The following is a 122,933-nucleotide window of genomic DNA, read 5'->3' as shown; positions in this document are numbered from 1 at the left end:
TGCATGTAGGCCTACGACTTCATGACCTCTTACAGATGGATATAAGGACTTGGACAATGTGCATGTAGGCCTATGACTTTATGACCTCTTACAGATGGATATAAGGACATGGACAATGTGCATGTAGGCCTACGACTTCATGACCTCTTAGAGATGGATATAAGGACTTGGACAATGTGCATGTAGGCCTATGACTTCATGACCTCTTACAGATGGATATAAGGACATGGACAATGTGCATGTAGGCCTACGACTTCATGACCTCTTACAGATGGATATAAGGACATGGACAATGTGCATGTAGGCCTATGACTTCATGACCTCTTACAGATGGATATAAGGACATGGACAATGTGCATGTAGGCCTATGACTTTATGACCTCTTACAGATGGATATAAGGACATGGACAATGTGCATGTAGGCCTACGACTTTATGACCTCTTACAGATGGATATAAGGACTTGGACAATGTGCATGTAGGCCTACGACTTGACCTCTTACAGATGGATATAAGGACATGGACAATGTGCATGTAGGCCTACGACTTGACCTCTTACAGATGGATATAAGGACATGGACAATGTGCATGTAGGCCTATGACTTCATGACCTCTTACAGATGGATATAAGGACTTGGACAATGTGCATGTAGGCCTACGACTTCATGACCTCTTACAGATGGATATAAGGACATGGACAATGTGCATGTAGGCCTATGACTTCATGACCTCTTACAGATGGATATAAGGACATGGACAATGTGCATGTAGGCCTATGACTTCATGACCTCTTACAGATGGATATAAGGACATGGACAATGTGCATGTAGGCCTATGACTTCATGACCTCTTACAGATGGATATAAGGACATGGACAATGTGCATGTAGGCCTATGACTTCATGACCTCTTACAGATGGATATAAGGACATGGACAATGTGCATGTAGGCCTATGACTTCATGACCTCTTACAGATGGATATAAGGACATGGACAATGTGCATGTAGGCCTATGACTTCATGACCTCTTACAGATGGATATAAGGACATGGACAATGTGCATGTAGGCCTATGACTTCATGACCTCTTACAGATGGATATAAGGACATGGACAATGTGCATGTAGGCCTATGACTTCATGACCTCTTACAGATGGATATAAGGACATGGACAATGTGCATGTAGGCCTACGACTTTATGACCTCTTACAGATGGATATAAGGACTTGGACAATGTGCATGTAGGCCTACGACTTCATGACCTCTTACAGATGGATATAAGGACTTGGACAATGTGCATGTAGGCCTATGACTTCATGACCTCTTACAGATGGATATAAGGACTTGGACAATGTGCATGTAGGCCTACGACTTCATGACCTCTTACAGATGGATATAAGGACATGGACAATGTGCATGTAGGCCTATGACTTCATGACCTCTTACAGATGGATATAAGGACATGGACAATGTGCATGTAGGCCTATGACTTCATGACCTCTTACAGATGGATATAAGGACATGGACAATGTGCATGTAGGCCTATGACTTCATGACCTCTTACAGATGGATATAAGGACATGGACAATGTGCATGTAGGCCTATGACTTCATGACCTCTTACAGATGGATATAAGGACATGGACAATGTGCATGTAGGCCTACGACTTTATGACCTCTTACAGATGGATATAAGGACTTGGACAATGTGCATGTAGGCCTACGACTTCATGACCTCTTACAGATGGATATAAGGACATGGACAATGTGCATGTAGGCCTACGACTTCATGACCTCTTACAGATGGATATAAGGACATGGACAATGTGCATGTAGGCCTATGACTTCATGACCTCTTACAGATGGATATAAGGACATGGACAATGTGCATGTAGGCCTATGACTTCATGACCTCTTACAGATGGATATAAGGACATGGACAATGTGCATGTAGGCCTATGACTTCATGACCTCTTACAGATGGATATAAGGACATGGACAATGTGCATGTAGGCCTACGACTTCATGACCTCTTACAGATGGATATAAGGACATGGACAATGTGCATGTAGGCCTATGACTTCATGACCTCTTACAGATGGATATAAGGACATGGACAATGTGCATGTAGGCCTATGACTTCATGACCTCTTACAGATGGATATAAGGACATGGACAATGTGCATGTAGGCCTATGACTTTATGACCTCTTACAGATGGATATAAGGACATGGACAATGTGCATGTAGGCCTACGACTTGACCTCTTACAGATGGATATAAGGACATGGACAATGTGCATGTAGGCCTATGACTTCATGACCTCTTACAGATGGATATAAGGACATGGACAATGTGCATGTAGGCCTATGACTTCATGACCTCTTACAGATGGATATAAGGACATGGACAATGTGCATGTAGGCCTATGACTTCATGACCTCTTACAGATGGATATAAGGACTTGGACAATGTGCATGTAGGCCTATGACTTCATGACCTCTTACAGATGGATATAAGGACTTGGACAATGTGCATGTAGGCCTACGACTTCATGACCTCTTACAGATGGATATAAGGACATGGACAATGTGCATGTAGGCCTACGACTTCATGACCTCTTACAGATGGATATAAGGACTTGGACAATGTGCATGTAGGCCTATGACTTCATGACCTCTTACAGATGGATATAATACTGTATAACCTCACTTATAAGATGAGTCTAACTTCAAACTTGACAGACCCAGATCTGCCATTGCATAATATGCTGGCAGATCTGGGTCTGTGCAGTTTGTAAGGAGTAAACAATAGAACAAACAAGACAGACCCTGATATCCAGGTGTATTATGCTATTACAGATCAGGATGTCTGCAGTCAGACTTGACCTATAAGTGAGTACATATGGTTTGTATGAACATTTTTGTACAGTTAATTAACTGCAGTTCATAAGCAGAAAAAAACAATAACATGTATTTGTTTTGACTCACCTGGAGCTGATAATATGGCAGGTTGCTGACATTCATAAGCTAATATGTTCAATCAAATTTTACGCAAAGGATAAAATTTCCTAGATCATCAAAAGAGCAATTATTAAAAACAAAATGAAATTCTATTCAATAGATTTCCCACATTTCCCTATAGTTCATATACATGTGCTCACAATTTCTGAGAATGCACGTGACTGTTATCTTAAGAAGGAGGCAAAAGTTGAGATAATGTGTTCAAGTGGCCATGGGCATTAAACAATGGGCAACCACAGAGTACTGAATTTGAGTCTCCTTTAGTTGATGCAAATTATTAGATTTTAGTTTACTTTTTCATTAATTTTCTAAATAAATTGCCCGCAAAGGAAGTTTCATGATTCTGGAAAATACTGGTAATTTCTGTAAATGAATTCAACTCTGGATGATTGGGAAAACTACGTACTAGCTGCATCTCTCGGAAAAATAATACGGGAGTAGCTGGCAGATGTAGTCATTCTGATGCTTCATCAGTATCAATTGCACAAACTTATCAATGGCCTTAAGGCTAGAATGCTTTACAAATCTGTCAAATTCTGTCGAGAGGCATTGAAGAAGTTTTGGTGGTTTGGTGTTTTATTTAGTGTCAAGGCACTTTGAGTAAGAGTAAAGTTTCTTGACCAAGGACACACCATGGTATCCGAGTCAGGCTGGTTCAATGGTAGAATTCAAACCTGCATTCTCTTAGTCTTGAGTCTGGCACTAAAACCAATAAACCACCACTGATGGAAAAATTATCAAAGATTGTTCTATTTAAAATATGTTAATGCTATCATTGTTTTGTGTTTAATACCATTTCTCCATGCAAGATGGGCTATACATGGCAGCCAGTATAACTGGTGAAGGAAGAACCTGGAAAAACCCTGGTAAGAACCACTGACCCATAGGAAACTACTCTTGTTGGTTTTAGCTTAATGCTATTTTTCAGAGCATGATAGGCTAGACATGGCAGCCATTAGAAATGGAGAGGAAGAATCTGGGAAAACCCAGATCCATGGCAAGCTTGCTCTCATACCCACAATTGCTGAGCAATTCTTTTTGTGATCACTGTGAAACTTCAGACATATTATGGTAAATATGTGCAAATCAGCTAATCAAAGTGGTCTCATGATTTTTTTTTCAACAGTTATTTCCCTTTTTGACTTGGAGCTGGACATATTACAACAGATTCTAGTCTGATAGTCCAGTGTTACGAGTCTATGCTCTTAAAATAAGTACCAGAAAAGACCGAAGACAACATGCTTTGTAAAATTTAGCAAATAATTTATTTCCCTAGAATACAGAGTGAAAAATGAGAAAAAAAAGAACTTATGGTATTGCAAAATAAATCCAAAAATGATCTGAGCATTAAAAACACAAGTCCTAGTAATAAAAAGTCCTGAATGAAACTGAGTTCAAGTCCCAATGAGATCAAAATTTGAATGCAGTGATGTCTGTTATAGTCAGCAAAGAGCTGATGTGTCAACAGTCTCTTGTTGAAACACAGAAATATTATTCCAGGTTTGAATTCTTCTTCAAAGACAATCGAGTGAACCAACAGTTATACCAGCGAGACCAAATCCACTTGTCCAACAGAGGTACTACCATGCTCCTTAGGAATATAGACCAGTACATAAGACTTATAAAAGGGGTTAGGCATGAGTCAGACAACTGCTTGTATTGTGGAGAGCACGGTCATGTAACACAGCGGTGTCTGCATGGAAAACAGATTCATTGCCATCTTTGTAACGAACTAGGACATAAGCAAAAGTTGTGCACATGCCAATAGGTAGAAGGCTATGATGTACAGGTCTACGCAACACATATCCAGCAACAAAATGCATTAGAATATGTGTATACTCGTCAATGTAATAATTATAATTCTATAAACAGGTTTCAGGCACTATCTGATTTGTGTACAAAGTGCAACTTGTTAACTTGTAAACAACTATGTGATACTGTTCAAGTTACTTCTCCCTCTGAGGCCCTCCAAGTGTCTAATATGTCAATGTCTTCTTGTATGTATGTAAATCAGTCTCATATTGAACATTCTCAAATATCCACTACATGTGGTCATGGTACAACAGATGGATCTTGTATGTTATCTTCTTCATATGTTTATGTAAATAATCAAGGCAATGTAAAGAGATCTGTCAAGTCTAAAAACAATACATTGCATACTGCCTTGTCTGAAAATCAATCCTCTGATCAAAATTTTCATGTCTTTGGGCACCTCAAAAGAGGTCTGCAAGTAATCAACCTAAATATTCAACACATCCTCCCTAAACTGAAGGAGATAAAGTTAATATTACAGCAAACTAGATCAGTCAATATTTTAGGTCTATGTGAAACCTTTCTTTCCGATGATACTGATGATTTGGCTCTCCAAATACAGGGTTCAACTTTAAAAGAAAAGATAGAGAATCCATGGGGGGGTGAGGGTATTCTTCTCTATGTAGACAGTTCCATTAGTTATATCAGACGAGTTGATTTAGAGACTATTGGGGTAGAGAGTATCTGGATCAAAGTAACCCTTGCCCAATCAAAGCCAATACTCTTATGTTCAGTTTACAGGCCACCCAGTTCCACAGCTGATTGGATTGATAGATTTGTGGTTCAGATTCAAAAAGCATTACTAAAGGAAGATTTAGAAATTATCATATTAGGTGATTTTAACATTGACTACATGAAAACTCCACCATTAACATGGATAAGTAGCTTTGAAACTTACAACTTTACTCAATTAACACCCCAACTAGAGTAACGGATAAAAGTGCTACTATCATTGATCATGTCTATACTAATAAACCTGAAAACATAAGTGAAATTAAGGTGCCAGTGTATGCACTGAGTAACCACTACCCAGTCTGTATAACTAGACATGTTCCGAAATCATCTAAAAATGGCCAACACATTGAAATACAATACTGGGACTTCAAACAGTTTGATGAGGAAATGTTCTTAAATGATTTAGTTTGCAAACCTTTCCGATCAGTCTGCAATATAGCTGATGTCAACACTGCCTTGGACAAATGGTATCAGATGTTCAATGCAGCCTTAGACAAGCATGCCCCAATTAAAACAAAAAGGGTTAAACACCAAATTACACCCAAGTGGATTACCCCTGAGATCAATGAGGCTAGGCACCTAAGAGATAATTTCCACAAGAAAAAAGACATGAAAAGCTATAGAAAGTGGAGAAATAAAACTAAGAACCTGATAGATAAGGCAAAAGAGAACTACTATAAACAGGCTATTAATGAAAGTAAGAGTACCAAAACATTGTGGAAGCATCTAAAAGAGCTGAACCCACCCAAGAACAGTTGTCTTCCCCCTAGACTTAAGCAAAATGATGATATAGCAACATCTGTACAAGACATTGTGGAAATGTTCAACAATTTCTTCATAAGCATCTCCAGTAACAGTATTCAGAACCAGACTAACATCCCAATTGAACTTGATGCTCTTCTATTATTTATAAGAGCTAATTATTTTACAATAGCTAATGTTAGTGAAGCTGATGTTTTTGATATGCTAATTAAGGTTAACATTATTCCTCTGGATTGGATGGTATTGGTCCATGAATTCTTAAAATTGCTGCACCAGTAATAACAAAGTCACTAACGCATATCATAAATTTAAGTATAATGAGTGGTAATTTTCCAGAAACACTGAAATGTGCAAAGGTTACACCTATCTTTAAGAAAGAAGAAAAGGAGGATCCAGGAAATTACAGACCAATATCAATTCTACCAGTACTGTCAAAACTATATGAAAAGCATGTAGCCATTCAGGTCTATAAATTTTTCGAAACATACTCTCTATTTCATAAAGCGCAATCAGGATTTAGAAAGTATCACTCATGCCAAACAGAACTTACCAAATTAATTGATCTTTGGCTGAAGGAAATGGAAAATGGACATATGACTGGGACTGTTTTCCTTGACTTCAAGAAAGCCTTTGATCTTGTTGATCATGAAATTCTGCTGCTAAAGTTGAACTGTTACAGGTGTGACAATCCTTCTTTAAACTGGTTTAGATCATACCTAAACCAAAGGTCTCAACAAGTAAGCATTGGCAATATTAGCTCTCAAACTCGCACTATTCATTCAGGAGTCCCTCAAGGCTCAGTTTTGGGCCCTCTCCTCTTCCTTATCTATATCAATGATCTACCATTAAATAATGAATCCACAAACACAGATTTGTTTGCAGATGATGCAGCCTTGTATACATCTAGTTCTCATACTGAAGTTATCCAAATGAGATTAAATTCAGACCTTATTAGAGTCCAAAACTGGGCACAACAAAATAGGATGGTAATTAATGAGGGTAAAACAAAATGTATGATTTTGGGGACATCACAAAAGCTACACAAGTCATAGAACCCAAAACTATCTCTTGCAATAAATAATCATCCATTAGAAAATGTCAAACATGAGAGGCTTGTAGGTGTGTCTGTAGATAATAATTTATTATGGAATGACCATATTGATAAGCTTTGTAAAACACTGTCATCCAAAATTGCCCTTCTCAGCAGAATCAAGAAATATTTACCTATGGAAACTTGCAATCTATACTACAAGTCATATATTCTTCCAACAATGGATTATTGTTCTAATGTATTGGGAAACTGTGCTAAATCTGAGCTTGACAGGATTTATAAACTTCAGAAACGAGCAGCACGTGTAATTTTAGATGCATCTGTTGATCATCCCTCAAAAGCATTATTTACAGAACTCAAATGGTTCACAATATACAACAGGATAGATTTTCACAAGGCAGTTCTTTTATATAAATGTCTACATGGAACTGCACCAGAGAATCTTCAGGACTTATTCAGGCCTTTTTCAGCACAATACCAGTTGAGATCAATATCACATGGAAACCTTCTAATACCAAAACCAAGAACAGAGCAATTTAAAAAGAGTTTTCAATACTCTGGTACAGTTCTGTGGAATAAGCTTCCACTACATGTAAAATCTGCTGAAAATATAAGAGTATTTAAGAAAAGATATCATGAGCATGTATGTGTTTCTAATAGATATGTGTTTCTAATAGATAATGGAATTTAGTATTTTAATACTAAATATGTTAAAATAAACACTAATTATTGCTATCTCATATAATGTGCATTGTTATACTCTCCTTAAGAGGGCCTCAAGGGAGAATAGTCCTTGACTAAGGAGTCACCCTCTATAAATAAAGCATTATTATTATTATTATTATTATTATTATTATTAATTCAGTATAAATTCCAGCGAATGTCTTTATCCAAGAATTTTGTCAGAGCACTTTTGTATTTCCTGAGAAAATAGTCACTTAAATTCAATAATTTGAAGAAAATTAAATTCAGCCCAAACTGGACACAAACTGGACACAACACAACATAATAGAACTTAAAATGCCAGATGTTAAAGCAAAACTGGTAAAATTCTGACAGTCACAGGATAATATAGTTCTCTGTTTGACCTCAGGTCACAAATTAGCATTTTCTAAAAACAACCATTACCTAATGGAAAATAACCTTCTTCAATGATTTAATGAGCCTTGTTTAATTAAAACACAATACCCTATAAAATTCACTTTGAAATCCCTAAAACCCAATCAAAATGTTAACCTGAATAATAATTTTGTCAATGACCTCAAGAAAAGTCAATCAGGTCAAACAGAATTCAACTCAATTTTAGACAAGGTCATGTCCAGAAAACAATGTTACATTACAATAACATGTAATGGAATAAAAACAAATTTAAAACTAACAGACAAACAATTAAATTAAATATACATTATACCATCATCTGAAGATGTGCATATTTAAATTGCTGTTATCTCTGTTAGGATTGTGTGAATGCAACTACACATAGTTTCCAGTGGACTGATGTGAAACTTAGTACCTTATCATGGTTGTCAGAAGAAGATGTGTGTGTGTCATTTGGATTTTTAATGTAGCTTTAACGATATTTCAGTCATATAGCTATGATGTCTGCAGTGTGACAGCTTACTGTGATGTCTAGCACTGGGGCATTATGCCACAGACATGTAGCATGATGTCCCACCCAGTCACATTATCCTGACACCAGGCCAACCAGTCCTAACACTAACCTCTTAATGCTGAGAGCCAAGTGAGGCAGCTGTTAGTACCATTTTAATAAGTCTTGGGTATGACTCGACCGGGGTTTGAACCCATACCCATGACCTCCGGTATCCGAGGTGGATGCTCTAACCACTAGGCCAATGGAGCGGTATGACTCGGCCAGGGTTTGAACCCACAACCTCTCACACCCTATGATGACACTCTAACCACAAGGCCACTGGAGCAGTCATCATCATAAGGTATGCATCCTGATCAATGATTGTACTTGAAATTTTTTCAAGACAAGTTTTGCAACAGACTCTTGTCGATCGTGAGGTTAGAGGTGGGAGGCAGGAGAGGCAGGTGTATTTTTATATTAGACTATTTCTGATGGTTCTTTTGTTTTTACATAACTTTAATATGAATACAATTTTAAAGTAGTTTTTTTTTCCTGACTAAATTTGCTGAAGTTTTATGTACACTAATAGCTGAGTACTCCTATTAGCAAAGGCAATAACAAATACATGTAACTGTCTCTAATGTAGAAGAAACTAGCAGACTTGGACATAACTATAAAAAAGAGGATCTAAACATGGAATTATACATCCTTATGAAGTGTTTCCAGAGACAAAGGGCAGGGTGCACTGAAGACAATATTTGCAATGCTGGAATAAAAAAATGCTCAAAAAATGCCAAGTTGATGCTCAAAGAATGCTAAGTTCATGCTCACAATTCACATGCAGATTGTCACTAGATACCATGTTTTACACCACTGGAAATGTATGACTTGGCAGCCAAAAAGAGGGCAGTGTGCTTCCCAGACATGGCAGGATTTATTGCCATCCTAAAACTAGATAAAGACAACAACACATGAAGGACTGAACCAGGATTACAAAGGTACATAACAACTGGCTGAACTGTGTTATTAAGACAATGTAGATAACCCATGATATAACAAATGGCTGAACTGTGTTATTAAGACAATGTAGATAACCCATGCTATAACAAATGGCTGAACTGTGTTATTAAGACAATGTCGATAACCCATGCTATAACAAATGGCTGAACTGTGTTATTAAGACAATGTAGATAACCCATGCTATAACAAATGGCTGAACTGTGTTATTAAGACAATGTGGACACCCATGCTATAACAACTGGCTGAACCATGTTATAAAGACACTACAAATAACCATGTAATAACAATTGGCTGAACTGTGTTATAAAGGCACTGTATATAACAATGTTTTAACAACTGGCTAAACTGTGCTATAAAGACACTGTATATAACCATGTTATAACTACTGTAACCTATGTTAAGTCATGGACTCCATATCAATATCTGACACTGTAACCATAGATCATTTCTGTTGTGAAAACATTTTTGCTTTCAAGTACAGACAAAATTTAAATCAATATAGATATCTATAGAACTACAATAGGAAATCTTAAAGATCAGAGTGCTGTTGGTATGTGACTTAATCAACAGTTTCTACCCTCAAAAGGTGGGATTACAATCGATCAACCATACTTGGCAATGTAAGGTCATTGACATACATAACTTCTATCTTGACAGCACCTCTGAAACACGACCCAATAATATTACAAGACACAGATAGCATCCAGACCGCATGTAACAAATATAACTACAGTAGAACAATAATATTACAAGACATGAGATAGCATCCAGACCACATGTAACAAATATAACTACAGCAGAACAATAATATTACAAGACATGAGATAGCATCCAGACCACATGTAACAAATAAAACTACAGTAGAACAATAATATTACAAGACATGAGATAGCATCCAGACCACATGTAACAAATATAACTACAGTAGAATAATAATATTAAACTGAAAAAGCTGGAACCGACTTTCCATGAAAAAGCTGATCTAGATAAAATGCCTTACAAGTCAGATCAAAACCCATTTTGAATCCTTACTTAATGACTTACATTTCTTAATAGATATGGGGAACTATATCAAGAACATACAGTACAATGTCCAAAATTCCAAGTGCTGCCCACAAAAATTTAAATTAAAAAACATAGTTGAAAGAGTTTTGAAACAACAGAAGAGATGATGTTTTACAAATTACAATGGGATTGCATTAGTAACTGGACTAATGCCCAGTTTTCAAATGGTTGATGATGGAAGCTGTACTGTAATTAATGGGGGGTTGGGGTTGAGTTGTTTTATGTTTTGTACTGTTTGATCATCACTTTGAGGGTACCGCATATTGTTCATGTGGGAAGACCATATCATCAAAGGACTGTACATGGGGAGACCATATCATCAAAGGACTGTACATGGGGAGACCATACCATCAAAGGACTGTACATGGGGAGACCATATCATCAAAGGACTGTACATGGGGAGACCATATCATCAAAGGACTGTACATGGGGAGACCATATCATCAAAGGACTGTACATGGGGAGACCATATCATCAAAGGACTGTACATGTGCTATCTTTATCATTTATATTTTATACATTTTTTCAGAATTTTAATATTTTCACATTGCATACTGTATCTTCTTGTACTTCATCTTTAGAATCATTTGAAAGGATTTATCTTCCTGAAGTTTTTCTAAAATTTATTTTTACATTTTTCAAACATTTACCTTTAGCTGGCACAATATAGCCACTATTGTGCTGAGATGCTTTATAGTGATATTAAACACACACACACACACACACACACACACACACACACACACACACATCCAGCAGGGCACAGAAAAAATATTGGATATACCAAAGTTTGTAATAATATGCTTTGACAGTAGAGATATTTTAATTTATATTAATTCCACTTCTTGAACTCTGCGAATAAGTTGTTGTCTTTGTTGCTGCTGTTGTTGTTATAATTTGTATTCCTCCTCCCCATATTCCTACATCAAGCAAAATATACATCCCCATAATCCTATACTTATTTCAAACAAAATATACACACTTGAAAAAAAGTCCAAGGAAACAGAAAGAGATGAAAAGAAATAGTTTAGTCTTAAAATTTTCACTCCTAATTTTGTTAAAGACAAAGATTCAAGCTTAATTTTTATACAAGTTTATTTGAAACCTTTTGGAAGCTGGTAAAAAAAAACAACATATTCCTTCTGCAGAAATAACCTAGCACGTCATTATCAAACTTGGATACAAATGTATGTCTATCAATATTCTAAACTGAGAATAGACCTCATAGGCTGAAGTGGAGTGACATCGTTTTTAATTTATTTACTGCTTAGACACTTTTTGTAATAATGTCAACCTGATAATTATAAATTACCTTGGTTAGTCGATATTTTCTGATAAGGAGCTCGAATGATATAGGGATCAACATGACCTGATTTAGCTTCATGCACTGGTATATAACAAGCATATATCTGTCCTGGATCAAAAATAGAAATGTACAGTGTCCAGGAGCTGTGTGTTATGAAATTTGAACCTTTACTCAAAACACCTTAAGGCTTTCAACGGAGTGATAACCCTTCACTGTTTCAAACTATCCAAATTGAAGGTAAGTGAAAACTCAAAGAAAATGTTTGTTGTTGTTTGGAAACAAATGAAAATCAAGATGTAACAATGACTGCAAAATGCTTGTACAGATATAATGTTGTTGTGGGTACAACACCATTTTTTCAGCACTTGATGGGCATTACATGGCAACCAGTATACCCGATATATGAAGAACCCGAAAGATTTGATTCAACAATTTCTGCAAGATATATTGTATTCTATTAGAATATATTTTATTACTGCAACAATACTCTCCATGGAATATTGAAAGTTGAAGTTCTGGACTCCTTCCTTACAAAAAGTTAGAGTCTCAACTATAGGAATAGTAGTCCGAATAATGTGATAGTTTTTCCTTGCAACAGGATGCTGCATGCTTATCTTGTGTCGCTAATATATGTCATCAGACTGCTAATGCTCATTCATTGTGAAATATTTAGCTTTATTTTAAAAGAATGAAAATCAAAGGCAACTGAGAACAGTTATACTTGTGGTCTTAGAATTACAACAATTCTCAATCTCTCAACAATTTTTGATTTTGTGTGAGGCCATAATGATTCAAGGAAGAGATTTAATTTTTTCCTTTGTAATTTTATTTAATTACCTTCTATTTCAAATAAATTTGGAGGAAGAATAATGACTATTCCATTCCCTTTTCATGTGCTATCTTTATACAACACAGAATGTGACATACACCTTTCTCTTAAAACGAACTTTTAGACATTTTTTCCAATGAAGATTTTGGATCATAATACCTGAGTTCAAGGATTTCCTCCAACTTTGTTACAGTTTCTTGTTTTAAACATCAGTGACCCTTTCTCTTGATACATGTATGATTATGTGACAAGAAACATAGTTCACAAGTTACTGAATGTTATAGGGCAAACCAGCAATACTTAAGCTAAAACAGTAAAATCAGAAAATGAGTCATATTAGCTACTGCACTCTGCCATGCATGCATCCAATAGACTCATTCCTGCACACTGCCATGCATGGATCCCTGCACATTGCCATGCATGCATCCAGTAGACTCATTCCTGCTCATTGTCATACATGCATCCAGTAGACTCATCCCTGGACATTGTCATGCAAGCATCCAGTAGACTCATTCCTGCACATTGTCATGCATGCATCCAGAAGACTCATTCCTGCACAATGTGGGTATGTGAGAAAGCTTGCCAGTAGCTCCTCGAGGGTCGGTGGTTATTTCCATGGTTTTCCCGGGTTCTTCCTCCACCATTAATACTGGCCGCCATGTAGAGCCTATCGTGTGCTGAAAAATGGCGTTAAATCCTACAACAACAACATTCCTGCACACTGTCATGCACGCATCCAGTAGACTCATCCCTGCACATTGCCATGCATGCATCCAGTACACTTATCCCCGCACATTGCCATGCATAAATCCAGTACACTTATCCTTGCACATTGTCATGCATGCATCCAGAAGACTCATTCCTGCACATTGTCATGCATGCATCCAGTAGACTCATCCCTGCACATTGCCATGCATACATCCAGTACACTCATCCCCACACATTGCCATGCATGCATCCAGTACACTCATCCCCGCACATTGCCATGCATGCATCCAGCAGACTTATCCCTGCACATTGTCATGCATGCATCCAGTAGACTCATCCCTGCACATTGCCATGCATGCAACCAGTACACTTATCCCTGCACATTGTCATGTATGCATCCAGTAGACTCATTCCTGCACATTGTCATGCATGCATCCAGTAGACTCATTCCTGCACATTGTCATGCATGCATCCAGTAGACTCATTCCTGCACACTGTCATGCATGCATCCAGTACACTTATCCCTGCACATTGTCATGCATGCATCTAGTTCACTCATCCCTGGACATTGCCATGCATGCATCCAGTACACTTATCCCTGCACATTGTCATGCATGCATCCAGTAGACTCATCCCTGCACACTGTCATGCATGCATCCAGTACACTTATTCCTGCACACTGTCATGCATGCATCCAGTAGACTCATCCCTGCACACTGTCATGCATGCATCCAGTACACTTATCCCTGCACATTGTCATGCATGCATCCAGTAGACTTACCACTGCACATTGTCATACATGCATCCAGTACACTTATCCCTGCACACTGCCATGCATGCATCCAGTACTCATTCCTGCACATTGTCATGCATGCATCCAGAAGACTCATCCCTGGACATTGTCATGCATGCATCCAATAGACTCATCCCTGGACATTGTCATGCAAGCATCCAGTAGACTCATTCCTGCACATTGTCATGCAAGCATCCAGTAGACTCATTCCTGCATATTGTCATGCATGCATCCAGTAGACGTATCCCTGCACATTGTCATGCATGCATCCAGTAGACTCATCCCTGGACATTGTCATGCATGCATCCAGTAGACTCATCCCTGCACACTGTCATGCATGCATCTAGTACTCATCCTGAATATTGCCATGCATGCATCCAGTTCACTCATCCCTGCACATTGTCATGCATGCATCCAGTACTCATCCTGCACATTGCCATGCATGCATCCAGTTCACTCATCCCTGCATATCATGCATGCATCCATTAGACTCATTTCTGCACATTGCCAAGTATGCACCCAGTAAACTCTTCCTGCACCTTTTCATGCATGTGTGTGTGAGTGATTGGATTCTTAATGTAGCTTTAACAATTATTCAGTCATATTGCTATGATGTCTCCAGTGTAGCAGTTTATAGTGATGTCCAGCACTGTGGCATCATACCGCAGACATGGAGCATGATGTCCCACCCAGTTACATTATCCTGACACCAGGCTGACAAGTCCTAATACTGATCTCTTAATGCTGAACGCCAAGCGAGGCAGCTGTCAGTACCATTTTGTAAGTCCTTGGTATGACTCGGTAAGGGATTGAACCCACGACCTCCCCCATCTGAGGTGGATGCTCTAACCACTAGGCCACCGGAGTGGTCACCTTTTCATGCATGCATCCTGCAGACTCATCTCTGCACATTGCCATGCATGCATCCAGTACTCATTCCCGCACATTGCCATGCATGCATCCAGTTGACTCATCCCTGCAAATTGCCATGCAAGCATCCATTAGACTCATCCCTTTGGTGGGGTTTTACTCTGTGGACCGTGGCTATTGTGCTGTAATTGGTTTTCACTCTGTGGACCATTTTTTGTTGCTATAGTGGGGTTTTGCTCTGAAACAAGATCACTGTGCTAAAGGGGGTTTCACTCTGTGGAAAATGACTATTGTGCTATAGTGGGGTTTTACTGTGTGAACCAAAGATTATTGTGCTATAGTAGGGTTTCACTCTGTGTGAACCAAAGTTTAATGTGCTATAGTGGAGTTTCATTTGGTGAACTATGATCATTGTGTTATAGTGGAGGTTCATGTTTCACTCTGTGGACCATTTTTTGTTGCTATTTTGGGGTTTTGCTCTGAAACATGATCATTGTGCTAAAGGGGGTTTCACTCTGTGAGACATGATCACTGTGGTATAGTGGGTTTCACTGTGAAACATGATCATTGTGCTATAGTGGGGTTTCACTCTGAAACATGATCAATGTGTTATAGTGGGGGCTTCATGTTTCACTGTGGACCATGACCATTGTGCCATAGTTGGGCTTTACTCTGTGGAATATGATCATTGTGATATAGTAGGGTTTTACTCTGTGGACCATGACCATTGTGCCATAGTTGGGTTTTGCTTTGTGGACCATGACTATTGTGCCATAGTTGGGTTTTACTCTGTGGAATATGACCATTGTGTTATAGTAGGGTTTTACTCCGTGGACCATGACCATTGTGCCATAGTTGGGTTTTACTCTGTGGAATATGACCATTGTGTTATAGTAGGGTTTCACTCTGTGGACTATGATCATTGTGCTATAGTAGGGTTTCACTCTGTGGACTATAATCATTGTGCTATATAGTAGGGTTTCACTCTGTGGACTATGATCATTGTGCAATATAGTAGGGTTTCAGTCTGTGGACCATGACCATTGTGCCATAGTAGGGTTTTACTATGTGAACTATGATCATTGTGCTATAGTAGGGTTATACTGTAGTTTGCTTTGGTAAAATAGACAGGGATATGTCTACCATTTTGCTCAGTAGACCCTATTGTTTAGATAAAGCTTTCAACAAAATGTACCCTAGAGATACAAACATGTACCCTAGCCAAAATATACCCTAGAGATACAAACATGTACCATAACCAAAATAAACCCTAGAGATACAAATATGTACCCTAACAAAAATGTACCCTAGAGATACAAACATGTATCTAAAATGTACCCTACATATACAAACATGTACCCTAGCCAAAATGTACCATAAAGATACCAACATGTAACTTAGCCAAAATGTACCCTTTAACCAGACTGTAATAAATGATAACAATACCTCACCTCTACTGTAATATAGACTGTCTTCTGAGTAGACTATGATCTACTACATATAGCATGGACACATCATAAATATAAATACTGATGCCATGTCATGCTATGTAGATTATAGTCAGATTAGGATCAAAATGTCTTCCGTCATTTTATCAGTCTTATCACATTTATTTACAAAGGCTAATATTTATCTTACTTAATTTCCAAATGAGAAAACAATTTCAAGAAACTTGAATTCAACTCTAGTCTTAATGTTAACATGCTCTCTCTCTCCCTCTCTCTCTCTCTCTCTCTCTCTCTCTCTCTCTCTCTCTCTCTCTCTCCCTCCCTCCCTCTCCCTCTCTCTCTCTCTCTCAAAAGAATATTTCAGAGCATCAGAATGTAATTTAGTACTCAACACCCTACTGTGTATTGAGGCACTCTTGTGTGATATAGTTCATAACATGAATTGTATATGACCTGGTGGCTCTAAATACTCTAGAAAATTAATTATATATGTACCAGAGGCCTTAAATACTGATTAGCATGAATTATATATGGACCAGTGGCCTCCAATACTAACAAGCATTAATTATATATGGACCACAGGCCTTAAATACTGATTAGCATGAATTGTATATGGACCAGTGGCCTTAAATACTGATTAGCATGAATTATATATGAACCAGAGGCCTTAAATACTGATTAGCATGATATATATGAATCAGAGGCCTTAAATACTAATTAGCATGAATTATATATGGATCAGAGGCCTTAAATACTGATTAGCATGAATTATATATGGATCAGAGGCCTTAAATACTGATTAGCATGAATTATATATGGACCAGAGGCCTTAAATACTGATTAGCATGAATTATATATGGACCAGTCGCCTTCAATACTAACTAGCATGAATTATATATGGACCAGAGGCCTTAAATACTCATTAGCATGATATATATGGATCAGAGGCCTTAAATACTGATTAGCATGATATATATGGATCAGAGGCCTTAAATACTGATTAGCATGCATTATACATGGATCAGAGGCCTTAAATACTGATTAGCATGAATTATATATGGACCAGTGGCCTTAAATACTGATTAGCATGAATTATATATGGATCAGAGGCCTTAAATACTGATTAGCATGAATTATATATGTATCAGAGGCCTTAAATACTGATTAGCATGAACTGTATATGGACCAGAGGCCTTAAATACTGATTAGCATGAATTATATATGGACCAGAGGCCTTAAATACTGATTAGCATGATATATATGGATCAGAGGCCTTAAATACTGATTAGCATGAATTATATATGGATCAGAGGCCTTAAATACTGATTAGCATGAATTATATATGGACCAGTGGCCTTAAATACTGATTAGCATGAATTATATATGGACCAGTGGCCTTCAATACTAACTAGCATGAATTATATATGGACAAGTAGCCTTAAATACTAAATAATGTAAATTACATATGGACCAGAGGCCTTAAATACTAAATAATGTAAATTATACATGGACCAGTGGCCTTCAATACTAACTAGCATGAATTATACACACAGCTGGCCTTAAATACTAAATAACATCAATTTCTATATTGACCTGTGGCCTTAAATATTAAATAAAAGTTATCATTGTCATTTTTAGTAAAGCATTAAATGTAACTTGCAGCTACCTTCTTTTATTGCATGGGTATAAAAGAGGTAACAGAGATGCATCCAATTATTAAGTGTCATGACTGAATCATAAACAGCATCCAATAAGTGAACTTATAACACAAAATTTCAAAAAAGTCACTGAAGCATGAATATACATCACAGAAACCACTCTTTCTCACTTTTTTTCTAATTTCAGATTAAACACACTAAACGTCTTATTTACATATTTCCCAAAGTACATTACTAATGATATCCGATGAAACTGGGCAATTAGTATTTAGTCATGCGTCATTGATTATTGTTATCAGTATTCAACCCCAACAGTTGCTTTCTAAGAGTAATTTGATCAATGGTTCTTTTCCCTTAAATAAGTGTCAGTATGGGGCAGAACATTCAACTTTCAAGAAGGCCTACCATTTTTAGAGAAAAAAATTCTGACCACCAAAATGCTTGACAAAAATTATCTTGCTCTGATTTATATAAAAAAAACACCATTATTATATCCACCATTTTAGTTGAGTAAAAAAGTATTTTGTGATTTAAAAAAAAAAACCTAGTTGGAAAGAAAATCCCAGACCTGCACTTAAACATTAAATGACTGGTCCCTAATAGGGATTAGAAGTGTACAATCTGTTTGCCTTTTCTCAAGAGGAAATCCATACCTGTCTTTCCTTGTTTACCTGAAGAATTACTTCTAATTAAGGGATTAGGAAACTAGATTATCAGTGGAAGGTTTGTTGAGTTAGAAACACTTACACGGAATTACAAGACCTTGTTTCAGCCTAATTGTTAGAATGATCCTTTAGTATGTCTGATCTACATGTCTGTTTATGGTAAGATATCTGAAACTTCAATTTAATTCACAATCCGCTGATGCAACTAATCATCAGGAACCAGCTTCTATACATTATAAATTGTTCTGCATGAAAGACAAACTAATTCATGGTAAGTACTTCACCTTCCCACCCATGTTTTTTAAACAAAAGGTAAAAATGAAGGAAGGTATGAAAGAAATATAGGAAGAAAAGAGTACAATCTGATGATAGTGTATTGTGATCAAATAGGCTGGGTACATTTTTAACAGAAAGAATGCAATCTGATTAAGACCATTTATAGCAGATACATTTTTGTCAGGGCATTTTTTTGTTAATATGCTTTTCAGTATCACATGGACTTGTTTTGACCAACAAGAGTACCATAAATTTTACACCTGCCAGGTAGTAAATAGTATTATTATACTCTTTTTGGTTGGCATGATATTGACTGGCACCACAATGTTGACATGGATCATAAATTCAAACCATGTAACGTCTGGGTATTGCAACCTATAGTTGTTTTCAGCTTTACTTTTGTACAAATACTGACACAGTTGTTGTGCATCATTTGAATAGTGCTACAATGTTAACTTACTACAGTATCCTTAAATTTACCTGTCATTACTTACTACAACTTGCTAAGTGACAACTGTTTGATTCTTCTTTACTTCTGAACTTTGCACTGGAAGCAGTATACAAAGGAAATGCATATCATAACATAAAATAAGTTTCTTCACTACATCAACTGCCAGCAGTTTCGACAATATGATCCAAATATGTGCCACTGTTGACCCTGAAACAATACCTAGTTTGAGCTACTATGACCTTGACCTTCAAATAAATCTGTCTCTTCCTTACCTCATCCGACAGCCAGTCAAAATGGTTGCCCAAAAAGCTAGGCATATTACAGAGAAGTGGCTCTTCTTTACTATTTGTGACCTTGACCTTTGACTTTTGAATTTTGAATTAAGAAGAGTGCTCCTCAAATGCAAGCCATCAATAAAATGTCATCACGGTAATAAAGACAGAAACTTAATTATCTAGTGGAAACTATTTTTCTATTTTCAGTCTTGCGACTGTCCATTTTACCAATTGATTTCTAAATCAATTGATATCTTTCTGGTCTCAAATACAAACCAGCCACAAAGTCTGGTCATAATATGTGGCAGTTAAGCAAGCCATTTATAATGATATCTACTATATAAGTGAAGTTATTGTGTGAAAATAGTTTTCCTCATTTCAGTCTCTGTGACCTTGACCTATAATCCCAAAATTTATGTATTTTCTTCCTTACCCAAAATGCAAGCTACTTACCAAGATTGGTAACGTCAGAAATGAAATAGTGAACAGATGGATAGATGCACAAATGGACAACATAATACACTCTGTCTTACAGTGGGTGTATAAAACGTGGACACATTCTGAATTTTTTGGGGTACATTTTGGTAGAGTGCATTATAGCAAGGATATGTACTCTGCCAAGCTAAATCAAAGATTTAACACTTTTTCAGGGAGTACAAGGTGTCGATGCTTAGAGAGTAGCACAGTACCTTATTCATTAACATAGATGTACATCATTAAAATGACACAAAGAATGACTGAAAATATATATCAAACAGAACATGTCCAAGAAACTAATTCAAATACATTAATTACCAGACAGTTAAATGCCTGAAGCATTGGCTCTGGAAAAAAATAGTGAGATAAAATGATGCTTCCTCTGTAGAAAAATAATTTAATTTACAGATATTTATGGTATTCAAACAGCTGTGACGATAATATCACATATTAACTTTAAAAAAAGGTCACCAAACAGGGCATACAACCTACTTCTTTAAAACCTGATTGGTTTTACTTACAAATGGCTTCTATTTCAGTAAAACAAAAGTAATGTTTACAGAAAAAACATCATCCTGGAATGAAAATGACACTGATAATGTAGCAGTGTTGCACAGTGAGTGGGGGATCACAGGTTTACTGCAGTTTATTTTGTCTCATGTCCCCCAAATCCTGACTCTGTGTCCCCTGGGCATGTTTTTTCATTTGGTACAAAAACAACAAAAAACAGACAAGCAACCTTTCTTTCATAAATGTTCATCCATGTTCATGCTGGTGCTAGCAATGGTCACAGTAACATGAGATGATAACAAATGAAAGATGGCAGAGAATGTCCATTTTAAAACAAAGTATCTATCAATGAAATCAATGTATCTATCAATAAAAACAATGTATCTATCAATGAAAACAATGTATATATCAATGAAATCAATGTATCTATCAATGAAAACAATGTATCTATCAATGAAAACAATGTATCTATCAATGAAAACAAAGTATCTATCAATGAAAACAATGTATCTATCAATGAAATCAATGTATCTATCAATGAAAACAATGCATCTGTCAATGAAAACGTTCAAGGTTTGTGTTAGTCAGCCAAGCTGCAATATAAAGTCTTTGATGGCTGCTAGTATAAGGTGTTTTTAAGGTTAAAAGAGACTAGATTTGTGCAAATACACAACAATCTGCCAGTCAATGAAAGATTTAATAAATGCTGATAAATGAGTGAACATTTAAGTTAAATAACAGTACGATCCAGAAATGAAAATTCCATGGTACAGCTCATTTCAGGTTAACTAGATATTAAAATATTTTCTTGTTTTCATGAGTTACTACAGGACATGATAAAGCGTTTCTTGCAATAATGTAGGTGTCCAATGAAAATGTTAAAGTAGAGTGCTGACAACAAAGTTAAGGGGAGAAACTGTCAAAGCAAAAAAGATTATTTCATTTATTTCATCTTTGTAGTGCTACTAGTGCATTATATAATGCTATTTTCCTTTGTCCCCTTAAAATGCTGTGAGTCACCCAAATTTCTAGCACGGAGAACAGTGTCCCCTACCCCTTGGATCTTAGGTATTACACTCTCTAGCACAGAGGACAGTGTCTACTGCCCCTTGGATCTTAGGTATTACACTCTCTAGCATGGAGGACAGTGTCTACTGCCCCTTGGATCTTAGGTATTACACTCTCTAGCACGGAGGACAGTGTCTACTGCCCCTTGGATCTTAGGTATTACACTCTCTAGCACGGAGGACAGTGTCTACTGCCCCTTGGATCTTAGGTATTACACTCTCTAGCATGGAGGACAGTGTCTACTGCCCCTTGGATCTTAGGTATTACACTCTCTAGCACGGAGGACAGTGTCTATTGCCCCTTGGATCTTAGGTATTACACTGATAGAGAACATTAGATTTATTTACACTGGAATTTGCTAAATGAATATTTTTTTGTTGCAAATATTTGTTGACATTTCATTCAGATTTATAATTCCTATCAAGGATACTGACTATTTTAATATGACTGGAAAAATCATTACAAGTAGATTTAGATGGAGCTCTCTAGTAATTTCAGTCTGATCTGCACTCTACAGAAAATAGCTTACCACACTACTTTTCTTCCACGGTATATAATAAACATGCATAAAAAGCTCAGGCAATAAGTAAGTGAAGAAAAGGACATGTTTTCAGGAAACACTGCCTTTCTCCAATATTTGGATGTTTCATTGGCCTATGCTGTAATTTATGTAAATTTTCATACCTTTTTTTTTTGGGGGGGGGGAACAGTAGATCTACTTACCTATTTTGGGGGGAACAGTAGATCTACTTACCCATTTTGGGGGGGAACAGTAGATCTACTTACCTATTTTGTTCTACAAATTTTTGCACATAAGTTTGTTTTCTTAGTGAAAATCTTAAAATATTTTGTGTATAAATGAAGTCTAAAACCAAAAGACTGATGTGTCTGAAAATTAAGGTATACTTTACAAATACTGTTCAAAAATGCCAGAAATGACTACACAGAGATATGCAGTATCAATACATCATACTGAAGTATTGATACTTTATTTTCCAATATAGGGCATTTCCTTTTACTGTGTTTTCTATACTTCATATCTTTTTTTTCTATGTGTTTTTCTCACAGATTCCAATGCTTTCATACTCTACTGATAAAATTTCAAAGGCCTGTAATTACAGTATGCTGACCATTGCTCATACTGACCACTGAAATTCCTTTGAACTCATACTGACCACTGAAGTTTCCTTTGAACTCATACTGACCACTGAAGTTTCCTTTGAACTCATACTGACCACTTAAGTTTCCTCTGAACCTACAATTTGCTGATGAAATTATTATTCACTTATCCAGAAATAAATAAACCTCATGTTGAGACATTAAGCAAATAAATGTGTGCAATGAAAAAGAAACTTATGATTTAAATTTTATTTTTTGAATTGTTTTCCTAACTGGATGATTACAATAACTGTCAATCTGCCCAATTCTGATTCTGCCTTCTTTCAATCTATCCTCTCCGCCTTCTTTCAATCTATCCTCTCTACCTTCTTTATATCCATCCTTTCTGCCTTCTTTCTATCCATCCTTTCTCTAATCAAACAGCGTTATATAATATATGCATTAAAAGCTGATTACTTAATTATAGAAACTTTTGAAAAAATTATATTTGAATTAATTTCACTAACAATAAGCAAAAATAAATATAATGAGGATATTTTCTTACTCTGTTATAGTTATATATATTTCATCGTATGGCACCAAAAACAGGATATTTTAATGAGTGTCAGCACCACATGTTAAAATGTAACATTTTTTGTACCACAAGATAAAAAATATCAAACAATTATATCAAATAATTATGCAGGAAAAGATTTTTTTCATTTTATTGAATACCAGAACTGCTTCGGAATCAATTCTTTGATGATTAAACTCACTCCTTTGAACACCACCCCAACCACCAACCCCCTTTAGCATCTTCACATCATTTTCAATTGTATTCATGATCTGATGATACAAATATTGGCAATTCAATAAAGCAGTAGGATTGAAATGCCCTGTGTCGCCAAAAAATTAAAATTTTTGACATCTGGTAAATTATTTTACTGTATCTCTGACCACAAATGCATCACACCGGAGTTTAAAATTGTTGGCAATATAGTACAGGGCAAATAACTTCATGGAGATATGAATGACTTCGAGTTAAATTTCTTCAGCAAAAAATAAATTCCATGACTTAAAGGTAATTCAGTTTCCATCAATTTGTTACAGCTTAAGGAGTGCTCTTTCTTCTTGCTTAAAATGTAACTTCTGTAGGAACACACAATTAAGCATCCAATGGCATGACAGGAGATCGTGTAAATTTACATGTGAAACTATAGGAATAAAAAAATATGAAAATATTTTGCGAATAATTTTCACACTTAATTGTAATATTAAAGTGTACAGATTTAAGATCCAGAGTCTTCAATGCTGTCTTCACTACAAATAACATGGCAAATTCAATTAAGATACTAAATTCAAAAACCTTTACAATTTTGTCATTTATATTTTTGCCTGAAAAAATCTAATTTCACCTGAAATAAAGGACTGTGACGGATTAAAGGTCAGATTATCAGCTCATCATTTTGTTTGCTTGATACACAGATGAAGAATCTTTTTTGGACCATTTAACTGATGAACCAGGATCTACCAATTTTCAATCGGCTGATAAACACTTTAACCTCAAAATAACAATATTTGTTATTATCATAATATTATATAAAGCTTATGCTTACAATCCATATTTTACGCTGAAATATCAATCTGAAAACAGTCATTTAAGAAGTTGACTTTTACAAAAGTTTAAGAAATGGCTACTTTCATAAAATCTCAGTGGAAAATATTCAAACTTTTGGACACTACTCCCCCATTACAGATGCAAATTTTCATTATAAATATTGTTCAAACTGTCATTAGTTACAAAGAAATCTATTGGACAACATTAAAAAGAATAATTTTCAAACTTTTATTTCAATTTAGTCTGACAATACACATATGGAGACAGTTCATACAATACCAATGTTTTTGAAATAGACTCAAATTCTATTTGTTTCAGACAAGCTCTGAGGTACCCAAAAAGATCAACAAGCAGCAAAATGAGTCATAGTCCAAGTGGTAAAAAAACAGAACATCAAAAAGAAACAAATCCGAGGTCAGGCAAACAGAAGACAAATAAAGTAATGCAAATGCAGGTGGAGCCAATGAAAGTTACCGAAGATGCCTGTGCATATCTTGAGACGGATGACTGCTATCCTGAGTGTTTGAGAAAGACAAGACACAAGACCTGGTTCAAGGTGTTCCTTTTTCTTCTCATCTTCAGCCTTGATGGTCTGGACCTGATATCTGATTGGTTACTTTATCGAGATGTTGTTGCCACTGAAGAGGGTTTAGTTTTTGGACCACCAGAAAAAGAAATAATAATTTCTCTACTTGTTTTCTCTGTTGTTGGCTCTGTAACCTTTGTATTTGAAGTCGTCAATCTTGGATATGAAATCTTTAAAAGCAATCCTTGGATTGACACAGATCTCTGCTCTGCGATTATTGTTTGGATCGAAGATGTTCCTCAAATTGTTTTGAGCGTCATAATAGCAGCATGCCGAGAGGAAGCCATAAGTTACTTCCAGCTTGTCAAGGCTTCAATTGTGATTCTAGGATGCATCATTCGTATCATTATTGCTTCGATTAATTACTGCAATAAAAGGAGCCTTTGTGAGGCACGTCAAAAGAACACCAAGTCACGACTGCATACAGCCTATCGTGTCTTCATAATGTTGGGTCTGATTGTCATCTTTTCTGGCTCAATTGCTGTATTTATGTTTACACAATCTGAGAGACACCCCGATGGCTCGATCAACTTCAAGGTACCTCACATGGTTTTGAAAGGAGAATATGATGATAAGAAGTATTTCACCAATGTCAGCATCTACTTCAGTCATCCACTGTTTGACTACAGTACGTCTGATTCCACTAACTGGATGAGGATCATGACAATTTTCAATGTTCGAGATGCAAATGCTGATGTGATGTTGAAACTCCAATATGACGAGGCCACAAAAAGCAAGCTGGTCATTTGGCAGTCTGATAACACTGGTAAACTGAAAGTACAGGAATGCTACACTTTGGATAGCTCGCCAAAAAAACTGACCATTGCATCCAACTGTAACTCCTTTTTAACCACTGGTATATCAGAAATAATTTTCACATTTCATTATGTTAAACCACGCATTCCAGGACTTGTATTTGGTGACATAACTTATAATGTGAAAGTTAATGAGTCTAGAATGTGTCACGATCCAAAAACCGCCATCATCAGCAACATACAGATGCAATCAACAGCTCGTACAGATGCTGTGATGCGGTATTATCGTAACAATGACAGTGTTAGTGTGGATAACCATGTGGTACATACATCAACAACAGATGCCCAATTTTACAACAGCAATGATCTTACTGACATTGAGACGGTCTGGAAAACTGGTTTTGCCTACTGCACGAGCACTGGGAGCCTATCTCCTCACCATGACACTAGCTTAAATGTGCCATGTTGATAATGACATGCAATACTGATTTTCAAATATTAGTCAAAGTTCATATTTTGATTGCACCATACAAATCTTCCCATACAGTTTCTACCAAATTTAGTCAAGTTCATAACTGATGAAGTTGTAGGCAGAGGTTTAAGCTGTTAGTAAAATTGTTATTTGTTAAAAACATTAAATAATTCCACATGGAAAACCATCTCATTCATGCTGAACTGATTAAAAGTTGAAAGGCCTAAAGACAGTACAAAGTTGAAAGGCCTAAAGACAGTACAAAGTTGACAGGCCTAAAGACAGTACAAAGTTGACAGGCCTAAAGACAGTACAAAGTTGAAAGGCCTAAAGACAGTACAAAGTTGAAAGGCCTAAAAACAGTTTAGTTTTTTGACAATTTCTCTATGTTGCTATACACGATCTTTATGTACATCTAATTTGAAAGTCTGTAATTTATTTATCTGCGTATACAGGGTAACTTTTAGAAAAACTGTATTGTATTTTCATATTAACTCTTAGCTACATAATGTAAGAGAGCCTCTTTTTCCATATAGTTTTCTGAAAACAGGAAGAAATGAAGGAATCTGAAAGTAATGGGATTCTACTCTAATTGCTTTGGCAAATTATCAAATAAGGCATAAACAAAACAATTACAGTAGGATCTTTCAAGATGAAAGCCTTCAGGAAAATGCTGGCAAAGATAAGCTTATAAATAAATAAAATTTTGTAAATAAAAATTTTTGTTTTTTGGACATTTTATTTTTCTTTTAGTGACAACAGTCCTTCCTTTTTTAATAAAGTTTTTAAATTTAAAAAAATAAATCAATGCAATGTCAAGCTTCTTCACAGTTATGATCCTTTCAACTGGCAAAAATTGTCCCTTTTAGACAGGAGGCCTTCAGATCAAGGGTCACATAACATGGCAACCAAAGAGATCAGAGACAGAAAAAGAACAAGGGCTAAAAAGAGAAAGGTGAAGCAGTATTTAAAGTTCTGAGTAAAGATTAGATATGTGTTTGCAAAACACATTTGACTGCCCCCCCCCCCCCCCGAAAGAACAAAATGCCCACGTAAGTGAGAAATACAACATAGCAGATACTTTTCCAATGAATGACAGTGCCATCACTTTGCAAAGGTTTTGGTTACAGTTTTTGGTTTTGATCAGGCTTTTGCTTTGGTTGTAGTTACATGGGAAGTGACACACAGCAGCAGCAACAGTTTGTTAAAGTGTTGGTAAAATTGTTCATTTGCATAGACTTCCAAAATTGCCTTGACAGAATATCATACTTGGCATAAATCATTATCAAACTAAGGCAAATCATCCTTAAGACACATTCTCACTTGCACTTTGTACCTTCAGAACAAGGTTACAGTTACAGTTACTTTGTGTTAAGGTTTTAGATAAAAGTTTTTTATTTGCCTTTATTTCCTAAACCCGTTCATAGATTTTCTACATACTTGAAATTGATCATTGTAAAGCAAAGAGAATTACTTCTATCCATGCTGGAAAATACCTTTTCCTTTTTCCAATGGTGATGGCAAATGTGGCAGTGACAACAACAGCCTTTGTTAACGTTTTGGTTAGAGGTTTTCACTGGCATATATTTACTAAACCTCTTAACAGATTCTTGTTATACTTGGCATTAAGTCATTATAATGCTAAGATAATCGAATCTATGACATGCTGCATGCTCCTTACCTTTGGAGTTAGGGTCACAGTCTTAAAAGATCTGTGTCACGATTTTGGTTCAAGTATTTCAATTTGCCAACATTCCCTACCCACTCCCCTGAACAGATTTTCATTATACTTGGCATAAATAATTATAATGCAAAGACAATTCATTCTAAAGCATTCCGGTTCACACCTTTGACCTTGGTATCAAAGTCAGTTGTATAAAATTTAGCATTATGGTTTTGGTTAAGCTTATTTGTTTGCTTACATTTCCTGAACACACCGATTGATGTTCTTCATACTTGGGTTGAATCAATATGAACCTAAGATAACTTATTCCATGACACATTAGCTCACCTTTCTAACCTTGGGGTCAAGGTCACAATAACATTATGGAAAAGTTGTGTCAAGGTTTTGGTTCATGACATGTTTTCCTTCAAATGTAATTCCCAAACCACTTCATGGATTTTCTTCATAATTTGGTTGAATCTTTATGTAGCTATAACAATTCATTCTGTGACATGCTTGCTTAGCCGTTTGACCTTGATATCAAGGTCACACATTTTAATTATACAGCAATGCTTTGATTATAGGCTCCACAAGCTGGCCTTCGTGTCTTAATTTATAATCAGTCTATAATGCATCTCACTTCCACACAGAAGCCATATTGATTATACTGAAAGCAGCCAATCCAAATTACCATCAAGTTGTCATGTGCTTTCAAACTTGTAAATGCAATGTTTAGAATGAATGTCATTAATTAGACATGAAAATCAGTCTTGGTTGTTGCTGTTGTTGTGGGGTTTAACACCATTTTTCAGCACACGATAGGCTATACATGGCCACCAGTATTGATGGTGGAGGAAGAACCTAGGAAAACCCCGGAAAGAACCACCGACCCATGAGAAGCTACTGACAAGCTTTCTCACATACCCACATCGGCCGAATCCGAGACTTGAACCCACGCAGACAGAGGTGAGATGGCAGTGATCCGTAACGGAGAGCGCTTTAGACCACTCGGGGCCCCTAAAATCAGTCTTGGTAGCAAACTTTTAGTACAGCATGAATAGAATGAATGTAAAAATTTTACAGAAGGAATCTAAGCAGAAAATGAGGCTAATAAGTTTAGTCTGTGACGAAGTTATGGCTTATGAATTATAATCATCCTGACTGTTGAAAGAAATCCTGAAGTGTAAAAGAACTTATCAATTAAAGGGATAAATTGTCAGTTTATCACTCAATAAAGTGTAAAAGAACTTATCAATTAAAGGGATAAATTGTCAGTTTATCACTCAATAAAGTGCAAAGGAACTTATCAATTAACGATGTTTGCCCAAGAACATGAATGGCAATGTTCCAGCTGCTTAATGGTGGAGTTCCACGGATTAACTCTCCTAACCACATGCATATATGCTTCCATATTTTCCATATTCCTGGTCATATTTGCAAAAAGATAATGAAAAAGTGCAAATTTGTTTGCAATCAAAATTTTCATTTTGTACTGAACATTTGGTTTCAAATAGCTTTATTTACTGTTTAATTTTCTGGTAAAATTTCTATGTATTCGAAAATACTGAAAGCGAGGTTTGGCCAAACCTGTGAGGTTGTCTGCTATTCCTCAGAGATAAGCATGTCATATGCTAGATGTGTAATATGTTGTCAAATTTAAAAAAGTTTTTTAGAAACACAACAACAAATACAAATGTTTTAATCTGCTATTTAGAAAACATCAGTGTAAGGGCAGAATGTGCTGGAATGTGTACAAGGTCAAACAAAGGCTACATATTTTTAAAAATCTTATTTTGTAAGGCCCTGAAAACACATCTCATACATCAGCCATTCTCTTCTCTCACCACTGTCATCACCATGACAACGAAGGTAAACCATACAGAGCCTGGATCATATATTTGTGAGCAAAGCCAGCACAAGACTGCTAGGGTGAGAAACTTATGCCAATAAAAAAAACTTGATTGGATTACAATGGTTAAATATGGAAACACTTTTTAAGCATGTTGAAAATATTTGTATACATCATGCCGATGATACAGAGCCTTTCCCAAGGTCACATGGAGGCAGCTGACCTGGGCTGGCCTGAATTGGTACTGAACCTTAGACTCTTGGATTCAGAGACTGAGTCTGACATTCTACTTACTGCGACTATTGGATTACGAGTCTGAGTCTGACATTCTACTTACTGTGACTATTGGATTATGAGTCTGAGTCAGACATTCTACTTACTGCGACTATTGGATTCTGAGTCTGAGTCTGACATTCTACTGAGCTACTGTGACTCCCTGTTAGATACAGGATACAAATATGCATGCAAAATTTCATTTGCGTATATGGAGTGGGTTTTCTGCAATCTTGCTAACAAGCTTCTTGGGATGAACAAATACCAGGACATGACCAAATCACAATGCCCCAGTGGAACATTCAAAGAAAAACAACTTAATTCAAACATAAACATCAAAGTGACAATGGGTGGTTTTATGCCGCCATGTATAACCTTTACTGTTACAACATTTGTCCTAAGTAACACAAAGAGAGAACGAGGGCAGGGAAAACTCCGTTCATATACTAACCGGATTCTGTTGCTTCTTGTGGGATGCATTTCGCTGGATTGTAAGCACCTGTTCTCATTGCATAATCTGTACTAAGGGCCAGTATGTTAACCCAGTGACCATGACCTTGTAGTGTCCGACACAACACTCCCTGAAAAGAATGTGCAAACGATGTTACCATGGATCACTAAGTGTAAATTTTATAGTTGCCAAGAAAATCAAATTTTCATCAATTAATGATGTCACTTGCAACAATTCTAACCATTTGCCACATATTAAAGTTTTCAGAGAAAAAATAAATACTGCATGACTAAAATGACTTGTTCAGTTTCCCCTAATAAAGTAGAAATGCAATAAAATTGAAAGTCCAGATCAAATGAGTAATCTGAATAGCAGATCAATAGGGTTCCATGATGTGTGGAAATATTGTAGACCCATTAATAAAATTTGAACACTATCAGTTTTTCTGAGCAACATCAACCAGTCAGCAATTTGTTTGGATTATTCCTCATTAGTGCATGTTTGCAAGGGATGTTAATATGTACATCAATTGATGAAGGTGATTTGCATTTCTACACTATCCACAAAGTTTGGTCAGGTATGTTATATAGAACTAATGTTATTTGTGGAAACCATTTATATTCTTTCTTCTCTAAGTCACAGTGACCTTGATGACTGACCTTTTGACCCAATATCAATAGGGTTCTTCCCTACACCAAGCACAAGGCAACTGCAGATGGTGGACAATACCTCCTGTGTCAAAATGAAATTGGTAACAGATAGACAACATACTTTGCCATATGGCAGTCACATATAAAATATACTTTTTTCATCCTTTTAAAACTTTCAATACACTACAAATTTTAAAAAAAACTGAATATAGAATTGGTCTGAGGAAACATAAACTTTTTTCCATGTAATTTAGTATGCGTAAAGAAATACATGCAGAAAAATTTAAAATTTCTTTCAGATCAATACTGTCTGCACAAGCAGATTTGAAAACCTTCTAGTGAGATTCTTTGAGATTTCTTGTGTGATTCTGTGTGAGATTTCTGCTTCTAACAAATCACAGTATATATGTAATGACTGTTAAAGAAGTAACCATGGCTACTGAAACAGTTCCAAAAGAACTGAAAATATCAATCCCTTAGAAGGGTAATTACTCCTTAATAATGACACAAATGAAGGTTAATTACAGTTTGTGAGCACTATTCTCAATTAAGGCTATTTGTTTGTCTGTATCGCTATGTTTTGAATAGCTGTAGGTAATATAATCAGGACACAAATTTTTTGTAATATTTAACTTAATGATGTCATGATAGTGTAAAATATATTAATGCATGATCCAACTGAATGGATTAAGACAGTATAGCATGCTTGAACCAAATGGATTAAGACATTCTAGAATGTTCCAACCAAATGGATTAAGACATTCTAGAATGTTCCAACCAAATGGATTAAGACATCCTAGAATGTTCCAACCAAATGGATTAAGACATTCTAGAATGTTCCAACCAAATGGATTAAGACATTCTTGAATGTTACAACCAAATGGATTAAGACATCCTAGAATGTTCCAACCAAATGGATTAAGACATTCTAGAATGTTCCAACCAAATGGATTAAGACATTCTTGAATGTTCCAACCAAATGGATTAAGACATCCTAGAATGTTCCAACCAAATGGATTAAGACATCCTAGAATGTTCCAACCAAATGGATTATGACATCCTAGAATGTTCCAACCAAATGGATTAAGACATCCTAGAATGTTCCAACCAAATGGATTAAGACATCCTAGAATGTTCCAACCAAATGGATTAAGACATCCTAGAATGTTCCAACCAAATGGATTAAGACATTCTAGAATGTTCCAACCAAATGGATTAAGACATTCTTGAATGTTCCAACCAAATGGATTAAGACATCCTAGAATGTTCCAACCAAATGGATTAAGACATCCTAGAATGTTCCAACCAAATGGATTAAGACATCCTAGAATGTTCCAACCAAATGGATTAAGACATCCTAGAATGTTCCAACCAAATGGATTAAGACATTCTTGAATGTTCCAACCAAATGGATTAAGACATCCTAGAATGTTCCAACCAAATGGATTAAGACATCCTAGAATGTTCCAACCAAATGGATTATGACATCCTAGAATGTTCCAACCAAATGGATTAAGACATCCTAGAATGTTCCAACCAAATGGATTAAGACATCCTAGAATGTTCCAACCAAATGGATCAAAACAGTATAGCATGTTCCAACCAAATGGATTAAAACAGTATAGCATGTTCCAACCAAATGAATTAAGACAGTATAGCATGTTCCAACCAAATGGATCAAAACAGTATAGCATGTTCCAACCAAATGAATTAAGACATCCTAGAATGTTCCAACCAAATGGATTAAGACATTCTAGAATGTTCCAACCAAATGGATTAAGACATCCTAGAATGTTCCAACCAAATGGATCAAAACAGTATAGCATGTTCCAACCAAATGGATTAAAACAGTATAGAATGTTCCAACAAAATGAATTATGACAGTATAACATGTTCCAACAAAATGAATTAAGACAGTATAACATGTTCCAACAAAATGGATTATGACAGCATAACATGTTCCAACCAAATGGATCAAAACAGTATTGCATGTTCCAACCAAATGGATTAAGACATTCTAGAATGTTCCAACCAAATGGATTATGACAGCATAACATGTTCCAACCAAATGAATTAAGACAGTATAGCATAATTAACTAGAATTCTTAAGCACATTCCCATTCTGAATTCATCATGACAGTTGTAGCTTCAGGGTGGGTCCCTGAGGGTCAAGACTGCCATATAGGCAAATGTCAGTCTGGGCATGTACAGTTGTCCTTTTATGCCCAGAAATCATGCACTTATACAACATGGATATTTCCAAAGTTTGCAAGTTGTGACTAATGGGCCAAGACCCTGATGGTTGGTCTGGGGTGAGGTACGACAAGACACCATGACCAATGTAAGCTGCATGTACAGATTTTCATACACAGTACGGGTATAAATAAATACACAGTTACAGTGTGGGAATCTCAAAAGTTTAAAAGCAATCACCTACGGGAAAAGTCACTGGGGGTAGGGATGTATCTTTTCATGCCCAGTAAGGGTATACATATACAGTAATAGTGTGGGAATCTCAAAAGTTTAAAAGTGGTCACCTATGAGAAAAGTCACTGGGGGTAGGGATGTATCTTTTCATGCCCAGTAAGTTTATACATGTTTTTACTTACACCCTGGGGATCTCAATAATTTTGATGTTATGACCCAGGGACTAAGTCATTGGGATGATACTGAAAGACACTAGGGAATGACACAGGAGTCCTAGCCTGACATGTGATGACCCTTGGGTCACTGTCCACATATGCAAATTCCCTGACATTGACTCTTGGGTCACTGTTCACAAATGCAAATTCCCTGACACTGACTCTCGGGTCACTCACCACATATACAAATTCCTAGACAATGACATTTTGGTCACTGACCACATATGCAACTTCTAAGACACTGACACTTGTGTCACTCACCACAAATGCAAATCCCCTGACACTGACACTTGGATCACTCACTACATAGGCAAATTCCCAGACATTGACACTTGGGTAATTGACCACATATGCAAATTCCCAGAAATTGACATTTGGGTTATTGACTACATATGTAAATTCCCAGATATGTGACACTTGGGTCATTGACCACATATGCAACCAGACATGTGACACTTGGGTCATTGACCACATATGCAACCAGACATGTGACACTTGGGTCATTGACCACATATGCAACCAGACATGTGACACTTGGGTCATTGACCACATATGCAACCAGACATGTGACACTTGGGTCATTGACCACATATGCAACCAGACATGTGACACTTGGGTCATCAACCACATGTGCAAATGCCCAGACATTAGACACTTGGGTCAATGACCACATGTGCAACCAGACATTAGACACTTGGGTCAATGACCACATGTGCAACCAGACATTAGACACTTGGGTCAATGACCACATATGCAACCAGACATTAGACACTTGGGTCAATGACCACACATGCAACCAGACATTAGACACTTGGGTCAATGACCACATATGCAACCAGACATTAGACACTTGGGTCAATGACCACATATGCAAATGCCCAGACATGTGACACTTGGGTCAATGACCACATATGCAACCAGACATTAGACACTTGGGTCAATGACCACATATGCAACCAGATATTAGACACTTGGGTCAATGACCACATGTGCAACCAGACATTAGACATTTGGGTCAATGACCACATATGCAACCAGATATTAGACACTTGGGTCAATGACCACATGTGCAACCAGACATGAGACACTTGGGTCAATGACCACATGTGCAACCAGACATGAGACACTTGGGTCAATGACCACATATGCAAATGCCCAGACATTAGACACTTGGGTCAATGACCACATATGCAACCAGACATTAGACACTTGGGTCAATGACCACATATGCAACCAGACATTAGACACTTGGGTCAATGACCACATATGCAAATGCCCAGACATTAGACACTTGGGTCAATGACCACATATGCAACCAGACATTAGACACTTGGGTCAATGACCACATGTGCAAATGCCCAGACATGTGACACTTGGGTCAATGACCACATATGCAACCAGACATTAGACACTTGGGTCAATGACCACATATGCAACCAGACATTAGACACTTGGGTCAATGACCACATATGCAACCAGACATTAGACACTTCGGTCAATGACCACATATGCAACCAGACATTAGACACTTCGGTCAATGACCACATATGCAAATGCCCAGACATGTGACACTTGGGTCAATGACCACATATGCAACCAGACATTAGACACTTGGGTCAATGACCACATATGCAACCAGACATTAGACACTTGGGTCAATGACCACATATGCAAATGCCCAGACATGTGACACTTGGGTCAATGACCACATATGCAACCAGACATTAGACACTTGGGTCAATGACCACATGTGCAAATGCCCAGACATGTGACACTTGGGTCAATGACCACATATGCAACCAGACATTAGACACTTGGGTCAATGACCACATATGCAACCAGACATTAGACACTTGGGTCAATGACCACATATGCAACCAGACATTAGACACTTGGGTCAATGACCACATGTGCAAATGCCCAGACATTAGACACTTGGGTCAATGACCACATGTGCAAATGCCCAGACATTAGACACTTGGGTCAATGACCACATATGCAAATGCCCAGACATTAGACACTTGGGTCAATGACCACATATGCAAATGCCCAGACATTAGACACTTGGGTCAATGACCACATGTGCAAATGCCCAGACATTAGACACTTGGGTCAATGACCACATATGCAAATGCCCAGACATTAGACACTTGGGTCAATGACCACATATGCAAATGCCCAGACATTAGACACTTGGGTCAATGACCACATGTGCAAATGCCCAGACATTAGACACTTGGGTCAATGACCACATATGCAAATGCCCAGACATTAGACACTTGGGTCAATGACCACATATGCAAATGCCCAGACATTAGACACTTGGGTCAATGACCACATATGCAAATGCCCAGACATTAGACACTTGGGTCAATGACCACATGTGCAAATGCCCAGACATTAGACACTTGGGTCAATGACCACATGTGCAAACTTCGAGATATGTGACAATAGGATTATTGACCACAAATGTAAATTCCCGCAGACATGTTAGGCAAAGAATTCTGGACTTATTTGGATTTATGTAATTTATCCATCTAGCCCCACCAACAGGGTTGAGATCAAAATTCCAGAATGTTAGAACACCCACATGACCATCAATGACCCAAGTTTAACATGTCTAGCTATACATTTATTTACATTTAACATGTCTAGCTATACATTTATTTACATTTAACATGTCTAGCTATACATTTATTTACATTTAAGTCCATGTTTATAGACAGCCATATCTTTGAAAGTGAAGTTATAAACAAGAGTCACTCAATGGGACTTATGCTTGACTGTCTGAAAAGAATTTCCAGGCACTCAAGATAAGATACTTTCTATTTTTAACCAATCTTTGATATTCTTGAGTAATGATTTTCATCATCCACTTTAGTGTGTTATGTATATCTATATTGTGTGTTTAACTTTTGTCTATAATTGTAGATTATGCTTTAAGATAATGGTCATTTGTAAATGTTTATGTAGCAAGAGTTCAAGGTCAGTCTTGTCTACAGTTAGACTTTCTTTCTTCAGGTTTTATCACTGGAAATGAGTCATATTCTTTTATGTTGTAGGTCATATGAAAATATGTATCAATATAGCTACTTGATAAATAACTGATTCCTGTTTTAGAGAAATAAATTGTTTGTTGATCATTGGTTTCACTTTCTTTCTGTTACTTAATTTAAAACCTAGAGTGGCAACAGGTGGCCATATTGGATGTAAGATTGGCACCATTTTCATTCAGGACAAACTAAACACCATTAGAAGACATCTTGTATAAACAACAAGACAATGTGACCATCCATTCCAGAGAAGTAGTGACAACAATAGTTTCATTATGTTAATTGTGGCAGCTATATTTGATATTTGCAAGGCATAATTATCTGTTAAGACCAACCAGATATCATAAGAAATATGTTTGTGTAAACCTTATATTGATATGACCATCTATTATGTAGGTGTAGTGATAAAAAGATTTCCAAGATGGCCATATCTGGAGGTCACATGAGCCTCATTTTCATTCAGGACCAACGAGTGACACGAAGCTTTAGACAGGACTGCTATGGTGGTCATATTTTCGGTCAGATGAGTTTCCATTTAAGAGTCGAGGCAATCACAAGATTTCCAAGATCTAAAAATCTTGGAGTTTGGATGTCAAATCAGCACCATTTTTTCATTATGGAGCAACTTCACATCAAATGAAGTCTTTTAGTGAAAACTCCATATTGATATTACCATCCATTCTAGAGGATAAGTGATAACAAGATTTTCAGGATGGCCACTAAAAATTTAATTCTTGAACAGAACCAATTTCATTTAAAACCAAATAGAACTTCAGATGAAGGTAAGTATAAAATTTCATGGCAATGCCCTAAGTAGTTCAGGAGGAATAGCAATAACAAAACCGGAAAACAAATAGCTGGTTGGACATGAAGGTTACTATAGACAAAAAACTGTCCAGTTTTCACTGCATTATAAGTAGGTTCTGTGTGTGGATCAATGACAATGTGTTGTATAATAAAGGGTGGTGGTGGTGGTGGTGATAACTGAAAAAAGCACATGGATAACGCTGCAAATAGGACTAAAATACGTTCTGGACCTTGAGATGAGCAGTGATCGACATGTTCTTGCCACTGGTGATGAGGACAATTTTCTTCCAAAAATTGACAAAACACTTTAGACAAATGTTATTCCTGTTACATGCCTTAAATATCTTATTAAAATGATGCAACTATTCCTAGTCTCTGGTGGCAAGCTAGATCATGGTAATTCTTTGCCTAGCAAACAATATGTCACAGCAGCTCAATCAAAATATATACTTATAAAATTTAGAATTAAGCAATTTTATCTGTATTATTTTTCAAACACCTACTGTCATAGTTAATAACAGTTACAATAATTAACTCTGATCAAGTTACCACAATTTGGTACTGCATGACATTGACATACACAACATGGCAGCTTTTTCTGTCTGGCAGTCTTGCTAGTATCAGAAAAATGGCTGACACTGACCACAAAACATATGACTAGGATTATCTTAGCTAGAAAGATGATTAGAACTTTGGAAATGTGGAGGCATCAATAGCAATGGGTCACATTTTTTGAAATATTAAAAATAACTAATTTTCTGAAGGAGTACAACAGACATTTTTCATGTGGCTAATATGCAGATGCCCTGACACAATTAATCCCTCTAGTAAACCAGTAAAGGAATTATACAATAGTGTTTGGACACATTTGTTTTTACTACAACTTGTGTCTGAAATTAATTTACCACTGATTTACCAATAGTTTTTCTTCCCAAATCAGTTATGTAGTAGATGTAACATTTAACAAAGTATAATAAGAGGTGTGTATATATATATATATATTTGCCAGACATGACTGACAAATGACAAATAAGCTTAAAAGAACATTTGCTAACATGACATATTGGACATTAGTAGTCCTAATGTTAAGCATTCACCATGATACATGTATTTATATTGCAAGGTGCCCGTAATTATCCCATGCAGAGTTATAAATGCTGTTTAAACGCTCTCTAGCCAAAAAAACACAGTTCAACAGAGATGTGAAAGCTTATCTCCTGGTGTTAACAAAGGCCTGTAAGAGAATGTTTGTTTCAGAATCTGTACTGCAGACATGACATCAGTCTCAGACACATGCCTTTTAACTATATTTTGAGGCAGTGTGTCAGACATTATCTATATTTTGAGGCAGTGTGTCAGACATTATATTTTGAGGCAGTGTGTCAGACATTAACTATATTTTGAGGCAGTGTGTCAGACATTGACTATATTTTGAGGCAGTGTGTCAGACATTAACTATATTTTGAGGCAGTGTGTCAGACATTTAGAAGAAAAAAAATGTTACCAAAGCTCTAAATAAAGAGAGTTCATTTTGAATTTCCTGGTTTTAATCTAACTTGAAACCCATTAATATCATGCTTTGGAAATGGGAGCCAAGTGCCTTTCCCATTGGAAATGGGAGCCAAGTGCCTTTCCCAAGGACACACATGGCTGGCTTGGGCAGTGACAGCCAGAGCTTGTACCAACTAAACTAACATGGCTCCCTCTAATTACGCAAATAAAACACCCTAATGAACAACCACTAATGTCTATAATTATCCTACAAAGCATGTTAATTTATTAAGCTTCAGTATATGTAATAAGATCTTACATCATTGGAGTGCAGTGTCACTGATGAATGGTTGTGCAATGCACTTGACCCAAGGAATAAGGAGATTCAAGAACTTTTTTCACCCTGTTTTGAGTTTTAAAAATGTACTCACATCTTCAGCTCTCCAAACTTTGATGGTCCTGTCCTGAGAGGCAGAGTAGATAAGATTTGTCCCTCCCCACCGTATACATGTGACTGACTGCATATGTCCCGACAGACAGATGTTACTGTGACCAAGCACTGTGTCCCATATCCTCACTGTGCCATCCTGGGTGAAAATGTAGACATTTTGTACTGACAAGCAAATCTCTGAAACTTTGCAGCATGAGCAATGTGATGGGACAAACAATGGTGTTTTCATTCATTTATCAAGCAATAACTGTACATTCCATATCCTAACTGATACAGTGAAAATGTAGTCTTTTGGAGATAAACCAATTTTAATTCAAAAATACTTACCATATATACTCGCGTATAAGCCCGTCTGCATATAAGCCAACCCCCAAACTGAACAGGTTTAAACACTAAAAAGTGCATGACCCAAGAATAAGCCGACCTACAACTCTGAGACATCTCAAGATGCACAAATTAAGTTCTAAATGCATTTATTTAGGCAAAGTTATATGTTAAAACATTACACGTGTACTTATCTCAAGGTTGGCGTGCATGATTATTAAAAAGATATGGTATAAACTTGTTTGAAAAGTAATTTTTTTAATTTTCTGTTTTCTTACTGTTACTGCCTAATTTAGATTTGTGTATAATTTGATTGAATGATGACAAGAATTTAGCATTCACGAGTTGCTGTGACACTACTTCTCCCTTTTGACTCAATTGTTTGTTTATGCATTATTGCATTGGACATTTTATATCAATGCACAGGTAATTATGTATTTACTTTGCTCTGAAATTGTAAATACATGTACCTAACTCATTAAAATGTAATTCCAGTATGACAACACAATGAATAAACAATACGGTTCAATGCTAATACCGTAAAAGCTGAGTTGTAGTTTGTTTTCATGTAAGCGACCTTACACCATACCTGTCAACTTTTCACACCAGGAGGAAAAAAACTCCCGATTTTTGGTGTCACTCCACACCTACCTCTCAATTTCTTAATATCTTCCGATTCTTGCAGAGAATTCCTGATTGTTACATTAAGTCTTCAGTTTTCATTTCTTCTAAACAAGAAAAGTCCTACATGTTCTGTTGTATCACCTGTGAATTATTGTTGTGACGAAATAATTACTTTACTATAAAGAATTCGCTTCTTCACTAAATAGAATGTTAAGTTTAAACATTATTCATGTAAATTAATGATTTTTTTTACCTCTACAATAATACAAAAATAAAAAAATAAACCAGAACAAAAAGGTAAACCACAACAATTAAATCGTCCACAATTAATTTCAATCCCAAGAATGCTGTAACTCCACTTGCTATAGCGCCATTCCCACGAAAGAAACATGAGTGAACACCTGGCATTTTTATACCATATATACCAATGATAATTACCATCTTTAATTAAAAGAAGGAATGAAAATACATGCCACACAGCAAATGTGTCCTCAAAATTCTAATTCAGAATACATGTTTTATAATAAACAATACCAAATGCTTTATGAGTTGACAATAAGGGAATATGGTTGGATATACAAAGAGGGGAAAATAGTTGCTACATGTACAGTACCATGAGGCCGGCTATTTTGGTACCTTTAGTTCAAGAAAATTGGGAATCCTTTATTTGCCAATCAATTGCCGGTGCTTGCATAAAACACAATAGTGTAGAACGTGGTTTCTTTGAATTATGGCTGAGGGTCAATCATTTTCACAAAATAGCTGCATGGATAAAAATGAACTTTTAATTAGTCGCGCTGGCTTTCTTGCTTGTTTATTTAAGACTAATCTTTAGCTATTGTGCAGTTTGACCACAGCTGACCAGAATATGAGAATAGGGCACATCCTGGGGGAAAATAGGACACGTCACAGGGAGAAATGGCACATCTTTTTGCAAATTTCACGCATATTGGACCAGGAAGATAAAAAATACCATGAAAAACCTCCCAATTTTAGGTCCCAGTCTCTATTTTTTTTATTCATTCTCCCTACTTGGCTTTTGGAAAGTTCATAGGTATACCTTTGACCCTGTTTTACAAAACTATGGTAATGGTGCTAATTTTAAGGAATAAAAGGCAATTACACATCAATGTACTTTTTTAGTTACCGATCAAAATTTCCTCTTATCACAAGCCAGTTTAAGGGTTTTAATGATTAACTGGCCTGTACTTCTGTCACAAAACAAAAGAAATTCACCGACTATCAACACAGAAGATGCTGAAACATCAAGCTTTCCATTGTGTGGAGAGTTATGTTTGTTCAGCTAAAACACAAAACTAAAATTGATTGATGTTGATCTTAGTTGATCTCTATGAAAATGTTAGCCTTTATTATTACCACTCTTCGTGAACATGTAAATTATGCTGGTTATGTGCCTTGTACAGTTAAACGTGTGTACCTTTTTAAAAATATTACCTCAATTTGTAGGATCACTTATATCATTGAAAATGAGTAACTCATGAGCATTTGATTCAATGTAAATGAAACAGCTATTAAGAACTAGCTGAAATGTTATCTTGAAGAATGCAATTTGGTCGAAACAATGAATAAAGCAAAATCGGCATCTAATATGTTTGGGAATAAGTAAGGATTTAAATGACACTATGCACGTTTTGCACTGTGTAAGTACTGTACATTATAGTCCAGCACAGTCTCCCTGGTAAACTCAACTGGCCTGCGAATTATGAAGTCTGTATTTACCTTTATTTAACTTCATGTTGGAGAAATCAGAAAATATGCACATGCAAAATAATAACAAAATCAATAATAGTACTGTGTAAAAATTTAATAATTGTCGGGTCACCGAAAGTTACTCTTTTTTACATGCCTATGTCTTCGGACACAGAAAAAATTATTGTTTCGTGTCCCAAGATTTACAGCCATTACAGTAGTCAACAAAAAGACCTAAAAACTGTGAAGTTTAGACACTGGCCTGTGGATAAGCCGACCCCTCCCACTTCCAGGCCTTTATTTTTTTCCTACATTATTCGGCTTATATGTGAGTATATACAGTACCTGATACTAATGCATTGCATACATTTTCCAGGAAGCCAGAAAGCTACTCTCATAATGTCATCCAAAGAGGAGTGAGGAGTTATTCAAGCTGACCCATGATGCAGGAACAATGTAAACTTCAAGGGCTTTAATTTTCATGCAAGAAAGAGTGATAAGCTCTTCTGTGACTGAGTGATAAGCTCTTCTAATAGTGAGGACAATCCACCAGGAAATGGCGTCTGCTGAAATATCAGAGGAACCCTTGAGAGGTTGAAAGAGACAATTTTGACAATTCCTTCTCTCTTAAAAGGAAATCAAATAAAAACCTTGAGACCCTAACTGGGCCTATACGCCTATCTTGATCAGCCCCAGCATAAGCTACTCAAGATTGCTGATTCTAAGCTTGAAAGCCAGGCTGGCAAATATGGATTAGGTTCTCAAAGAAAACTTAAACAAAGATTCACAGGGTTTTCGACAATGCTCAAAGAACACAAGAAAGCTTCCATCTAGGCAACTTAGATACCAATCTAATGATATGCATTTAATAAGATACAGGTCTCTGAAGCTCAAAATACCTAATAAGATCAGAAAGATGAGGGTCCAATTCAATGGCAAAGTCCCAAGTGAAATTGAGAATATTAGAAAAGGCTGCCCTACAGCCATTAATTGTTAAAAAAGAATGTTCTCTTTCCTCAGATGAAAGAGAAAAAGTCTGAAACAGCATTAAAGGGGGACAACTTGGATCAATGTATTTCCTAGTGACCAGTTATAGATGATTTTCCACTTTATATCATAAACTTTTTAGGTGGATTGCTTCTAGCCTGGGTGATGCAGTTCAAAACTTTGCTAAAAGCTGATCTTGGTGGATCAATTGTTTGTGATAAACCAACCATGGATGTGGAGAATCTGAGGTCCTGGTGCTGCGACAGCAGGACCCTTCTCCATGCTAATATCCTGGACTTATCTGCCAACATGTTGTGCAGATTGTTCAACCATCACCACTGGGGCCATAGGTGGAATATCTGAATAAATAGAGACTAACTGATCCCTGACTTGGTGGAGAACTGGCAGAATTATTTTGAAAGATGGGAAAGCAAAGGTGTACAGATGATCCCACTTCAGACTGAACAGTCAACCATCCAGGCTTTTTGGCTCAGTTTCATAGTGAATAAATCCATAATGATTTCCCTCACTGTTAAAAAAGTGTCTCTGCTACTGAGTGATGCAGATACCATTCCACAAGGACCACAAGGCCCTAAATGGACAGGTTGTTTGCCAGAGTATTCCTGTTAAGCTTGGTCAAACTCTATGTTTTGGAAATGTTGTTCAAAGGGTGTTTTGTATATTCGTTAACTGTAGCCACATCTGATCAAGGATCAGCAAATCTGAGGGGTTTTCATGCCTGGATGCTTTGTCAAATTTATTCATCTCTGTTCAGCCAATCTGAGGGGTTTTCATGCCTGGAAGCTTTGTCAAGTTTATTAATTTCTGTTCAGCAAATCTGAGGGGTTTTCATGCCTGGAAGCTTTGTCAAATTTATTAATTTCTGTTCAACAAATCTGAGGGGTTTTCATGCCTGGAAGCTTTGTTAAATTTATTCATCTCTGTTCAGCAAATCTGAGGGGTTTTCATGCCTGGAAGCTTCGTCAAATTTATTCATTTCTGTTCAGCAAATTTTGAGAAGTCATTTACAGGTTTTTCTGATTGGCAAGTTAACAAAATTAAAAGGTCTTTCTGAAAAGATGCCTGATGTCAAAACTGATCAAATTCTGTTAACAATTTTGGAGAAGTCATTTAATGGTTTACTATTTCTAATAATGAATGCTCTGTGGCATGTTTTGGTTGAAATTGCTCAGGAGGTTTTGAGCTGTAGCTGAAAATAGTATTTGTTGACAGATGATGGATTTCTCTCGTTTTGGTGGCCACATTTGATGGTAGATCAGTTTCATTTGTATACATTTAAACCAGGACAGTTTTTGTAATGTTTCATTTTAGCGGTTTTGGAGAAGAAGTCATCTGAATCTACTTTTTAATTTTCAGAAATGCTGGCCATTATAAGATTGCATACTGGCACCATTCATATAAACTTGAAAGGCCATTATGTCAGTATGCTACCAAGTTTGGTTGAAACTGGTCTGGTAGTTTCTGTGAAGTAAAAGTCGTAATTGCTGATGGACAACTCAAATGAAGGGCCATAGATTAAGCTCTCTTGGCCTTATGGTCAGGTGAAGTTAAATTATGAAAGTATCCATTATTCTCCCATCATAAGCTCATGTTTGATAATATGGGATCCCATTCTTGTACACAATTTTGACTTCTTTGAATGACATATAAGCAGTTATATGTCCACTCCAACTTTTTATAAAACAAACTTCATAATGTAGGCCAATTAGGTTAATCATAAATGATGGGCTTATCATAATGTAGGCCAATTAAGTTAATCATAAACAATGTGCTAATTATAATGAAGGCCAATTAGGTTAATCATAAAAAATGGGCTAATCATAATGAAGGCCAATTAGGTTAATCATAAAAAATGGTCTAATCATAATAAAGGTCAATTAGGTTAATCATAAAAAATGGGCTAATCATAATAAAGGCCAATTAGGTTATTCATAAAAAATGGGCTAATCATAATGAAGGCCAATTAGGTTAATCAAAAAAACTTGGCTAATCATAATAAAGGTTAATCATAAAAAATGGGCTAATTATAATGTAGGCCAATTAGGTTCATCTTAAGCAATGGGCTAATCATAATGTAGGTTAATCATAAACAATGGACTAATCAACATGTAGGCCAATTGGGTTCATCTTAAACAGTGGGCTAATCATAAAGAAGGCCAATTAGGTTAATCATAAAAATGGGCTAATCATAATGAAGCCCAATTAGGTTAATCATAAAAAATGGGCTAATCATAATGAAGGCCATATAGGTTAATCATAAAAAATGGGCTAATCATAATAAAGGCCAGTTAGGTTATTCATAAAAAATGAGCTAATCATAATGAAGGCCAATTAAGTTAATCATAAAAAAAATTGGCTAATCATAATGAAGGCCAATTAGGTTAATCACAAAAAATGGGCTATCATAAGACAATTACTTTATAAATTGCTTCCAGAGAAGATGCCATACAAGAGGTTAACTATGCCTACCTGATTTGACTACAAGTAAAAGATTCTTAACAAAATAGAATGTACTCACCTTGGAAGAACTGGCAAGGTATCTACATTCTGGATCTCTGAAAGAGAGGAAGGACATATGGAACAGACTGGACATGATGCCTAGTGATGATGTTATTTATGATACTGCAATATAAATAGGGATTTCATATTTGATCAATTTATATTTCAAAGGTTGAGAGACAATCTTTACATATCTATTATTTGGAGAGACTTAGCACACATACAGTTTTAAACACCAGCAGGTGGAAAACATTCATTGTACAGGAGACTTGATTTCTGCCAATTCAATTCACATGCTTTCATTTTAACACCATTTATAATGATGAAATAACATTCAACTGGTGCCGGTGTGCTTGCTTTCCACCATTGCTTGTGCAATATGCTGTGACTTATGGGCAGCTCACATACTTGAATTTATATTACTTTCTACTGATGCTAATTTCCATTTATGCCCATAACTTGAGCCATAAATCGAGCATCAGAATATTTGCTTAGACAATGTTATATATACCTGAAAGAAAACATCTGGTACATTTTCATACAAAACTAGAGCTACTGGTGATGGGTGCATAACAAAGGACCTTAATGTCACTAAAAGTTGCCTGGCAGGGCATTAAAAAGATGAACTTGTGTAGGAAAACCAAAGTTAGGAGTATAAGCATTTAGGGACCATATCTTCTCTATGTGATGAAGTGGGATGCGGAAAACTAACTCAGGGAGTTTTCTACAGATATTATGAAATTTCTGAGTGAGTGGCTATGGTAAGGGGAAGTTATTTATGGTTCCAACATGCACAATGCAGATAATGTTGGTATACCTCTATGTTACTTTCATGTACTGTGGTTAAAATTTCTTAGGATATTATACTTATGGAAACTGTACATGATCTAAGCACACAGGTAACCAAAATGACTGCACCTTTGTGCTAAAAAAAATCAGCCTGATTTAGTCTGAAGTACGCTATCTTTAGCAATTATTGAAATAGTGAAATGAATTTTGCCAGACTAGACAATACTAGCTTCTGAAAGTTCAATGAATGAATTACCAAATACAGAAAATGTGAAAAAAGGTATCAGCTCTTTTTTCACAATTTACTTCTAAGTCCAGAAAGTGAAAATAACCAAGCAGAGCAAGCAGTGTTTTGAATGGTACATGTCTGAAGTAAGCCCAAGATGTATACCCTAAAACCCATATTATACTCATCAACCATACACCAAAACGAAGGGAATTAAAATTTCTTTGAACAATACCTAAGATATACAAGGTCATTTTAAACAGCCAGTATAACCAATGAGGAAAACCAGGGAAATGCTGTTTCTTTAAAATTCTAACCCTATGCAAAATAAGAAATTTTAGAGTGCCACCTTATTGCTGAATGCCACCTTGTTCAGTCTCATCAATATAAAATTAAAGTTCTTCAGTACAGTTATGCTGCAGAAATTAAACTTAGGAATGATGGAAAATCAGGGGCCATAACTAGCTGAAATAAGAATAACAATAAAGAACACTGGAATTGGAAGTCATTCAAAGTGTTATGAATATAAAGCTCACTGCCAGATTTGGTTGAAAACTAACTATTCTTTGCATGATAATACTGCAGAAGCCAAATTAGTAGAAGAAAAACAAAACAAAGGGACATAACTTCTGGAAACCATGTTGTGAAATGCTAAAAATCAAAATAATTAAAAATCTTACGAATATAAAACTGCAAGCTAAATCTGACTGAAAGCCAAGAATTTTAGTAAATTATTGCTTCATAAAACATTAGGATGAAAAATCAGGGGTTATAACTCGTGCTACACTGCAAATCAAATAATGAATTCATTCAGGGTCTCATCACCATATATCTGGATGCCAAATATGTCTGAAATCCAACAATCATGGGTCAATTAGCAATGCAGAAACCAAAGTTAACCAGATGAATGGGGGCATAACTGTTGTAAATGATGTCATGGAATGCTATAAATTTATCTCACTGGAAAATTGTAATCTGCTAAGAGTTATTTATAATCATTTCTTCAAAATCAGACTGGTTTGCATCTCAATAAGTACAGTGAAACAAAGAACTAGTCTAGAGATCCAATAACAAAAGCATCATCAAGAAAAAGGAAAAAGAGATGGGTGATTCCCTCTGGATGCAGTTTATATGATTGATAAATCTCACTCAAGATACCTACAAATGCAATGGCTTCCACACGAGACTGGTTATCCACTGGTTGTGCCCCGTAAGTGTCTTGCCCAGCTGACTCCCAGTCTTGGGGTCCCAAATACAGATCTAAAGCATAAACAGAAATCATAATAGGCAAGAAAATGTATCAATGTAATGAAAGCAAGGAATTATATTAAATTTTCATAATCAAACTACAGCAATCTTAGTACTGATGAAATCTTAAATATCTTAATCTTCTATAAATTTTCTTTAGTTTTGATGGGGACAGTTACAAAATTTTACTTTTTGATGGGGACAGTAACCAAATCTTACTTTTTGATGGGGATAGTTACAAAATCTTATATTTTGATGGGGACAGTTACAAAATCTTACTTTTTGATGGAGACAGTTACAAAATCTTACATTTTGATGGGGACAGTTTCAAAATCTTATATTCTGATGGGGACAGTTACCAAATCTTATATATTGATGTGGACAGTTACCAAATTTCACATTTTGATGGGACAGTTATCAAATCTTACATTTTGATGGGGACAGTTACCAAATCTTACACACTGATGGGAACAGTTACCAAATCTTACACATTAATGGGGACAGTTACAGAATCTTACATTTTGATGGGGACAGTCACCAAATCTAATATTTTGATGGGGACAGTTACCAAATCTTACATTTTGATGGGGACAGGTACAAAATATTACAGTGTGATGGGAACAGTTACCAAATCTTACACATTGATGGGGACAGTTACCAAATATTACACATTGATGGGGACAGTTACCAAATCTTACACATTGATGGGGACAGTTACAAATCTTACATTTTGATGGGGACAGTTATAAAATCTTACATTTTGATGGAGACAGTCACCAAATCTTATATTTTGATGGGGACAGTCATGAAATCTTAAATTTTGAAGGGGACAGTTACAAAATCTTACATTTTGATGAAGACAGTAATCAAATCTTATATTTTGATGGGGACAGTTACAAAATCTTACATTTTGATGGGGGTCAGTAAAAGGAGATAAATTTACCCAGATGATGATTTAGAAAATTTCAGCAAAAGCAGTTAATTTCCTGTGTACAGTTGTTTATAAGTCAGATTCAACTATAAACTGCATAGAACCAGATCTGCCATCCTAATGTACTGGCCAGATCTGGGTTGATGCAGTATGCTAGCAGTAATTAGAAGAATGAACAACACTGACCAGATCTGCCATCATAACGTATTGGCCAGGTCTGGGTTGATGCAGTTTGTTAGCAGTAATTAGAAGAATGAACAACACTGACCAGATCTTCCATCATAATGTACTGGCCAGATCTGGGTTGATGCAGTTTGCTAGCAGTAATTAGAAGAATGAACAACACTGACCAGATCTGCCATCATAACGTACTGGCCAGATCTGGGTTGATGCAGTAGATCTGGGTTGATGCAGTTTGCTAGCAGTAATTAGAAGAATAAACAACGCTGACCAGATCTGCCATCATAATGTACTGGCCAGATCTGGGTTGATGCAGTTTGCTAGCAGTAATTAGAAGAATAAACAACACTGACCAGATCTGCCATCATAATGTACTGGCCAGATCTGGGTTGATGCAGTTTGTTAGCAGTAATTAGAAGACTAAACAACATTGACCAGATCTGCCATCATAATGTACTGGCCAGATCTGGGTTGATGCAGTTTGTTAGCAGTAATTAGAAGAATAAACAACACTGACCAGATCTGCCATCATAAGGTACTGGCCAGATCTGGGTTGATGCAGTTTGCTAGCAGTAATTAGACAACACTGGCCATGATCTGCTGGTGCATCATGACAGATAAGGGTCAATGCGGTTTGTAGTTGGATTGACTTACATGCAAATATATATGGTATGTCTGCATTGAGAAAACTGGTCTTGATAATTACAGGTAATCCCTGCTATAACACATTCATTGTAACACGAATTCAGCTATAACACATTCATTGTAACACGAATTCAGCTGTAACACATTCATTGTAACACGAATTCAGATACAACACAGTTGTTGCATGGCTCCCAGAACTACTACATCTTCACAAATTTCTCCTGATTTACTTTTTTAAGAAGCAATGTTTTATTGCCAAATTAAAAGGCATTTAATTATATCTTTTGTTTAATAAATATGTGTCAATTAAGCTGGAAACTGTATTAATGAAGCATGCAGTTTTGCAACCTCTTACCCCCCCCCCTCGTTAATAACCCAGAGGGCACAGATGAAACATTTTCTTCAGTTACTTAACTTTACTCAATACTGCATATTGTACATAATGCAATTTTTTTGTATGGATCTTGACATGTTAATAAGTAGTTTCCCTGTATACTGAAATTTTGTGGATCTTGACATGTCAGTAGGCATTTCCCTTTATATCGAAATTTTGTGGATCTTGACATATCATTTACCAGTTTCCCTGTGTACTAAAATTTTGTGGATCTTGACATGTTAATTAGGAGTTTCCCTGTATACTGAAATTTTGCAGATCTAAACATGTTAATTAGGTATTTCCCTCTATAATGAAATTTTGTAGACCTTGATAAATTAATTAGGCGTTTACCTGTGTACTGAAAGTTTGTGGATTTTGAAATGTTTGAAGGAGTATCCCTGCATATTTATATTTTGTGGATCTTGATAAATTAATTGGGCGTCTACCTGTGTGCTGAAAGTTTGTGGATCTTGACATGTTTTAAGGAGTATCCCTGTATAATGATTCCAAGAAAACAAGAAATTGATAGATGGTACAACAACGAACTCCACACTAACCTAAATGCAAAATTTAATCAAATGGACAGATGGACAAACAGACAGGAGTCATACTCTATCTTCCTTCCACATCCATGGAAGGATATAAATAGTGCTTAAAAAATTAAGCTTTGATAATTCAGGCATCAATTACTCTATGCTTGGCATCACCTGAATGACCAGCATAGCCTAAACTTTCAGAAAAATCAAAACCACTAAAATCACAAACCAAAACTTTGGACCCATGAAGCTTTCAACTTTTTCTGAAACTTTATTGTCTATCAGCAAAACTTTTCAAATATCTAAAGATTAAGAATGGTAGAATAAGGAGTTACGAAAAGAAAATTGTCCTACCTGACTGTTTTTACAACCTGATGCAAGTTTCAAGCCATTTGGAGACCATGCTATTGCTAGAACCCAGTGTTTGTGACCTAAAATAGAAGTCAAAACAAATAATAATTATACAAAATTACTGATAAATTGCACTAAATTTGTATCATTTTCCAATAATATTTCAAAACATTTTAGAGTGAAAATAAAATTAAAATAACAGTTTAGCAAAGCAAAGACATAATCTATATGACTGCTGGGGCCCTGAGGAACTGAGTGGTCTAAATCACTCACCATTACGGATCATTGATATCTCACCTCTGCGTGGGTTCAAGTCTTGGCTTCGGCCAATGTGGGTATGTAAGGAAGCTTGCCAGTAGCTTCTTATGGATCAGTGGTTCTTTCTGGGGTTTTCCCAGCTTCTTCCTCCACCATTTATACTGGTCGCCATGTATAGCCTATCTTGTGCTGAAAATGGCGTTAAACCCTACAACAACAACAACGAAACTGTATAAGAGTTCTTAAGATGGCCCAAAATTTTAATTTTAGTAGAAATGCAAAAAGCAACTTTTAAAAAAAATTGTATAACCAATTCTTTTAAAAAATTTATTGTAGCTGTTCTGACATTTCACATAGACAATAGATGAACAACAGGCAGATGAACAATATTTTGTACATCCATCCCTAAGAGTCCCTTTGAAGGGACTGAATAAGCAATATTTTGTACATCCATCCATAAGAGTCCCTTTGAAGGGAATGAATAAGCAATATTTTGTACATCCATCCCAAGGAGTCCCTTGAAGGAACTGAATAAGCAATATTTTGTACATCCATCCCAAAGAGTCCCTTTGAAGGGACTGAATAAGCAATATTTTGTACATCCATCCCTAAGAGTCCCTTGAAGGAACTGAATAAGCAATATTTTGTACATCCATCCCTAAGAGTCCCTTTGAACGGACTGAATAAGCAATATTTTGTACATCCATCCCTAAGAGTCCCTTTGATGGGACTGAATAAGCAATATTTTATTTGTACATACATCCCTGAGAGTCCCTTGAAGAGTCTGATCCTCCCTGGCCTAAAAAGGAATGCCTAGGACCCCAAGATGGATATTTTCCTTCTGCTGCTTTTATTTTAAACTACTGAATACTGAAACCATCTCTGATATTTTGTGAAATTCAAACATACCAAATTTGATAATGATAATAATTTTTTAAATGTCAGACTTATAATGTTAACAATCTGTGTAAGTGCAGTACATTATTCTTTGCATTGGTCTTTGACCTTTAACCTTTAATGGATGGAACTTGCTTACCTTGTCTCAGTCTGTCAAAATATCCATATTAAAAAAGTTATTTTTATGTGGCATTATTCATGGTATTTATCAGATTTCTGCACCAACTCGGTGTGATAAAATTCCATATTTACATACGTAACTCTATGCACAGCTTGTTCAGCCAAGACCTTTGATTTTAAAATAAAAGTCTGGTCAAAATTCATGCATATTTATATATACAAGTCAACGTGTTCATAAACTCGTCCAAGTACAAAAGAGCAAGCACTGACTTTTGACTTGACCCTGATGTCAACTGGGTTTGGTTTTCAAAACTCCTTCACAAACATGCACACATGTTCAAGGTCAGATCTGCACCATTTTCACTCAGAACCAGTTAAATATTGTAACAAGTGATTTAGCAAAAAGTCAATGTCAAGGTCACAATTTATGTAGGAGAAGTGTTAATAAGAGTTTCAAGATGGCCACTACGAGACTTTCAAGATGGTCACTATGAGACTTTCAAGATGGCCACCATGGTGGAGATCAGATGAGCACAATAATCATTTACAACCAACTTCATAATGCTATAACAGTGTTTATAGTGAAAACTATTTTGATAAAACCATACGTTTAGGAGAGGTAGCCATAAAAAAAAATTCAGGATGGCTGTAAAGACAGCCATTTCAGAGGTAACCTAAGCATTATTTTAATACGGGAATAACTATATTTTGCAAAAAAGAAATGTGTTTTGGGGGGACTACCAACTAGACATTATAATTAGTTAGACTTAAGTCTGATTGGCATCCCATTCATTTGATACCAACTAGGCATCATAAGATGTCTTTTGGCAAATATTCCATGTTGATATGAGCATCTGTTAAGGAATAAATGTAATGTTTTTAAGTTTCACTGGAATCCTCCATGTAGTTTAGGAGGAGGAATGACAATAAACTTGTGCTAACTGACTACAAATGGATGACAGACAGATGGATGAGAGAGAATAGTCCATAGCATAGCTCTTCTCGTCCATGACCAGCAGAGCTAGTAAAAATAAAAGGTCAATTTAGGAAAGTTACTGTTTATTCATTTCTGGATGGTTCCTGTTAGACTTTTCAAAATTAGTACAATAGTTTTGGAGATGTTCAACTTTTCAAAATTGGTACAGCAGTTTTGGAGATGTTCAACTTTTCAAAATTGGTATAACAGTTTTGGAGATGTTCAACTTTTCAAAATTGGTACAGCAGTTTTGGAGAAGATGTTCAAAGTCCTTTTACATTCAGAAGCAACTATCGTATTCAAAGGTAAGCCAGCACTCCCAGCACAACATTTAAAGGGCATTTTTTTCAGTGAATCTTCTTGTCAAACTTGTTTGAGCAGTTTTTGAGAAGTCATTTAATTATATTAGCAGAGCACAATCATTGTGAATTGCAAGTCAGCATTCTTAGTACAAACCTAAAAGGCTTTAATACAACATTTCTATCTAAATATTCAACATTGGTTCCACTTTCTGCTGAAGATAGGATTTACAATGGTTGCTAAGGAAACCACACCATGGCTAGTAAGGTCATCTGAGACACAAATTTGTCAAAGCATTTCCTCAATAAGATACTTAACAAGTCTGATCAAAATTTGTTTGGCTGTTCTTGTGAACCTGAAACTAGGTTTCCCACCTTGTTGCCATGGAAGCCATGCCACTGCCAGTGAGGTCATCATAGCAAAATTTTAATACAGTATGTCCTATGAAACATTCCTAATAATTTTTATCAAAATAAGTTCCACTATCCATGTTCTGTCTGGAAAGACAAGTTCCTATATCCATGTTCTGTCTGGAAAGATAAGTTCCACTATCCATGTTCTGTCTGGAAAGATAAGTGACTTTTCCATGTTCTGCCTGGAAGGAAAAGTGACTTCTCCATATTCTGCCTGGAAGGAAAAGTGACTTCATGTTGTTTTGCTTGGAAGGAGAAGTGATTTCTCCAATGTACTACCTGGAAGGAAACGTGACTTCTCTATGTGCTTCCTGGAAGTAGAAGTGACTTCTCTATACACTGTATGAAAGGAGAACTTTAACATCACCAATTTGCTGCCTGGAAGTATAAGCAATTTCTCTATGTATTGCCTGGAAAGAAAAGTGCTTTTCCAATGTACTGCATGGAAGCAGAAGTGACTTTTCCAATGTACTGCCTGGAAGGAGAAGTGACTTTTCCAATGTACTACCTTGAAGGATAAGTGACATCTCCATATTTTGGGAGCCTATGATTTGTCACAAAATATATTTACCTTTACATGTGTATTGGGGAGTCTCTGTGTTTACATCCCAAAATCTGACAGTTGTGTCCCCCGAACCACTGGCTAGGTATCTGAGAAGAGCAAACAAATGTGTATGAAAATAAACAAGGCTTAAATGGCAAAGCTGGCTTGATAGATTTACACTTATTGAGATATCATATATACTCATGTATAATTTAGATCCAAATGCATAGAATCATATATACTCATGTATAATTTAAATCCAAATGCATAGAATCATATATACTCATGCATAATTTAGATCCAAATGCATAGAATCATATATACTCATGCATAATTTAGATACTCCTGTATAATTTAAATCCAAATGCATAGAATCATATATACTCATGCATAATTTAGATCCAAATGCATAGAATCATATATACTCCTGTATAATTTAAATCCATATGCATAGAATCACATATGCTCGTGTATAATTTAGATCCAAATGCATAGAATCATATATGCTCGTGTATAATTTAGATCCAAATGCATAGAATCATATATACTCATGTATAATTTAAATCCAAATGCATAGAATCATATATACTCATGCATAATTTAGATCCAAATGCATAGAATCATATATACTCATGCATAATTTAGATACTCCTGTATAATTTAAATCCAAATGCATAGAATCATATATACTCATGCATAATTTAGATCCAAATGCATAGAATCATATATACTCCTGTATAATTTAAATCCATATGCATAGAATCACATACGCTCGTGTATAATTTAGATCCAAATGCATAGAATCATATATACTCATGTATAATTTAAATCCAAATGCATAGAATCATATATACACATGTATAATTTAGATCCAAATGCATAGAATCACATATGCTCGTGTATAATTTAGATCCAAATGCATAGAATCATATATACTCATGTATAATTTAAATCCAAATGCATAGAATCATATATACTCATGCATAATTTAGATCCAAATGCATAGAATCATATATACTCATGCATAATTTAGATACTCCTGTATAATTTAAATCCAAATGCATAGAATCATATATACTCATGCATAATTTAGATCCAAATGCATAGAATCATATATACTCCTGTATAATTTAAATCCATATGCATAGAATCATATATACTCATGTATAATTTAGATCCAAATGCACAGAATCATATATACATATGTATAATTTAGATCCAAATGCATAGAATCATATGTACTCATGTATAATTTAGATCCAAATGCATAGAATCAGATCTGCCATTATATTATGTGTTAGCAAATTTAGGTATATGCTGACTGTGAAGACTAAAACAACACAGGCCCTAATATGGCTGTACTTATACTATGCTACATCTTGGTTTATGTTTCTTGCAGATGGACCCAACTTATTGCAAATCTATAAAATAAACCATACTACTGTAAGTCGGATGGCTTGCTATTACAATGCAAATTCTCTTAGCTACTCGGATCTTGGATGGCTCACTATTACAATGCCAATTCCCTTAGCTACTTGGATGGCTCACTATTACAATGCCAATTCCCTTAGCTACTTGGATGGCTTGCTATTACAATGCCAATTCCCTCAGCTACTTGGATGGCTCACTATTACAATGCAAATTCTCTTAGCTACTCGGATGGCTCACTATTACAATGCTAGTTCCCTTAGCTACTTGGATGGCTTGCTATTACAATGCCAATTCCCTTAGCTACTCGGATGGCTCACTATTACAATGCCAATTCCCTTAGCTACTCAAATGGCTCACTGTTACAATGCCAATTCCCTTAGCTACTCGGATGGCTCACTATTACAATGCTAGTTCCCTTAGCTACTTGGATGGCTTGCTATTACAATGCCAATTCCCTTAGCTACTTGGATGGCTTGCTATTACAATGCAAATTCCCTTAGCTACTTGGATGGCTTGCTATTACAATGCAAATTCCTTTAGCTACTTGGATGGCTTGCTATTACAATGCAAATTCCCTTAGCTACTTAGATGGCTTGCTATTACAATGCCAATTCCCTTAGCTACTTGGATGGCTTGCTATTACAATGCAAATTCCCTTAGCTACTTAGATGGCTTGCTATTACAATGCCAATTCCCTTAGCTACTTGGATGGCTTGCTATTACAATGCCAATTCCCTTAGCTACTTGGATGGCTCACTATTACAATGCAAATTCCCTTAGCTACTTGGATGGCTTGCTATTACAATGCCAATTCCCTTAGCTACTTGGATGGCTCACTATTACAATGCAAATTCTCTTAGCTACTTGGATGGCTTGCTATTACAATGCAAATTCTCTTAGCTACTCGGATGGCTCACTGTTACAATGCAAATTCCCTTAGCTACTCAGATGGCTTGCTATTACAATGCCAATTCCGTTAGCCACTCGGATGGCTTGCTATTACAATGCCAATTCCCTTAGCTACTCGGATGGCTCACTATTACAATGCCAATTCCCTTAGCTACTCAAATGGCTCACTGTTACAATGCCAATTCCCTTAGCTACTCGGATGGCTCACTATTACAATGCTAGTTCCCTTAGCTACTTGGATGGCTTGCTATTACAATGCCAATTCCGTTAGCCACTCGGATGGCTTGCTATTACAATGCCAATTCCCTTAGCTACTTGGATGGCTCACTATTACAATGCCAATTCCCTTAGCTACTCAAATGGCTCACTGTTACAATGCCAATTCCCTTAGCTACTTGGATGGCTCACTATTACAATGCCAATTCCCTTAGCTACTTGGATGGCTTGCTATTACAATGCCAATTCCCTTAGCTACTTGGATGGCTCACTATTACAATGCAAATTCTCTTAGCTACTCGGATGGCTCACTATTACAATGCTAGTTCCCTTAGCTACTTGGATGGCTTGCTATTACAATGCCAATTCCCTTAGCTACTCGGATGGCTCACTATTACAATGCCAATTCCCTTAGCTACTCAAATGGCTCACTGTTACAATGCCAATTCCCTTAGCTACTCGGATGGCTCACTATTACAATGCCAATTCCCTTAGCTACTTAGATGGCTTGCTATTACAATGCCAATTCCCTTAGCTACTTGGATGGCTTGCTATTACAATGCCAATTCCCTTAGCTACTTGGATGGCTCACTATTACAATGCAAATTCTCTTAGCTACTTGGATGGCTTGCTATTACAATGCAAATTCTCTTAGCTACTCGGATGGCTCACTGTTACAATGCAAATTCCCTTAGCTACTCAGATGGCTTGCTATTACAATGCCAATTCCGTTAGCCACTCGGATGGCTTGCTATTACAATGCCAATTCCCTTAGCTACTCGGATGGCTCACTATTACAATGCCAATTCCCTTAGCTACTCAAATGGCTCACTGTTACAATGCCAATTCCCTTAGCTACTCGGATGGCTCACTATTACAATGCTAGTTCCCTTAGCTACTTGGATGGCTTGCTATTACAATGCCAATTCCCTTAGCTACTTGGATGGCTTGCTATTACAATGCCAATTCCCTTAGCTACTTGGATGGCTTGCTATTACAATGCCAATTCCCTTAGCTACTTGGATGGCTCGCTATTACAATGTCAATTCCCTTAGCTACTTGGATGGCTTGCTATTACAATGCAAATTCCCTTAGCTACTTGGATGGCTTGCTATTACAATGCAAATTCCCTTAGCTACTTAGATGGCTTGCTATTACAATGCCAATTCCCTTAGCTACTTGGATGGCTTGCTATTACAATGCCAATTCCCTTAGCTACTTGGATGGCTCACTATTACAATGCAAATTCTCTTAGCTACTTGGATGGCTTGCTATTACAATGCAAATTCTCTTAGCTACTCGGATGGCTCACTATTACAATGCCAATTCCCTTAGCTACTTGGATGGCTTGCTATTACAATGCAAATTCTCTTAGCTACTCGGATGGCTCACTATTACAATGCCAATTCCCTTAGCTACTTGGATGGCTCACTATTACAATGCCAATTCCCTTAGCTACTTGGATGGCTTGCTATTACAATGCCAATTCCCTTAGCTACTCGGATGGCTCACTGTTACAATACAAATTCCCTTAGCTACTCAGATGGCTTGCTATTACAATGCCAATTCCCTTAGCTACTTGGATGGCTTGCTATTACAATGCAAATTCCCTTAGCTACTCGGATGTCTTGCTAATTCAATGCCAATTCCCTTAGCTGCTTGGATGGCTTGCTATTACAATGCAAATTCTCTTAGCTACTCGGATGGCTCACTATTACAATGCCAATTCCCTTAGCTACTCGGATGGCTCACTATTACAATGCAAATTCTCTTAGCTACTTGGATGGCTTGCTATTACAATGCCAATTCCCTTAGCCACTTGGATGGCTTGCTATTACAATGCAAATTCCCTTAGCTACTTGGATGGCTTGCTATTACAATGCAAATTCCCTTAGCCACTTGGATGGCTTGCTATTACAATGCCAATTCCCGGCTTGCTATTACAATGCAAATTCCCTTAGCTACTCAGATGGCTCACTATTACAAAGCCAGTTCCCTTAGCTACTTGGATGGCTTGCTATTACAATGCAAATTCCCTTAGCTACTTGGATGGCTTGTTATTACAATGCCAGTTCCCTTAGCTACTTGGATGGCTTGCTATTACAATGCAAATTCCCTTACTACTTGGATGGCTCACTATTACAATGCCAATTCCCTTAGCTACTTGGATGGCTCACTATTACAATGCCAATTCCCTTAGCTAACTGAATAGCTCACTATTATAATGCAAATTTCCTTAGCTACCCTGAAAATAGGTTGCCCTCAAACTAATAATAAAGGTCAATGTCCAGTACATCTTTTCCTTCTTATTCATGAAATATGTAATAATCTTATTTATTTTTGATGAGTAATCAGCCTGAAATTCTCCAAAAATGTTATAAATTGCTTGTGATATGGCTACAAATGGATGGAATTTCATTCACTTCTTCAACTCTCATTTGTGAATACATGGCAGGAATCTGGTTTTAAAGATAATGGCCAATGTAAATAATATTAAATTTGTACTATTTTTAAAAACCGTGAAAATATTATACAGACTATCTTTTAAATTGCTGTATTAAAAGAAATATAAGGTAAAATTTGATATTTCACAAAGAATACTTAGAATAAAAATAAATAAATAAATATACTAATTCTGGAGAATTTCCAGCCAAAATGGTTTAAGAAGATACTGAGTGACGGACAGGTGATGGATGGAACGTAATACAACAATCCTACAGCTGAAATAAATGGGAAAAAGATTCTTTTTTACCTTCCATCAGGACTAAACTGTATGGATATGACGGCTTCAGCATGCCCTGGTATAGAACTTGTACAACGAGTCACAGCTCGGACCTTGAAGACTGCCTGTGGCTGATATAATATTTCTAAAACCTGCTCTGAATTTTCCAAAGCTTTTTCATCAAGGGTTTTCTCAAGTGTATCCAATATCTCAGTATCATTGACAAAGAAGGAATATGGAACTGTTTCTTCCTGTCAGTAAAAATAAAAAAATTACAATTGTCTTATATAACAATTATAATATAGAGTGTCTATTTACAGTAACTTAGTATACTATGCATAGTGTATGCTCACATTAGTTACTACATGTATATATAGTATATATTCTTATTGGTTGTTATATACAGTGTATATTCATAATGATTTAAATTACAATGTACAGTGTATATTTATACTTAATACCATGTACAGTTTCCATAATCATCACTATATACAGTGTATTTTCATAATGATTACAAAGTACGACTATATACAGTGTATATTTAGAATAATTACAAGGTACAGTGTATAGTCATAATGATTACTAGGTACATTGTAGTATAGTCATAATGATCACTATATAGTGTATAGTCATAATGATTACTAGGTACATTGTAGTATAGTCATAATGATCACTATATAGTATATATTCATAATGATTACTAAGTACAGTGAATATTCATAATGATTTAAATTACAATGTACAGTGTATATTTATACTGAATACCATGTACAGTTACCATAATGATCACTATATACAGTGAATATTCATAATGATTACATGGGTCGGTGGTTCTTATTTATTCTGAATCAGTTTTGTGGGGGCACATATGCTCTGTGATATATTTCTTCATTCCTTCTTTTATTTTAATGATGGTAATCAATGCTTATATATATGGTACAGTAATGCCAGGTCAAGTTGACTTGTGTAAGTTTCATTGGTGGGAATGGAGATCATTTTGCTTGTCGAGAATAAATCTACAGCATTCAGTGATCATTCCTGGGATTTAGAAAGCAATTTACTAACAAGCAAAGCATGTAAAGCAAGACAAAAATAAATTTCTTAACTCCTGGTTGACAGAGATGCACTTTGTGAAGCTAGCCATAAAAGTTGGGGGGGGGGGGATTTAATTCCTGAATGCGTGAAATCAACAGTCGCATTATACGTCACTTATCTTACATTGCAAAGTACAATCATAGGGTTTTAGTATTAAAATGTCATTATCTAAATAAAGTTTCTTACAAAACTATTATTTGGAAAATAATATACATACGATAGATTTGCTTAATACCTTATGTTTCTATTAAAAAAAGAGAGACTGTAGGAAAATATATATTTTACATTTGATAATGCATTTATTTCAGGTGACAACAGTTAGACCTATGTACTAACTTTGATGCACAATGCAAAGACCATGGAAGTAGTGCAAAACAGTCATGTAATGATTTATTTTGTAATATTATAGCTGTATTGCTTGTTGTCAGTAAAGTAATAACCATCCCATCTTTTTCAATTTTCATTGCCTATTACACTAATAGGATTGGAAAAATATTCACTACTTATTCTGGTGACATTTTTTGAAAATTGGCAACAAATTAATGAGATTGGCGATTTTTTTTGGCGACAACTTTTTAAAAGCCAGGATCATCCCTGTAATGTGTATGCTTGAAGTTCAACAGCCACGCGAGGCCTCACTGGCTGGTTGGCTGCTGTGATTGGGAGGAGTGCATGCATGGTATTGTTGTGAGTAGACAATAAGCAGCAGTTCACAGCAAGCGTGTTAAAAAGTATTTACTTTTAAGAATATACTGTCACTGAATTAACCCCCAAATCAATTTATATTTTGGAAATTTGTTTACGTCGGCACCGATTATTTCTGCCGATACCGATTATAGCGATTGTTCCAATAATTGACCCGATTATGAGTATGGCCAATTAATCAGTACAGCTTTAGTACAGTGTATATTCATAATGATTACGAAGTACAGTGAATATTCATAATGGTTTAAATTACAATGTACAGTGTATATTTATGCTGAATATCATGTACAGTTTCTATGATGATTACTATATACAGTGAATATTCATAATGGTTACAAAGCACAATGTATATTCATATTACACCTCAACAACTATTACTGTATTGGGGTTAATTTCAAAAACTTATACCTATTTAAAAAAATGATTAAATCCTTCTATCTATTATTTAAAAAACATCACTTGATAAAATATTTTATTTAATTTAAAGGTCGGGTAGGGAGGGTTTCTGTTTATACTTCTATTATTTGAAAAACAGATCACTTGATACAATATTATATTTAATTTTAAGGTTGGATAGGGAGAGTTCCTGTTTATACTTGTAACAAAATCTTTTATCCTTGAAAACCCCAAATTGATTGTGTTTATAATTGTATTGCATAGTTTGTAAACTACTGAGTTTAGGTGTTGTTACCACCACTGTGTGTCTTACATATGATGAAATCTCATTTAAAAGTTACCTCTTGTCTCCTATCATAATCATTCACAATTTTTTACTTAATATTTGCTGCATTTCTTTGTATCTGGAATTGGGTGGGAGTAAACTGCATGAGCGCAATTTATGCACATTGTTCTAGAAAACTGCAAAACAACTTTGGTAAATGAAAATTTTCTCCTTATTTTGACCTCTAATTAAAACATTATTTGATAACTTAGGATTTTCTCCATTTATTGACCTTTAATGAAAATATTAGGCTTTAAATCTCTCATGAAATGATACTTTTACAGCATCAACAACTAAACTCTTCATTTTGTACAACAACATATTGTATTTGCTTATATACAGCATGTACCAAGTTGTAAAGAGTACATACCCAGATCTAGTCTAAGTGTAAACATCACAGATCCAGATCTAGTCTCACCGTAAACAGCACAGACCCAAATCTAGTCTCACTGTAAACAGTACAGACCCAGATCTAATACAACTGTAAATAACATGGACTCATATCAGATCAAACTGTGAATAGTGCTTACCCAATGTACATAACCGTAAACAGCACAGACCCAGATCTAGTCAAATTGTTAACAGCACAGAATCAGATTTAGCCGAAGTATAAAGAGCACAGACCAAAGATATAGTATAATTGTAAACAGCACAGACCCAGATGTATCCAACTGAAAACATCAAAGACTGAGATGTATCTCACTGTAAACAGCATGGACCCAAATGCATCTAACTGTAAACAGCACCGACCAAGATCTACTCTAACTGTAAAATGCACAAACCCAAATGCATCTAACTGTAAACAGCACAGACCAAGACCAAGTCTAACTATAAACAGCATGGACCCAGATCAAGTCTAAGTGTAAAAAGCACAGACCCAGATCTAGTCTAAGTATAAACAGCCCAAACACAGGTCAGTCCAACTGTAAACATCACAGACCCAAATCTGTAAATGTATAATGGGCAGCAGATGCATGTCTATGGTGTTTTCATAAGAAAATCATGCAAACATTTAAGGCACAGATTAAATCAGATCTCTTGGCAGAAAGAGTTTGTTTTATGGCTGCTGTCTGCAATTCAGTCTGTCAGTTTTCAAAGTCTTGTCCACAGTAAATACACTCATCTTCAACCTCCAACAGACTTGGAAATGTTCAATAGACCCAATGTACCCTCCTGCATGCTGTAAGAGGTATCTAATACTGGCAGAAGTCACTGTGACACAGTGGATAGCATGCATAAGTCATGACTGAAAGGGTGTGGGTTTGAATCCCACCAATGGCTTAGACCAGTTTGACATCATGGTGTGTCCTTGACACTTTGCTCCAACTGCTTTGGCACTAAACAATCTACTCGTGTTTCTGTGCCATAACACTTATGTGCTTTTAAAACAAGAGCATCCAATTCTAGGATCCTAAATATTATTCTATTTTCCATGATCATAGAAATGAAGAAGTTAAATATGATTAGGTGAAAAGAACATACTTACATTTTGCAAGAGTGCATTGCACACAAGCTGCAATTTGTCTGCAGTAATGTCAAGTGGGAGATCAAATGCGCTGCCTGTCAGTTCCCCAGCCTCACTTTTAAACTGTGCTAGGATCCTGCGGCCAAAAAGGTTGCTGGCGTCACCTTCTTTTGAATCTGTCTGACTGAAAATAATTTAGCAAAGGAAATGCACCAGCTACAGCAAAGAGCAAGTTACTAAATGATCATCAGTTATTCTTTACTCTGTGAAATATTTTCTTTTAATTAGCAGAAAAATGTAAGAGCAACAAAAAGAAGGAGAATGTTATCCCTAAAATTAAAAAATATGCTCTGCAAAATCAATGAATAAATAACAATTCTGCAGTAACTGGTTCCAAGCGGTGTAGACAAGCACTGGGTATTGCCAGTCATGTTGTATCATGTTACATATCATGGCATTTGTTTTTAAGACAATATGCATCAATAGACATGTATCAAACAAAAAATAGTCCATGCAAGCAAAACAAGCATGGCTTGTATAATTCATAAGTCCATTACAGGATAAGCTCAGTTCTTGGAATAAAGGAAAACCCCAACAGCTTAAGTATTTTGATCTCTTTAAGTATACTTTTTTGTGCAGACTGCTCCAGTGGGATTAGTGGTTAGAGCATCTGCCTCAAATAAGGGGGAGGGGAAACAGGTTCAAACTCTCACTGAGTCATACCAAACACTTATAAAAATGGTACTAGCAGCTGCCTCACTTGGCGATCAGCATTAAGAGGCTGGTGTTAGGACTGGTCGACCTGGTGTCAGGATATTGTGATTAGGTGAGACATGATGCTACATGTCTGTGGCATGTTGCCCCAGTGCTAGACATCACAATAAACTTCCACACTTCAGATATGGTAGTGATGTGACTAAAATTGTTAAAGCTATGTTAAAAGTAAAAATTACTGTATGCATATGCTAAAGAATATGGTATGCACATTTAAGGGAGACATATTAATAAGCAATCCATGGTATGGGGTAAGAATGCACATTCAAGGAACGGATATATAGGATATTATTTAAAAATACTTAAATGCTAAAAAATTGAGGACACTGTCTGAACTTCAAATGTTAATTAGAATTTGTACATTCACAGTACAGAGAAGCTTCATTAACCTGTTTATTCAGAAACCTTGCTATTCTGACATATTTCAATAGGAATGGAATTCCTAAAGATTAATTTGCTCCTAACAGAGCAGAAATCCAGGCTCTGGATCCAGAAATCAAAATCAAGGACCAAAGTGTAAAATTACTATAAAACTTGACTCAATCATTCAGAAATAATCTGTCCAAAAATAAGAAAATTGCAAGAATCCTATATGAAAATACAGTCAGATTAAACAGATTCACCTATGCAAATTTGGAGGTGTGTCAATTTATCAATCTCTGACTGGTCAAATTCTAGTGGCATGTTAAAGTTATAAATTGATCATGCAATCATGTGTGTAGAAAAACTTAAAGTTGCGTGACCGTATTGTGACCAACAATTGTATAAACAATGTCTGTTTTGCTGCTTGCCAATGGGGATGTTAATATTTAAATAAACACACGAAGATCAAATCAAACACACTTTTGACATAACATATGGCTAATAAATTATGTGCGTCATTAAATCTCTTTCTTCTTCACCAATTGCAAGCAACAAGTATAGTTTGTTAATGGCTTGTACAAATAAAGTTAATTGATTTGAGTTTAGAACTGCATAGGGCTTCATTTTAGAACAATCAGTGATAACAATTATTGGCTCGTTAGAATGTGTGTGTTTGTGATTTGGATTTTTAATGTAGCTTTATAGAATTTTCAGTCATATGATGGCTGCAGTGTGGTAGTTTACAGTGATGTCTAGCACTGGGGCATCTTGCCACAGACATGTAGCAATATGTCCCACCCAGTCACATTATCCTGACACCAGTCTGACCAGTCTTAACACAAACCTCTTAATGCTGAGCTGATAGTACCATTTTTGTAAGTCTTTGGTATGACTCAGCCGGGGTTTGAACCCGCGACCTCCCGCATCCGATGCTGACTCTTCAACCACTAGGCCACCAGATGTTATTAACCAACCAGATTCATTTCAATGATCCTTCCACCCTCATAATACATTACATTGTGGAACTAATTTAGGTTTGAGAATGAAGTGAAGTGAAGCTGTAACTGTATTCTGTTTGAAATCAATTTACATATTATACCTTTTTGACTTTTAATTAGATTTAATAAGTGCCAAAAAAGCATAACTTATTTCAGTCCATTGTGATATTTTGCGGATAATTTTATGATGGTGTCAATATGAAGTTTTTGTATGGTGACTGATAAATTTATAACTGTAACAATGATAATGTCAGTAAAGTCAGCATGGATTTTCAGATGTATACAAATTTATACATGAAATAAATTATTGAATTAAAATTGGTGTCCCACATTAAAAAAATTCTATTAGTGGTTTACAAAAAGTCATGATGCCATTTTCCTATGCAAACTAAATATTTATCAGTTACCTCTCAAAACTCTTGCTTATATGCCAATATCAGTTTACTAGCCCATTCTTAAAGCTTTTGCCAGTAAAAAGATATCTTAATTTCTTATAATAATGATCTGAGAAAAAGACAATGTATTTTTAAAAATCTTTTACAGTCAAGCCTTGTTAATCAGAATACCTTCATTACCAGTGAATATGTCAGGATTAATGAGTTTTCAAGATAACTGAATCATGCACATTTTTATTTTACAGTTTCATCATATCATACACATGTACATGTATGCTGGCTGTACATTTGTATTTAATGCTGGTTGAAATAAATTAATACATCTACTGACTTCTAGTTACATGTATTGCACTTTATTATAAGTTGTACATAAACAATTACTGGCAAATCCCTTTTATGCTTGCCGGTATCTCTACTCATCTATGCTTGCATGACAGTGTCACCATAATATATGTAAAGTTAAAAGCACAATGAATACAACTGATATATTGCAGTTAAAAGCATATAGTAAACTAATAAAATGCAGTTATGGTAAACTAAATGATGTAATTTTTACAAGCCATTAAACTGTTATAGCTACTAATGAGCCGACCACTCCAGTGGCCTAGTGGTTTGAGAGTCCGCATCAGATGCAGGAGGTCGTGGGTTTGAACCCTGGCCAAGACATACCAAAGACTTATAAAAATCCAAAACACACAAACAATCCATAGACTCCCAGCAGAATATGCTACCAATTGTTGAAGCAGTATGACAAAACAATCATACATATTAGGGTTGACATTTTGCATTGTAGGACTGCACCAGAGTATGCACAGCTATAGTATTTGCACACCATCTTGTTTTGCTTGCATTCCATATTGATTTTAAAAACAAAAGGCTTCAAGAATATGAAAATTGCACAAAACTTTGTCATTTCATTAAATGATTTATAATTTTTCTAACCTGATTGTTGCCAAGTCTGTTTTCAAGCAACAGATGTAATGTAGTCAACCATCTTGGATAATCTCAAAAATTCCATTAATTTTGGAGTTTCACTTTTTTGAACACACTGATACAACACGAGTTCCTCCTTTACATTTGTTTGTTTTAAAAATATTAAAACTTGACACTGCAACTACTGGATACAGACAACACAGTTTTGACTGAATGGACTATTCTAGAAACCAGAAAAGGACAGTGAGCAGTTTGTCTGCTTGTTTTTCATCAGCAACTTTCGTCTGCTTTAAAATGATAACAAGTCAACAGTGTTTGGGACCCTTGGCAACAGTAAGGTTTAGAAATTATAAATCAGTGAATGTAATGACTAAGATCTGTGCCTCTTTTATATCCGTAATGCTTTTCGTTTTTTTTTTAAATCGGTAGGGGGTAAAAACAATTGGGAAGGTGTGCGAATACTATAGGTTTAGCCAAAGGACAAATTCACCCTTACTGTGCCTTTGATCTTACTCCTCTGCTGACCGCTTGTAACCTAATTTGCATATACAAAAAGCACGGGTGATATCTGGGAGTCCTAACGAGTTTCCAGTCCCCTTGTTATTTATACGGTCGCTGTTCATGGTAATTATTGAATGTTCCGTCTCAGAGGTTGGATCGTTAGCCATGGGGACTGTCCTGGAATGGTTCTCTGGTTTCTTGAATGCTTAGATCTGAGATTAAAATTAAGCTGAAAAGACAAGTTTTTGAAACTGAACCGTATAATGTATAGGTCTATTTCAAACGAGAAGGTATGTCTATGTTGTTTTACTACCTACCTCATTCTTGTTGTGGTAATCAAAAAAGCGGAAATTGCATGTGGTTCCTGTTTTTGGGGATCATTTATTTTCAATATTATGCCTAAATATACAATATTAGATGTAAAATTTAAAGTGTTAAGAGTTCTGTTCTTTAACATCAAACGAGGTAAATATGTTGAAAATCAAATAGGTATCTATTTAGATTAAGAAGATACAACATAAGTATAAATTGAAACATAAGAAGTTCGAATGCTCCCTTTAACCTTCACCGGGATGAAGATGAAAGCAATTGGGACATTCCACCGGCTGCAGCTTGTTTTTCCAGCATTAATAAATGCAAATGTTTTTTCCTGCTCAACAAGGTTTCTCAGGGGTAACATTTTAACTTAATGTACATGTTTGGTATTTCTTTTTACGCATGGGTATAGAGAATTAAGGAGTGAACATATTTGGGTAACATGTTTTCGTGGTCAGCCAACGATTCATTTTTGGAGAGCCCGCTGACTTCAGTACCTCAGATACGAGAAAAGGAATTTTTTTTTATCATCACTATAACAGTTTCATTCGTAATTATAACTAGAAGCGTATGGAAATCACGGAATTCTGTGTTGGACATTACTAAATCAAAATGACACTGAATAAAGGAACTTGTCAATAGCGAACATCGGAGATTCCTAGTCCTACAACGTAAGACAAATCACCCGATATTTTTGTTCTGTGGGTGATAGGTCTTACTGTCTAACTAACGGCAATGTATAACGTCTTTTAATGTCGACTAATAGTGTAATGAAAGTCAAATTTTCAGAGATATCACACACAACTGGCAACCAGTACTGATGCTCTCCTATCAAGTAAAGTTATAATGTTTTTTTCAGACTTTACTTACCCTAATGTCTTTTCTGTAAAAAATTCAAATTCTCACAAAAGAAATGGACCTGTTTTCAAGTTTTGTTATCCTACATTTCTGTTGTCTGGAAAGCGATGAAAGCCGGGAATGCCGAAATTGGGCTATGTTGAAATACTCTTTAACGAAACAAATAAAAATATATTATGCATATTGGAACTGTAAGCAACATTTCGTTTTGTTCAAGAAACATATCCCCCACATGAACCTACTTAAACATACTTTAGCATACCTCGACTACCTTGTATTGCAACAAATTCAAATGTATGTCAGTGGACCATGAAAATGCATCCATTTGCTAGTTTGATATTTTCATTCCGCCAGGATAAAGACAGCACAGGAAGTATATTAATTACACATAAATGAGTGGAAGAATGTCAATATAGGCTGCCAAATGTGTGAGATGTTCCTGAAACTTTGACTTCTCATTCTGATGTCAACTGACATCGGAACAGGCTAAACAAGTCCATTATTTGGATCGTAAGAAAACAAAACCAGCATGTGCTATGTCTTACATTGTAGGACTACAGAGATTCCCTGTATGACATCACAACTAAGCATTGGCAGAACCAGCATGGCAACAAAGGAAGATGATCTATATATCAGCTTAAGCCATTGAATTGGCAGTGCTAATTGTATACCCCATATTGATGTTGGGTATAAAATCTAGGTCATTAAGACTGTCACTTTCCTTTTATATATATATATATATATATATATATATATATATATATATATATATATATATATATATATATATATATAAAATTTATTACTAAATAGAGGTAAACAGTTTTATCAATATTTGTATTATGTATAATGCACACTTATTAGAGATATAGAAGATAAATAAATAAATAAAAAATAAAAATAAAATATATATATAAAAAAATATATCTTGATATAATCTTGACAAATGTTAAATAGGTTATCAGAACTCAATTTATATAATAAAAATATGGTGTGCATAATGCTTACTATCAAGTATTTTATAAATAATCATATTATATTGAGAATTAATTTATAAATTCACTTTTATTTTTTAAGAATTAGTAAACTTATTTTTGTGATATTAGATTATACTTTTACCAATTAAGTTTTTCTGCAAAGTAAAATAATATGAAAATATTCTTATCTAAATGTAAACGGCGGACATAATTCAGAAAAAACCCACAAAAAAACAAACAAACAAGAATTAATGAATGTCATATAGTGTTTTTGAATTTAGACCTTTTGGATATACTGTATTAAGACGGTGAATCTAATAGGTTTCCTTTAGCAGACGTTCCATTTCAGAATCAGCTTTAACAATAGGTTGGAAGGAGAAATCTTGCAATGATTGGGAAATTTTGTTAAAATGTCTGGCAACATGAGAAGAAAATGATTGATTGATATAATTTTTTATATCTGATCTATGTTGGTTCATATGTTTAGATATTTGTTGACTGGTTTGTCCAACATATTGGATGCCACATTTTTTGCATGTTATCAAATAAATAACATTTGATGTTGCACAATTAATATCACAACGCCTATTAACCCTTTACCTCATGCAAGCGTCTTTGGACGCCTCTACTCCATTCGCATGGAACCGCCTTTTGATGCCTCTACAAGATTTGCATGGAACCGCCTTTTGATGCCTGCTGTAAACATCAGCCATTTTGAGCTGGTTTTCATAGCGCCACCTTCAGGGAAAACCCCCCTATTAGATACTACATTCATTTCTGCGAATGACAATTATGTCAGATCACATGGTTGCTATTTATGCACTGGCTGATATCTGCTTTTTAAAGTAACTGGGTCATAATCTCCTCTATCCAAAATGGCAGCCTAGGATTTCATTCAGTACGTACCAAGTTTTCATGATTAGAATCACAACCATGAAAGATTCAATAACTTAGGTAAAGGCTCTGATATTGATGTAGGCAGCAATTAGTTTTTATCAATTATCAAATTCAGATGACTTAGTGATGTAGACGAAGACGAAAAACATGTGAATTTCGAGTATGGGAAATGGCAGCTACGGTTGGTCATGCAGCCTCACTGACATGACGGTGAACGAGTTCTCTCTCGATTTTAAAGCACATAAAAATTCTTCAGTGAAAAATAATTACTCAGCTATAACAATCGGACTTTACTCTTACATTTTTCCACATATAATATATGTGTACCAAAAATGTAAAATGGTTAAAACTGCTGTTAAACATAACATACACTACATTGCTTAACAGTTCACAGGCAGGCCTATGCGTATGGTGTCGACTAGGTAACAGGTGTTCAATTTATAGCGTGCTGCACTTTGTCACTATGCTCTATGAGGTAAAGGGTTAAAGGTTTCTTTCGTATTATTACTATTGAAAGAAGTGTTTTCATTAATAAATGAACAGTGTGAACATCTAGGTCTATTACATTTAGTTGATGATCCTATTTTATATGATGGTTTTTCTAATTTGGAATTAGTTAGGAAAACTTTAAGATTTTTAGTCCTTTTATAAGCAAGTGTGGGTTTGCTTTCGTGTAGCAATTTAACACTTGCTTTACGTGATAAGTTTAATAAATCCCAGTATTTATTGATAATCTTACCTATATTTGGCAAACTTGGATTATATTCAATAACAAAAGGAATGATATCTTCATTTCTATTTTTGATTTTATATTGTAAAGATTCAAGCTGTGTAAGAGAAGATACTTTTTGGAAAGCAGTATTAATGATGTAAATAGGGTAATTTCTATTTAAAAAATATATATATATATATACACACACATACATACACACACTCTTAAAATAACATGGCTTTTAAAGTTTTGGTATAAAGCAGTTTGATATACCATTGTTATACTATTGGTATATCAAATTGTCATCTGCCCATGTACAATAATACACGTATATAAATGTTGGAACTGTGTGCTGTTAATTCTAGAACTATAGATTATTGATGCATTTCCACTTATTAATCATTAGTGAGTATGAAAAGAATGCTAAAAATGATAAATTATTGTTGTTGTTGTTGTTGTGGGGTTTAACGCCATTTTTCAGCACGATAGGCTATACATGGCGGCCAGTATTAATGGTGGAGGAAGAACCCGGAAAACCCCGGAAAGAACCACCGACCCACGAGAAGCTACTGGCAGGCTTTCTCACATGCCCACATTGGCTGAATCTTAGACTCGAACCGCCGCAGACAGAGGTGAGATGGCAGTGATCCGTAACGAAGAGCGCTTTAGACCACTCGGCCACTCGGGGCCCCGATAAATTATCCCCATTTTCTAAATGAAATTAAAATGATACACAATTTCATCGTAATCCTTTCTGCTTTCCGTTCAAAGGGCAAATATGTGTATTAACATGTGATATAAATAAAATATATGCATAGTATGTATGCTGTATCAATGATATGCCACTTGCATAAATTTTCATCAATAGGGAACTTGTCAAGCCTTGTTTCCTTTGAATGAAAAATTTATAAGCTTCATATTATATCATAGATACAGCATATATATTATATATATATATAAAGAGAGAGAGAGCTATTTGATAAATGATAATTTTCATAAAACAAATTTGACCACCATGAAAGTTGTATCTGAAAGACAGCATGTAATAGCTATGGACAATTATCCATTTCTCATGGTTGTCATCATCATCATAAACCCGTTATGCAGAATAAGGAGAAGGTGATGCAAGTTGTTGCCATGTTTTATCATTGGAATTTACATTTCCTTTATTAAAAATAGATTATATCCATTAACAACTGGAGACAGTATTGTTTAATGTTGTTTTACTCATCAACGACAAAATAATACAACTCACATGGTTCCATTTAGGAAACTTACTTTTTGTATTAATTTGGGCGGGTGTGTTGGTTTTGAAGTGCTTTAATTGCGTGTCTTTGTATAAAGACTTATCATGATCAATGATTACTGTAATACATTTCACTGTTAAAGATTGTTTTATATATATATATATATATATATATATATATATATATATATATATATATATATATATATATATATATATATATAACTTTTGGTAACAAGCGTATTAAATCAAATATGGAATAAATAAACCTATGGTCTTTCTGCCAAGCAGACTAGGGAACCCTCCATGTGATCATGCCCTATGATGTCATGGCGATATTCACTATGTTTTCTGTATTACTAAATATTTTATCATTCTGAGAAAAAATAACCCTTGCATTGTTTTTTTTTTTTACAAAATAATTTATCCCCCACCAGAATAAGGTATCATGTTACACCATTATTTGACACTACCCCTATTGTGATGCAGTGTCATAAACTCAGTTATCTGAGAATGCATCTCTCATAAACATTATAACCACAACATTTGTTAACACTGATCAAGATCAATTGATGCTGACAGAAACATTTGTTGAAAATCCAAATACATGTACTTGTGAAGGAACAATGATACATACCGTGAGAACTACTGCATTTCACTGATTGTCTTTGTTCCAATCAGTAAGTCTGCATACAAATCCTTATCAGCTATTCTAATGGGGCATAATAAGCATCTAGTCTACTACTTAACATGTATTAGCCATGTTTCTTACGGCTTATAAGCTGTATCAGTATTGAGTAACACTGTTTAGAATGGTGTACATCTTTATAATGTTTTCCTGTCCTTAGTGATATTCTAGGTGATTATTTTGTTATTACAGTTTGTGGAAACTTAAATGAAACATAATTTTATGACGTATTTCATAACTAAATCAGCATCCTGTTTATTATTTATTTAAAAAGACTAGTAGGATTTTCTATCTGATAAACAAATTTAACTTCATAGTAAATCTTCAGTCAGCCTTAAAGAGAATCTCAGTATGGCCAATTTATTATTTATTAATTGATTTGATAATAATAAAGGAAAATAAAATCATCTCTTGTAACATTGTCTTCTGTCTCTGATTGTTTGCATTTTAGAAGATGGATGCAAACTAGTTTTAAAGTTTGAAAAGCAGTACATTCAAAGATTGAGGTTCTGTACATTGACAATATCAATTAGGTATTGGAAAACAATTAAATACACTAAATTAATTTGTTTTAATCATAAATAAACATTTTTATCATATCAACATGATTTCCCCCAATTGGATTATTTTAACTTTTGTGACAAAATCTGTTCAAAATGAAGATTATGGTAAAAGATAAGAAAACTATAGGAGTGCTAAATCATTTCTTTTAATGTCATTTTTTCCTATAAATGTAGTTTTCTGTTTGCTGTTGGTGTTGCTCTGCAGTATATTATTTTCTCTAGAGCATGTGTACAATAGTGTCACGGAAAAAATAGATTTCTGCGAGGTGTTTCATAATGGGTGACATACTACACAATCTTTATAGTCTGAATGAAAGCTTGTTAAGAAGAGTATGAGGGTATATATCATTGTCATTTCTTACCCATACTTCGCTAAAATAAATTTTTCCAAAGTAATGACAAATTCACCATGAAAGAAGTATATTTATGAAAAGGTTAAAGTAAAAACGTCAAAATATGTAGTCCAGGATAAAGTGGTGTAAAAATAGGTAGAAGTGACTGTAAAGAGGTCAGAATTTAAAATATTCAATACAGTAGTTTAAAACAGCTGTTTTAGTAAACCTTTGATCTAGATAATATAAAAACATACGAAAAACTTTGAACTTTATGAGTATACATTGATAAAAAGTTCTTGGTTTGAGTCGCAATAATTTTGAGTTGGTTACTGCAAAAAAATGTTTTACCTTACTATTTCTGAACATACTGTAATATGTGGCAAAGCGTGCTTTATTTATATTAGGGACCAAATATTTAATGTTCCTGAACAGAAGCCTGACACTTTCTTTTTTTTCAAATTTTACTCAAATAACGGGGGAAAAAAATATCTTGCTATGATTTGTAGCAAAGTAAAACCATGTAATTATCATCATATTATTTGAAGGCAAATTATCCTGAAATAAAATAAAATCTCAGCTCAAAAGAAAATAGCAGCACATCCCACCCAAGAAAATTGAATTGCCAGTACCTTATTGTCGATGAATTTATTGTGTATGATGATTGTTTTTTTAATTTTGTAATTTAAAAACTGTAATAAAGTGGGAAAATTATAGACAATAGCAGGCACATTGTGAGAAACGTTGTGCATTAGAGAGCTCGTTGATAAAAATGTTGACATTGAAGCATACAATTTACTAGACACTCTTTTATATTAATAGGCAAGGAAACTTTGAGTGGGATGGCAAGATATTTGTCAGAAAAGAACAATAACATAAAACACACTCAACAAATGACAAAATATTGAGTGGAGTTGATAAGCTGCATAAATATTGAGCAGAAAACAAATGCTGTCCAGAAACTATGATTCACAATCCTACAGAGGAATATACGTATTTAACACATTATGTGAATAAAGGATTGTAAAGATACTTCTATTTGTAATATTCAAATTAATTTCTGACAAATGTAACTATTTTTAAAATAGACAAATTTGGAAACTATTTTGTTGTGAAAGTGAAAACATGCTGTTTTATATAATTAAATTCATAACAGGATTATTTGGATGCTGTTATGGTGAAAAAGTACAGTGGTATGTACCACCTGAAAATAATGAAGCAGTAAACCAGTATACTGGTAAAAACACACACTATTAGCAAAATTGTTGCATGACTTTGTTCTTGAAAAATACTAACGTTGAAATTACGTTTCAGTTGAAATCATGTGATGTGGGAAGGTATTGGACATACTTTGACAGGATAAAATATGAAATTTGCTTATGTTTACTAGAAATCAGTCTATAAACCTCTGCAGAAAAATAATATGCCACTCACTTCTTTAAGTTTCATGTGAGACATTTTGAAGAGAATCCTGTAAGCTGAAGATAATTACTGACATACACTGTAGTTTGTCATTAAATTTACACCAAAGTAATGTTGCACTTTGGTTGAGCTGACCCAGGGACATTTTGTCCAGATTGAATAAAGTAGAAGTATAACATTATTCCAAAAGATGTAGAACAGCCTTTTTGTATGTGAAAAAAATGTACATTAGTATTAATACAGTTTGTGACTATGTTGATATTATCTACAGATTTGATTTAGCATTAATGTTATCTATAAATTTGATTTAGCATTATATATATTATCTTTGTTAGAACTAGGAAATGTTTATAATCAGCTGAAATGATGTAGATAAATTGGTGCCTCTCTCGCTCTGTGTGAACCTGTAAAGAGAATGCTTGGAGGGGTCATACACAGTAAACCACATCCATTTGATCGAGACCATGTCCATTCCACAGTGGTCGTCTATGACTCTGCAAGAAAGCTTGTGTGCAGAGCAGTTCTTTTCAACAGTAGAGCACCAGTACTTTCAAGTTACTCTTGTTTTCTTGACAAACATCAGAAAATTAATATGGTCTCTTTTTTGCAGGACATGTTGCAATTTTAAACTTTTGGGACCTATTCAGCAATGATTTGATGCTTTATTACACCCAGTTTTTTTTCTTCTCCGTAGCTGTGAGATGCCTTAATACTAGTAGTTCAATGTGCAGTGCAGAGGAAAATAAAGATTACAAAGTCAATCCAGTCTTTCTGAACAGGAATCCAAGGTATCTATGTTATCACTCTCTGAATAAAGTTTGCTTTTAAAATGTATTTTTGTCGAGCCTATATTGATGAGAAGCAAGACATGGTACCACTTTTCCAGCATCAGTGATGCCATTATCATCACGAACAGTTGTGGTTGTCAACATTGATTATGGGCTTGTATGTAGACCGTAGCCATCTTCAAGTTTTCTGTTAAAATTATTTGAGTTTTTAATTCTTCTTGCATGCCTACAGATGTCAAACTATGAGTAATTTGTCTTGTTTAATGGCATTGAATCATCTCTTATACTTGCCAGTTTAGATTCCGATATTCAAGCTGGCAAATTCCTGAAATGCTTCAAAATCATAACTATCAGGTATGGGGACAGTTACAATTGTAATTGTAATTGATTGCAATCAAATACAGAGTAAGCTGGCAAATTCCTGAAATGCTTCCAAATCATACAGTTATCAGGTATGGGGATAGTTACAATTGTCATAGTAACTGATTGCAATCATTTACAGAGTAAGCTGTTATTGTAACTGTAGTTATTAATTTCAGAAGCTCTGTAATGGTAATCATGATTGTCCTTCATTGGCAGTGTAATAACTTAGTGTAATGATGATTGTCCTTGATTGGCAGTGTAATAACTTAGTTTAATCATGATTGTCCTTCATTGGCAGTGTAATAAGTTAGTGTAATCATGATTGTCCTTCATTGGCAGTGTAATAACTTAGTGTAATCATGATCGTCCTTCATTGGCAGTGTAATAACTTAGTGTAATCATGATTGTTCTTGATTGGCAGTGTAATAACTTAGTGTAATCATGATCATCCTTCATTGGCAGTGTAATAACTTAGTGTAATCATGATTGTCCTTCATTGGCAGTGTAATAACTTAGTGTAATCATGATTGTCCTTCATTGGCAGTGTAATAACTTAGTGTAATCATGATTGTTCTTGATTGGCAGTGTAATAACTTAGTGTAATCATGATCATCCTTCATTGGCAGTGTAATAACTTAGTGTAATCATGATTAGAGATGATTACAACCAAAATATCACTAATTTGTAATAATCCAAAGACTATTAAAAGTTCCAATAAACAAAAGACCATAAATATTGACTATTACAATAAGGAATGGGTCATTTTAGGTGGTCAATACACAAACTAATTTTTCTAAAATTATACTGTCTAAAATTTTTGCTGACCATTTGTTAATTAAAATATTCATATTCAGGTATCAGTCTTTCATCAGATATATGTTAGCAGTTAAGTAGACTTAAAATAAATGTACTTGGCAGACAGATGTAATCAGTCAGATGCAAACTTTGAACGCTTAATGTGTTTTCATTGTAACAACAGTAACAACTAAAATTGTTGATGTGAATGTGAAGTAAACAATGCTAAGTGATGATCATGCTGCATATTAATTTGTATGTAAATAATTGTTAGTAAACATTTACATGGTGTTAAAATTGTTTGTTTTTCAGTTATATAGTGCATGATGTCTGTCCAGAACAAAAAAAAGATAACAAGCAAATACAAAGCAGTTGTAATCATAGTCGTCCCCCTGTAAGCGTAATCATGGTTTCCAGATAAAATGTAATTGCAATCATAATCATCACTGCCAAACAACATACAATCTCAATCACAATTGTAATTAATCAACCCCATTCCTGACAGTTATTGTTTTCAAATTTTTAAAACAAGTCAGCAATATACAAATAATATTTATTATATATGTACATTACTATCATTTAATGAAGGTGACAGTATGCTGTCACTTTCTTTAAATGATAGTATATATATCAGAGGTGTGCAGAATTAATATTTTACCAAAATATTTTGTTTAAGTGGTATTTACCCCAGTACTTTTTCACTGTACCAGTGTTCCGATATTTTCCATCAGTAAGGAATGTATGGAAATTCCTGAGTAATTATGTTACAGATCAGTTGATATTTCTATATATAATGAGAAAAGATAAAATAATTTTTTTTCCTTGCCCCATAACATGTTGTGAAACTCTTTGTTACCTAGATCATATATCCCAAAACTTATGGACACAGATTGTGTTGAATTTGTCGCTCTCCATTCCACATGTTAAAATAAAGTAGGTAAATTGAACACTTATTTGTTAACATACTGAAAGAAACTAATGTCATACTATTCTTATTTATTTTTAGATGTTGTTTGTCATAAGCAATTTATGTATCTACTCTATGAAATCAGACGCTGTGATGTAGCCTACACATCTATAGTATGTATTGCTTATGTTGAGTAAAACCATTAACATGAAGATGTATAAATATATCATGTTTGCTTCTCCTCAAGGAGTACATACAAAGTAAACTATGTACAGAGTAAGCTGATCTAGGAAAGCCGATTTTGGTTTTCTTTTACAGGTATTCACATGCAGGAATTTCAAAAATAATTTGAAACAATAAAACAGTTGGGGTTTCGCAAGTGACACTTTGAGCATACATTCTGTGAAATCTGTTAAATTATACACTGCAACTGCTTCAGTTATGCAGAATGATCACAGGAAGTTCAGGTAAATTGTTAACAGAATATAGGAGTGCTTGGCACTGAGCAAGTATCAGATTTGCAGCTCAATCAAAGGATTGGGAAAACAAAGTATTGCTGCTCTTACAAGCTAAGGACTTTGTGCTAGTTGGCAGATAACTAAGGAAATATTACTTGAGAATTAGACCTGGCTTATGAAAAAGGCAAATATAAATCAAATCAAACTTTTTTTGCATCAGATGCAGCAAAACACAAAATATATTTCAACTACAAATTGTTTGCAAGGGTAAACAACACTGATGGACATTCCACTACTGCGTAAGTAATATTAAATGTAACATTTTAAATTATAAAATTCAAATAAATGTAGATATTAGTATCATGTAATTAATACCATAGTAATACATAAATGCACCAGTCTTTATGCAAATTTAAGTTTTAGTGCATTTTTGGTGATGCAAGTTTTGAATGCTTTCATTTTAAATTGTACGTTTGATACCCTTATTAACCATTTTACCAGCTAAGCAATGATATTGTTATGTATATTTAATCTACATTGTTTGTTAGTTATGTTTTTTTTTTTTTACAAAAAAAATTATATTTCATTATATGCTATTGTAATGTAACATTGTTGGACTTGACCTTGTCCAAAATCAAGTTCATTTTGTACTTGACCTGAGATTTTTAATTCTGTAAACAACTAATACATAGCGAAAATATTCTATATGTATAGGTTTAATATTAGGATTATTATTTAATAGAAGTAAACATGCTTATTTGGGTCTGGGTCTTGGTTTCTATAATTCCCCAATAAATATACCTGGCCGACCTGTTATGTTCCACATCCTATATTATAATTTTAGTAACAGAGCATCCAGTTATAACCAAGATGTTTTTGGGTAAACATTAAGGAGATTATTTTTCATTTGGTAATTTTTTTAATATACAAACTGCTAATTATGACTCGAGGTCAGGTAGAGGACTATATGATCTTGTTACTGGAAAAATTATTCATTTCTGCTTCAGAATCTTAGCTTAATCAGTTGTATTATTGTTGTGTCCAGAAATTCATTTGGGCCAGAATTTTATTTATTCGTATTATTTAATTAAGTGATTCTTCTCAGGAAATACAGTGTTCTTCAAAAATAACATCCTTGAAAATAGAGTTTAATTTATCCTGAAATTTCAAATACGGATGTATTCTTAGATTGTATTATTGTGATCAAAAGACTGTTGGCACATCACCTTGACATGGGTCACCACAGGCATTATAAAGCTTGATGCCTCTCTCTTTTCTGTTACCTACAGTTTAAGATCCTAGAGTCATAATAATGTTATGATTGAAAAAAATGTACAACACAGAAATAAATATCTGTCCATGAAAATAGTGCACAAAAAAATTACTTTAGAAAATTAATTTCAGATATCCCAACATATATGGTAAATAAAGTGACATGATGTTTTCATTTTTCATGACAAAAAATTAAAAAAATTAATATTTTTTTTACAACACATTTTATTTGTGAGAAATTAACAGTTATATTTGTGGGAAATTAATTTTGAATATTACAAATACAGTGGAACCCCGCTATAACGCGCCCCGCCATAACGCGAATTCGGATATAACGCGGTCGTAGCATGGCTCCCGAAATTTCGTATATTCATTCACACATGGAGAAAAAAATTTTGGAGAAAAGTAAAAAAAAACAAAACAAGAAATTAACTTCATTTTGGGCATGAGATTAGTTGTGACTTTTAAAATAATATGATCGTGACATGGTTCCTGAAATTTGAAATTCATTTACGTGTATTTTTATCGGACCGTGAAAATATTTGTTTAACGTACGAGAAATAGTGTGTAAAACGTTTATTATAATTTGGTGGAAGAATTCGCATATGACTTTTAATAAAAAACGATCGGAACTTAACAATTTATCCAGGTTCTTTAAGTGATTTTGGAGAAGTGATCGTGTATGAATTCTAAAATAATACGATATATATAATGTACGAGAAATAGTGTGTACAACGCTTGGCTTCTGAAATTTATCAATTTGAACAGGTTGTGGTGAAGCTCCGTATTCTACTCTAGAAGAGAAAACTGGTTTCATTAGGTTTTTGAATTGTTAAGCCGAAGTAAACATTATCGGAAGTGTTACTTATTACGGATCCATGAGTAAAGCCAGTAAATCGTCTTTGTGATTGTCTTCCATGAATTCTGTATACAGTCGTTGCTCAAACAATAGCCGACATGGGCTTCTTATTTAACTGCAATCGCAGCCAAGCAGCAGACAAAGCTGTGGTTGATACAAGAGTCGCACAATTTAATAAACATCAAAGGACGAAAGCCGCCAACATGTATGCTGTGCTTGGTGGTGTGATCAAACAACAAACAGTTGAAAGTAAATAATATCCACTTTATTATCTGTAAATTAAAAGGGTATGAAATTGTACATCCGTTCAGCTTAATTTTGTTTTATATAAAAAGTGATTCGTAACCATTGCAGGCCTTCATTACTTAGTTATCGAGCTTTATCTGTGTACGTTGTTTGCTTATATAAAAAAATATTTTACTGTTATGGAAAAGCAAGTTCAAAAACGCAAGTCGTTTTCTGCTAAAGAGAAACTGTATGCCCTAGATCAACTAAAGAAGGGCAAACAACAAACTCAGCTTGCCAGAGATCTAGGAATCAGCGAGACCACTTTGCGAGGGTGGAAAACAGATGAAGGAAAGCTCCGTAGTCTACGCAACATTCTTGAAGAGGAAACTGGTTTACAGCGTAAAAGGGTTAAGTTAGCTAATGACAATGTCCTAGATTCAGCTTTGTACCAATGGTTTGTACAAGCTCGCTCAGAAGGTGTTCCAATTTCTGGCCCAATTCTGAAAGCCCAAGCAGAGAAATTTGATCGCCGTATCAATGGAGATGATTCCAAATTTAAGGCGAGTAATGGCTGGCTAGACAGATTCAAGAAAAGGCACGCTATCAGCCAAGTTCTTGTGTCTGGGGAAATCCGCTCCGCTGACAAAGAGGCTGCCAATTCCTACCCGATTGGGCTTAAAAAGTTGCTGGAGGACGGTTGCTACACAGCCGACCAAGTTTACAACTGTGATGAGACTGGTTTATGTTATAAAATGTTACCCGATCGCACCCTTGCAACCAAGACTGACAGTCACAAACGAGAAGGTTTCAAGAAGAGGAAGGACAGAGTGACTGTCTTATTTTGTGTTAACAAGTCTGGCAGCCACAAAGTCAGACCTCTGATGATTGGAAAATCGAAAGCTCCCAGATGTTTTCATCATGTAAATATGAAGGCACTTCCATTTCAGTACACTAAAAGCAAGAATGCTTGGATGAATAGCTCCATATTTGACGACTGGTTTCACAAAACATTCGTTCCAGATGTTCGGGCTTATTTACGAAAACTCAAGCTGGAGGAAAAAGCTCTCCTCCTGCTGGATAATTGCCCTGCCCACCCCCCAGCGGAAAATCTTGTCAGCAGTGATGGCAAGATCAAAGTTTCGTACCTCCCGAAAAACACTACGTCAGAAATCCAGCCACTTGACCAAGGCATAATTTCTGTATTTAAACAAAATTATCGCCGTGAAATGATAAAGGGAATGGTAGCAGATAATAACGCATCCGTCGACACATCATTGGCATTACTCAACTTAAAAGAAGTATGTCACCTTGGAGGTAAAGCCTGGGATCATATCACTGCACGCTGCATTGAACGATGCTGGATAAAGGGTCTTGGGCCAGCTTTTACGCCCTCGACACAAAATGATAGTGACGATGAGCTTGAATTTACAGGATTCACTGAAGACGACGTACGTTTAGCAGAAGAAGCACTCAAAAAATACGAGCACAGTCATCATGATATCCTTAACTGGTATTCAGTAGATGACATCTGCCCTATATACGAACACATATCAGATGATGAAATTGTTACAAATGTCAGCAGGAAGAATGAAGCTGCACAATCAGAACCTGAAACCAGTGACGATAATGATAACGATGACGATGGCACCCCAACTCCCCCACCAAAAGTGTCTGAAGCAGTAGTACATTTAGAAGCAAGTTTAAGGTGGCTGGAAACACAAGATGTTGACAGCGTCAAAGTCCTTCAATTAAGAAACATTCTTGACTTTGCTAGAACCCAACAGTTCACGGCAAAGAAGCAAACGTCATTGGATATATTTTTCAAGAAATGATGAAATTTAAATTTGGAACCACACTGACTTTGCACTTTGCGCAACGATTAATTTAGCAGTTTTCACATGTTTCAATTGATGTTCACAAAATCTGAAATAAAAGTTATTTGCACGCTGAAATCATGCGTTGATTGTTAATTATTCTTGCAGTTGTCGCATATGATAAAATTTTAGCGGTATGAAATTTGTACAGACACCGTATGTAGACCCGGGAATAGCTGCATGCAATGACCGTACGATATCAGACGGCAAGTAAATGGTTTCAATATTCTGTTCATCCTATATTTTACACGACGAATTCAGACTATTACAAAATTATTGAATATTTTAAATCTGTACGATTTTCAATGAAATTACATCCATTATGGATGAACTGCATGCCACGACGGCACGGTAGCATACGGTGTTGATACACTTTTCATGATATAGCGATAGTCTGGTATTATCGGTCAATCTGTATTATCGTTCAAGCAAATAAAAATTAGTAAATGTTTTTAATGCACAGTAATAACCTATAAATATATTAGCCATCGATTATTTTGAATATATCTTAATTAATGCATTCCAGTTAATATTCATCTGATGATAAGCCGACTTTTGATCATTGTACATGTATACACGTATATGTTCTCGGAAAAAAAGTTAAATATTGTAAAACCCCGCATTAACGCGACCCCGCTTTTAACGCGATCCGATTTTATGGACCCCGATCATCGCGTTATAGCGGGGTTCCACTGTATAGTTATATTTATGACTCTTTAATTGTGTGTGCCACATATGACAACATGTTGGCCAGATGGTACATTCTGAAAGATATTCAGGTCAAATCCAAACCTTGAGGACAAAAATATATAAAAAAGAAATCTATGTCATTTACTAGTTAGTCAACTAGCATTTGCTAATGTTTTAAGCATGTGTGTTCATTTGTAAGACTGAATCATCATAAGACTTTTAGGAGAGCACTTGTTAACTTTTATATCATATTGAAGAAATCAGAAGTACAAGCACATACAAAAGCATAGAAGATAATTATAAGAATCATATTAGTTTAAAATTTAATGACATGATAATTGAACAGCAATTGGTACAGTTATGTGACTTATTTACATATTTGTCGATTCAATCTCCAAAACATGGTATTCCAGTAGAGATGTCAGAATTTTAGGAAACTTCTACAGGGTACTCATCAATTCTAACAATTGTTTACCCTGGTACCTGATCAAAGGAAATTGTATTAAATGTGAACTTGAACTGTTTTGTTGTAGTTTCATATACGCCAACCCCCAAGAGAGGTATAAGCATAATTATTATGAATGTAAGTGGCAAAAAAAACCACAATCTGAGCAAAAAATAGAAATATGTACATTACATGTCATAATTACAGACAATTATATGAAAAACATACATTTATTTTCGCTGCTTACCTGTATCTGAAGTTAAAATTCTTGTCACAAATCAGTTAAATCCATGTGGATTAGTAATTAGTATGAGAGTATAGAAAAAACATTTATGAATTATTTATGCATAACTTCACTTCAACTAATCTATATGTCTAACTTTCGCGAATGGTCGTGAAGTCCACAAATGATGAATGCTGTATTATATCACTTTCCAATTCTTTTTCAGAATTTGTAAAGTGCTTTTGATTTGTCCTTTTCTGGATGCAACATGATTTTAACAAAACCCTTTCTTCTAAAATTTTTCAGTCATATAACATTCATGAGTCAGGTCGATAAAGCCCATTTCTCTTAATACCTGGTGCCATTTTAAAATTTTTTTTAGACTGGACCTCTATAAACGTGTATCAAAATAGAATGAATCTGTGATACGTGGCTTCACATAAAAAACCTGTTTTTTATTTTTTTTAAAACTGTTTCTTGTACAATTACTATAAATGGAAAATAAGGAAATTAGGCGGAGGTCTAATGATGGATAAATGCACAGCAGCCAGTAGTCACATGACATGAGCTTTGAACTGTAATCTTTATTCTGTGTCTCTCTCACTCCTGATGTCTTTGATCTGAACTTGGAAATATGGTTTTGGGTGGGTGGAATTTTTAACTGGTGCCCGATTGCCCATTTAATTACGTGGGTTAATATCAGCGGGTGGGTACCCGGGTACCTGCTGGCATGTTTAATTACTAGTACTTAGAGCAATTTCAAGGATATAATCTGTATACAAGTCTATTTTGGTGTATAAGATGAAGCCCAGACTTCCAGTTCTAAAAGTATTGACTTGTGTACCGAAATATATGGTAACTGAATGCTCCATGAATTAGTTTTGATGACTAAGCTGTTTGATACATTCAGAATGGTGTTATTAATGTGCTGTGGATGAAGACTTAAGTCTGTAATAGTAAGAATTTTGACGTGTTCAAAAGATGCCCAATCAGATTTCAGAAGTGCAGTTAGCTTCAATCCAGGCTGTTAATTGCCCAATTTATTATATTCTTATCTAGAGTTCTGTTTATTGCATGCAGAGGAGGCGAATGGTGCCAGGCACGGGGTTCTTATGGTCTTTGAAGGTCTTTGACAGTTTGGGAAAAATGAGGTAGCATTTTCAAGGGCTTGAAAGTTTGGGAAAATCTAGCAGATTACCCTGAGGTCTTTAAAAGTCTTTGAAAATTGAAATAAACCCAAACATATTAATTTCTTTCAATAATCACAAATAAAATTGTCCAAGGTTGTTAGATTTGGATGTAATAGAGTTTTCCTGGTTTCTTTCTTTAGATTGATTATAGTTTGAATTTCATTATTAAACAATATTGTAGTAATCTGCATTCATTGTTTTCTCATATGACATACAAAATGGTAGTGAATATAGGTCTTGGAAATTTATGTTTGTGGTCTTTGAAAGTTTAGTAAAAGTCTTCGAATTTGTCATTCAGAATTCTGTATGAACCCTGAGGCATTACATTTTTAAGATTGTTTTTACCCTTTGTTGCAGGAATCTGGAATACATGAGCCTGGCCTATAAGAGGAGAGGCTGGCGTTTTCAGGCTCCCAGAAAGGATTACTATAACAAGTAAACTTTTCAGACTGAGACAGATTAACTTATTATTTTTTGCTAATTTTCCAAGTTGATTAATTCTTGAATGATTATAATAATTTATTTTATTGCTAGTCCATAAATTATTGGATTTTCTGAGAGAAACCATTTTGATAATTTGCTGGTCATTTGGTCACTGCATTCAGTACCCATTGATAACATTATGACCAAAGAATTTCATCCATTTGGTGTAGCAGTAAGTATGATTACTCATGAAAATACAGAGTTTTTCACTCATCCACTGGAATATAGCCATTACTCTGTCAGCACAAGTTATTCTCTGTATAATGCAAGTGTTCTTGTCTATAATCATCAGAATAGCTTGCCTAATCGAATTCCTATTTATAATAGCATACATGTCAGCTCATGTGGGGCGGAAAAAACTTCCAATTTCTGGTGTCGTTCTATGCCTACCTCCTGATCTCATATCACAGTACTCCTGATTATTAGATTATGCCTGCTGATTTTCATTTATTTAAAAAAATCATACATAAGTAGCTATTTATCAGAAGCATGTTCTGTTTTATATATTGTTGTTACATAATAACACAGAACACTAATCACATGACATATGCTTTATGACGAATGGGTAAGTGCAATAGATTTTATTAAGTTACATTCGCACTTGTAATTAAAAACAATTTTTATGTCATTATATTTAATTAAGGTTAGATGAAAAGTAATTGTTGATCGGCATGGAAATTATGAAGTGTTACAGTGAAAGAGTAATTAGCATAGAGCGGAGTATATATTTACTGCATTGATCAACATTTTCAAGATGCTAAAACACAAGGTAGATGAAAGCTTGCCTGATGAGAATGATCTGAAGTGATAGATAGGGATGCACTCTCTGTGTAAAGTAAAATCGGTTGGATTCGCAAGTCAGCACCATGTCTTTTGTGCATGTTGTAAGAAGGAAGTGGGTATAGGGCATGACAGACTCACAACACAAGGTGACTTCAGAATCAGTTCAGTTCAAGCATTACCTCCATTGTTATTTTGGGAAGTTGTGTCAAGCCATAATATCCCTTAGAATCTTTTGGGGGGAGGGGGGTAAATGGGGGGGTAAATACTTGAGGAAAATTGTCACTCTTTTAGTTCACCTCCCCCTTGTAGCTGCCTCTTTGTCATTCACACACACACACACACACACACACACACATATTCACGTATAAGCCTGTTTGTGTATAATCCGACTCCCCCAAACTGAACAGGTATAAACACTAAAAAGTGCATGACCCACATATTAGCCGACCCACAACTCGGAGACATTACAAGATGCACGTGGTAAGTTCTAAATTGCATTTATTTAGGCAAACTTGTATTAACAAAAAGTACTTGTATACTTATCTTGGGCTTGGTATGTATGATTATTAAAAAGAAATGGTATAAACTTGTTTGAAAAGTAATTTATTTAATTTTCTGTTTTCTTATTTGTTTCTGCCTAATTCAGATTTATGTATTATTTGATTGAACGATGACAAGAATTGAACAATCGCGAGTTGCTGTAACACCACCTCTCCCTTTTGACTCAGTTAATTGTTTGTTTATGCATTATTGCATTGGAGATTTTATATCATTGCACTAGTAATTACATTTTTATTTTTCCTTGAAATTGTAAATACCTAACTCCTTAAAAATTTATCTTAGTATGACAACACAATGAACAACAATACGGTTTGATTCATCACTTGCAATTAGGCTACTGAATGTATTTACATAATGGCACCACCACATGTACATTGTAGTTTTGAACACGCGCTGAATAAAGTACCTTCCACTGAATGAAGTACATCCCTTGGAGTCAAATTTTCGGCAACACTGCACTAAACTTTAATGATATCTCCAAAATACAATAATGAAGTTTCAGAAATAATCCTACGAAAATTATGCTAATACCGTAAAAGCTGAGTTGTAATTTGCTTTGATGTAAGCGACCTTACACAATACCTGTCAACTCTCACACTGGGAGAAAAATAAAACTCCCGAATTTTGGGGTTACTTCATCCCTACCTCCCGATTTCATAATATCTCCCAATTTTTGCAGAGAACTCCCGATTATTACATTATGTCTTCGATTTTCATTTCTCCTAAAAAAATTAAAAGTCCTACATAAATAGATATATCGTATGCAATCCACGGAAGCCACGTTCTGTTGTATCACCTGTGAATATTGTCATGACGAAATAATTACTAGAAAGAATTTGCTTCTTCAATAAATGGAATTAACATGTAAATTTATAGTTTTTGTTTTCATCTACAACAATACAAGAATTAGAAAATAAACCAGAACAAAAAATAAACCAAAACAGTAGAATTATTGGCAATTAATTTCAATCCCAAGAATGATCACCGTGAATGCTGTAGTTCCATATGCTGTAGCTCCATTCCCACCAAAGAAACTTACACGAGTGAGCACCTGGCATTTTTATACCGTATATTCGAAAGTTAATTACCATCACTAAAGTAAAAGAAGGAATGAAAATACATACCATGCAGCATATGTGTCCTCAAATACTAATTCACAATACGTATGTTTTATAGTAAACAAAACTATTACGAGTTACAATTACAGTAAGGGAATAAAATCGAATATATAGTGAGGAGAAAATAGTTGCCACATATATGGTACCCTGAGGCTGCCTATTTAGGTATCTTTAGTTCAACAAAATTGGTAATCCTTTATTTGCCAGTCAGTTGCTGGTGCTTTCATAACACATGGTAGTGTAGAACATGGTTTCTATTAATCATGACGGAGGGCCATTCGTTTTCACAAAATAGTTGCATTGATAAGGATTAACTTTTAATTAGTCGCACTGGCTTTCTTGCCTGTTTATTTAAGACTAACCTTTAACTATTGTGCAGTTTGGCCACAGCTGACTAGAATATGAAAATAGGGCTGTCCTGAGGGAAAATAAGGTGCATCACAGGGAGAAAGCATGTGTCCTTTGCGAATTTCACCCGTATTAGACCCGGACGATTGATCAGTATTTAGTGAAAACAAAGTTTTAAAAATACCACGAAAAACCTCCTGATTTTAGGACCCAGTCTCTCTATTTTTTTGGTTCAGTCTCCCAACATGGCTTTTGAAAAGTTGACAGGTATGCCTTACACCCGGTTTTACAAAGCTACAGTAATCATGCTAATATTATGGAATGAAAGGCAATTACACATCAGTGTACTGGTATTGTTGCTGGCCAAAATTCCCTCTTAACACAAGCCAGTTTTGGGGATTTAAGGATTAACTGGCCTATATGGCTGTCAGAAAAAGAACGACAAATCCACCAACAAAGGAAACATCGAAACATCAAGCTTTAAATTGTGTAGAAAGTTGTGATGTTATTCAGCCAGAACACAAAACTAACAGATTGAGGATGATCTTAGTTGATCAATAATGAGAATTTTAGCCTTTATTATTACCACACTTCGTAAACATGTAAGTTATGCTGGTTATGTGCCTTGTACAATTAAACGTGCATACCTTTTCATAAATATTACAGTACCTCAGTTTGTAGGATTGCTTATATCATTGAAAATGAGTAACTCATGAGCATGTGATTCAACGTAAATGAAACAGCTATTAAGGACAAGCTGAAATGTTATCTGGAAGAATGCAATTTGGTCAAAACAATGAATAAAGCAAAATCTGCATCCAATATGTTTGGGAATAAATAAGGATTTAAATGACACTATGCATGCTTTGCACTGTGTAAGTACTGTACATTATAGTTCAGCCTGGTCTTCCGGGTAAACTCAACCGGCCTGAAAATTATGAAGTCGGTATTTACCTTTATTTAATTTCGTGTTGGAGAAATCAGAACATATGCACATGTAAAATAATAACAAAATCAGTCAAAGTACTTGATAACAGTTTAATAATTGTCTGGTCACCAAAAAAATTTTTTTTTCTTCTTGCATATGTCTTAGGACCCAGAAAATATTAATTTTTTTGTGTGCCAAGATTTACAGCCTTTACAGTAGTCAACAAAAAGACTTAAAAACTGTCAAGTTTGGACACTGGCCAGCGTATAAGCCAACCCCCTTCTTCTAGGCCTTTATTTTGTCCTAAAGTATTCAGCTTATACGCAAGCATATATATATATATATATATATATATATATATATATATATAAACGTACATACATTTAAAAAAATAGTTGAAAATATAGTATGAAAAAGTCTGTGAATGAAAAGCTTTCATATCAGAATTTCTCACTGTTCTGGTGGCCTTAGTAGTTAGAGCCTCAACCTCAGATGTAGGTCATGAGTTCAAACCCCAGCAGAGTCATACCAAAGACTTATAGCAATGGTACTAGCCTTGCTTGATGCATGGTATTAAGAGGTTAGTGTTAGGACTGGTCAGACTTTTGATGCAGATTAAGCTACTGATTGTATATGATCCTCAAAGTAAATATTATACACATACCATTGGTTTCTATATATTCTGAACCTTACTTAGTATGTGTATCACAGATGAGATTAAGGTAAGACACTTTTTAATTTTTCAGCTTCACAGAGTGCATGGTGTAGATGCAGTGTTGAATATTGTGCGAGATAGTAAACAAATGTTTTAATTAGTAGTGTAACATCATATTGATCAATAAATTGCCTGCAATATTGTTGTTATGACTTACAGCTAACAAGTAAAACAAGATAAATTGATTTGCAGCATTTGTTAATATATTTGAATTGCCATCTTGATAGGCAACATGTTTGCACATTTGTTGAGACGGTCTTTCTTCATAACCATTTGAAATCACAGTTAATGTATTGAATTTGTTTTCATTTAAATCTAGTAATTTGCCACATCATTATTATTGTTTTTTTGTTGTTGTCTTTTTACAGTAAACTTTTCAGTTAAAAATAATTTGTTACTATTTATTAATGACATTTTTAAGTAGGATCATGCTGATGACATTAGTTTGAACCCATAATTTTAGTCAAATTTAGCTGCTTGCAAGTAGTTCTCAGTGCCTAGATTTTGTGTAGTGATTGGTGATTCCACCATATACAGATACCAAATTTTGTGGCTTACTTGCACTTGGGGGAAGGAAGAACCCTTTTTGATTTTGGGCTCGAAAGGTCAGAGGTCAGGATTATCAGCGACAAAGAATAAAAACAGTTTCTACAGAACAACATTACGTATTAAATGTACCCGAACAGAATGTTGTAGATGGCTTGCATTTGGGATGAGGAAGAAACCTATTGATTTTGGTGTCAAAAGGTCAGTGATGATGGCCTTTGTGACAAGAACAAGAAATATAATTTCTGCACTAAATACATATATTCTTTATCACAAACTCGAACCAGACTTTAAGGCTTGCACTTAGGGCAAGGAAGACTTGAGAGTCAGAAGTTCAAAGGTCAAAAACTTTAGTCACTGACTGAAAGAAAAATGGTTTCTGCAAAAAATTTCATAGAAGGCAGTTAAATAAGGCCTGGGTGTATAATTTTGCTGTTCATGGTATTTTTTATGGGGTTGTGCACACGCAGAACAGGTGAAACTTTGTATACTTCAATTTCACGTGACGTGATTGTTGTTTGCTTATATTTAGATTGGTCTTTGAATCTGGAAATTCCCAGACTACGGCCTACATAGAACACTGGCAGGGGACAAGAGTTGTTGAAGTCTCCACAAAAGAATGGGCTGTGAGGAAGCATTTATACAGGTAAGAATCAGACATGAGTGTTCTCCGAATTTTTTGTCTGTTGAAACCATGAACTTAAAAGTCTGACAAAAACTTTGTATTGGTCAAGGCATTAGCATTTTGTCTCTGTCCAGCACACAACCATAAAATGAATAAATGACACGTACCTGCCAAATCATGGCAAAACATTTTTTTTATTCCCAAATGCTTATGATAACATGATTCTGAATAAATTTTTAGGATAAAAGAGAGAAAGACTTTTTTTTAGCAGACTTGACCATAAAATCAAGTGAGCTTATGGTATGTCCCTCTGTCATCTGTTCTTCAATAATAAAAAAATTGATACCCAGCACAAAAAAATCCCAATGTGTCATTATATACTTATGTTCAGCCCCTGCCAATTAAATTTTCTAGATTGATAATGAAATGGCGTTCATGTTTGCAGTTTGGTCCTTGCATCCATGTTTTAGTTACCTCCCTTGTGATTTACTATAGAGGTATCATTTAACAGATGCTCCAATAGTCTTCCATATCATATGAAGATGGTTAGAAATTTAGAGTTGTCCTCTCATATTGTTAAAAATGAAAGGCTTTTATGCCAGTGAGCTCTCCTTACCTTTTATTGGAATAATAAGTACTTTCTTTTTTGTTAAAATTGGAACGACTAATTTGTATCTGAATTTGGGTTTCTTGGTACACACACACATCATATGTGCCTTAAGTTTCCTCAGTGATTGGAGATTTTGCTGTGTTTAACTATTTCACATAATGTTTAGTTTCTTCTTGTACCATTTAGCAGAAAGATTTTTGTTTTTTTAAATGTTCTAAGAAGTTATTTCAGTGAGGGGATGGGTCCAGCCAGCTTGTTATATGCATCTCCTCCTTAGTGGAAGAGATATGACTGGCCCTTTCCATATTTTGTCCTCAAAAGTTGATTACGTGTAGAGACATTTTAGTCAAAAATGATTTAAATACTTACCGTATCTACTCACGTATAAGCTGAATAATTTAGGAAAAAATAAAGTCTTGGGGGGGGGGGGGCAGGCAGCTTATCTGCGGGCCAAGGTCTAAGTCTGAAAATTTTAAAGCATTTTTTCTCAATTACTAGTATTTATTGTCGAAGATGAGATCACATGCTTAATGATGCCACATGGCTCACATGATATGTGCTGTCTTGAAGTGAAAAAAATATTTTTTTCTAACTTTACTGGTAAGATAATGAATGAAAAACACATATTACCATACTTGACGTCTATTTGACAGAATCCAACCACCAGAAAATGCAGCCATACATGTTATTTGAGCCATGGTGGTAAATGTATTTTCCAAAAGAACTGCCATATTAGTAATCTCTCAATCAAGTATTTAACCCTCAGCTAATCAGTAATCATTAAACTCTATGGTACAGTACAAATGCATGCTAGCTTATTTTAGTGTAAATATGAAAAACACCTAATAATATTTTTCAAGAATCATGATACTGAAGGTATTTATAACACAGACATTTTGGTATCAAGAGTAGAAATACATGTACAATAGTCTTAAAGGAACCATAGCGAGAGACTCCATAGGGGTTTGTTGCATGTACTCTTAGAAAGGGTAAATTACAGGCAAGTAGCAATATACAATTCAGCATGATTAATTGTAAAAAATATAATTTGTGGGATTTATTTGACAGGTGTTTTAGAAGTAAACGGCAGCCACAGTTTATCTTCTACTGTTGTTTAGTTGTTTGTAAAACAAAGTGGTTTATTAGTGGAAGTGTGTTGTACAATAACTGCTGGTATGCTTAATCTCTGGTAAATGCCTCAGGGATAATGGGTTTGTTTTGTTGCACAATGCCAGTGACTTTACTATTACATAACAACACTCAGATGTTTATTTAATGAGATAAGATAGTTGACATAGTTTCTGCTCAAAGTTATAACTGTCACAATACTTGAACAATATCCACACTGAAATCAATCATATTTTGGTCCACTGAATCATGCTACTGGTAGTTAAAAGAAAAACATATAAGAAAAAAAACGATGACAAATAATTATCCAATACAAATTGATAACCAACCACCCATGGAAAAAATTACAGGATAAGATGTAATAGTATACTACCACTATAAAAAATTATTTCAGTTTAATCTTTCCAGAAGTTTATATTCAATTCAGTCAGATAAAATGAATAGTGTTGGAAGTAAACAAAATTGTTCTGCTTATGATGCAGCATTCAAACTTAAAGTTATTGAATATGCAGAAGCAAATAACAGCTGTGCTGCAGAACGCGAATTTTGTGTGAACGAGAAGCAAGTATGGGAATGGCGGAAAAGCAAAGCAGAAGAAATGCGAAGATCCAAAAAGGCTTGTTGGACTTGGATCACCTCATTCACTGAATTGGAGAAAGAACTCAATGATTTTGTGAGTGAATGTTGACAAAATGGATACATTGTCACACGAACTGCAATTTGTCTGCGTGCTATGCAGATGGCAAAAGATGGCAGATTCAAAATTTGGTTTCGTTTTATGAACCAGCATGGTTTCTGCCTCAGGCAGTGAACAAAGATAGCATAAAAGCTATTTAAAAAAAATATGGTTGAAAAAATTTAATCATTTTAGCAGTTCATCATTAAACGCAGAAAGGAGTGCTTATTCAAACTATCACAAATCGGAAATATGGATGAGACACCCCTAACCTTTGACTTACCAAGCAATAAAACAGTCAATGCTGTTGGTGAGAAAACTATTCTCATAAAAATGACCGACCATGAAAACACACATTTCACAGTTGTTTTGGCCTGTTTAGCTGATGGATCAAAGCTGCCTCCTGTCATCATTTTCAAAAGGATGACGCTGCCGAAAAGCATGAAATTTCCTGCTGGTGCCATTGTTTGTGCACATGAAAAGGGATGGATGGACAAAAGTGGAACGATTGAATGGTTGGAGAAAGTCTGGAACAAGAGACCAGGTGCACTTCTCCAGAAAACAGTGCTTGTCTGGGACATGTTTCGAGCACACAAGACAGATGAAGTCAAAAAGGCTGCAAAGAAAATGAAAACAACATTGGCTGTGATACCAGGAGGTTTAACATCAGTGTTACAACCTCTTGATGTCTGCCTTAACAAGCCATTTAAGGACAGGTTATGAAAGATGTGGTCCAGATTGGTTTGTTCAGGCGCTGTGAAGATGACAAAAGGCAGGAATTTCATGAGGTCAAACATCGACTTGGTTGCCAAGTGGGTCAAAGACACATGGGACTCAATTCCATCAGAAATGATTGCCAAATCATTTTGAAAGTGCTGTTTCAGCAGTGCCATGGACTGGACTGAGGATGATGCCATATTTGAATTAGACAATGACGAGGAGGAGGATGACACACTGTTTGATGACATTGACGATGTATACGATGACAGAACGCTCATAACAGAAGCCGAGTTTTATGAACTTTTTGGCAGTATGGATACCAAGCCAGATTTTGAAGGATTCTAAAAGTGATGGAACTTTTATAATTCATGATTTTAATATGAGGATTTTATTATTTGAATTAAGACTTAACATTGAAGATAAATTGTTTTTATTTCCACATATAAATTAGCTTTCTTACTTTCATTTTTGTTAAGTTTGAAGATAATATTTATTTTATTAATGTGATTTGCTTAAGTAAATGTATTTAGAACTCACTTTGTGCATCTTGTGATATAGTCTAGAACTATGGGTCAGCTTATGCTCGGGTCATGCACTTTTTAATATTTTTACCTACACCTCTCCCTCGATAACTTGCACACAATGGGGTCCACAAACATAGACTGCACTATAAGTGAGGTGTGAGTTACAGAGGGACCTCCAAAAATTGAGAAAAATAAATCGCTTTGACATGAGAAACCCATGGGTTTGAGGGAATGGCATTAGGGAACTGGGCTGTTTATTGACTGAATCCTCTTTTCACAATCCCATCGATAATACATGGCTTGAAATTAGCGGTAGTCCGCTAGCCCAAGGCTAGCAGATTTCCCGTCAGACTAGTAACTTTCATAATGTCAATAGTCCGATGGGCTAGTAAGTTTCGGTTATCAATAGTCAGCATTTGTTTACGCCATTCCCTAATAAAGACTTGACTTAGCAGATGTTTTGTAGAATCAAAGCAGTGGCCATTGTAAACAGTCATAAAATATTAGCATGAGAATATGAAGTCAATTTCTGCCTCGGAAAGGTGTGTTTCTATAACAAGAATCCATCCGATTTTGTGCATTTCACTTAACAGCGCAAATTATGGTCCCGTCATAAACAACAGAAGTTTGGTAATTGATCCTAATTAATCTGATGACAAATTAAATGAAAAAATGACGTGGTATCACACTTTATTTACTTGACCACAGCAACAAACTACAAAGTGGTATACCACACAAAAGAACATGGCAAAAACTATTCAAAGAAATTAGTTTGCACATTTTTTTGCTTAAGGTTCTTTTTTTTTGTTTGCTACCCAGATGCCCCAACAGCAACAAACAGGAAACTACATATTTTACATTTCCATCGAAATAATTATAAGAATTAGATCAATTTATTACAGTTACGTTATTGACACATCCTTTCCATACAACTACTTTTTCTATGATGATAAGAATAGTTTTTATATTTTTCCCTTACAAGAATGAAAAATAATTGAATACACGTGGAGGTATCCAAGCAGAATGCCATACATTTGTTGGGAATTAAAATCTCTGAGCATGGGCATCTAAGATTTTGAGAATTTTCCACCTTATTATTAATTTCAACAATTCATTGAAGTTCGATTAATTTGGAACAATTACCAAACTTACGACTTATGATACCATAATTGGAGCTGTTAAATTAACGCGCCGAGTGTCAGATGGCTTCGCTTGATGAGAACACACCTTTTCCAAGCTGAAACTAACACTATCTTCTGATGCTAATATTTTATAGCAGTGTTTACAATAGCCACTGCTTTGATCATGCAGAACATCCGCTGAAGTTAAGTCTTTGTTAGGGAGAGTCCATTTAATTGTGGGAGGGGGCAAAGACACGTATTTTGAAATGTGTTTCTTGCTCTGACTTTCTTATATGAAGGACACTGTGCCATTCCTTTTCTTGCTTTAAATAATTCACGTCAGCTATACTATAACATCTTGTATTTCAAAACAAGGTACAATTCCCTCCTTATAAGACAGGCAAAATGTGGCATTTGATAGAAGGTGTTCAGCCACCAGGAAAAAAAAGCAAAAGTTGAATGAGAATGATGAGGAATAATTCTTATGATAGGGAAAAGCGTAATGGAAAGTTTCAGAAGAAATGGACAAAAGACAGGGAATGGCTGAATTATGACGAGGAAAGGAACGTTATGTGGTGTAACTGGTGTATGCAATTCGCAAAAACAAACAAAAAACATCCAGTTTTGTTGGGGGTTGTTCGAACTTTAAAATTGAATCGGTAAACATACATGAAAGCTGTTGACATTGTTTTGTGAATATGACTAGTAAAGATTTGGCAGAACTAGTAAATTTCTCAATATACTAGTCCTTCTGGCTACAAAGAAATTTGTGTTAAATTTGAGCCCTGTAATAATTTTTAATAATGCGCTAATGAAGTTGTTCGTTTATCTGTTTAAATAGCATTTATTTTCAAAATATCCAACATATGAATTATTGTTCCAACTGGTTTCAACAACAATCAAGTGTATATGAAAAAATCTGTGTATTACGTCACTGCTTTTTGTTTTCTTGATGAGTTGGGTTCCTATTGTGGTGTTTAATATTATCCTGCCAAATCAGGAATCCACAGAGCAGGAAACTAGACTAACTGTTGATACACCACCAAACAAGATTCCTTTTTTTTTCAGAACATGAAACATTTATTCGTGAGACAATCATCTATGTCGAACCTCAACTTTTGTATTGTTCAGTTAATACAGTATTGATGTTGTGATTTCATTGGAAGTAATAATGAAACTTCTTATCATCCCTGAGGATATCTCTACGTGCCAGTTCAAGAATTCTCTGAAACTCGCTTGCCCACAATGGTCCATATCTGTGAAATCAAGCTCTTTATTTTACAAAGTATTCATTTCATTTGGCTGCCTTGTTACCTTTTATCACAGTTATGAAAGAGTCTGTTAATTTAATGTAGTTTATGTTACATACACAATAACATTTATAAGTGTTTGATTGATCCAATGGAGTTCACCCTACATACGACCAGGGCCGCTAGATTTTAAGTTTGTAGGATTTTCGTGTCTTTTAACTTTCCTTTTATTCCACCTCCTTTATTTGATTCAAAAGACATAATCATCTTGATAATACAAAGGAGGCAAGCTTTTAATTCAGTGCACCAATACAATAAATACTTCCGGAAGCCAGTTATCAAAACACGGCCGGCACTTAATTAGGTTCCCAGAGAAACGCTTGCGAACATAGCTGTTACGTTAGATTGATGCATTTTCTGTTTAATTACAAGAGGACACATTGCATAAGTACTGCCTCCACTCAGCATAAATGACATTTTCATTGATCAACATTTCCTTATATATCTTTAAATGTGGTGTACAACGTATGTCATTTGAAAGGAAAATGTAAAAAATTGTATGACCTATTTTTAAATTTTATATTTCATAATGTTGATTAAAATTTCCAGGTCCTATCTACCATTTTCGACGATAAAATGAGCGATACATCAAAGTTTCCGTTATCAATTTTGATTGCAATTTTCTTCAAGTTTAATAAATGGGGATCAATTTTTGTGGTATTTTCTGGTTTAAAAAATGGGATTCACGCCTGACCCCGCATTATATATAGGTTCGTGAGTTATCAGGGCGCGAGTTATCATTGTAAGTCAGTTAAGTGTGTAAACACATGTGATTTAAATAAATTGCAATTCATTAGGTTCAGTTTAAAAATTTCATGTTTTTACTGTGTTTTATTTAGAATATTAAAGTTGGTATTTGTTTTGAAAGTTTTATATGTGCTCTTAAAAATCTTGTGTATTTACTTACTTTTCTGTTTCCACCTAGTCTTTAGAGTCAGTTTCTTGGTTTAAAAAGTCTGTTTCCTTTTCTGATGCTTCTTATATGATAATTTCATTTGATGTATCTGACTTTTGTTTTCTTGCTTGTTAATGGGGGAGGGTAAAGGAGTCTGGCTTTCTTCCTTCTGCTGTTGTTGTTGTTGTTGTTGTAGGGTTTAACGCCATTTTCAGCACAAGATAGGCTATACATGGCGGCCAGTATAATTGGTGGAGGAAGAACCCTGGAAAACCCCGGGAAGAACCACCGACCCACGAGAAGCTACTGGCAGGCTTTCTCACGTACCAACGTTAGCCGAGGCTGAGACTCGAACTCACGCAGACAGAGGTGAGATGGCAGTGATCCGTAACGGTGAGCGCTTTAGACCACTCGGCCACTTGTCTTCCTTCTGCTTGGTTTCATGTCATTTTGCCTTGTTCTGTTGCTGTCTTTTCTGCTTTTTCCTTCTCTTATGCTTAAGATTCTTCCCTTCTTTTCTTCTTCATCTCATTATACTTGTAGCCCTCAGTATGTTAGTTTCAAATCTTTGTCTTTGTTTGTACCTTTCCTCTAGTGCTATTTCATTTTTCCATAAAATTTGATTTAAAAAAATGTTCTGTTTCCTCATTTTCTTTTGTACCTCTTCTCTCATTTTTTCTGAGTGTGGCTGTGTTATCTTCTGTATTGTTCTCTTTGTTGGTGAGTTCATATTCCCTCCATTCCTACAATATAAGACATCAGACCTGATCTTTATGTTTTGCGGTCGCCATCTTCTGCCTAAATAACAGCATTATGCATCATGTTCCCCAGTTGATTTTTACAGTGGAATGAGAGGCCAAATTTTTTGGAATATTTCACACACTTGACAGCCAACTAAAATGTAGGTCAAAGGAATTTGCAGAAATCAGTTAAAAGGATGATAAATATCTTGAATGAAATGATTCATCAGAAAAAATACATGTAGTCAGACTAAAGCAATATCACTTCAATTTGGCAAAAATCATCAATATGGGCTGCCAGGTATGTGAGATATTCTTTAAACTTTGGCCTCTCATTCCCATGTAAGTTGACCTGGGTAACATGCTACACAATGTCTTTTTCTTAGGCAGTAAGACAGCAACCAAAAAATATCAAGGTTGATGTTTTACATTGTAGGACTATCCTTTCCCCATCCTTTTTTTCTCTGTTGCTTGGTTTCTGGTTTTGTTTTCATGTGTTTTAGATTCAGGTTTATTGCTATCATCAGTCTTTTTCTCTTTAGTTTTCTTTGCTTCATTCTCTTGGTGTGGTTGTGTTATCTTCTTTGACGTTTCTTTCAGGAATTTGGTGTGGTTTTTTCCTCTCTGGTATTTGCCTATATCAGGTTTTGTCTTGGAAGTCAGATTATGGATAGTCGTCCTTTCAAATCTTTTATGTTTCTCCCAGTACTTATTTCTTTATCTAGTATTGTTGTTTTTCTCAGTGGTCAATGAAAAGTTTGTCAGACACAGGACCAGGGACCATAACTTAAAAATATATCTCTAGACCTGACTCCAATTCCATGTGCCCAAAATCAAAATAATTAAGTGTTCCTGCCTAAACCACCTTTTTTCTCAGTTTCTCCTTTTTATCTGACCTCTGCCAGAGGATGGTCAGTTTTTATAATCAAAGATACAAAAGCCATTTATTGCATAAAAAGAGTGATCTATATATTACATATCATAATTACAGAAAACCATGTGAAAAACATACATTTATTTCTGCTACTTACTTGGGTCTGCAGTTACTTAAAAGACTTGTCACAAATTGGCTAAATCCATATGGATTAGTACGAGAATACAGACACAAAACAAAACGATAAATTATTTATACACAACATTCACTTAATTTACTCTACATCACATGTTTAACTTTCACTAAAAGCTCATGAAGTCAGCAAGTTCTGAATGCTGTATTATATTACTGTAGAATTCATCTTTCAAAATTTGTAAAGCGCTATTGATTTGTCTTTTTCCTGATGCAACATGTTCTTCAATTTAGCAAAATCCCTCTCCTCTAAAATTTTTCAGTCATAAACATCCACGAGTCACATTGATAAAGCCCATTTTGTTTGATAATATTTGGCACCATGGTCCACTACACAAGTGTGTTTCTAACTATAATTAGTCTGTGACATAAGGTTTGAAACTCACGAAATCCATCTGTTCTCTTCAAAACATGTCATGTACAGTTGCTATAAATAGGAGATAAGGAAACTGTTGAAGTACATAGCCAAATGGTTACACACATCGACAATATGAAGATCAGTAGATGGAGGTCCAATAAACAGAAAAAATGGCCTGCCTTACTGTCTCATTAGGGTTGTCAGGTCTTTAATTACACATAACCCAGGTAGTCTGTTTTCTGTTATAGGTTACATTCCTTGCTTTGTATGCAAAGTTTACAGCTTTCAATAGAAGTATGGTATGTAGATGATCTTCATAAGTTTAAGGGGAATAAATATTAGTAATATACTAGTCTTTCAATAAGTTCAAAATAAAATAACATATTTCATTAGTGTGATCAAAGGTTTCTCATGCAAACGAGTTTTTCAAAAAAAAACTATGAGCATTTCACTTAAATACAGGAAATGTCCAATCGGAAATGAGAGGATCCTCAGGCATTAGGCTGTCTGATTTTTTTTAACACTGCTACATTTGGTATTCGGTTTCGGGGTTATGTACAGTTTTCCCACATATGCTACATTTCCTATGAAAAATCCAACCTTTATACCATGTTTTCTCCAGGAATCCATGCAAGTGAAAGAGGGTTGTTATTTTGTTTCCTGATCATTTTCAGTCTCCTGTCTGCACACTGTATCCTTCTGTATGTTGCCATTTTTTTTTTAACTGTCTATTTGTATGTTACATTTTTTCTGAAATTTCTCCATAGATTCCAGTCAGAATTTCAGGATTCCCATTAAATATACTTCTACACATTTCCATGTGATTTCCAAAGTAATTACTGGTGGGTCTCTCAAAAAATTGAAAAATTAAATGAAGTGTCTGCCTTGATTGAAATGTCAAACGCAGTGCAAGTTTGCATTTGAAACCAAAAAAGTTCCACATTATGTAATTAAAATATGTGTGATCCAGCCCAAATCTTGTTTTTGGGGGCTTGGAGGGATCAAAATATTTTATGCCATAGTGTCCAGTGTATTTTGCGCAATATAGTTTGTGTTACTATGCTCATCCTAAATTAGCAACCATGTATGGATGCACTTACCACTCTCGTCAAGGGAGGCAACTGATAATTAGGTGTATTATTAATCTAAATAATAGTTATTTCCCTTGTGTGAACTCGTTTTAAAATGCTTTTGAAAGAAATCACAATAATTTCTCAAATAAAAAATGTTAATAGAAATTCTGTAGTCACATATGAACAATGAAAATTTAGAAAAATATAAAGATTGTTTTTAGTAGCATGTATTCTCTAGTAAACACTATCATCCTTTGCAATATTACTGGAGTGATATCCTTCCATCTGATGTTACATCTTACATCTTCCCTTTCAGTTGTACAGATGTGTCAGCAGCAAAAGCAGTTGGGTCAGTGTTAGCCAGGCGTTGTCTTGAGGCAGGTCTGACTTGTGTTTTCTATGATGAACAGCCTGAGGACAAGAACTCAGAAAAGGTGAATAAATATCAGGCAACATGATGTAAATGTAAATATTTATTTATATAAAAAAATCTCATCAAAATTGTCTCCATGGTAGCTATGGTATAGGAAGAGAAATGTTTGAAGGGAAGCAGCAATAGGGAAATGATGAACAAATTGTGAATAGAATGGGATTTGATTATCTTGCTGGTTCTGACAGTGTTAAATAAGATAGATAGATATAAATACAGTATATTATAATCTAGCATGTGCTGGCATAGCAAGACTGAAGGATGATGGAGGTGACTGTGTCACCATTAATTAGCAAGACTGAAGGATGATGGTGGTCACTGTGTCACCATTAATTAGCAAGACTGAAGGATGATGGTGGTCACTGTGTCACCATTAGTTAGCAAGACTGAAGGATGATGGTGGTCACTGTGTCACCATTAATTAGCAAGACTGAAGGATGATGGTGGTCACTGTGTCACCATTAATTAGCAAGACTGAAGGATGATGGCAGTGACTGTGTCACCATTAATTAGCAAGACTGAAGGATGATGGCGGTCACTGTGTCACCATTAATTAGCAAGACTGAAGGATGATGGCGGTCACTGTGTCACCATTAATTAGCAAGACTGAAAAATGATGGCGGTGACTGTGTCACCATTAATTAGCAAGACTGAAGGATGATGGTGGTCACTGTGTCACCATTAATTAGCAAGACTGAAGGATGATGGTGGTCACTGTGTCACCATTAATTAGCAAGACTGAAGGATGATGGTGGTCACTGTGTCACCATTAATTAGCAAGACTGAAGGATGATGGTGGTCACTGTGTCACCATTAATTAGAAAGACTGAAGGATGATGGTGGTCACTGTGTCACCATTAATTAGCAAGACTGAAGGATGATGGTGGTCACTGTGTCACTATTAATGAGGATCATATTGGACTCAAAACTTGGACTGAAAAATTTTCTTTCCACTTCAGAAATGGAAAAAATTATTCTCTAACACATGTGTGCAGGCTCAGCAGGTTAGTCAGAATTGCAAGACAAAAATACTCTAAACATCTTATAAAAATATTAAAACTATCTTGAATCTGATGAATTGCTTCATAACTTTGTTAATAGCACTTGACTGTAGCCTCAAATAAGTAAATATTCCAGAAACTTGCTATATGATACTCACTGATTATTCATCTCACTATATTTTCAGGTGATATTTTGGATAAATTCTTGAATTGCTTCATACTTTGAGTTTCAAAACTTCTTTATTGATCATTATTTACTTTTGTGGTTGAAAGAGCTTGGATTTTAACTTAATTCTTTGAGTTTCACATTGGTATGGTTGGCAGTCAGATCATACCAAAGTGCATATATGAGGGTGCCAGAACTTACTCTAGTATTTGCCCTCCCCTCCCCCAACAGATTTTATCTCCCTTCTTATTTTGAACAATATTAAGTAATGCACCAGACTAATCATTTCATCATCAGTGTATAATTTCTAACCCATTTTGATGTTAGGGGATCACTAACACTGTTATCTTCATGTTTCAGTCCATGTTCATTTTCCAGGCAATGAAATTAGTTGGTATGTTTTTGACAGTGTTCATATGTACACATATGTGAAATGAATTTACAGAGACCTACTTCTAAGGATGATTGACTTCTCTATATCTGCAAGCACTGTCTGAATTATCTCAGCTTTGTTAGAAGATACCAATTCATTGTCAGCTGTTTACTGATGCTGGCTGCATTTATAATAATAACCAATAATTATTCAGATCTGTACATAGTTATGGAAAAATGCCAAAATATTCATATTTACAGAACTAATTTTTTGGGGAATAACATGACACAAAAATCAGCATATTTTCCTTCATATTATACTAAAGGTTTTGGGCAAGAAGCAGAAAATTTTACTTCCCCAGCTATTACTGTTAGGTTCTAATGATCATCTAATCAGCCATTGTTGTGTTGGCATTATGCATTTCTTTTGTCCTTTGCAGTATCAGAGCTTTCTAACTGCTGTTAAAGAGGGTCATGTGGAATTGACTGAACCAGAAGAAATTGTTCCCGAGTATAAACCTGGTATTGACTATGAAAAACCAAACAGACTGGCTGAGAAAAAAATATACAAGGATGATTATCAGCTAGCCTAGTTCGTAATATCAGAGACTGCAGTAACTAAATACAATACAAGATGAAAGTAGTCTGATGCATTTCAGTGCAGTCAGTTCAAAGAGAAAAGTGCAGGATACAGATCATACTGGATTGATCTTTTGTTACTATTCAACTATTCATGATGTAATATTACTAATCCTTTAATCATCCAGAGGAGACAATATTGTGTTTAAAAACATACATCCAGTGCAATGGGACAATTGAATGATGCAAAACAGTACAGCACAACCAGTTTTCTGAAATACAGTAGAAGGTATATATCACTTAATTGGTGTAATAGAAAAACAGTGTGCAAAACAAGGACACATACAAAAGTTCGTAATAGGTAAATGTTGATTTTTGTTATAGACACTGTCAGTTCTTGTTTAATGTGATGAAATGAAAACATAAGTTTTCTTCTGAGAAGAGGAAAAGTCCAGGCAGTGTAATGAAAAATGAAAACAATGTTAAAATAAATATTTCTCTGCTAATTTCTGTATGTCTTATCTGTGCTTTGACTTTCTTTGTAGTTTTGTTCCTGTAAATTTGAGACCAATTCAAACTTATGAAAAACAGAAGAATTATGTACTGATAAAGTTTTATGCTAGGCCTCCTCACTTATTACATTTTTTTCTTCAGAATTAGAAATTGCTAGAAATCAGCACAGGTTAAAAGTTGACATTTTCATGCACAATTTTCTATTTTTGAGGGTATACATTTTTCACGGATTGCGAAAAATGACATTTTTGTCGGAATTTTAACATGGATTGGGGAACAATCATATGGTTTATCTAGAAAGATAAGTTCTTGAAATTTAAGGTTTTAGATCATCATGAATTCACAATATATCTATCTGTATATCCATCCACCCACCCACCCTCCAAGTTACATATACAGTGTACCTTACCAGTAACTAATATAACTTGTGCTCTCTGCAAGTTCAGGGATGCAGAATAAGCCCAATGTAAGTAAATCATTAAATACACAGACCAAAATTAGTTTGCAGTAGTGTCACTTTATACACTTGTGCTAGCGTGGAGTTGAGAAAACCACAAAAGTTTATTAAAGTGAATGATCACACCAAAGTTAAAATTACTAGTGCACTTGCTGGCCATTGAGCATAACAAACTGGAATTTGAAATATTTTGCACATCATAAGAAATGGCACAAAGTAGTTCTCAGTGAGGTAATGTAAAAATTTCACGAGTTTAACATGCAACGAACAATCTAGAGATAATGCATATTTGTTTACATTTTTTGATGGAATAAAAGTGAGGGCATCACTGGTTGTGTTTAAGAATAAAATTCAGGAGAATAAAGTAAATGTTTTTTAGAAATATCAAACCAAGAAAGAGATGTTGCAATGTTTCAGGAAAGATGTATATTTACAGATCACATTTAATGAAGATAACAAAGTATGGAGCATTAACAATGATAGTAAAGTTGTTAAAACAGCACAGTAAACAGTATGGCATGAAGAAGGAATCAATTAGGTATTTAATATGAATAAATACACAAACATCTGTTAAGCAAATTGTTCCAGTACAAGCTGAAAATTTTGAAAACATTCTAAATATAGTCAGTTTACAGAAAATTTAACAAAAATCAGATCTACTTTATAAAAGACAAAGTCATATGAAACAACACATGGAAAATCAGCATATAAAGTAACTTTGGAAGATTCAGTTGTAGGAGTTACAAAATTTGACAACTATGAAATCATCCATATATTTGAAACAATTTTTAAAAAGTATGGCAAATTGCTAAAACTAAAAACTGTTTGCTTTCCTTGTTTAGTTTTGTTGGTTTAAATGTCAGCTTTAGCACTATTTCCTTCTGACAAAATGGGAGCTAAGTGATTTCCCAAGGAGATAGTTAAGTTGCTTAGACAGATATCAACCAGTTTTAAGGGCAAAAGGAGGATAAAATAAGATAAAATAAAATAAACTGAAAGAATTTGTATCTGAATACTCTGCCTACACAATACAGAAGCAAACATTTCTCTGCAAAAGAATCTATTAGTCGCACGTGGATGACCAGTAACATGTAGTCCTTGTCGACATGCAAGCATATGACAAGAAAACAATGTATACAAATATATTTCACAATGATGGCTACTTTTTCAAATATACTGAGACTGAAAAGGTCAACTTGAAAAAGTGCAATGGCATAAACGATCCTTTCAATGAAATGTTCGAAGAGTAGAAACCTGAAAAGATGCTTTGATGAACGAAGACAATTTTACTATTGGAATGTTAAGGGTTCGCTGAAAAAAGAAAACATCAAATACTTTTAAACTTAGTTCAACAAAAAAGCATCTCTATTCGAAGGTTAAAATGAAGAGTAATGGTAAAGACTGGAAAGTGGAAATGAAACCAGAAAATGGGTTGATGTTTCTACCAAAGCTTCTTGTGGGATACAGTAAAACTTGGAATCAGTAGACATTACTCCAGGTTTAGCAAGAGAGAAAACAGTTGATAAGCATGGATTATCTTGATTGCTTACTTGACAACTGATTCATTTTTAAAATGCAAAACATTATTTCAAAATGGATATCCAGATCTTTCAACTTACTCATATAATTTCAGTTGATTTGGCTGTTTACAAACTGGAAGATGTAAAGAGAGGTTATAGAGAATGTTTACTAAGAAGGGTTGTCAGTATGTGACAGAGAGGTGACATACAATATTTAACACTGATTAAGAGCAAAATGTACGTACTCCTTAAATAGAAATGATACTATAACTCATTCAACCAGCATAAAATATGATGCATTTTTTAAATGATATGCTATAAGTATCCCTTCTTCCAGAGACAAGGGAAACACAATATAAATATTATTAGACAAGGAATAGGAAATCGTCAATACTTTTTAGATGATAATGAGTTGATAGACAAAAAATAAACCAATTTTATTTGGAGTCGGTTTGTAATTACATAATAAAACTTTTAGCATATATATATAATGTACTCAAGTACTGGGCTATACTGGCTCAACTAGATGCACAAATCAATTGTGGCATTTTTTTCTCTCATTTATTAATATATTTTTAATTTTTTATTTTTTTAAGCTTTATTTTACCTGGGTAGGGGAGGGGGACGTGCTAGGGTCGGCACCGAACATTAGGGATGGAAACATTCTTTTTGGGCCTTATCGTGACCAATATATCTTCTGCCATGATAGTCTCGGATAGTATGGAGCAATAGCCATTGATAACAATCGGAGCTAACTCTCTTCATAAAGGTAGAGAGAAAAAAGTAGTTAAACTACTCAAAGGGACAATGATGTTTGCCTTGCACCAGTCCCTGAAAACGTGTCAGTTTCTCTAGAAAGCATTGAAAGAAGAGGCCCTTAAAAGCAGGCTGAAATTCATTTCATGAGAGACTCTCCTGACAAGAATCAGGCTTGAAGAAAGAAACACGTGAGACCGCGGCTGTTAGAAATTTTCGGCCTGGAAAGGATTTTGGTGGGGAACATCTATCGCTAGATCGACCAGATCGCTCGCCAGGTCTTGCCTAACCCAGGAGGGGTTACCAGAATTACTGTTGTTTTGACCCTTCAGTTTTTGTATTAATTTTGGCATCTAAACCACAGATCAAGAACGCATAGGCCCTAAACCCTCTCATCTGACTTGCATACATCCGAGACCCAGATTTTGAAGTTCAGGGTAGTTTGTGATTTCATTTTGTCGCACAAAGGTTTTAAACTGAACTCCCCAAAGTATGCAAATCCGACGAAAGACCATTGTGACCAATTGGTCTTCGGTTCTTGCCTTTATAGATCACAGACATCTCACTTCTGCCGCGTGGGTTCGAATCTCAGTCCGGCAAAACTGGGTATGTGAGAAAGGTTGCCACTAGCTTCCCGTGGGTTGGTGGTTGTTCTATGGGTCTTCCGGGGTTCTTTCTATACCATTATATACGGGTCTCTCTAAACACCCCAGGATACCCCAATACACCCCAAGACTCTCAAAGAACACATCAAGACTCAATAAATTACATACTTTAAATTTCAACAACAACACAAAGAAACACAGAAACAAAAAGTGTGAATATTTAGCGATTGTTTATTTAACGGAAAAAGTAGCGAGGTCAAAGAGTTGCCAAGGGAAATAACTCCCATTTCGACGAAGAGTGTTCGGGTGCAGTAACGTGAATATTTATCAACATTTATAAATAAGTAGCAATACCACATGGGAGCAAGACATTTCGACACCAAGAAAATTCCCAAGACATTTCGACCCTAAGACACTTCAACTCCAGTCAAGGGACAATTCGCCCCCAATTCATGCATATTTAAAATAACAATTAACGCTAATATTAATTTCCACTAATCACGCCATTATTCATCGACGTCTGCAATTAAAGAAGATACCAAAACATCTCTAAGTCGCCAGGAAGAAAATGTCAACAGTTAATTATAATTAAAGTTACTTTTATTAAGTTAATGAATGCACGCTAATCTGAATGAAAAGAAATCACATTTACTGCACACTAGAAATTTGCATTTAAAAAAAAAATCCATTTTATTAGAAACAATATTTAGCAACTGCTAATGGTCATTTCCACTAATCGGACGGTTATTCATTGATGTCTGCAATTATAAAGCAATATGTAAACAGTCAATTATAATTAAAGTCACTTTTATTGACTTAATAAATGCACGCTATTTTGAATGAAAAGAAAAATGTTTGAAAATTAAACGCACCACACGCTTTAAATTTGTACAAAAGAGCCAAACATTTTCATTACATGCTAGTTTTTATCCTAAGCTTTAATCAAGGTGTTTGGCATACCTGTGTGTACAGTTTACATTAATTTATATTAATTACAGTTTATATTGTGACATTTCGATCGGATATATTTCGCTACAATATGAACTGAACTGTGTTAATTGTAACAATGGCGTTTTTTCCTTGTGTACAATATCATAATCATGTCAGGCCTCGCCAGCTTGCTTTGTCTTGTAATAGATGCGGGAAATGACAGCATCGCATTTGCGATACAGGTTAGTGTAATGATTCATTATCCTTTTTTATTCTGTCAGATTTCCTCTCTTAAATATTTATTTATTTATCTATTTATTTCTGAATTGAGCATACCAAGTAGCATAGATGATGCTTGTATATTCATACATTTTAGATATAATAGTATATATATAATTATTTTTTTCCTTCAAGCTTACCAACTTCATACATTTATAGAATTTCTTTATTTTTAAAACATAATGTAAATAATTAAATATTGAATCAATTAACGATTAGCAAAAACATCGTACTAATTTCAATATTTCAGGCTGACTCCAACACTTTTTGCAGTAATTGCGAAGTATTAGATGTTTGACTTTAAATACCAATATATCATGTTCTGTAGTTTTAAATGTATTTTATTTCTAAATTAATTAGTACTGGGCATGAAGTTAGTAGCGAAATCTTCTATTCAATAATTCAATACTACGATTACAGATACATATAAATTCTTAATAATAATTAACTTTCCAAAACACAATATATATTTTATAATTAGTAGCATATAATAATAATAATAATAATAATAATAATAATAATAGCTTTATTAATTACGGTGTATTTTCCATTTTGTGATTTCATGTACTTTGATTTCTATATACTTTTAATGTCCTTGATGACGTTTGCGAAAATCTCTGTTTTTTCTTTTTCGGATTTGCACCTCCAGACGCTATCATGTATGTGTCAAATGTGTTCATTTTCGTTAACTGATAATTCCCGCCGTCGTAAAGAGCGCTTCTATCAACCATGAAATGGAGCTGTGTCACGCTGAAAAGTTTATGTATTAGATCTTGCGCGTATTGTGGTTTCCAGTCAACGGAAAGTTGTAGAATGTTATTGATGGACTCTGCATTGTCATTAGTCAAATTCACGCGTTCAGCATTTTTGCAGCTATCTTTTTGAAAAAATATTTATGTAGTCTTGGTTTTAAGTTATTTATAAAGTATGATGCAAATGTAGGATGCTGTTCATTGATGATTGTTTTCAAAAGTTCCGATCGACTTTCAAAATCTAGTGCAGTATTTTCGTTTGTGATGACAGCGGTATCAATTATTTGGGTCATTATTATATCACGTTCACCCTTTTCCGCCCATATTTTATTTTAAAGGAAGTGCCTGACATTATCCTTCAGATGTTTAGTGCAAAGATAGCGTGTAGCCGAGGGGAATACAGGCTCTATTGGCTTGGTTATACTCTTCTCATCATCGCTTCCAAATTCCATCATTTCAGGCACTCTTACTTCCACGGACTCCGCAACTCTATCTAGTCCTGTAGCAATATGTTCCAGAAATCTCTTGTTAGTTTTGTAAGAAGCGTCTGTGTACAGAAGGACAGGATCAATACATATCGGATGTTAGTTTGTACTGTTTCCGTCAACTCTTTGATACGTTATACTATCGTTTTACTCATCAATAACTCTTTGATACGTTATACTATCGTTTTACTCATCAATAACTCTTTGATACATTATATTATCGTTTTACTCATCAATATCTCTTTGATACGTTGTACTATCGTTTTACTCATCAATAACTCTTTGATACATTGTACTATCGTTTTACTCATCAATAACTCTTTGATACATTGTACTATCGTTTTACTCATCAATAACTCTTTGATACGTTGTACTATCGTTTTACTCATCAATATCTCTTTGATACGTTGTACTATCGTTTTACTCATCAATATCTCTTTGATACGTTGTACTATCGTTTTACTCATCGATATCTCTTTGATGCGTTGTACTCTCGTTTTACTCATCAATAACTCTTTGATACGTTATACTATCGTTTTACTCATCAATAACTCTTTGATACATTATATTATCGTTTTACTCATCAATATCTCTTTGATACGTTGTACTATCGTTTTACTCATCAATAACTCTTTGATACATTGTACTATCGTTTTACTCATCAATAACTCTTTGATACATTGTACTATCGTTTTACTCATCAATAACTCTTTGATACGTTGTACTATCGTTTTACTCATCAATAACTCTTTGATACGTTATACTATCGTTTTACTCATCGATATCTCTTTGATGCGTTGTACTCTCGTTTTACTCATCAATAACTCTTTATGCAATTTGTTTTGTAAGTATAATGCGAAGAAAGCACGATTTGCTAGAGAACTCAATAATCAATAAATATGCATTGCTGTTTGATAGTGTTGATAATGGCCTGATTTACTGTAAACTTATTTTGGTAAAAATAAATGTAAATGCGATAGCTCATTTTTTGTATATATAATGATTTCAACTAGAAACTTGCTATATTAAATAAATTTAAAACGATGAAAATCTACTTTTTATATTCTATTACTATGCTTGCGAAAACATTAATAACTTCTAAAATAAACCAGTTATTTGTGTTTCATCGTTTTTCTTCTTTTAATCAGTCTGTAATTTGGGTAATATTATTAGCATATCCTCTCGATTCGCTATTGAGACAGAGTAATTCATACAGAGAATTAAACGACTTGGTGGTTTGTGAGTTATTGTTGATAATTCATTGTCTATGTGACTGTATCAATCATTAAATGGCCTGTATAATCAGACGGTTTAGATAAATTACATCTGATATACATCAAGCATGACATTGATGTAAAATCGAAAGGAATTACAGAGCGACTTTCCTTCACGGTTACTTAAAATCAAGGGAAATTATTCGCGTGAAGCTTGTAACACTCTTTGGTCATGCATTCTAAACATCTGTCAAAATTGTTGATGCACGATTTAAAATGAAAATTTGTATATAAGCAGTTTATAACAAAATAAATGAGAGAAGTATGGTGCATAGACATTAAATACGGAATTGTTTAATAATATTATAAAATTTAAGATATTTGATGAATAAGAGTTAGTTTCCGTAGGTTATTGGAAATAGGGACATCAACCGATACTATTAATCACTGATGGTAACAATGTCTGTATGTGTGTTTGCTTTTTTTTTTCGCTTCTTAGTACATTTTTGAAAGCTTTGGTGCCAATATATGTAATATTGGGGTGTTCTTGGAGAGTCTTGGGGTGTTTAGAGAGACCGCATGATATACTGGCTGCAATGTATCATTTGCTGAAACAGGACGTTAAACCCACCATAGCAAAAGCTGATGAACGACCGATTGATGAATGGCCTACACGTTGTGAAAGGTGTGGGCCCTTCTTGACCGACTGATGAATGGCCTACACGTTGTGAAAGGTGTGGGCCCTTCTTGACCGCGACTTGCGCAGTTCATTTAGTCTGCCAGAAATATCTCCTCTGGAATCTATATTTTCCAGTGCATAAACTTCAAATCACGAATGCGTCGGTTTGGTGATTTCATCACCCCACATGGTGAAACATGGAAACGGTGAATACATGCTGGTGTGCAACATGATGGTATTTACTATAACTTTCAGTGGTGATCCAGAGGATTTCCTCCCGTGAGGCAATATTTGTTGCACCACTGACGCAGAAATACTGCTACTAAGGCATTGATCAAGTCGAATGGCAAAGGGGCGCCACTGGGTCACATGAAAAGGCGGCCAAGAAGAATCAAATTTGCTGCCGCTTTAAGCAATCCGAGGAGCTGCAAAAACTTTTTTGTTGAAATCCTCTCCCAGCTAGCAGTTGACTCCACAAGCGCGATAATCTGCCCCAAGTGTAAGTGAGAAAGACGGAGAATATACACATTCTGAGCTAAAGGGTTGAGAGAGAACGAGAGAGAGAGAGAGAGAGAGAGAATTCAACACCGTTTTTCGTTTCTTCCTTGTTATCAACTCTTAACTTTCAATATAGGATATTTTGGTAACGCAAAAACTTGCCTTTCTACATTGATTTCAATGCATTTTTTCGCTAAATGTTAAAAAAACGTACTATCCAACTTAATTCACATGTATCTTTAATGGAAGAAAGGCACAATAATCAGTACCGCACAATGTTAGACCATCGTATGGTATCACTGGACGGGAGTCCCATATAGGATTTTACATGGATTCAATGGTGCATTTTCTGTTTATTTTTAAATCTTTATAAGAAGGACAGGTTTTTAGCGCATGTTTATTTGTTCGTTAGTTTGCAGATGGATTAAAGATTGGTTCTTTCACTTACTTGTATGTCTGTCAGTTTTTCTGTATCACTATTTTTGTTTGAGATATATTGGTTGATTAACTGATCCAATTATCAATATATTTTCATTTATCGCGATTCGTATTCGTCAGTTATGAACATGTGATTCAATGAAAGTTTTTTTTCTAGTAAATCCTTTTCTGAAGTCTCTGCTGTTCGCACCATCGCTTGTCGCGTGTGTTACGTTTTGGACCACACGTGATTACTTTTCCCGTTACGTAATCCTATTGTTGTTTACACCAAGCGCAATTATTGCGTTGAACATGTGATTCCTCCCGTTGCGAAGGCCTAGAGCTGGTAACGTAGCGTACTTGATGACAGCAGATATGGAAATTTACTAACTTTTATATAAAGATTTTCCTGAGCAGAGTTGCCTCACAATGTCTGGAGGCTCGGGTTTGCTTCCTGACATGCAATCATTTGGAGAAACGCTCTTTAAATTACCCGCCGAAGGCCTGGAATGGTTAGCATCGCTTTGGCCTCTAAAGCCAAGTAAAAGCAAATTTTGGAGGAAATTTTGGCGGATTACCGAAACACTGATACTCGGAACACTCTACCTGTTTCTGATTTTACAGCTCAGTATCATAGAAGCCAAGGTTTTGATTTGTCAAGTGCTCATCACGTACCGAGATCTGGGATTGAAGTTGGAACATGTGTGGCTCCTGATGGGATTTTTCATCGCTATTTTTGCCTGCATCAACGGAACGCTGGCGGAATCCGTTAGGGCTCGCTGCACCAAGAAGAAAGTGCCAAAGAAATCCAAGAAGGTACACTTCTGTCTGTACCCAATCCACCTGGGCCTTTTGGGACCAAAGATGACCAGAAGTGGCGCTATGTATTGACCATAACTATTTTTTTTGTTTAAATTACCTGGGAAGAGATTCAAGCATAAAGCTGATTTTGGACACTTACGTGGAAGACATGCTGTTGTGTTAAAAAAATCCGAAAGTTTTCCCGCTAGGATCATCATTTGAAACAGAGATCGATATAAAAATGGTAGAACTGCATTTCAGTATTAGCATTATTATAAATCAATTACAAATGGCAAAAGTTTAATTTTTGGTTTCATATGTCATTCGTTATTTTCGGGAAATTTAAAGTGGTTCATTTGCCTTCTACGCAGAAAGTCTTGTATATGTCCTCAGTAAATTTGATTGAAATATTTTATAAAGTTATTCTTTAACTTTTATTTGTGACTTTTTTCCTTCAGTGTTAAAACATTTTCTTAATTTCAACATTACATTTTCATGCTTTCATCCATGTACATGTTTTCCACGTAGTTTTGACCATTAAGGTCCAAATTACAACAACAATAACAACAGCAACAACAACAATAAAAATGATAATAATAATAATATTCTTTTTATTATTACCATTATTCTTATTCTTATTCTTCTTATTATTATAAATGTTATTATTATTTTTATTATTATTACCTACATATAGCGAGAAGTTGAATAAAGGAGACTTATGTGCCGTTTACTGCTTAATGTTCGTGTTCCCGGTTAAGGTTTTTTTTTTTTTTTAATGGGCTGCACAGACTGACGATTTTACCAGACGTGTTTCATGTGTTTTACTCTCTCTCTCTCTCTCTCTTTCTCTCTCTCTCTCTCCCAAACACACACACACACACACACACACGCGCGCGTATTGCATGGTACTAAGGGCCTATTGTGAGTTTATAAAAATGGTATATGCGTCCAAGCAAAGCATGAGAAGGTATCTGGATCGAAACAAAATATAAAAAGGTACAACTGATCGAAGTATACTGTATGACGGTCGATAGCTGCCATTCGGACTAATTCATCCATTTCGGAAACAACGATTGACCGATATATTAGGAATTATGGAACTTTCTGATTTTATTTGCAGCTTCTCATTAGGTCATACAGTGAATACAATCGTAGAAATAGCAGAGGTGTTTGAAATTGATTGGATGTTTTGTTTGTTTTGTGAAGACATTTTCCGCGATCAAAATGCACGATTTTTCTGCAAATTTTATTGCGCCGACATATATCAGAAGCATACAGTTTGCCTCGCAGAAATTGCCGAGGATGGTCCAAAAATAAAAATAATCGTGGCATCATGACTTCTCGGCGATCGGAACATCGCTTGGTCAGGTCGTGAAATATAAAGAAGTGTACCAAATTAATCTGTTATACATAATCTGGGTTTGAATTCCTCTTATTTTATATATTTGATTTTTCCTTTCAGTCGGTGATTAGTTAGACAGGCAGTATGTATTCAATGTGCACATATTCTAATACCCTAATGCACTTAGGTTTAAACCAGCTCAAATGGCAGCGAAATATTCTCAAACAGTATGGGTTGTGAAGAGCATGATAATAACCGACCTCCATCTTAGTGAAAGTACGGAATCTTTGTACTTTTTTACACACGATGCACAGGGTCATTGTGAAGCTAACATATAATTACTGCAGTTCCTTGGTCAGTTTCCAAACTAGCCGTTATGGGAATTACGTTAGTTTTGTTCAATATTATTATTATTATTCTTCAATAATTGTAGAAGGGGACATAACTCTAATTTCACTCTTTAAATTAACGTAGTTTAAAGAACATAACTCATTTTGCATTTACCAATTAACTAGTTTACTACTGACAAATAAACTGAAAAAAAATTAAAACAATATGATACTTAAAATATAATGTACGATCTATAATATTTTATCATGTCAAAATATATTATAAATAATACATTATTGATAATAAAAAAGTTAATAAAACTTATTATCTCTTATTTATTCATAGCTCCTAAATAGTTATTGACTTACCGTTCGGGATAAACAAATTTTTCAAGTTACCGGTATGTTATTTTGCTTCCAATTTAGGACGGATACTAGCTAAATAAAAATAGACAATGAAAAATATTTTGTCTAAAAGCACATGAAAATTATTTGAACAGATCTGACTGAAAACATGTCATGTGGTTCTTTCGATCTTATACAAATAATGCAAATTCACTTTCAAATATGGCTGTCATGACGTAACGCATACAAACATTTAAATAATTTCTGAAAACCACTTACCAATATTTATACAACTTTAACAGAAGGTATACAATTAAAGATTGCACTTTAGTTATACAAATGATGCAAGTCCGCTATCAACTACGGCCGCCGTTAGCAAAAAGTACGAAAACCAATGAGTTGTTCTTGGCTCAACCGAATGCGACCAAAGTTGAGAGAAACATCATGGCATTGTGGCTTTTCAAATATGTGCTATTGATGCCAATCTCACATCAAATATGGCCTCTTCACGAAAATTAAAATAAGCTTCAAACGGTATTAAAAACCGCTAACCGACTTTGACCAAATCTAGAATAAAGCATTCTGGCATGAAAGCCTTACAAGTGTATGCAAAATTGTGTCGATCAATCATCCAATGTGATTGGCATTAATGATACTTATATAATTTAAAAAACAAAAACATTAAAATCCTCAACTGAACTTGACTAAATGTATCAGAGGTAATCTGGGCATGAAGGGTTTTTAAGTTTGCATAAATGATTCAACATCAAATATGTCTGTATTTATTAAAAACCGAAGAAAAGAACTGGAACTACTTCTCAGAAATCGTTCGATATAATTTGAACAAAAATTAGTCGAAAAATAAACCGATTAGCAGAATCTGACCAACTTGGCATTGAGGCTATCCTGGGGAAGGGGTGAATGCGGAGGATCGTGTATATATAAATCACTCGATCTGGTTTTAAATTCCTCTTATGTAATAGCTTGAAATCAAATTTCTTGCAAATGGTGCCAGTCTTTCATCGTTCATGGGTACATCGAATGTCTATAAACATTATTGTTGCAGTGGAGAATATTTAGTTTCCCAGTGTTGTTGTGATGGGTACAGGTGTACAAATTGTATTTATGGTGGGCCACTGCTATCAAAATGTGGACTACTGTGTACATATGGATTTTCTCATTTCTCATCTCTGCGGTGTTTGAGGGCATCCCATCCCTATGTATGTATCATGCTTGTCACACAACTCCCCCTTTTCTAGTCATTGCACCACAGCTCTTGCAACTCGGCACTAAACAATTTCCACTTGCTCTGTGTCACTGTTCAGATAACGGCTCCAGTGTGGTGTGATTGGGGAACAATGGGAAATTAACATTAGCTATAAGTTTAGATACTTTATGGGACTTGGAAGGTGGGGGACAAAAAAGGTCCTATGTTTAAAATGTCCATTGGGTTAACGTGGGGACGGTATTAAAGGGACACAAGTGGTTATGGGGACAGACAAAACTCTATATAGACAAAGGTTCGAAAGTTTATGGGGACTAGGGCAAATGTAATATTACAATATTTATCTACAATCCAACACACGCTCTTACTATCCAGCAGCCGATTTTTAATAATTTCCAGCTCACACCCCACTATTTAGCAACTGTTTTTGATAATATTATACAAAACACACCACACGACATATACTATTAAACAACTGCTTGTTGATTACTATCCAAACATACCCTTCTTATCCAAGGAAAAGTGTATGAGTGTTTATATGTACACCCTATACTAACACACATATTTAATCGCACAAGTAGCAAATGTTTACATACAAAGTACTATACACATAAGAGTGAAGGGGTATGTGGTTTTTAACAATTAAATTTTGTGGAAGACATAGACAGACACAAAATATACACATATCACTTTTCTAGAGACCTGGGTGGCCCTGAAAAGGACCGATTGTTAATATAAGTGACATCGCTTCACTTTCCTCTTCACAAACTGCTCTGTCTGTGATCTTGGTGATGGCCCATGATGCCTTCATATCGACTAGGTAGTGCGGGTTTAACCGCGTGTGATGGAAATGATCGCTGATGGCTCTAGTTTTACCCACATCTTGTCAGGTTGACTTGAGAACCGATATATATATATATATATATATATATATATATATATATATATATATATATATATATATATATATATATATATATATATATATATATATATATATATATATATATATATATATATAGTGTGTGTGTGTGTATGTATGTAGGCCTATGTATGTATGTAGTCTTGGACGGAATTTAATTGGATTACAATGTTGCACGTATAAAACCGCCTATTAAAAACAGAGAGCGTGTGGTGTCTCTTCGAATCAGAGGAGAGTGGACCTGCGACATCATTCTCTCTCTCTCTCGTTGACAGTACAAGTACAATACGGTGTCTGATAAAAGCGAAGACAATGTAATGAGGTGCACCTGCTGCAAATACATAGTGTACTCGGTGCACAATATTACCATGTCTACGAATACTACTGCGGCTTTAAACATTATTCTCCCATAAAATGGCGACTTCAATTTAGCTTTCAATATTTTCCTGTCATCTCCTCAGACTTTTTGCCTGCAATGGACCATTCTTTTACCTCCTTCTTTACCACTGGTGGCCGATTTCAGAAACATAGACAACTAAGAGCTGGATAATGTTTTTGCAATCAGAAGCAAAAGTTGTATTTATTAAATAACAACAACAGTGAGAAGAGGAAAAAGCGAGAAGAAGAAAAGAGAAAACATTTTAATTGTGAACAGCTGAAGGGAGTGAAAACGAAACGATGAGTTTGTTACAATACAATTTAGAGAACTTAAAAGTGCTTAACTGAAATGTTTCAGACTTCTTTAAATGAGCCCAAGAGAAAGATGCTTTTACCATCCAAGACTTATAAACCTTATTTGACTTATCCACTTTCACTGCCACTAACATGAAGGCAACAACAGCAGCACTTTCTATACCAAAGCAACAGCAGCAGCAGCAGGAGTAGAACTTGGCCGGTGGAAAGGATTAAGTCAGACGATATAAATGGCATGAGTTTTTTGTTATTATGAAATGGGTTCTAGGTTCTTCTTCTGTTTGTATTTGAAATGCTCCTCATTCAACTTGTTATCTTTTGTTCCGGTACACGCTGATGTCTTTTTTCCTGACAAGGATAACAAATATATTTGCCTTTGTCTCTCTTTTATCCTGTTCTTCCTTTTCTTGGACTTTGTGGACATTCTGGATTCCAGTTTATTTTTCTTGATAGCAAAGCAAAAAGATCTTGACATTTATCTCGAGTGGAGTTTTCCGTAGTGTTATGTATATTTAAACTGAATTATTTATTAGTTTTTAAATGTTTTAAATTTCTTGATATGCTATTGTAATGTAACATTGTACTATGGACTTATTCTTGTCCAAAATCAAGTTTATGTTCTACTTGACCTGAATTATTTAATTTTTATTTTATTCTGTAAACAACTAATGTATAGGTAAACTATTCTCTATGTATATGGGTTTATTATCATGATCATTATTAATAGAAGTAAACATGTTTATTTGTGTCTGGTATAGGTTATTGGAATTCCCATACAATATACCTGGTGTGCCTGACATAGTCCAGGCTATATATTATAATATTAGTAACAGACTTTCTAATAATAACTAACATTTTATTTTGTAAATACTTTATAGGTTACTTTCCATTAGGTAATTTTTAACAGAAAATGTTAATTGTGACTTGATGTCAATTTGAAGACTGTATAATCGTTACTGGAAAGATAATTCATTCGTGCTTTAAGATCTAGCTTAATCATTTGTATTTTGGTCCAAAAGTTCATTCGGGCTGGAATTGATTTCTTCAAATTATTTAATTCAATGGTTATTTTTTCTTGAAATACAGATCACTCAAAAATAATAATATTCTTGGACAGATACTCTCACTTGGATTTACAGTGAATTCGACCTGGAATTTTATTACTGTGTTTAACAAAAGACTGCACAACAACACAATGCAGGCCGCCACATGCACACGAACATCTTCAGCGTTTGACTTAATTTGAATTTTCCACTAAAGTTTATTTAGAACTTTTATGTCGAGGACTGGTGTCTGTAATTTTGGGATTATTTTGGGATTTAACTCGAAAAACAGCAAGTTCTATTTTTTCTTCTCTCATTTTCACTTTGTATTCAATGGAAATGAATTATTTGTTGAATTTTATATAGCTCGTTGCATTTAACTCTTTTCTGTTATTTATTTTAAGAGCATCGACTCATAACAGTAGTCTTGTTGGAATGGTGTACTTTCGAATGACTATTAATTAATCTCTGGCGAGAAGGGAAATCTGCTTTTACTCATCCGTCTTCTTCACAGTCTGAAAACTGAATGAATATACTCTCTTTGGTGAGAATCTCTCTCTCTCTCTCTCTCTCCATAATTTTAAAATCAATATCAAGTGATCACAATTTGCTGAGACGAAACCAAGAAACCACGAAGATAACTCTCCACACTAACCAGAATATCAAGAGTCCAGATTTAAAAAACAAAGTCATTCGGTAGCTGTCGAAGATTAATTTCACATTCGAAAGACACCAAAAGTGACTTCCTGAAACATTAGAACCACCGTTTAACTCTGCCATGTCACAGAGAAAGAAACAGGTTTCATTACAGATTGGTGGTATTCATTGTTAGAGACATTGAAACGACAATGAGAAACGAAAGATGACAACCGTTTGAGATTTGCCATCAACTGCGACAATTTCAAGTCTCCTGTCTGGATCTAGTATGGTGCATTCCTAGTCACACGACTACGCAAATCTCGCGACCTCGCTGTCAAAGATCAACAATAAATAAACTTCTCAAAATATTTATTCTGAAAACAACGACCAGAAATCTGTAAATGTTGCAGTAAGTTGAAGAAAACCAGATTCACTAGCAACAAATGGCAATGCGATACCCCCCGACCTCCAAATAATTCGCTGACACATGCTCAGTACTAGATGAATCTGCTTTTCTCCACCTTGCTGCGATACGGACACGTGTCTGGTCTTTGTTCTCAGAATAAATATGCTGAGAATTAGGTGTGTATTATGTTTATTTTACAAACATTGCATAACTTTTATTTAATATTTTCGAATTCTGTGTACAACAACTCACGTTAGTATTGGACATCTGATGTCACTGGCATGTAGGTTGCAAGATTTATGTAGTCATGTGATTAGGAAAGCTTCAAGTCGAGTTCCAGGTCAAATTCCATCAACGATATAGTTTCGTCTCGTCTGCCAATGGATTGAAGACATAACGATTTGCAATTTGAGAAAATAAATCATATTTCTACCGATGTCATGTCACGATGAAAGGTTGTTCAAGTTGCTAGGCCTGCTACATGGTAATGGCTACAAGTGTCAGGGGAAACTCGGATTAGTTAAATAGTAGCTAAGATGCCGCCCGGGGCGTAGGCCCGAGAAGCAGCCCTGTGCCGCTTATGTTAGGTCGTCGTCGTCGTCAAATTTTCAAAATATTATCCTACTTTACCACCCCTTTTCCCTTTCTTTTTCCTCTTCCCTTTTGTTTTCTTCT

At 35.1% G+C, this 122,933-nt stretch overlaps 3 protein-coding genes across 3 annotated transcripts; 2 read left to right on the top strand and 1 right to left on the bottom strand.

Annotated features, from left to right (window-relative positions):
- The first annotated feature begins 12,446 nt into the window (after window positions 1-12,446).
- LOC149775194 (uncharacterized) lies at window positions 12,447-27,340 on the top strand. Its single transcript, XM_089944237.1, has 2 exons — window positions 12,447-12,597; window positions 25,423-27,340. Exon 2 carries the CDS (start codon window positions 25,463-25,465, stop codon window positions 26,912-26,914), a length of 1,452 nt encoding a protein of 483 aa, XP_089800363.1. The 5' UTR covers window positions 12,447-12,597; window positions 25,423-25,462; the 3' UTR covers window positions 26,915-27,340.
- A 666-nt stretch (window positions 27,341-28,006) lies between these two features.
- On the bottom strand, window positions 28,007-68,814 carry LOC149775193 (notchless protein homolog 1-like). Its single transcript, XM_089944238.1, has 9 exons — window positions 68,748-68,814; window positions 64,488-64,650; window positions 60,511-60,731; window positions 55,230-55,309; window positions 51,698-51,774; window positions 48,590-48,687; window positions 46,432-46,468; window positions 40,228-40,383; window positions 28,007-31,283 (listed from the first exon to the last, which is right to left on the bottom strand). Exons 1-9 carry the CDS (start codon window positions 68,750-68,752, stop codon window positions 31,149-31,151), a joined length of 972 nt encoding a protein of 323 aa, XP_089800364.1. The 5' UTR covers window positions 68,753-68,814; the 3' UTR covers window positions 28,007-31,148.
- Window positions 68,815-68,962: 148 nt separating this feature from the next.
- Window positions 68,963-105,914, top strand: LOC149775192 (large ribosomal subunit protein uL18m-like). The gene is made up of 6 exons (XM_089944239.1): window positions 68,963-69,102; window positions 77,135-77,228; window positions 86,890-86,967; window positions 92,547-92,660; window positions 103,177-103,294; window positions 105,270-105,914. Exons 1-6 carry the CDS (start codon window positions 68,979-68,981, stop codon window positions 105,420-105,422), a joined length of 681 nt encoding a protein of 226 aa, XP_089800365.1. The 5' UTR covers window positions 68,963-68,978; the 3' UTR covers window positions 105,423-105,914.
- The last annotated feature ends 17,019 nt before the right edge of the window (window positions 105,915-122,933 follow it).

The sequence above is a fragment of the Sinohyriopsis cumingii genome, chromosome 19 (assembly GCF_028554795.1).
Source record: "Sinohyriopsis cumingii isolate HCF-2022 chromosome 19, ASM2855479v2, whole genome shotgun sequence".
Classification (NCBI taxonomy): Eukaryota; Metazoa; Mollusca; class Bivalvia; order Unionida; family Unionidae; genus Sinohyriopsis; species Sinohyriopsis cumingii.
The sequence above is the reverse complement of the archived record's forward strand: the minus strand, read 5'-3'. Positions and strand labels throughout refer to the sequence as shown.

Bases quoted from the DNA above. Each gene is read 5' to 3' on its own strand.
- LOC149775193 (XM_089944238.1), bottom strand. The intron at 46,469-48,589 runs GTAGGTATCTTG...CCTCTCTTTCAG, and splicing joins GTGTGGAAGCCATTGCATTT to AGATCCAGAATGTAGATACC. The intron at 31,284-40,227 runs GTGAGTACATTT...CATTCTTTTCAG, and splicing joins AAGTTTGGAGAGCTGAAGAT to GGAGTGTTGTGTCGGACACT.
- LOC149775194 (XM_089944237.1), top strand. From the start codon at position 25,463: ATGAGTCATAGTCCAAGTGGTAAAAAAACAGAACATCAAAAAGAAACA.
- LOC149775192 (XM_089944239.1), top strand. From the start codon at position 68,979: ATGCTCCCTTTAACCTTCACCGGGATGAAGATGAAAGCAATTGGGACA. The intron at 69,103-77,134 runs GTAACATTTTAA...TCTTCTCCGTAG, and splicing joins CTCAACAAGGTTTCTCAGGG to CTGTGAGATGCCTTAATACT. The intron at 86,968-92,546 runs GTAAACTTTTCA...GCTTATATTTAG, and splicing joins AGAAAGGATTACTATAACAA to ATTGGTCTTTGAATCTGGAA.